The sequence below is a fragment of the Salvelinus alpinus genome, chromosome 6 (genome assembly GCF_045679555.1).
Source record: "Salvelinus alpinus chromosome 6, SLU_Salpinus.1, whole genome shotgun sequence".
Classification (NCBI taxonomy): domain Eukaryota; kingdom Metazoa; phylum Chordata; class Actinopteri; order Salmoniformes; family Salmonidae; genus Salvelinus; species Salvelinus alpinus.
In genome coordinates, this window is record NC_092091.1 from 11962173 (window position 1) to 12103979 (window position 141807).

The 141807-nt window shown below is 42.7% G+C and overlaps 9 protein-coding genes, 4 non-coding genes and 2 pseudogenes across 16 annotated transcripts in view; 2 read left to right on the forward strand and 13 right to left on the reverse strand.

The window, feature by feature from the left end:
* Nucleotides 1–6872, forward strand: part of LOC139577518 (tripartite motif-containing protein 16-like) — an 8349-nt gene extending 1477 nt beyond the window's left edge. The window contains exons 2-6 of the mRNA XM_071404562.1: nt 1053–1148; nt 4717–4950; nt 5280–5439; nt 5565–5624; nt 5856–6872. Coding sequence (XP_071260663.1) covers nt 1053–1148; nt 4717–4950; nt 5280–5439; nt 5565–5624; nt 5856–6367 — 1062 coding nt within the window. The 3' untranslated portion in view covers nt 6368–6872. The remainder of the gene's footprint in view (nt 1–1052; nt 1149–4716; nt 4951–5279; nt 5440–5564; nt 5625–5855) is intronic.
* A 9521-nt stretch (nt 6873–16393) lies between these two features.
* On the reverse strand, nt 16394–24657 carry LOC139577519 (tripartite motif-containing protein 16-like). The gene is made up of 6 exons (XM_071404563.1): nt 24019–24657; nt 23138–23233; nt 20149–20382; nt 19751–19910; nt 19566–19625; nt 16394–19328 (listed from the first exon to the last, which is right to left on the reverse strand). Exons 1-6 carry the CDS (start codon nt 24613–24615, stop codon nt 18814–18816), a joined length of 1662 nt encoding a protein of 553 aa, XP_071260664.1. The 5' UTR covers nt 24616–24657; the 3' UTR covers nt 16394–18813.
* Nucleotides 24658–29944: 5287 nt separating this feature from the next.
* On the reverse strand, nt 29945–32976 carry LOC139578150 (zinc finger protein 572-like). Of its 2 annotated transcripts, none has more exons than XM_071405403.1 (2): nt 32515–32976; nt 29945–32393 (listed from the first exon to the last, which is right to left on the reverse strand). In XM_071405403.1, exons 1-2 carry the CDS (start codon nt 32684–32686, stop codon nt 31390–31392), a joined length of 1176 nt encoding a protein of 391 aa, XP_071261504.1. In that variant the 5' UTR covers nt 32687–32976; the 3' UTR covers nt 29945–31389. The 2 variants fall into 2 exon arrangements, 1 of the variants encoding a protein (XP_071261504.1); XR_011675500.1 differs by having other exon boundaries at nt 32255–32393; nt 32503–32656.
* Nucleotides 32977–37729: 4753 nt separating this feature from the next.
* On the reverse strand, nt 37730–41471 carry kxd1 (KxDL motif containing 1). The gene is made up of 5 exons (XM_071405404.1): nt 41242–41471; nt 40690–40797; nt 40268–40420; nt 38770–38816; nt 37730–38137 (listed from the first exon to the last, which is right to left on the reverse strand). The coding sequence occupies exons 2-5, from the start codon at nt 40782–40784 to the stop codon at nt 37869–37871; spliced, it is 564 nt and encodes a 187-aa protein (XP_071261505.1). The 5' UTR covers nt 40785–40797; nt 41242–41471; the 3' UTR covers nt 37730–37868.
* A 272-nt stretch (nt 41472–41743) lies between these two features.
* Nucleotides 41744–51358, reverse strand: LOC139578153 (SIN3-HDAC complex-associated factor-like). Its single transcript, XM_071405406.1, has 6 exons — nt 51202–51358; nt 49083–49210; nt 48558–48657; nt 48283–48406; nt 47587–47737; nt 41744–44923 (listed from the first exon to the last, which is right to left on the reverse strand). Exons 2-6 carry the CDS (start codon nt 49208–49210, stop codon nt 44641–44643), a joined length of 786 nt encoding a protein of 261 aa, XP_071261507.1. The 5' UTR covers nt 51202–51358; the 3' UTR covers nt 41744–44640.
* Nucleotides 51359–51774: 416 nt separating this feature from the next.
* Nucleotides 51775–92017, reverse strand: LOC139578152 (DENN domain-containing protein 5B-like). Its single transcript, XM_071405405.1, has 21 exons — nt 91581–92017; nt 81755–81864; nt 79705–80434; nt 78961–79148; nt 74800–75300; nt 74371–74602; nt 72590–72740; nt 70787–70862; nt 70323–70442; nt 64563–64715; nt 63914–63998; nt 63571–63646; nt 62959–63087; nt 62598–62719; nt 61092–61237; nt 60807–60925; nt 60284–60471; nt 59930–60012; nt 58286–58412; nt 57879–58041; nt 51775–54005 (listed from the first exon to the last, which is right to left on the reverse strand). The coding sequence occupies exons 1-21, from the start codon at nt 91690–91692 to the stop codon at nt 53822–53824; spliced, it is 3795 nt and encodes a 1264-aa protein (XP_071261506.1). The 5' UTR covers nt 91693–92017; the 3' UTR covers nt 51775–53821.
* Nucleotides 92018–99846: 7829 nt separating this feature from the next.
* LOC139577523 (zona pellucida sperm-binding protein 3-like) lies at nt 99847–103156 on the forward strand. The gene is made up of 7 exons (XM_071404566.1): nt 99847–100349; nt 100568–100686; nt 100808–100911; nt 101197–101374; nt 101945–102184; nt 102328–102419; nt 102718–103156. The coding sequence occupies exons 1-7, from the start codon at nt 99888–99890 to the stop codon at nt 102765–102767; spliced, it is 1245 nt and encodes a 414-aa protein (XP_071260667.1). The 5' UTR covers nt 99847–99887; the 3' UTR covers nt 102768–103156.
* Nucleotides 103157–103826: 670 nt separating this feature from the next.
* LOC139577974 (transmembrane emp24 domain-containing protein 6-like) lies at nt 103827–104797 on the reverse strand (annotated as a pseudogene).
* Nucleotides 104798–107055: 2258 nt separating this feature from the next.
* Nucleotides 107056–112938, reverse strand: LOC139578154 (palmitoyltransferase ZDHHC7-like). Of its 3 annotated transcripts, none has more exons than XM_071405407.1 (8): nt 112818–112938; nt 112061–112161; nt 111543–111848; nt 111093–111217; nt 110709–110805; nt 110180–110261; nt 109531–109661; nt 107056–108895 (listed from the first exon to the last, which is right to left on the reverse strand). In XM_071405407.1, exons 3-8 carry the CDS (start codon nt 111840–111842, stop codon nt 108716–108718), a joined length of 915 nt encoding a protein of 304 aa, XP_071261508.1. In that variant the 5' UTR covers nt 111843–111848; nt 112061–112161; nt 112818–112938; the 3' UTR covers nt 107056–108715. The 3 variants fall into 3 exon arrangements, with proteins under 3 accessions (XP_071261508.1, XP_071261509.1, XP_071261510.1); XM_071405408.1 differs by having other exon boundaries at nt 112057–112161; XM_071405409.1 differs by having other exon boundaries at nt 108738–108895; nt 109523–109661.
* Nucleotides 112939–122992: 10054 nt separating this feature from the next.
* On the reverse strand, nt 122993–125802 carry LOC139578155 (uncharacterized). The gene is made up of 4 exons (XM_071405412.1): nt 125694–125802; nt 125003–125238; nt 124556–124858; nt 122993–124415 (listed from the first exon to the last, which is right to left on the reverse strand). The coding sequence occupies exons 2-4, from the start codon at nt 125224–125226 to the stop codon at nt 124124–124126; spliced, it is 819 nt and encodes a 272-aa protein (XP_071261513.1). The 5' UTR covers nt 125227–125238; nt 125694–125802; the 3' UTR covers nt 122993–124123.
* Nucleotides 125803–137096: 11294 nt separating this feature from the next.
* Nucleotides 137097–137221, reverse strand: LOC139579874 (small nucleolar RNA U3; annotated as a pseudogene).
* A 799-nt stretch (nt 137222–138020) lies between these two features.
* On the reverse strand, nt 138021–138242 carry LOC139579852 (small nucleolar RNA U3). Its single transcript, XR_011675867.1, has one exon. It is a non-coding gene; the product is annotated as a small nucleolar RNA U3 (small nucleolar RNA).
* Nucleotides 138243–139042: 800 nt separating this feature from the next.
* LOC139579824 (small nucleolar RNA U3) lies at nt 139043–139258 on the reverse strand. Its single transcript, XR_011675838.1, has one exon. It is a non-coding gene; the product is annotated as a small nucleolar RNA U3 (small nucleolar RNA).
* Nucleotides 139259–140050: 792 nt separating this feature from the next.
* On the reverse strand, nt 140051–140265 carry LOC139579958 (small nucleolar RNA U3). Its single transcript, XR_011675965.1, has one exon. It is a non-coding gene; the product is annotated as a small nucleolar RNA U3 (small nucleolar RNA).
* A 787-nt stretch (nt 140266–141052) lies between these two features.
* LOC139579819 (small nucleolar RNA U3) lies at nt 141053–141267 on the reverse strand. The gene has a single exon (XR_011675833.1). It is a non-coding gene; the product is annotated as a small nucleolar RNA U3 (small nucleolar RNA).
* Nucleotides 141268–141807: the final 540 nt, after the last annotated feature.

A 141807-nucleotide genomic window follows, 5' to 3' on the forward strand; every position in this document is an offset into this window, starting at 1 on the left:
AACCACTAGACTACCTGCCACCCCTACAGTATAACCACTAGTCTACCTGCCACCCCTACAGTATAACCACTAGGCTACCTGCCACCTCTACACTCTAACCACTAGTCTACCTGCCACCTCTACACTCTAACCACTAGACTACCTGCCACCCCTACAGTATAACCACTAGTCTACCTGCCACCTCTACACTCTAACCACTAGGCTACCTGCCACCTCTACACTCTAACCACTAGACTACCTGTCACCCCTGCAGTATAACCACTAGTCTACCTGCCACCTCTACAGTATAACCACTAGGCTACCTGCCACCTCTACACTCTAACCACTAGGCTACCTGCCACCTCTACACTCTAACTGCCACCTCTACACTCTAACCACTGGACTACCTGCCACCTCTACAGTCTAACCACTAGGCTACCTGCCAATACGATGACGGCCTACTACCGGCCTAACCCTAACTCGGACAACGCTGGGCCAATTGTGCGTCACCCTATGGAACGCCCAATCACGGCCGGTTGTGATACAGCCTGGAATCAAACCAGGGTCTGAAGTGACGCTTCTAGCACTGAGATGCAGTGCCATAGATCACTGCGCCACTCGGGAGATATGATGATAACCCAGATTCTCAAAAATGATCACCATTTTATAAAGTCCAACACCATTATCACTTGTTATCAAACACCCAATCAGCTCCCTGATTTGTGTTCTGTTAAAACTATAATCAATCAAATCAAATGTCATGTTATTGGTCACACACATATTTAGCAGATATTATTGGTGGTGTAGTGAAATGCTTGTGTTCCTCCAGTAATATCTAACAATTCACAGCAATAAACACAAATCTAAAGTAAAAGAATGAATATTTAACATTTAGATTGAGCAATGTCAGAGTGGTGCTGACTAAAATCTAGTAGGATCACATACCATTATAATATAATGTCACACAGTCACTTCCTCAACATTTGAATCCATTTCTTCTAGTCACATGACTATACTATTGATCTGCTGGACAAATAAAACTTGATAGCTCATTGAAGAGTGATTCTCCACAGAGGCAGCTGGGGATGAGTCAGCAGAAGGTCCAGCAGAGATTCCAGGAGAGAGAGAAGGAGCTGAAGGAGCTCCAACAGGCTGTGGAGTCTTTCAAGGTGAGTATTGTTGACCAGAGGAGACACCATTTCACTTCTCCCCTCCAGAGAGAGAGAGAGAGAGAGAGAGAGAGAGGGGGACCCCTCTCCAATCCCACTGTTGGGAACAGGCTGTCTGGACCCCTTTCAGAGAATAGACTGCTTAATGTAACCAACAGGATATGAACCCAGGTCTACCGCAGGAGAAACCAACATCTTGACCGTTACACCAAGAGGACATTCCCTATTGGACCGAGGGCTGAGTTTGATGTCGCAGGCGTGGCTACCTCATCACATAACCATGAGTAACCATGACTGACTCATGTCCCCTATACATTAACATGGAGCTCTCTCTCAATTCAATTCACAGGGCTTTATTGGCATGGGAAACATATGTTTACATTGCCAAAGCAAGTGAAGTAGACCATAAACAAAAGTGAAATAAACAATTAGAAAGAACAGTAAACATTACACTCACAAAAGTTTCAAAGGAATAGAGACATTTCAAATGTTATAATTCAATAGCAAACAGAGTGAACCGTGCACCAGACTGAGTTCTGGAGGTGAAATGGAAATGAATGAGGGAGAGTTAAGTGAGGTAGAAGGTGTGGTGAAGAGCTCAGAACCAGAGCCTGGCATCAATGGACATGATAAAGAAGAATCTGGTGCAGTAGGAGTTACATTTTTGGAGAAAGTGGATCCATACCTTTTGGCAGATCCATTAGTGGTTTCAGGGTGGGTGGGAAAGGAGTTGGGTGCAGTTGAATCAGTGAAGGTAACCTAGGTAACCTGTAGTGGACTTGTGATATTTGTTTGTGTTTCTTCTGACCAGAGGGAGTGGGAGCTCCGTGTCACGCAACTTGGGTCAAGATCTGTTTCTCGCTTTGCTCTTAGGAACAGGGCACCATTGAAAGGAGTATTTCTGGGTGATTTCTGGGGTAGTGTTAAGTGTGGAGGTGGAGCAATTGAAGTTGAAGATTCCAGGTGTTTGTAATACCCGCGGTTTGGTACGACGCAGACCCGGTGGTGAGCGTGGAGAAACAGAGGAGTCACTGTCAGTCCTTTTGAGTTCTGAGTCTTTACCCGACAAAGTCATGTTAGGATATATCAGTTATCCTGTTAGAGTCTTTGTGTTGAATCCACTGAGCTGTTTCAGGTGCAACGTTTATGGTCAAGTTGCAGCAGTTTGTAGGAGGGAGATTCCAAGATGTGGGAAGTGTGCAGGAGGTCATGGGATAGAGGATTGTGTCGTTTTGGTGGATAAAGTTGTGTGTGTCAACTGTAGGGGTGTCCATGTTGCTGGGGATCAGAAGTGTCTGGTGAGAAAGAGGCAGGTTGAGGTGGATAGAGTCAGAGTAGTGCAGAAGGTGTCGTATGCTGAGGCAGTGAAGAAAGTAGAGGAGGATGGGTCAAGGGTGAGGGATCCTGAGAGGATCCCTGTGAGTAGTAGATCTGTGCAGCACAGAGGGATAGGCCAACGAGTGATATATGCTTCAGTAAGGTTAGCTTCTTAGCGTTCATAGCAATGGTTATCAACTGTACCGCAGAAATGGAACCTAAATCACAGAAAATAGATGTTGTGGTGGCAGCTGCAGAGAAGTATTTGGTCATACGAGATTTGACTTCAGAAGAGTTCCAGGGTGTGTTGAGTGGTGGTGTACCGTCCTCCCAGGTCGTTGGCATGGTGCAGGAGCAGATAGGGTCAAAGTAGTGGAATGGGGTAGTGGGTTTTTAATGAGTGTAGGGTTAGTTGCAAGGGTTTTATTTAGTATTGTCATAATTTCCCCTTTTCCCACGTTGTATCACAAAGTATCATGGATGTATGTTATAGTCCAGTTGGGGGCGGTAATGCAACATATTAGATGTCAACCGCCGTTAAACTCCAAAGAAGAAGAAACCTTATATTATGTCTATGTACAGTGTTGTAACATGTCTTTGTCTCTCTCATTCCATCACTTTCGTGGTAGTTGGTTGTGTGGGTCTCTGGATATGAATGGGGTGCTGACAGACAATCGTTGATGGATATTTATAGAGCTCTGATCAGGATGACAATTGATTACGGGTGTATAGTTTATGGAACAGCATCAAAGAATCCAGTATATAGCTTTAAGGATATGTATTGGTGCATATAAATCAACATCTGTATGTGTCTTACTAGTGGAGGCAGGTGAGATGCCTTTGGATATACGGTGTAATAAATTGTCATTCGCTTATTGGGTTGAAAGGCTGTGAGGTTGAGCATCCCACTGCTACTGTTCTAGATGACTGTTGGGAATATACTAGTAGACAAGGCAGTGGTTTTGGTTGAACAGTTGGAAAGCTTGCTGATGAGAGTGGTTTGAGGGAGTTGGAGGTTGGCCCTTCTATGGTGAGAGGGGATGTTCCTCCATGGTTACTCCCAGATCCTGTTGTTGATCTAACCTTGGTAGAGAAAAGGAAAGATTGGTCAGAAGTCAGTGATGAAGGGAAACTGGTTGACAGTTGAACTGTTGGTTATAATAGTTGTCCTCCAGTGGGTGGAGGACGTACAACCTGTTAGAATCATAGTATGCTCAGATTCTCTGTCTGTATTGAATAGTTTATCATCTGGTAAATCTAATAGGAGTGACCTACTATTGGAGGTATTAATGTTATTATGGAGAATTGAGAGAATGGGTGTAGTAGTGAGATTCTGCTGGGTCCCAGCACATTCAGGTGTGGAAGGGAATGAAATTGTAGACCAGTTAGCTAAAAGAGCTTTGAAACAAGATATAATTGATATAAAATATATAATTACCTTGTCAGCTCAGAGATTCAATCCAGCAACCTTTTGGTTACTCGGCCAACGCACTAACCACTAGTCTACCTGCCGCCCTTTCACAGATGCCTAGTTTACGTTTACATGTAAGTCATTTAGCATAGGCAGGTTGCCGTAGTAACGGAGACTCCAGGGGGAAAAGGCTTGGTGGGCTCATCCCAGGAAATATGACCTGTTACTGGGGAAGAGGCACTGATCAGGGAGGAAGTGCAGGGGAGCAGACTGGGGGGGAGGAGGAGGACGGTACTGTGCCAATGGAGGAGGAAGGGGGATGAGTCTGCGGAGGTAGATGCCTTGTTTTCAGACAGCTCATTGGATCCAGAGCTGACAGCCAGTCAGGCAGAGGGCCCAGTATGTATCTGGGCTCGGAGGTGTGGTTTAGGAAGAATTGGGAAGGAGTGTCACAAGCGGTGGTGTCGAGGCTGACAAAGTGGAGGTGGCTCCTCTCCCAAGTGTCACACAGAGGGAGGGTGCTGATCATCAACAACTTGGCAGAATCCTCCCTATGGCAGAAACTGGCCATTCTCAACCCCCCCCCGGTGGTCTTCTTGTGGACCTGCAGAGCAATTTAGTTAATTATTATCTGGTCGGGGCGTCACCGGCTGAGGGTGTCGGTGATGTACCTGCTTGTCCAGGAGGGGGGACAAGGCCTGGTGGACCTGGAGAGCAGGTTGGCAGTGTTCTGAATCAAAGTGGTGCAGAGGCTACTGTACATACTGTCTTTCTCTCTCTCTCTTTCTCTGTCTCTCTCTCTCTCTCTCTCTCTCTCTCTGTCTCTCTCTCTCTCTACAGCGCTCTGCACAGTCAGCAGTGGAGGACAGTGATCAGATCTTTACTAAGCTGATCCGCTCCATTGAGAGAAGGCGCTCTGAGGTGAAGGAGCTGATCAGAGCCCAAGAGAAGGCTCAAGTGAGTCAAGCTGAAGGACTCCTGGAGCAACTGAAGGAGGAGATAGCTGAGCTGAGGAAGAGAAGCACTGAGCTGGAGCAGCTCTCACACATAGAGGATCACATCCATTTCCTCCAGGTAACTAAACTGCCTTGTTACATGTGATATGAAATTAACTTCATGTGAAACTATTCATCTACATCATTATGTTGTCCCACGCCTCTGTCCGTCCCTCCCCCCTCTGACCGTCCCTCTCTCCCCCCGTCCCTCCCTCCCCCTCTCTATCCGTCCCTCTCTCCCCCTCTCTGTCCATCCCTCTCTCTCTCCCTCTCTCTGTCCGTCCCTCTCTCCCTCTCTCTGTCCGTCCCTCTCTCCCTCTCTCTGTCCGTCCCTCTCTCTGTCCCTCTCGCTCTCTGTCCCTCTCTCTCGCTCTCTGTCCCCCTCACTCTCTCTCTCTCTCTCTCCAGAGTTATCAGTCTGTCTCCAGTATCAGTGTATCTTCAGACTTACCCAGCATCGTTGTCCGTCCTCTTCAGTACTTTGGAGATGTGAGTAAGACTGTGTCTGAACTGAGAGAGAAACTAGAAGACGTCCTTAAAGGAGAATGGACCAAGATCTCCACTACAGGTGTGTTGAAAATAATAAGAACATAAACTTTAGACCATTGAAAGTTCCCTACTAGTAATATACATGTGGAATATGGTATGATGATAACATTCCCTCTCTCTGTCAATGTGTTTGTGTGTCTTTAGTGAATATAGTGGATGTTGTACTGCCTCCAGAGCCCAAGACCAGAGAACAGTTGTTACAATGTGAGTCTCTTTATTGTGAAGTAACTAACAGTCTCTTTTTACTGACACTCCTAACAATCCCTCTCAAAATATATAGCAATAGTAGATCTAATCAAAGACTGGGTATCTATCTGACTCCTCATATTTCTCTGATTTGATCTCTGCTGTGCTCTAATCAAAGACAGGGTAGATACAGTATCTGACTTAACTTATTGTTATAACTCCCCTCATTGGTCTCTGCTCTTCTCCCAGATTCCTGTCAGCTCACACTGGACCCAAACACAGCACACACAGACCTCTCTCTGTCTGAAGGGAACAGAAAGGTGACCTATACAGGCCAAGTCCAACCATATCCTGACCATCCAGACAGATTCACCAACCAGTACCAGGTTCTGTGTAGAGAGGGTCTGTCTGGACGCTGTTACTGGGAGGTGGAGTGGAGTAGTTATGTTATTACAGCAGTCTCATATAAAGACATCAGCAGAACAGAGACAGATAATATATTTGGATACAATGACAAGTCCTGGAGTTTACAATACTATAGAGGTGGTTATTGGTTCAGACACAATAATGTTTTGACTAAAGTATCAGGCCCTCAGTCCTCCAGAGTAGGAGTGTACCTGGATCACAAGGCAGGTACTCTGTCCTTCTACAGTGTCTCTGACACAATGACCCTCCTCCACAGAGTCCAGACCACATTCACTCAGCCCCTCTATCCTGGGTTTCATCTCTGTGGTACTGCTGAGCTGGTTAAACTGAAGTAGGGTCCACATAGATACTAGTCATGCTGGTGTAGTCTATAGCTGAGCTGGTTAAACTGTAGTAGGGTCCACATAGATACTAGTCATGCTGGTGTAGTCTATAGCTGAGCTGGTTAAACTGTAGTAGGGTCCACATAGATACTAGTCATGCTGGTGTAGTCTATAGCTGAGCTGGTTAAACTGTAGTAGGGTCCACATAGATACTAGTCATGCTGGTGTAGTCTATAGCTGAGCTGGTTAAACTGTAGTAGGGTCCACATAGATACTAGTCATGCTGGTGTAGTCTATAGCTGAGCTGGTTAAACTGTAGTAGGGTCCACATAGATACTAGTCATGCTGGTGTAGTCTATAGCTGAGCTGGTTAAACTGTAGTAGGGTTCACATAGATACTAGTCATGCTGGTGGTGATGGTCCCCAGATGTGATGATTCATTCTGCTCTGTTTTATGTTCAATGATTTGACTGATTTGATCTTCAGAAGATGTTATGAATAAAAATTCAATACATTCTAATTGTTTTAATCTTGTACATTTCCATGAATCATGATGTATGGTGTTGATGTATATTGGTTGTCATTCAGAACTCAATTAGTACTCTGTCTCTATGTAATTCTCCTCATTGGCATTGAACAGGTAGTATCACTAACTAACTAACTTAACTGTATGGGATGAACACAGATTAATCCTAGTCCTAGACTAAAAAGCATGTTCAATGTAGATGTCCGGGAAACCGGCCCTAAATTTGTAATCTTTCATCCTCCCATACTGCTCAGTCAAGCAACATTAAACCTGTCCAGCAGGTGGTGCTATTGACCAAACAATAAAACCATCAGATATCTTGACTTGCCACTCAGTATATCAGTAATGTTCAGAATAGTACTTTAATAAGGGATGACAGTTACTTCAAATGGATTGTGATATATGTATTGCCGATTTCATTTTTTGTTTCGATACAAATTTCACCAGAATGGGATTTATGGAGTGAGGGATTCCAGGAGGGGTTAGGGTACTAACTTCCTGATCTGGTAACTCTTCCGAGAGGTTGCCAGTAAAATAAGGGAGTTATCATGGAAGGTGTTGTCAGATCGTGTCTTAATGCATGGAAGGAATAATTTGACCACAAACAGTGTGTGTATACCTCAAAACCCTCCCTAACCGGCTGAAGAAAGAGCGACAAAGGCGTGCAAAACGACAGTGCCTTTTAGCACTTCTGTCTGAGTCTGAGCCATAGACCGGGTGAGCGGGCGGCAGGAGTGCTGAGAGCGCGTGTTTTGTGAGCGTGGACAGAGAGATAACGGCTCAGGTGAGATACTCGTTCGTGTACGTGAGAGAAACAGATTTATCTATTAGGATATTGAAATCTGGACATTACCAAGGGCCATCAAATGGGACAGGCAAGAGTTACATGTGCCGTTGGGAAGATAAACTGTGAAGACTATCTGAAAAAGAGAGAGATCCGGAAGAAAGGGGGGGGGGGGGGTTGGTCTACACACTGTGAACAATTTGGACTAAGTATATATTGAGATACTGATCTTTGATTACCAGGACACTCGTGACAGGAAAACAGGGACAGAGGGGGGCTGTAATGAGAAGAGTTATTACCGGCAATAAAAGGATGAAAATGAAGGAGAGGGCACGGAGACCAGCATAACTTGGGCATAGAATGTAACGGATGGACGGTTCCCCAGTTTTAGTCAATATACCAAGTTATTAAACATGTTTTTTTTTTCTCTTTCCTTTTCAAGTCAATATGTTTTATGGTTTTGTGGAACATGAGACTGATCATTGTGTGTTATGGGTTAGATGGAATGATATATGTGCAAAAGTATATGTAGCAGGAGGCGAGGTGTTTCAGACAGAATGTTTACATAGGGTTGTTAAGTGATGGAACGTGACTGCAGTGAAGATCTGTGGGGGCTCATCATTAAGGTTGTGCTGATAGAGGAATATCATTCCCAGAGACTGCAGTGGAGATCTGTGGGGGCTCATCATTAAGGTTGTGCTGATAGAGGAATATCATTCCCAGAGACTGCAGTGAAGATCTGTGGGGGCTCATCATTAAGGTTGTGCTGATAGAGGAATATCATTCCCAGAGACTGCAGTGAAGATCTGTGGGGGCTCATCATTAAGGTTGTGCTGATAGAGGAATATCATTCCCAGAGACTCCAGTGAAGATCTGTGGGGGCTCATCATTAAGGTTGTGCTGATAGAGGAATATCATCCCCAGAGACTGCAGTGGAGATCTGTGGGGGCTCATCATTAAGGTTGTGCTGATAGAGGAATATCATTCCCAGAGACTGCAGTGAAGATCTGTGGGGGCTCATCATTAAGGTTGTGCTGATAGAGGAATATCATTCCCAGAGACTGCAGTGAAGATCTGTGGGGGCTCATCATTAAGGTTGTGCTGATAGAGGAATATCATTCCCAGAGACTGCAGTGGAGATCTGTGGGGGCTCATCATTAAGGTTGTGCTGATAGAGGAATATCATTCCCAGAGACTGCAGTGGAGATCTGTGGGGGCTCATCATTAAGGTTGTGCTGATAGAGGAGTATCATTCCCAGAGACTGGATGTTGTTACAGGAGATAGCTCATAGGAGAGGGAGGACGGCTAACTGTACACAATATAGGGACTATTATGATGTTAACATATATTTTCCCTTCTATGTGCAAAAATAAACAAATTACAAAGTACATTTGTATATTTACCCAAAGACCAGGACCCCAGGAAACTGGTAATTTTCCCTTTGAACACATGATTCACAACGTGATTCAAAAACAACATGTTAAATAAAAAATAAACACATTTGAATAACCAATCAACTTATCTCATAAAGCAATGGTTAAATAGAGTAGAAACTGGTGTTTCTCATTCATTTTATAACTAAATCCCACCTGTTTCTATCATTTCTAGTGAGATTGATCTGGTCTCACCAGAAAGCCAGGATACAGGGCATTCGACAACATTACATATTTGCTTTCTTTCCCTGTCCTTCAGAAACCATTTCAAAACCTTCCAAACATTTACATCCTTCTTCATACACAATTTACAACTGAATTGAAAAGATAAATAAATCCCACACTATCAACACAACTAACGCATATTCATAACCAGTCAATTGTGTGTGCGTGCTGGTGAACCGCAGGTCAAAAACACACATGAACAGGCCTCACTTTTCTGGAACTCCGTTTATGGCCTAATCCAGAAACTTTTATACTTAAAACTGCCGAATATCACTAACTGCTCTCCCCAAGACCACAGTCTCCAGGGACATTCCAACGAGAGATAATGAAACCCCCTTTTCTGGAAAAGAAAGTGTACATTTCGTTAGCATTCACTATGTTACATTTTAATCAGCAAGCCAAAGGTATTAATTATAAACCAAACATGATAATTGTAAATCCACTGTCCTTACTCCAATCATTAAATGTTTGTTTCAATCCACCAATGTTTATGTATCTTTAATTTAGCATGTCCTAATCTGTCATGCCCTGACCATAGTTTGCTGTGTATGTTTCTATGTTTTGTTTGGTCAGGGTGTGATCTGACTGGGCATTCTATGTTGTTTGTCTAGTTTGTCTATTTCTATGTGTTTGGCCTGATATGGTTCTCAATCAGAGGCAGGTGTTTGTCGTTGTCTCTGATTGGGAGCCATATTTAGGTAGCCTGTTTTGTATTGTGGTTTGTGGGTGATTGTTCCTGTTCCGGGACTGTTTCGTCGTCGTTTGTTTGCTGGTTGGTTTATTGTTTTGGTTCTTGTTCAAGTATTCTAATTAAAATGAATACTCACCACGCTGCATCTTGGTCCTCCTCTCTTTCGCCAGATGAAGATCGTTACATATTCTCCATAACCACCACACCAAAATGTTCATGAACTAACTGAAACAATGTCAACAAGTTCATTTTAGGTTTAGTAACACCTTTGCTAATTCCTCGTTACCCCTCCACCCTTTCATACATTCTAGAAATCTATTTCAGAATAAAACCACATCAAATGTAAATCTATTTCAGAATAAAACCACATAAAATGTAAATCTATTTCAGAATAAAACTACATAAAATGTAAATCTATTTCAGAACAAAACCACATAAAATGTAAATCTATTTCAGAACAAAACCACATCAAATGTAAATCTATTTCAGAATGAAACCACATACAACATCTCATGAGATAAAACCCCCCAAGGCTTTCTGAGTCTGCAAGGAGTGTTTGGCCAGATCATTTAAATGTGTTACCTTTAGAATCCATTCCCCTTGCATTTCGCCTAGATTCTTCAGCCCAAAATATGTTTTCGTGTGGCAAATTTGACCAATTTCTTATAAGGAATCCGCAATATTTGATCCCTGGCCTCTACTAAAAAGTTGGGTAAGACGTGATCACATACGTCTTCCTTCACATAGAAACTGTGATCTCTATGAACCACTATCGATGGAACCGAGGCTATACACCGATATGTGACATTTCTTCTCCTGCTCCTCTCAAAAGGATTTGTTGCTGCTCTTTTGTAAAAGATACAAACGCATGTATAGCGTCATTTCCTTAGAATGCAGCAGGTTCCAGTCCCACTTTACACTCCCTTATCCTAGGACCAATAGCCCCACACCTAAAACAGGACTCTGTCTGCCTACGCTTTGATATTTTTCCACTACATTTCTTTGGTTTCCCTTGGCCATTGAAACTATAGTTAGTGACTTTCCTGTGGCCCTGATAACCCCTCACACGTCTGTGAAGTGAGCAGAGTTATATTCCACTCTCAAAATATCTTGCTCTATTTGATCCACAACCCCCACAATTGTCGTTTTGATCAACAGGTTTCAAACCTTCCATCAAAGTCGAAGTACAAATTCTATCAATGTACTCCCGTACCCAGTCTTTTGGTAGCTGAGTACATCTATTAATTCCCCATATCTGAGAAGAATTGGTAGAATGCTCGGGTGCTTCTTTCAGCGACTCCATGGCTTTATTAAAATCCTCTAGCTCCATCTTACGAGGGAGAAACGGGGTTTGTTGACATTTCAATAGTTATTATTCCGAAACCTTTCCCTTCTAAAATACACACCTTCTATTAACTATTTTCCAAGGCAGCCCTACCCACTTCCCCGGATAATAATTAATTGGTCACGGCACTTAATACCTTGTATTAGAACCTAAACTATAGCATCTGCAAATGTATTACTGGAGAATACGGATGACTTAATGTCTTATTCCAGTATTGCACCTCAAATATCACTATTATTGATAACCCATATTACCAAATTATTCACACTTGTCTTCCTATTTCCACATAATCTTTCATAACAGTTAAACTTTTCTGGGTTCCTACCTGCACCTTGCTCAGTCTCCCCTGTCCTTTCCAGGTCCTTTTCTTTTACCTAAGAGGGCACAGAGAGAGTCTCCTTCTCATCTTCCACCTCTATTTCTCTCTTTATTTCCACCATTCCCGACACTATATTACCCACTGGTGTATGGTGAAGGTTTTGTAAACCATTCCACCTTCCTGTCTGACTTTCCATTCTCTTTCTTCAACATTCCTCTAGTTTTCTTTATACTTTTCAACAATCCTTCTGCTTTGAACATTTTTATCACATCGTTGTTCCTTTTCTTTCCTGTGTCACTTGTTTTATGTTTTTTTATTAGAGTTTCCATTTCCTCACATACTGAGACATCAAATGTTCCCTTAGTGCCCATTTTCCTGCTGCGTTTTTCCCATTTCTAAACATTTATATTAGTTCTTCCTTACATAGGGGATGCCTTACATTCCTTACATTTGATCTTCCTACCGTCAGTCTCAGTTGTATTCCTTTTCCTGTGTTAGGTCTGCTAGTTACTAGTATTTTCTTTAATATTAGTCTACTGACAGTTTATATTTTTATTATTGCTGCTCTTTCATTTATTAACTTCCTTATTTGTTCTAACGCTGCTGATATTCTGGTTTCCAGGTTTATTTTCTGTTTATTCCTTCAGCTTCCTGCGATATTCCTTGCTCCCTTGTTTTGTTTTATTGTGCTATTCACTTTATTAAAACCACTCTCTTTCTCTTGTTCTTAGATTTCTCCCTCCTGGTCCAGGGCCAAACCTTCCTAACAGCTCGTTAAGTCCTGGATGTCTTGACCTTCTCTTGTTCTTAGATTTCTCCCTCCTGGTCCAGGGCCAAACTTCCTAACAGATTATTGCACTCGGTCTATTGGTTATTACCTGTCTCTAGGTTTTTATAATTGTTCTCTCTTTTTGAGTATATGCTTACTTCAAATGTTATTACTTCTATGTTTCTCTGTACTGTATATTCTTCTACCTTGCAGAACAGTATGCAATTTGTAATGGCCTTACTGGGCAATCGCTGATATCGTCATGACATTTATTACCATTTTATTTTCTGATGTTCATGTATTTTTTATTTATCCTGACTGTTCAAACTTCTAGCATTATATTACTTCAATGGTTATTCATGTACCATTCACACTTGCCTCCTTTAGTGTGGGACTGGGTGCGTCCTCCCTACCAGGTCACAGTCAAGTGACGGTCCGGGAGAAGTGTGCAACCCCTTCCCCACCAACAGCAGAGAACTTTTACACTCACTTTTACACACCTATTACGCTTTCCTAAACGACCTGCAAATTCAGCCTTTTTCTGATACACTTCCTCGTCACAGAAAAAAAGCGGTATTATACAGGGTTTTACCTGTCTGAGCAGTCCTTTGCTGATTCACTTCCTCAACACAGCCAAGCGGTAACCACAGGATATTTGCCTATCTGAGTAGTCTCTAATTGATTCACTTCCTCAGCACAATAGACGATAAACATAGGTATTTTTGCCTGTCTGAGCAGTCCCCTATCGATACATTTCCTCGACACTATAGGGCAGTAACCACAGGTCTTTTATTTAATTCTGTTCGACCATGCAGATGGATTGTTGACACTCCAAACTGGATGGAACAGAACAGTCAACAGGACAGATGAATGAGATGGAATAAATGCCCCCAGATGAGCGACTGAGCGAGCTGGATGAATTGAATGACCCACCTGACTCGGACTCATTCAATAAGATGAATGGGTTGGGTCAAACAGGTCTAAACAAACAAGTCTGGCCAAACTGAATCAGAAACACAATCCTAACTCAAACAGACTGAACAAACAAGTCTGGCCAAACTGAATCAGACAACACAATCCTGACTCAAACAGACTGAACAGACTGGTCAGATGAACCACCTGAACAAGACAGGTGAATAACCCCACTCAACTGAACCATCCAAAACAGATGAAACACACAACCCCCAATCTGCAGCGACCACACTAATATATATTTTATACTTTCACTGTTGCAACCCTGGTTCCAACCGCCATGTCTTTGTGAGATGCAGAGTAGGTGAACAGATGATCTCTGCATGTGTATTTCCCACCGTGAAGCATAGAGGAGGTGTGATGGTGCTTTGCTGGTGACACTGTCAGGAATTTATTAAGAATTCAAGGCACACTTAACCAGCATGGCTACCACATCATTCTGCAGCGATACGCCATCCCATCTGGTTTGCGCTTAGTGGGACTATCATTTGTTTTTCAACAGGACAATGACCCAACACACCTCCAGGCTGTGTAAGGGCTATTTGACCAAGAAGGAGAGTGATGGAGTGATGCATCAGATGACCTGGCCTCCACTTGATTTGTTTAACACGTTTTTGGTTACTACATGATTCCATATGTGTTATTTCATAGTTTTGATGTCTTCACTATTATTCTACAATGTAGAAAATAGTAAAAATAAAGATAAACCCTTGAATGAGTAGGTGTGTCCAAACGTTTGACTGGTACTGTATGTGAAGGGGATTGTTCACCCCAATAGAAAGGTTCATACCTCTAAATACCATCTTATTAGATGGAGCCATTTCCCCCCATTAGTTTGGGATTCAGACCTGCAGTCATCTTGATTTCAGACCACTTGGAGAAGTGTTCCACAGGCAGTAAATCTATTGTAGAATAAATGGAACCTGGATCCATTTCATTCTAGTAACATGGTTTATGTGTGTTATAGCAGTAATGGGGTTAAACTGATATTAAAATGACAACTCCATCGGTGGTACCAGGTCAGGGGAGTTCATCTCTGCTCCCAGCATCCCTGGGACAGTACTGATCAACATAGCTGACCTGATGCAGAGGTGGACCAGTGATGTTTTCCTCTCAGTGGTGAGACCTGCCCTTCCATTTGACACGCCTTTACCTGATAAGATCATACAAGATGTTACAGGCTTATTGTATGTGAAAACAGACCTGCGTTCAAATACTATTTAAAATAATGTTGAATACTTAATAATCAGTGGTTGATTGAGTTTGTTGTAATGGTACCAATAGAAAAGTCCTAAAAGTACAAACAAACCCAACCCACCTGGAGGACTAAAGGAAATGCTCAAAGTATTTGTAAGATCTCAAATAGTATTTACTCTGCATGCAGAATTCTGCCCAAAATATCCTCACCAGTGTACAACGTAAAACACCAAATAATGCATGCAGAGCAGAATTAGGCCGCAACCTGCTAATGATCAAAATCCAGAAAAATAGCTGTTAAATTCTACAACCACCTAAAAGGAAGCGATTCCCAAACCTTCCATAACAAAGCCATCACCTACAGAGAGATGAACCTGGAGAAGAGTCCCCTAAGCAAGCTGGTCCTGGGGCTCTGTCCACAAACAGACCACACAGAGCCCCAGGACAGCAACACAATTAGACCCAACCAAATCATGAGGAAACAAAAAGATAATTACTTGACACATTGGAAAGAATTAACAAAAAAACAGAGCAGACTAGAATGCTATTTGGCCCTAAACAGAGAGTACACAGTGGCAGAATACCTGACAACTGTGACTGACCTAAACTTAAGGAAAGCTTTGACTATGTACAGACTCAGTGAGAATAGCTTTGCTATTGAGAAAGACCGCCGTAGGCAGACCTGGCTCTCAAGAGAAGACATGCTATGTGCACACTGCCCACAAAATGAGGTGGAAACTGAGCTGCACTTCCTGACCTCCTGCCCAATGTATGACCGTATTAGAGACATATATTTCCCTCATATTACACAGATCCACAAAGAATTCATAAACAAACCCGATTTTGATAAACTCCCATATCTACTGGGTGAAATACCACAGTGTGCCATTACAACAGCAAGATTTGTGACCTGTTGCCACAAGAAAAGGGCAACCAATGAAGAACAAACACCATTGTAAATACAACCCATATTTATGCTTATTTATTTTCCCTTTTGTATTTTAACCATTTGTACATCGATACAACACTGTATATAAATATGACATTTGTAATGTCTTTAATCTTTTAGAACTTGTGAGTGTAATGTTTACTGTTCATTTCTAATTGTTTATTATCCATTTCAATTGAGTTGGCAATGTAAACATACGTTTCCCATGCCAATAAAGCCTTTAAATTGAAATTGAGACAGAGACAGAGAGGGGACATCAGGTAAAGTTGTGGAGATGAGGGAATATGTGATCAGAACCCCTCCAGTCTGGTTAACCACAGTTAGGTCCAGTATGGACTGTCAATACAAGTCACCATTTAGAATGTGACCCAGTTCAAAGGGTCTAAACAGAACTGGGGGATGTCAGACATGAAGTTGTCTAAACACAACTGGAATATCATTAGTTTGTGATTGAGTGTTAATGGATTTTCAATTAGGAACACAGAGGAACAACCTGACAACACACATAACAAAATAACAATAACAACAGAAGTGGAAACCACTGAAGTCATTACCATATTGTCATGTTGTAATGACAGGGAGAAACAATCTAACATCTAGAACACTACTTTAGATCTGGTCTAAAGAAGCCTAGTGCACTACGCAGGGAATAGGGAGCTATTTGGAACAGAGACACTAACTCCTGTATGAAAATGTCTGATATATCTAGCCATTTCCCCTCCCATCCTCCCTTTTCATTCTATTCTATCAGCCACACCACTAGCTCACCTCCCCACAATACAAGTTAAAGACACACCTTGAAATAAATAACAAGGGAAAACTATTACTAGATGAAGTTTAGTGTTGTATTTTTTATTTCCCATCACCATAAATCATATTTAATCACTGAACAGTAGCAGACCTAACTTCATCTGTTCCTGACTCTGGATAGTGGATTAAAAAGACCATCAATCTCCAATGATATTAAAGTACTATTCTGAACATTACTGATATACTGAAGGCAAGTCAAGATATCTGCTGGTTTTATTGTTTGGTCAATAGCACCACCTGGTGGATAGAATTAGGGCCGGTTAATCTCCATTGAACATTCTCTTTAGGCTTAATCTGTGTCCAGGAAACCAGTCCATAAAGTTTAGTTACTATCTGTTCCATGTCCAGGAAACCAGTCCATAAAGTTTAGTTACTATCTGTTCCATGTCCAGGAAACCAGTCCATATAGTTTAGTTACTATCTGTTCCATGTCCAGGAAACCAATCCATATAGTTTAGTTACTATCTGTTCCATGTCCAGGAAACCAGTCCATAAAGTTTAGTTACTATCTGTTCCATGTCCAGGAAACCAGTCCATATAGTTTAGTTACTATCTGTTCCATGTCCAGGAAACCAGTCCATAAAGTTTAGTTACTATCTGTTCCATGTCCAGGAAACCAGTCCATATAGTTTAGTTACTATCTGTTCCATGTCCAGGAAACCAGTCCATATAGTTTAGTTACTATCTGTTCCATGTCCAGGAAACCAGTCCATATAGTTTAGTTACTATCTGTTCCATGTCCAGGAAACCAGTCCATATAGTTTAGTTACTATCTGTTCCATGTCCAGGAAACCAGTCCATATAGTTTAGTTACTATCTGTTCCATGTCCAGGAAACCAGTCCATATAGTTTAGTTACTATCTGTTCCATGTCCAGGAAACCAGTCCATATAGTTTAGTTACTATCTGTTCCAAGTCCAGGAAACCAGTCCATAAAGTTTAGTTACTATCTGTTCCATGTCCAGGAAACCAGTCCATAAAGTTTAGTTACTATCTGTTCCATGTTCAGGAAACCAGTCCATATAGTTTAGTTACTATCTGTTCCATGTCCAGGAAACCAGTCCATAAAGTTTAGTTACTATCTGTTCCATGTCCAGGAAACCAGTCCATATAGTTTAGTTACTATCTGTTCCATGTCCAGGAAACCAGTCCATATAGTTTAGTTACTATCTGTTCCATGTCCAGGAAACCAGTCCATAGAGTTTAGTTACTATCTGTTCCATGTACAGGAAACCAGTCCATAGAGTTTAGTTACTATCTGTTCCATGTCCAGGAAACCAGTCCATATAGTTTAGTTACTATCTGTTCCATGTCCAGGAAACCAGTCCATATAGTTTAGTTACTATCTGTTCCACTGAGGAAAATTACATAGAGACAGAGAACCAATTGAGAAAACATATCAATGGTTCTGAATGACAACCAATATACATCAACACCATACATCATGATTCATGGAAATGTACAAGATTAAAATATAGCATTTTATATAATATTAATACAAAGCATTTTAATGCATGACATCTCAGAAGATCAAATCAGTCAAGAAAATATATATTGTATAAAAAAAAGAGCAGAATGAATCATCACATCTGAGGACCATCACCAGTATGACTAGTAACTATGTGGACCCTACTACAGTTTAACCAGCTCAGCTATAGACTACACCAGCATGACTAGTATCTATGTGGACCCTACTACAGTTTAACCAGCTCAGCTATAGACTACACCAGCATGACTAGTATCTATGTGGACCCTACTACAGTTTAACCTACTCAGCTATAGACTACACCAGCATGACTAGTATCTATGTGGACCCTACTACAGTTTAACCTGCTCAGCTATAGACTACACCAGCATGACTAGTATCTATGTGGACCCTACTACAGTTTAACCAGCTCAGCTATAGACTACACCAGCATGACTAGTATCTATGTGGACCCTACTACAGTTTAACCAGCTCAGCTATAGACTACACCAGCATGACTAGTATCTATGTGGACCCTACTACAGTTTAACCAGCTCAGCTATAGACTACACCAGCATGACTAGTATCTATGTGGACCCTACTACAGTTTAACCAGCTCAGCTATAGACTACACCAGCATGACTAGTATCTATGTGGACCCTACTACAGTTTAACCAGCTCAGCTATAGACTACACCAGCATGACTAGTATCTATGTGGACCCTACTACAGTTTAACCAGCTCAGCTATAGACTACACCAGCATGACTAGAATCTATGTGGACCCTACTACAGTTTAACCAGCTCAGCTATAGACTACACCAGCATGACTAGTATCTATGTGGACCCTACTACAGTTTAACCAGCTCAGCTATAGACTACACCAGCATGACTAGTATCTATGTCGACCCTACTACAGTTTAACCAGCTCAGCTATAGACTACACCAGCATGACTAGTATCTATGTGGACCCTACTACAGTTTAACCAGCTCAGCAGTACTATAACAGAGATAAAACCCAGGATAGAGGGGCTGAGTGAATGTGGTTTGGACTCGGTGGAGGAGGGTCATTGTGTCAGAGACACTGTAGAAGGACAGAGTACCTGCCTTGTGATCCAGGTACACTCCTACTCTGGAGGACTGAGGGCCTGATACTTTAGTCTTAACATTATTGTGTCTGAAACAATAACCATCACTAAAGCACTGTAAACTCCAGGACTTGTTATTGTATCCAAATACACCATCTGTCTCTGTTCTGCTGATGTCTTTATATGAGACTGCTGTAATAACAACATTACCAGTCCACTCCACCTCCCAGTAACAGCATCCAGACAGACCCTCTCTACACAGAACCTGGAAGTGGTTGGTGAATCTGTCTGGATGGTCAGGATATGGTTGGACTTGGCGTGTATAGGTCACCTTTCTGTTTCCTTCAGACAGAGAGAGGCGTGTGCCTGCTGTGTTTGGGTCCAATGTGAGCTGACAGGAATCTGGGAGAAGAGCAGAGCAGAGACCAATGAGGGGAGTTAGAACAATAAGTTAAGTCAGATACTGTTTCTACCCTGTCTTTGATTAGAGCACAGCAGAGATCAAATCAGAGAAATATGAGGAGTCAGATAGATACCCAGTCTTTGATTAGATCTACTATTGCTATATATTTCGAGAGGGATTGTTAGGAGTGTCAGTAAAAAGAGACTGTTAGTTACTTCACAAAAAAAGAGACTCACATTGTAACAACTCTTCTCTGGTCTTGGGCTCTGGAGGCAGTACAACATTCACTATATTCACTACAGACACACAAACACATTGACAGCGAGAGGGAATGTTATCATCATACCATATTCCACATGTATGTGACTAGTAGGGAACTTTCAATGGTCTAAAGTTGATGTTCTTATTGTTTTCAACACACCTGTAGTGGAGATCTTGGTCCATTCTCCTTTAAGGAAGTCTTCTAGTTTCTCTCTCAGTTCAGACACAGTCTTACTCACATCTCCAAAGTACTGAAGAGGACGGACAACGATGCTGGGTAAGTCTGAAGATACACTGATACTGGAGAGAGACTGATAACTCTGGAGAGAGAGAGAGAGAGAGAGAGAGAGAGAGAGAGAGAGAGAGAGAGAGAGAGAGAGAGAGAGAGAGAGAGAGAGAGAGAGAGAGAGAGAGAGAGAGAGAGAGAGAGAGAGAGAGACAGAGACACAGAGAGAGAGAGAGACAGACAGACAGACAGACAGAACAACATAATGATTGAGATGAATAGTTTCACATTAAGATAATTTCATATCACATGTAACAAGGCAGTTTAGTTACCTGGAGGAAATGGATGTGATCCTCTGTGTGTGAGAGCTGCTCCAGCTCAGTGCTTCTCTTCCTCAGCTCAGTTATCTCCTGCTTCAGTTGCTCCAGGAGTCCTTCAGCTTGACTCACTTGATCCTTCACTTGGGCTCTGATCAGCTCCTTCACCTCAGAGCTCCTTCTCTCAATGGAGCGGATCAGCTCAGTAAAGATCTGATCACTGTCCTCCACTGCTGCCTGTGTAGAGTGCTGTAGAGAGAGCGAGAGCGAGAGCGAGATGGAGAGAGAGACTGACTTGCCATCCTCATTACACCACACCCCTCCTTAAAACACATTCCGTGCCACCACAACCTCCACACAATCACATTATACAGCACCCAACACCACAGTACAATACACCATCCAGCACCACATTATACAGCACCCAACACCACAGTACAATACACCATCCAGCACCACATTCCAACCGTACATCCAACCCCTCCTCTCCAGCCGTACAGACAGCCCGCCTGAGCCCCCATACCTCCTGAAACATCTCCACACTGTTGATCATTTTGTAAAACTCAAACTCAACCCTAAGGCGTCAACAGTAATGGCATTACCCTGGCAACACAGACAAAACATGATGAACACTCTGTCATTGCAGAAAACGGACACCCCTCCCCAACTCCCAGGTCATCCCGAGCCAACCAGCTATTGGTGTCCAGGGCTCCATGTAATACCCTCCACTGGATGACCCCTGACCTTTCCAGTACTGGGAGTTTATAGAGCACCCTCCACCTATACCCATGCTCTCAGCCCCCACAACCCCCTGCCACTGATGCTCCTTCACTCCCGCTAAGCCCACCTCCGTACGGTACAGTAGCCTCTGTGCTGCTTTGAGTCAGAACGCTGCCACCCTGCTCTCCAGGTCCACCAAACCCAGTGATCAGTGGGTTGTGGAAGATGGGCTCCTCCCAGACCCACGACCCAGGCACCACACCCCCCTCTCGTGTGGGTCTCAGCAGCTGCCAGGCCCTCAGTACTGCAGCATAGAAAACAGAAACCCCTGCTGTATTGAGTCTCTCTGGTCGCATGATGAACAGCTGCTGATCCAGCCACAAACCCAATTCCATTTTCCATAAATGGCACCAAAAAATGTCTACCTTTTTATTTGACCACTAAAACCTGTTTTTATGACGAACCTGGGTGAAAAATATATAATAATAACAATAACTGGTTTACGATTTAACTACCATCCATTGGTAACAGCATTGTACGCTGCCCAAACTTACATCATTAGAAATAATAGGTTATCCTGATTAAAATGGTGTAGAACTTCAAACCATTAAAATAAATACATCTATTAGAGATAATTGGAGAAATAGACAGACATGTCCCTATTTCCCCAAAACAATGTTAGTCTGAAAGTTATAACAGCAGTCTTTTATTTAACCAGCTTACCATTTATCTACTACCATTTGACTTTTGTGTTTAACATTTAGTGGTTTGTAATCTACCGGTTAAGAGCGTTAGGCAGTAACACAAAGGTGGCTGGTTCGAGTCCCCAAGCCGTCTAGGTGAGAAATGTGTCGATGTTCCCTTGACAGATTTAGGCTCTTTACCCCTAGTCACTCTGGATAAGAGTGTCTCCTAAACTCACTCTGAAGCTAAGCAGGGTCGGTCCTGGTCAGTCCCTGGATGGGAGACCAGATGCTGCTGGAAGTGGTGTTGGAGGGCCAGTAGGAGGCACTCTTTCCTCTGGTCTAAAAAATATCCCAATGCCCCAGGGCAGTGATTGGGGACACTGCCCTGTGTAGGGTGCCGTCTTTCGGATGGGACGTTAAACGGGTGTCCTGACTCTCTGAGGTCATTAAAGATCCCATGGCACTTATCGTAAGAGTAGGGGTGTTAACCCCGGTGTCCTGGCTAAATTCCCAATCTGGCCCTCAAACCATCTTGGTCACCTAATAATCCCCAGTTTATAATTGGCTCATTCATCCCCCTCCTCTCCCCTGTAACTATTCCCCAGGTCGTTTCTGCAAATGAGAACGTGTTCTCAGTCAACTTACCTGGTAAAATAACGGTAAAATAAAAAAAATAAAAACATGTAAATGTAAACTTGGCCTCTGTGAAAGCGTGGCTAAAACTTACAAACTTTTCATTAATCACAGACAGACTCCTCTGAAGGCAGGCAGTCAGCACACTCCTGAAAACTAACTGCTCAGCAAAGCAAAGTCTCTTTTGAGAGCTACCAGATATATATTAAAAAAGCAAATTTTCAGTGTCTGTGTCCAGTGTCTGTGTTTATATGTTAAGTGTTACTTTGGCAGATAATGTCACCCATCTAGATAAATATACATATTTTTATATAATTAACTAAATGTTTGTCGTTTTTTGGTTTATGTCAGTTTCATTATGCTATACATTTTTATTTTATGGTTGTTAGTGATAAAATGAACTACAACATTTTATATTTTGCAATTCTGAGTAATTACTACTTTAGTAAGGATAAACACTTTATTCAGTACTGCTGCAGTGGCTAAATAAATCAAATCAAAACAAATTTTATTTTATTTGTCACATACACATGGTTAGCAGATGTTAATGCGAGTGTAGCGAAATGCTTGTGCTTCTAGTTCCGACAATGCAGTAATAACCAACGAGTAATCTAACCTAACAATTCCACAACTACTACCTTATACACACAAGTGTAATGGGATAAAGAATATGTACATAAAGATATATGAATGAGGTAATGTGATGAGGTAGCCCCGCCTGCAGCTTCAAAATCAGTCTTGGCCCAATAGGGAATGTCCTCTTGATGTAACGGTCAAGATGTTGGTTTCTCCTGCAGTAGACCTGGGTTCATATCCCATCGGTTACATTAAGCAGTCTATTCTCTGAAAGGGGTCCAGACACCCTGTTCCCAACAGTGTAATTGGAGAGGGGCCCCTCTCCCTCTCTCTCTCTGACTGGAGGAGAGAAGTGAAATGGTGTGTCTCCTCTGGTCAACAATACTCACCTTGAGAGACTCCACAGCCTGTTGGAGCTCCTTCAACTCCTTCTCTCTCTCCTGGAATCTCTGCTGGACCTTCTGCTGACTCATCCCCAGCTGTCTCTGTGGAGAATCACTCTTCAATGAGCTATCAAGCTATTTTTGTCCAGTAGATCAATAGTATAGTAATGGGACATAGAGAGGAAGGTCTACAATCTTGATGGTCCATTTTCTATATGATATTTATATGTTGCTATGTGAATGATTATAGTTTTTATGTTAGGTGTACATGTATCAAGGGGTTGAGACTGAACTTTGGACTCATTAAAGGGCATTTAGAATGATAATGGTGTTTGATTTTAGAAAATGGTGAAACATTTGGAGAATATGGGTTAACATATCTATATACTCAAGGTGTAACGCTCAACTGATGAAGAAGGAGAGGACCAAGGTGCACCGTGGTACGTGTTCATGATAAATTTATTAAACCTGAACACTGAAAAAATAACAAAATAGAACAAAACGAAACAGTTCTGTCTGGTACAAACACAAACAGAAAACAACTACCCACAAAAACCATGTGGGAAAAAGCTACCTAAGTATGGTTCTCAATCAGAGACAACGATAGACAGCTGCCTCTGATTGAGAACCACACCCGGCCAAACAACAAAGTAATACAAAACATAGAAAATTAACATAGAATGCCCACCCAAATCACACCCTGACCAAACCAAAATAGAGACATAAAAAGATCTCTTCGGTCAGGGCGTGACACAAGGTTTGTGTTCATATTTGTTCTGACATGGATCGATTTCAGTTGAATTCTCATATTCAAACAGTCTTAGTTCCTACTGTATCTTTAATTCTTTGTTTATCAGACAGTCACCAACAAGTTGTTCTGGTCTTACCTGTTTCTCAGTCCTCTCTGCTGCAGCTGACACTGTATCATGGCCTTTATGTTCATCCATTGTACACTGATAACAGATACACTGCTGATCTGTACGACAGTAAACCTCCAGCAGCTTGTCATGATGAGAGCAGATCTTCTCCTGTAGTTGTGCGGTGGCTTTGACCAGCTTGTGCTTCTTGAAAGCAGGAGATTCATAATGAGGTTGTAGGTGAGTCTCACAGTAAGAGGCCAGACACGCCAGACAGGACATGAGGGCTTTCTGCTTTCTGGTCCCAGTGCAGAAATCACACACCACATCTCCAGGTTCAGCATAGCACAGAGCAGGAGGAGGAGCAGCCTGGAGTCCTGTCTTCTTCAGCTTCTCCACCATCTCAGCCAACATGTTATTTTTCCTCAGAGTGGCCCTTGGAGTGAAGGTCTCTCTGCACTGAGGACAGCTATAGACCCCTTTCAGAACATCCTGATCCCAGCAGCCCTCAATACAGCTTCTACAGTAACTGTGTCCACAGGCAGTAGTGACTGGCTCCTTCAGTAGATCCAGACAGACAGAACAACAGAACTGGTCCTGGTCCGGCAGAACTCCCTTCTGAGCCATTGGACGGTTGTTCACTCTCACGCAAACAGACGACACACAGACTCAGATCAGTTTAGTTTCCTCAGAAGTGAGTTTTTGGAAGGTATGTACTTTCTGGTTCTGCCAGATAGGTGAGTTTAGAGGGAGGGAAGGAGGGAGGGAGTGAAGGAGGGGTTAGAGAGAGAGAGAGCGAGAACTGCATGCAACGTTGAGAGACATATTTTAGTTCCTAGATTAGGACCCTTAATATGGAATACATTAGAGTGGTTAGAATATATAAAGGGTAACAGTTTCTATGAAGTACATATTATAATGCTTTTAATAACCTTTATAATTTAAAAATAAAGGAGAGCCGCACACTCTAGGAGCTCAGATGCAAAAATATTTCATTTACCAACGTTTCGACAGGCAAGCTGTCTTCACCTGTACCCTGATGAAGACAGCTTGCCTGTCGAAACGTTGGTAAATTAAATATTTTTGCATCTGAGCTCCTAGAGTGTGCGGCTCTCCTTTATTTTTAAATGTTCTACTCCGCTAGCCAGCACCTCGCCTAAATAGGTGTGCGTTTCTTTTTCTTCTAAATAACCTTTATAATGCCTTATAATACACCTATGTGTTATAACACTGATTATAAGTGTCTATAATGATAATTCAGAAGTGGTTGTAATGAGGGGGGACTTGATATTGGTACAATGTACTGTAGTTGAAATGAATACTGTATGTATTGACTGATCATTGAGAATGAGGTAATACTTTACATTACAGTGTGGTTATTACTGTTAGGTCTAGGGTCAGGGTTAGAGGTACTACATTCAGCAGTAACCCTAGACATATCTAGGACTAAACAGAGAAGACGTTTTACAATCAGAGTACTTTGTATCTCTTCTTAGTCATACAGATCCCCCACATCTTATAGGTGGACGGGGTTATGAACATATTCAATACATTACTTATGAAACCAGATGAAATGAAACTGTCTTTCAGCAGGAAAAGCTTCTCTAATAATCCTAACCATGGCTGGGTGTCTTCAGAGACTGAGAGGTATAGAGACACACTGTCAAGTCAAAACATCTGGCTGTGCTTTCATGTCAAAACCCTTATTCTATTCTAGTCTTTATATTATATTGTATCATATTCTATGATAATATATTATATCCATAGTCTCCACTCAGTATAGTGTTAATGATGACTGTTTGTTCTGTACATTGATTGAATGGTTAGGACTATCTCTCTGTATTCACAGTTTAAATCCCAAGAGACCAGGAGACCTAAAGGAAGCCTTCAACACTGCATCCCTTCATCCAGTCATAGTAAACAACCTGTCTGTCTGTCTGTCCGTCTGTCTCTCTCTCTCAGCCTGTCTATTGTGACAGCTGTAAACACAGCCAACTTATATGTAGTGGTTGTTGTTGCTATCAGTGCTGCACAGCTATTTTCAGGTCTCTACAGAGATGGTAGATCAGGTTCAACTCTGGCTGGGCCACTCAAGGACATTCAGAGACTTGTCCCGAAGCCACTCCTGTGTTGTCTTGGCTGTGTGCTAAGGGTTGTTGTCCTGTTGGAAGGTTGAACCTTCGCCCAATATTCAGTGCAGGAAATGATTGTGTTTCTAGCTCCAGCAGTGAATGATTGTGCTTCTAGCTCCAGCAGTGAATGATTGTGCTTCTAGCTCCAGCAGTGAATGATTGTGCTTCTAGCTCCAGCAGTGCAGTAAATGCTTGTGTTTCTAGCTCCAGCAGTGCAGTAAATTATTGTGTTTCTAGCTCCAGCAGTGCAGTAAATTATTGTGTTTCTAGCTCCAGCAGTGGAGTAAATTATTGTGTTTCTAGCTCCAGCAGTGCAGTAAATGCTTGTGTTTCTAGCTCCAGCAGTGCAGTAAATGATTGTGTTTCTAGCTCTAGCAGTAAATGCTTGTGTTTCTAGCTCTAGCAGTACAGGAAATTATTGTGTTTCTAGCTCTAGCAGTAAATGCTTGTGTTTCTAGCTCCAGCAGTGCAGTAAATGGTTGTGCTTCTAGCTCCAGCAGTAAATGTCTAACAGTACAATACTAATGCGCAAATACACCCCACGTCGTTTTAGAGATTTTGGCAGTACGTCCAATCAGCCCCAAAACATGTATAAGAAGAAATATCAGAATATTTTTTATTTAACCTTAATTTAACTAGGCAAGTCAGTTAAGAGCTAATTCTAATTTACAATGACGGTCTACCCCGGACGGCAATGGGCCAATTGTGCGCCGCCCTATGAGACTCCCAATCACGGCCGGATGTGACACAGCCTGGATTCAAACCAGGGACTGTAGTGACGCATCTTGCACTGAAATAGCAGTGCCTTAGACTGCTGTGCCACCCGGGAGCCCAATATATAGGATGAGCTAAAGTATGTGGAGAATACAGTATGTACAGCAGTAGTTATATAGAATGAGCTACAGTATGTACAGCAGTAGTTATATAGAATGAGCTACAGTATGTGGAGAATACAGTATGTACAGCAGTAGTTATATAGAATGAACTACAGTATGTGGAGAATACAGTATGTACAGCAGTAGTTATATAGAATGAGCTACAGTATGTACAGCAGTAGTTATATAGAATGAACTACAGTATGTTGAGAATACAGTATGTACAGCAGTAGTTATATAGAATGAGCTACAGTATGTTGAGAATACAGTATGTACAGCAGTAGTTATATAGAATGAGCTACAGTATGTGGAGAATACAGTATGTACAGCAGTAGTTATATAGAATGAACTACAGTATGTTGAGAATACAGTATGTACAGCAGTAGTTATATAGAATGAACTACAGTATGTTGAGAATACAGTATGTACAGCAGTAGTTATATAGAATGAGCTACAGTATGTACAGCAGTAGTTATATAGAATGAACTACAGTATGTTGAGAATACAGTATGTACAGCAGTAGTTATATAGAATGAGCTACAGTATGTTGAGAATACAGTATGTACAGCAGTAGTTATATAGAATGAGCTACAGTATGTGGAGAATACAGTATGTACAGCAGTAGTTATATAGAATGAACTACAGTATGTTGAGAATACAGTATGTACAGCAGTAGTTATATAGAATGAACTACAGTATGTTGAGAATACAGTATGTACAGCAGTAGTTATATAGAATGAACTACAGTATGTGGAGAATACAGTATGTACAGCAGTAGTTATATAGAATGAGCTACAGTATGTTGAGAATACAGTATGTACAGCAGTAGTTATATAGAATGAGCTACAGTATGTACAGCGGTAGTTATATAGAATGAGCTACAGTATGTTGAGAATACAGTATGTACAGCAGTAGTTATATAGAATGAACTACAGTATGTTGAGAATACAGTATGTACAGCAGTAGTTATATAGAATGAGCTACAGTATGTACAGCAGTAGTTATATAGAATGAGCTACAGTATGTGGAGAATACAGTATGTACAGCAGTAGTTATATAGAATGAACTACAGTATGTTGAGAATACAGTATGTACAGCAGTAGTTATATAGAATGAACTACAGTATGTTGAGAATACAGTATGTACAGCAGTAGTTATATAGAATGAGCTACAGTATGTTGAGAATACAGTATGTACAGCAGTAGTTTTATAGAATGAGCTACAGTATGTACAGCAGTAGTTATATAGAATGAGCTACAGTATGTTGAGAATACAGTATGTACAGCAGTAGTTATATAGAATGAACTACAGTATGTGGAGAATACAGTATTTACAGCAGTAGTTATATGAGATAAGCTACAGTATGTTGAGAATACAGTATGTACATATAAAAGTGAGTAATCAGTTAGTTTAATTTCTCAGAGATCAAATTAAATGTCAACAGAATAATGTTGCAGAATTGCTAATGTTATCTGTATCTAACAACAGAAACCATTTCAGAACCATAAACATTATGCAAACATTAACGTGGCCAGTGTTCAATGAGTCTATGTACCTAGGGCAGCAGTCTCTAAGGTGCAGGGTAGAGTACTGGGTGGTAGCCAGCTAGTGACAGTGTCTAAGGTACAGGTCAGGGTACCGGGCAGACGCCGGCTAGTGATGGCTGGTTAACAGTCTGAAGATAGAAGCTGTTTTTCATTCTCTCTGTCCCAGCTTTGATGCACCTGTACTGTCTCCGCCTACTAGATGGTAGGAGGGTGAACAGGCCGTGGCTTGGGTGGCTGAGGTCCTTGATGATCTTTTTGGCCTTCCTGTGACACCGGGTGCTGTAGACGTCCTGGAGGGCAGTCAGTGTGCCCCCGGTGATGGGTTGGGCTGACCGCACCACCCTCTGGAGAGCCCTGCGGTTGCGGGCAGTGCAGTTGCCGTACCAGACGGTGAGACAGCCCGACAGAATGCTCTCGATGGTGCATTATGTAGAAGTTTGTGAGGGATTCAGGGTCCAAGCCCGGCTGTTGCGCCTTCTTCACCAGTGTCGGTGTGGAGGGACCATTTCAGGTCCTTAGTGATGTACACGCCAAGGAACCTGAAGCTTTTGACCCTCTCCGCTGCGGCCCAGTCGATGTGGATGAGGGCGTGCTCTCTGCTGTGTCCTATAGTCCACGATCAGCTCCTTCATTTTGTTAACGATGAGGAAGAGGTTATTTTCCGAGAACCACTCCGCCAGGGCTCTTACCTCCTCCCTGTAGGCTGTCTCGTCGTTGTTGGTAGTCAGGCCTACCACTGTTGTCATCAGCAAACTTGATTATTGAGTTAGAGATGTGAGTAGCCAATTGCTGGTCAAAACACGTAAAAAATACAATAAAATGTACTTTCCCTCATGAAGTGGAAACTGACATCAAGCCCATAGATATGATAAATCGGTGTGTATAGGATTGTCTCAGCTCCTGTGGACACTGGAGGGCACATAAGCACAAAGTAACCAATATTGTTAACACTACTTTAGCGACATCAAAACAGATATAATGTGACAGTTTAACATAGTGGCAAAATGTAAACCTTTAAAACAAACATGTTTTATGTATAAATGGAGGACGTGGGTTCAAATGGCTTAGTGTCATCCCATAACTAATGAGCAGACTCCTGTAGCTCAGAAATCCACTACCCGCTCTCTTATAGACGGCGATGGGGAGTTCTTAGGTTCAAGCAGTAACTCACAGTGGTGGAAAAAGTATCCAATTGTCATACTTGAGTAAAAGAAAAGATACCTTAATAGAAAATGACTCAAATAAAAGTGAAAGTTACCCAGTAAAATACTGCTTGAGTAAACGTATTTGGCTTTAAATATACTTATGTATAAAAAGCAAATGTTGTTGCTCAAATATACTTAAGTATCAAAAGTAAAATAATAAATGCTTTTAAATTCCTTATATATAGCAAACCAGACAGCACCATTATACATTTTTATTTACGGTTAGCCAGGGGCACAGTCCAACACTCACACTGCAACACCCAGACAATTTACAAACAAATAATTTGTGTTTAGTGAGTCCACCAGATCAGAGGCAGTAGAGATGACCAGGGATGTTCTCTGTTTAGTGAGTCCACCAGATCAGAGGCAGTAGAGACAACCAGGTATGTTCTCTGTTTAGTGAGTCCACCAGATCAGAGGCAGTAGAGATGACCAGGGATGTTATTTTGATCAGCTTGTGAATAGGAACCTTTTGTTTTCCTGCTAAGCATTCAAAATGTAACGAGTGCTTTTGGGTGTCAGGGAAAATGTATGGCATAAAAAATACATTATTTTCTTTAGGAACGTAGTGGAGTAAAAGTTGAAAAAATATAAATAGTAAAGTAAAGATACCCCAAAAAACTCCTTAAATAGTCATTTGAAGTATTTTAACGTAGATATTTTACACCACTGGTAATTCAGTCATATATTATTCATCCAAGAGTAGTGTCCTGAGGAGCATCTACCTATCGCATTCTCCATGCCACTGACACTTTCACTGATTTCACTCTGAGCTGCAAAATAGTCTGGATTTGCTTCAGAGAATGGCTGAGAGACACTGGTTGGTTCTGATTCTCTATAGTCCTCTCCGTCAGGTTGTGTTTTGATCATTTCAGTTGTAGTACTGGGTAGAGTGTCTCTGTCGGTTAGAATGCACCTCTAAATCTTCTGTCTGAAGACTTTCCCCAAACAGCACATTATCACGTTTCCTCCATCTTGTGACCGTTGTTAATGTAACTTTGTAGGAGTTCTATAATAAACATTTTAAAAACTCTGCAATCATTGCACCTATACAGTGCTTCAGTGAGTCCTCATGTGCACTTTCAGATTGACGCCAGTACTGAATACTTTTGTCTTTTCTCTCCTGTGTGAATCTTCATGTGCATTGACAGATTACCAGCAATGCTGAATCCTTGAGAAGCATCCAGCTGCAGATTATGCGGTCTGAAGCTGCCTGTCTCAGATGGTATTTTTTGCATCTCAGATGGTATGCAGTCTGAACTCCAGCCGTAACATAGTAAACATTTTCTTGTGTCCCTCCGTTTTGTATGACATTACATTTCTATGTATGAATTTGTGTCGGTCCCTCCAATTCGTGTGATATTAATTTAATTAATATATGTTACAAATGTGTGGCTAACGTTAGCTAGCTGGCTACATGTCAGTAGCTCTGGTTCAGGGCGTTATGTTAAGTATCGTAGTGGTAAAAGTTGGGAGAGTTAGCGGAGTATAAATTGGCTACAGTAGCTGGCTACACTTGCTAGCTAGCGTTAGCTAGCTCTCTGTCAGGATTCGACATCCTGTCTCAGCTCATATGTCTCACAGTGTGTGTCCTGAGAAGGTATCTGCTGGAGCCAGAACCTATTGGAATCCTTTGCCACAATCAGGGCAGCGATATAGATAATCCTGTGTAAATTCTAGTGTGTGTTTTCAGATCACCGCTGGTGCCGAATCCTTTGTCACAATCAGGGTGATACAGTTGTTCTCCCGAGTGTCTCCTCGTGTGTCTTTTCAGACCACCGCTAGTGCTGAATCCTTGGCCACAATCACAGCAGCGATATGGTTTCTCCCCTGTGTGGATCCTCATGTGCTCTGTCAGTTTACTGTTACAGGAAAAATATTTACTACAAACATGACAAGAAACATTAGCTGCAATGTGAGTTTGGAGGTGATCTTTCTTACTTTCTGTGGACTCCATACTTTTCCCACAGACACCACATTGATGATCGTTATCCCCTGTATGGGTTTTAACATGTCTAATTAATGTACTCGTGTAATTAAAAAATTTGCCACACACCTTGCAACAACAGGGAGAAGCAAAACTTTGCCTGTGTGATTTCAGATGGGACAACTGTGTGGATGTGCTGCCCATAGTAGTGATACAGGAATTTTGCCCTTTTACCATATTTTTTCTCTTTGATTTGACTGGCTTAAAACCTATCGCAGGTCCTCCATTCTCCATGCCACTGACACTTTTACTGTTTTCACTCTGAGCTGCAAAACAGTCTGGATTTGCTTCAGAGAATGGCTGAGAGACACTGGTTGGTTCTGATTCTACATAGTTCTCTCGGTCAAGTTGTGTTTTGATCAGTTCGGATGTAGTACTGGGTAGAGTGTCTCTCTCTCCGTTTTCTTCCTTTTGGGTTTGATAGAGATGTGAGGGGTGAGTTGGGTACTCATCACAGTCACTTTTCACATAGGCGGGAGTGAAAATGGAGTCTATGGTATCTGCCTCAAGCCCTTGAAGCTGCTCTTCTTCCCGACTGGTCCCGATTTCCTCCGGTTCCTCTTTTATCTGTGTGGGCTGTGGGTCCTCCTGCCTCAGACTGGTGTTCCACTCTTGATGCTCAGGGAGAACCTCCACTTCAGAGACGGAGAGAGAGTGGTCTGGAGGAAGAGAAGCGAAAGGAAGAAACTGTTAACTCAATGCTGACTCACTTTGGCATTGCTCCTTTTGTCCAATAAAATTATGATTTAGTAAGTAAGACAAACGTACCGAGTAACACACCTGCCCTGCGTAGCTTTATCTCAGGTTGAAGAACTATGTCGAGCAGCCTTTGTAGACGGACAACTTCCTCCTGATACTCTATTATAGTTTTTTCAACGACCCCGAATATCTCATCGGCAGCATATGTTAATCTCTCGTTGAGAAAAACCCTCAACAACTGTATGTTAGACATTTTTACTTTTTAGATAACGCGAGTTGCTAGCTAACGTCTGGGTTGTTTTCGTCACTAATGTAACACCCCTGATGAATGATTAACACAGTCACAAAGTCATAATTGTGGCTAAACTCCGCTTATTGCTACAATTTATGTTATTAAAAACGTATTTTAAATGTAACCCTACTCTTAAATGATTACCAAAAATAACATTTTGTAGCCAATTATGTCTTTGTGGCTGTAATATCGGACTTTGTGGCTATGCTATCTAGTGGGAACCCGTTGTTTTCATCATGTGCAGCATCAGCGACAAAGACATCCGGTGACAATAAATAATATGCGCTCTTGTAGTAAACGAGTAAATACATTTCTCTATCGCCACCTGCTGGAGTGGAGTTTGACAAAGGTTTGGCTTATCAGCGGTGGAACCTGTTGAAATGATAGTTTACTGACAAAACACATCCTCCTTGATTCGTTGAGAAACATAAACAATAAAACAAAACAATAAAAGTACACCATTAACAATAGATTAATAGCATTTGAGAAAATGTATAAAAAAAATGGTCCAGTGATAATCCTATCAACTACAAGAGCCTTATTTAAATTCAACTGCCAAACATTTCAATGTCTCCAATGTTTCATAATCGTACAAAACGGCCAGAGCACAACAAATTGGCCAGTGTTCCCTAGTGTTGATTTTTCAGTGTAACGTTTTTCAGTGTGGATTCAGGTGTTACATTGAGACTGTAAGTGTTAAATTAACACTCAGTGGTGTAAAATAACCCCAGTGTTGGTGTAAATAACCAGTGTTGAGTGTGATTGTGTCAGCGTTACTCTGTGGAGAGTAAAACACTCCCACCATTATCAGATTTCCCAGCATGCTCAACTGCAGGGAGACATTTTTGTTTTTAATATCTGTGTTTTAGCATGTACATTTCTTGATTGATGAATCTTATGCTACACAAAGATAAATAACGAAAAATATCTGAACTAATCCAATCAGTTAGTTTGATTTATTGCACCCGTTACTGAAATGGTTTAGGTAGCCTCCTCACAATGTTCTTAACCCTGACAGTCATTCTAAATGCAGGTTGCAGGTGAATAAAATTCAAACTGTTGGATATCCTAACTCTGTCTGAATTCCAATAGGAATTACAGATCACTTTGCAAGCCATCCTAATGTGACTTGCATGCCTGATGTAGCCTGTAAACCAGGAGGTTCCTAACACTGTGTTAGGGTAAAACTTGGCCATTAAAGTAAGGCCTTTAATAATACATTGTCCTAAAGAGTTACATTTTAATTATAATGTATGCCTAGAAACTGATTTGGTAAGGTCCACAGTCTGAAAATGAATTAATTCAACACCCATGTCCCTCTCACTAACAAATAGTCATGGATGGTAACTCTACAATTTACTTGAAAAGGCAAGGCACACTGGGGAGTTATATTGGAGGCTTGGCTTAGTAGGGGGGGGGGTGACTTTCAATGTGTTGTTTTTGGCCATCTGTGAGTGGAAGTACAAGTTTAAGTGGTATACAGTTATGTTAAAGTTTGAATTTGTTTGCTGCCAGTCCTGAAGTATTTGTAAATATGTACATAAGTGCATGTGGCATAAGATACATATAAATATTATTGTAATATCCTTAATCAAACATTGCATAACACCATTGGTGCAAACTTTATACACTACCTAGTGTTAAAAATACTAATGTGATGTGTTAATTACCTAACACTGACAAAGTATAACAGCGTCAGCAGTGTTCATTTAACATTGGAAGATGTGGACCTGTATAGACACTGGCCCAGTTTTAAAAATGCAACACTGTCCGAGTCATATATTAAGACACTTAACATGTTATTCTGTCTACTTTTCCCTCATAGTGAATATTGGCATCAAGCTCATAGAGGTAATAACAAAAAAATTATAGGATTGTCTCTGATCCTGTAGACACCAGAGGACCCATAAGCACAAAGTAACCAATATTGTGAACACTACTTTAGCAACACAATCCCTTGGTTCTTCAAACCTTAAAAAAGGTTGATTTACTGTCAGGGAATGCATCTTTAAACTGCAGGTATGCCTCTCTCAGGTTGCACCGCAACAGTAGTTTTAAGACTATAATTTGCCCTTCAAATAAAGACACATCTTTTCCAACTGTCATCGCTTATGTACCAACTTTCCATTGTTTCCTTTGAGTCCTGTGAAACTCCCTTAACTTTGGGACAGGTAAAATCCTATGCGTCTGTCATTTTTTGGGCTTTCTGGGCCATAGCCTTTTATTTGCCAAACTCTTGTACTATCTTTCGGATGGTCCAGAGTTAGTGCCGAAATAATTTGTATTTTCCTTTTGCAATACGCACATTTTTGCTTCAACTGGGCAAATCCTTTCAATGCCACTTTCCTGCCTCATGTCAAACAGTGACAGGCGATCCATTTCCTTCCTCATTGTATTTTGGATTTAGCTCAACTTCCTTTTACTGTACTTTCTGATGGTTTCAACAACAAAAAAATGTGTATCGGAGATTCCCCAATAGAAGACATTAATTGACATTTACAAGCTCTTGCTCAGTCTTCATTCTGATTGTCATGGCGATTGTTCAACTGGTGCATGACCTGTGGAGAACAATAAAAGATGAAGAGACCCAGCAAACTGCATTGTACAGTTTGCGCCCATTTAAATTATTTGACTATTTCAAAATGTTTTGATGACCCAACTGGCCTGGTTTACACATGGTCCTCAGGAAGCTTTTTACAACAAGGTGCACAAATGCTAAACCCAGGTACAAATGGAGCAGAGGGGAATGTTGAAACTAAGGTACCGAAGATTAGATTCAAATGTGCATTGGTCTCAAAAAAAGCTACACCTACTCTATGAAAATCCACAAGGTTGTTTAGCATATAGTATTGAGCTGTGTGTTAGAAATGCCGTCTCAAAGATATGATGTAGTTGTAATATTTGAATTCGTTGTAAAACCATGTAATGATGTCAGTCATAGCTGAGCATGGAGATGCTAGTCTATGACATATCAATCGGGCGGGTATATAAAGTATTCTCGAGTGCCAGATGCATGTCAGAGTGGTGGGATAAAAGGTACATTTAAAGCTTGAGTTGTCATATTTTAATAATTTAACTGTTAAACAAACCAATTCATTTCTTTAGCATTCAAGTAAATACACAACATTTTCCGATATGATACCGATAAACACTTAAAGAGCTTCAGCTAGCCACTTAAATCGAGAGATCGTTTACAGATTTACAATGTAGCCTAGTACTTGAGCTCAAGTTATCCCAACAAAATAAAATACCGTATCTGAGAAACAATGGAGAACAACAATACTGAACTCTTCTATGCAGCAACTCATACATTTTACATGTTTAAAAACAAAGTCTATTTTTCAGTGTGATGTTTCAGTAGGGTAAACCACATTTGAGGTATGTATTACTCAAAAACAAAACCATATTTTGGCAGGCCGTAACCATTGATTAAAAGCTGGCTTCCAATAGGCTTGCCCATGCCCAGAGTTCACCACCTCATTAAAAGGAGTACAATATTTCCAAGCTAAACAAATAATGATAAAGAGAGACTCTCCTGTGCACACAAACAATGAATAACTGGGGGGGGGGCAGTCCTCCTGTGGCAGAAGTGAAGGATTCAGTTCTTCAAAACAACACAAATTCAAGTATCTTCTTCATTGCTTAGGGGAGAGAGTGCTGGACAAGCATGTCTTCAAAAGGGATGTAAGGTGTACTCTTCTAACAGTCTTGGCAGTTACAGGTGAACAGCAGTCAGACCTGACTAGCCAGATAGCGGGTCAAAACTCAAAAGCCAATCAATCACGTTGACCTTCTGCTGCAGCTTGGGGATTCTACACTAAATTACCAAAAGTATGTGGACCTTCTCGTCGAAAATCTCATCCCAAAATCATGGGCATTAATATGGAGTTGGTACCCCTTTGCTGCTAGAACAGCATTCACTCTTCTGGGAAGACTTTCCACTAGATGTATATTGCTGTGGGAATTTGCTTCCATTCAGCCACAAGAGCATTAGTGAGATCGAGCATTGATGTTGGGCGATTAGAACTGGCTCGCAGTTGGGGTTCCAATTCATCCTGAGGTGTTCGATGGGGTTGAGGTCAGGGCTCTGAGCTGGCCAGTCAAGTCCTTCCACACCGATCTTGACAAATCATTTCAGCATGGACCTCGCTTTGTGCACTGTCATGCTGAAACAGGAAAGGGCCTTTCCCAAACTGTTGCCACAAAGTTGGAAGCACAGAATCGTCTACAATGTCATTGTATGCTGTAGTGTTAAGATTTCCCTTCACTGGATCTATGGGGCCTAGCCCGAATCATGAAAAACAGCCCCAGACCATTATTCCTCCTCCATCAAACTTTACAGCTGGCACTATGCATTGGGGCAGGTAGCATTCTCCTGGCATCTGGCAAACCCAGATTCTTCCATCAGACTACCAGATATGAAGCGTGATTCATCACTCCAGAGAACGCATTTCTCCTGCTCCAGAGACCAATGGTGGTGAGCTTTACACCACTCCAGCTGACGCTTGGCATTGCGCATGGTGATCTTAGGCTTGTGTACGGCTGCGCGGCCATGGAAACCCATTTCTTGAAGTTCCCAACGAACAGTTCTTGTGCCGACGTTGCTTCCAGAGGCAGTTTGGAACTCAGTAGTGAGTGTTTCAACTATTTTTTAAACGCTACGTGCTTCAGCACTCGGTGGTCCCATTCTGTGAGCTTGTGTGGCCTACCACTTTGCAACTGAGCCGTTGTTGCTCATAGACGTTCCCACTTCTCAATAAGAGCACTTACAGTTGACCGGGGCAGCTCGAGCAGGGCAGACATTTTATGAACTGACTTGTTGGAAAGGTGGCATCCTATGACGGCGCCATGTTGAAAGTCACTGAGCTCTTCAGTAAGGCCATTCTACTGGCACGGTTTGTCTATGGAGATTGCATGGCTGTGTGCTCGATTTTATACACCTGTCAGCAAAGGGTGGTGCTGAAATAGCCGAATTCACTACTTTGAAGGGGTGTCCACATACTTTTGTATATAGGAGTATCTAATCTACAGCTACTGAGCCAACCCTCTACTCTGCAGGTACTAAGTAGAGCTCTAGGCCTGGGTTACAAAGGCTCTACTCCGCAGGTAATAAGTAGAGCTCTAGGCCTGGGTTACAAAGGCTCTACTCTGCAGGCACTGAGTCCGGACCCTCATCTCTCAGCACGCCCATCTCAGGGCTAGGCAGGGCTGGGTCAGAGGTAGGCGTGTCGGCCTGCTCCTGGGAGAGGTCTTCAGAACAACGGCTCACGGTCGGGGAAATGACGTCGGGGCTCGTGTCACATGACTCTGTGCTCTGCTCCGACATGGCGGTGGTGATCGTCGCGGCAACGCTGGGCGGGATGAGATCAAACTCGTCGTCGTCCTCCTCCAGGACAGGCGACTCGTGGACGTCTATGGGGAAGAGGGAGAGACAGGGTGAGTCTCAGTCTAAAGTGGCCTCCATCTACACTCATTGTTTAAAAAACAGCACCTGTCTAATTTCTTTCCCATCATTTCAGATAAAGGAAAGGAAGAATTAACGCCACTTAGATGCACCCTCAGAGAGGCACTGAGGAGAAGGACTTACTGTGGTGTCTCTCGTCATGTGTGTTTTGTCCTATACTTTCTTTTTAATCTCAGCCCCTGTAGGAGGCCTTTTGGTAGTCCGTCATTATAAATTAGAATTTGTACTTAACTGACTTGCCTAGTTAAATAAAGGTTAAATAAAAAAGACATAAATAAAAGTAGATTGAATTCAGTTACTTGGCAATGTTTCAATTCAAAGTGTGATGTGTAGTGCTAACTAAAGGGCTCTACGCAAAGTCGTATACCATCTGTTCAAAACATTTCACAGCACACAAGTATGTAGAATTACATACAAAAAGACACTCCATTGCTGCGTTTACATTATGTTGTCTCATCTTGTTAAGGCCGCAACACACAACAAAAAACACTGAAAAATGTATGATTAGCAACAATTTACAGTAAACAACATTTATTTGTCTGCCAATGTTGCGGTCATGACTGTAAAATGTCAAACTCACTGCTGAAGGCCTCTGGGTACTGCTTGGCGATCTTGCCCTTTAACGTCCTGCGTGGACAGATAGAACCATGAATAAATGGATTATGTAATCATTACAGAAGGAAACCAAGGTCAGAGCAATAATTGTGTGACTACTCCCATAAGCGAGTGTAAAAATTGGACAAGGGAGTGAGTGACAAAGTTTCCATTCGTAGTCAGTATAAAGTTCGCTTAGAGGAAATCTACAATCCACCAAGAGTATAGATAATCCAATAAACCAGTTAAAAAAACAACCCCTTGCCCCTTATGCTTGGAACTTCATGTACAGTGCATTTCGATTCAGACCCCTTGACTTTTCCCACATTTTGTTATGTTACATACAGCCGTATTCCAAAATGGTTTACATTTTTTCCCCCTCACCAATCTACATACCCCATAATGACAAAGCGAAAACAGGTGAGACATTTATGCACATTTTTAAAACAGAAAACAGAAAAACCTTATTTACGTAAGTAAATAGAAACAGGTGCATCCTGTTTCCATTGATCGTCCTTGAGATGTTTCTACAACTTGATTGGAGTCCACCTGTGGTAAATTCTATTGATTGGAAATGATTTGTAAAAGGCACACACCTGCCTATATTAGGTCCCACAGTTGACAGTGCATGTCAGAGGAAAAACCAAGCCATGAGGTCGAGGGAATTGTCTGTAGGGCTCCGAGACAGGATTGTGCAGAGGCACAGATCTGGGGAATGGTAGCAAAAAATGTATGTAGCATTGAAGGTCTCCAAAGAAAACAGTGGCTGCCATCATTCTTAAATGGAAGAAGTTTGGAAGCACCAAGACTCTTCCAAGAGCCTGGCCAAACTGAGCAATCATGGAAGAAGGGCCTTGGTCAGGGAGGTGACCAAGAACCCAATGATCATTGACAGAGCTCCAGAGTTCCTCTGTGGAGATTGGAGAACCTTCCAGAAGGACAACCATCTCTGCAGCACTCCACAAATCAAGGCTTTATGGTAGTGACCAGACAGAAGCCACTCCTCAGTAAACGGCACATGACAACCCGCTTTGAGTTTGCCAAAAGGCACCTAAAGGACTCTTACCATGAGAAACAAGATTCTCGATCTGATGAAACAAAGATTGAAATCTTTGGCCTGAATGCCAATGCCAAGTCTGGAGGAAACCTGGCACCATCCCTACGGCGTAGCATAGTAACTTCCCAAATACAGGTGTGCCAAGCTTGTAGTTTCATGCCTAAGAAGACTTGAGGCTGTAATCGCTGCCAAAGGTGCTTCAACAAAGTACTGAGTAAAGGTGTTTTTTATTTAATACATTTGCAAAAATGTCTGAACCTATTTTCAGATCTAGAGAAATGTTTAGGGGGTAAGGCCTGGGGTTATTTTTTGTAGAGAATAGTGGGGCTAGAGGCCGGGTCTAGGGGTAGTCCATTGTCTTACGTAGAATGAGGCCATCTGTGGGAAGACAATGGGGGGTAGCCTAGTATTAGGCCAGGTCCATCACCTGATTCTCCTAAAGATGCTGTCCAAGTCTTTCTTCATCTCCACCAGGGTGCGCGTGTGAAGCAGGAAGTGTTCGTTCATCTGCAGCAGCCGCACGTTGGACAGCCCGTTGAAGTTGATTAGCATCTCATTGGTCTTCTCAAAGCGGTCCAGCCTGGAAGAGGAGCAAATGATGAGCGAGATAAATAGGCTTAAATTAATGGTGTTAAATTTGTATCGTGCTGTGGCAAAGCTGTGCCTATTTTGCCATAGTCTACCCACGCTGACTGCTAACCAGTGTTGGTCTGTATGACTAACAAATCACAGTGAGTGCAAGGCCACCCATCAAGACCCCCTTGCAGACAGTCTGCCCTCTGTGAGAAATATCAATAAATCCAGCAGATGTACAATGTGGACTGTGCTGTAGTTCAGACTGTCACTCACATGTGCCTTTGGGCTTGGATGATGGCGTTGACATCCTCTGAGTTTACCATACTGAGCATTCTGTTACAGAACATTCCAGAGGCTGTGGGTTCCATGGTGCTGGTGATACTGGAAAGCAATTGGAAAATAAATGCTACACCATTAACAGTGCTAATACATGAATGTCAAACAACTAGGCTAACTAGCTATGCGTTTGTATCACCAAATACACCAAGATAGCTAACATAAATGTGAGCCTGTTACGTTAGGTAGTAGGCCTATCGTGATCAAGAATTGCTATGGGCATTGGCAAGATGCAAGGCTTATTGGGCGTTATCTATAACGTTAAATGTTTGCTTAGCCAGATAGATTTTTACATGGTTAGCTGTCGTTAACCCACTGTTCCTAGGCTGTCTTTGTAAATAAGAATGTGTTCTTAACTGACTTGCCTAGTCAAAGGTAAAAAAAAAATGAATGTAAAAAACGTTAGCTGGTGCAGAATACTAGCTAACGTTACCTAACAAAGTAGAAAGACAGACCGTAGACAAGTTACGTTAGCTAACAATTACTTACGACAGGTTCCAAACACGTTATATCCGTGAATTTTCTTCAACACTTGAACGGAACTATACACGTTTACATTAAGCTACTGTCAGTCACTTCCATAACTGAAGCTAGCTGCAATTTAGCAGGCTGTGGCAAAGAGAAACATTTCTTAGTTTGGGAAAACAGAACGCTACGCCGCACTTCAGTGCTGTGAAAAATGTGTATCACATGACAGTAAATGCACATCAGTCATTTCCGGTGGAAAACTAAAGCTAGTTTAAATAAGATATATTTATATATCTTATTTGTGATGTTGAATTTACGATTTAGGGCGAGTGTAAGTGTTTTTATGCCGCGTTCAAGACAACTCGGAAACTCGTAAATATCCGATTTGGTTAACTCGTTTAAATAATCCGAGTTCTCTTGAATGTGGGACTAGATTTAGCCCTGAAACAGCATAAAGGAGCATGGCACGGCTTTTGGGAATATAATAATCATGCAAAAAAAAAAAAAAAAAACAGACTCAAACTCACAAAATTACTTTTATTGAAAGACTAGTAAAAAAAGAAAAAAATAGGTACATCGTCGTGTATAAAAATACAAAATGTCTAGAGCTAACTTGGTAAATAAATGCAAGTGCATAGCTACAATACATGCATGTAGCGCTAAAGTACTAAAGCTATTTTAAGAAATGCACAATTGTAAATTGCTCTGGTGAAGAGCGTCTGCTAAATGACAAATGTAAAGCTAAATCGACTTCAATTATATTCAGGTCATATGCAACATCACAGGGCAAAGATGAGAGGAAAGTATAGTTTTAATATACATCAAAAAATGAAATTCATATTTCAACAGGCTGGATACCTGATACGGAGGTACAGGTCCAATCAAATGTTTGTTTATAACATAATAAATTACTACACGATAATGTTGATAAAAAAAAGTATTGATCCCAATATTTCACAAATACTGTTATAAGTTGTGAATTTCTGACTAGAACACTGCTTGCTTAAGATCTACATTAAAGCTAATCATATGACAGAACTACCAAACTTTGAATAAAACATCTTTAAGTTATTACAGTGAGAAACCAGACTCAGAATACAGTAATATGGGGAAAATGCTGTAATAGAAATAAATATTAAATAAATAACAGAAAACTGAACTAGAAAGCCGTCACCCTCCATTTAAATATGTACACATACATACAATCCTCCCTATGTTATGGCTCATTAAAAACAAACAGATTTTAGTGTCCTTTTTATGCCACTAATAGCCTGCAAAATAAATTGAAGTGATCAGTTTTGCATTTCAAATTGAATGAATTGAATTGTGCTTTGGTTGTTTGATATATGTATGCTAGTATATCGTGGTTGCTTAACTAACCAAGGAATGAGGAATCATATATATATATATATTAAAAAAACACTATGATATGTAAACCATTTCCTCAAAACAATCAAAAAACAATACACTGTTATTGATAACAGGGGTGCAGATTTAGAATGTTGTGCTCGTGTAGAGAGAAAACACTTAGAGGGCTTGATTTCCGAGGCCACCCATACATGAAATGTATGCATGCATTACTAAGTCATTTTGGATAAAAGTGTCTGCTAAATGGTATACATTACATTGTAAGTCTAGGATGTTGCGGTAGATACACTGTTTGTGTGTATATGTATGTATGTATGTATGTATGTATGTTGGTTCTTCTATACTTGTGGGGATTGAAAATCCCCAAAAGGATAGTAAAAGAACGGAAATTCTCCATCGTGGGTACATTTTCCACATCCCCATGAAGACAAAGGCTATTTTAAATTCAGGGGTTAGGTTTAGGAATACAATTAGAGTTATGGTAAGAGGTTTAGGGTTACGGTAAGGGTTAAGATGAATTGGATTTGTAATGGAAAAAAATGTTAGGTCCCCACGAGGATAGAAGAACAAAACTTGTGTGTCTGTGTTAATTACATCATCCTGTCCCCTTACTGACAGTAAGAAAAACTCAAGTATAAAAGTTTTCCAGCCTCTAGAAGGAATAGGTCATGATCTGAACTGGTCACTATTGTATTTGCTGGTGTATAATACAGCAGATGAGACAATTTAGCGAAATTTTCCCCCCTTTTAAATAAAACAATACTTTGTGACTTCGGGGCATTAGGTCTGGATAATACGAACAAGACTTCCACAAAAATTGTAGTTATGCTTTTAAGGCCATGCAATAGCTTATTAGACTTATGCATCTGATCTACTGATATTTTGGATGAGAGGGGTTATTTTCTTCGCATTCATGCAAAACTCACTAATGTGTTGCTTCTCTTCATTTTGAAAGACTAAGGCCTCCATTAACATATAATAAGCAGGAGAAAACTCAAACTTGCACTAACTATTATGTCTCAAAAAGGGACATTGCACAATTTTCAACTTCATATTCATCATCTCCAGCGCCACCTCAACAAATGCGAAAAAAGCGCACTTCGATGTTGTGTAGTCATAAAGATAGAGGCAGAGTAAGAAAAGGGTTTCTGATGACATAATCCAGAAACACTTTTGACATGATCAGGTAGTTAGTTTCCTAATCTTTGCCTGCTCATAGTTTTTTTGTTTTTTTTATCACGATGTCAAACGTTTTTCATCCGGAATCCATTTTCTTTTACATCATCTGGTGTGCATCCTTTAGACTACAAAACATAGATAACTGCCATTTTTAAACATGTTGATGTTGGGGTGATGCTGGAGATAATAAATATCAAGTTGAACCTTTTTGAAACGTCCCTTTAATATCATCCCTTAGTACCAACACTGACAAAACACTGGCGCTGCCTTCCCTCACTAAATTAAGGCTGGTGTATTGGCTGTTGGTGGTGTATTGGCTGTTGGTGCTGTGAATAGGCCTTTCTCAATCGAGGCCTATATATAAATATATACAGGCCCATATAAAGAATCAATAAAAAAAATGGTATAAATGCAAATGTGTTTCAGTATAATACAAGTGCTACTGTACGACTGTAACCTGTAAAAGGTATGCTGGTGATCAGTCAGAGCTACAGCATTTCATGTCAAGGAGAAAAACACACCAAGAAAGGTGTTCGAACATTTGGGTCATATTCATTAGGAACCTAACAGAAGAAAATAGATTGCAACACGTAGGTACTACATAACTTGCCCAATAAGAAAAGCTCATTTTCCGTTGCATAACTGGCCTAATGAACATGAACCCAGGACAAGGAGAATACCAAGTACAAGACCTGATGGCTCAGTCATTCCACAAGTTACCAAATTAACAAAATTACTGTAAAAAAAAAAGTAAAAATGGGTTTCAGCTGCTCGTTGACTGAAGGAAATCCGACCCAACTCATTTTTGTAAGCGCTTGTAAACCAGGAGCACTCCCAAGGCTTCCTCAAAGATGCACACACTGTGGTGCAGTGTCACCAGTCTCCCTCCTCAACCTCATCCCCCTCCTCTACGGTCTGAGGTGTTGTCATGGTGACCTGTAGCTGAGGAGTCTCTAAGCTCTTCTGGCTGTTTGACCTCTTCACCTCCTCCGTCACTTCTACCACCTCCACCTCTTCTTCCTCGTACCCTTCCTCCTCCTCCTCCTCCAGCTCCTGCCGCTGCCGTTTCTTGCGGCAGCAGGGCTTGAAGAGGTGGGGGTCGATGAGCACCTCCCCAAACCGGCCCTTGTAGATGATCCCACAACACACCCTCTGCCTAGAGGAGGATCAAAGGAGCATGGGATTATTCCTGTGATACTGACAGTACATCCAACCATGCGAGATACAGACAATTATTGTTACAGACACTAATGCATGTGCGCATATAAAATAAACTCTCCTTCGATGGCTCATCTTTCTTTCTTTCTTTCTCTTTCATTCATTCTTCCCCCTCTTTTATCTAACTACCAGAGCAGTGGTGAGGCTGCGCATCTGGTGAAAATTAACAAGGAAGCTTCAAGGCTGGAGATTACAGATGCAGTGTTCTGTTAGGAGGCTCATGAGCTCACCACACACACCACTGCATTGTGTGAAGTTTATTGTTTTTAAATAAACTGGGAAAGACTGGCCACACACATACAGGCCATAAAGGATAATGAATTCATGATGTACCACCTTATTGACTGAAGACTGTATGAAACTGTATGAGTGTTATCAGACATGGGGGACACAGGAAACAAGTTAGTCACTCAGATACAACCTATGGACACATTCTTCCTGTTTATCATCGTTCTCAGAGGAATAAATCCACTTCAAAACACTTGTGACCATGGATATGGGAGGCTGCATATGGATCAGAAAACTTACCACATTTGTTCCGCACTAAATCAACACAAACACTGACTAAATAAGTACAGAAAATCTACCAGAACAAAAAATATATATATTTTAAGGGAAAATGTATTAAATGAAACATTTGGACAAGGCAGTCATGAACATTCTACATCTCAAACAGAGTTTGCAGGACAGAAAGGGACGTTTTTCCCCAGACCCAGATTAAGCCTCGACTTCATATACCCCATTCTGTTTCCAAACATTGCCGCACAAGGGTGATGCGCACAAATTGGTGGTAGAACACGGGGAAGTTGTTATAGAATGCCAGCAAAAAAAGCCTATATTTACATGTTGCTTATGAGTACATTTCACTCTACTTTTGGATTATAATTGGATTTTAAGGCTCGTATGAATGTCCTGCTTAATATAATGTTTGTGTCATCATCGCAAATAAACTGCATTATACTTTTAAAAAATAGTTCAACTTCAACCAGTAAAATGTCTCTTTGGCTAGCTTTTGCAACAGCCTATGTCAATAAGCGTTAGCATTCTAGCTAACAACTGCTGCATCCAAAATAGTTATTTTGCAAAGTTCACAGACAAATATAATCTTAGCAACTGTTCAAGCAAGAATCGAAACATCATTGTAGCGTATGAGAACCTAAAAAAGTGATTTTGTTTAGAAGTAATAAAAATGTAAATCTAGGCTGTTGAAAATGCGCAGATGGCGATGGCTTTCTTACTGAAGCAAAGAGTCGCGCACATCTGTGAGTGACGTCAGTGTGGCGTGTACTGGAAAGGGGTCGGTTGCACTTTCAATGGATATTTTCAGCCCCGGACAAGGTTTAAACTGTGTCCCGGGAAACTGGCCCATACTGTCTATCAGGGCATGTATACTGAACAAAAATATAAAACGCAAATTGCAACAATTTCAAAGATTTTACTGAGTTACAGTTCATATAAGGAAAACATTCAATTGAAATAAATTCATTAGGCCCTAATCTATGGATTTCACATGACTGGGAATACATATATGCATCTGGAGGTCAGATACCTTAAAAAAACAGTAGGGCGTGGATCAGAAAACCAGTCCGTATCTGGTATGAGCACCATTTACCTCATGCAGCGCGACATCTCCTTCGCATATAATTGATCAGGCTGTTGATTGTGACCTGTGGAATGTTGTCCCACTCCTCTTCAATGGCTGTGCAATGATGCTGTATATTGTCGAGAAGAGGAACATTCTGTCGTACACTTCAATCCAGAGCATTCCAAACATGCTCAATGGGTGACTGGTGAATATGCAGGACATTGAAGAACTGGGAGATTTTCAGCTCCCATTAATTGTGTACAGATCCTTGCGACATGGGGCCGTGCATTATCATTCTGAAACACGAGGTGATAGCGGCTGATGAATGGCACGACAATGGGCCTCAGGATTTTGTTGTGGTATCTCTGTGTATTCAAATTTCCATTGATAAAATGCAATTGTTTTCTTTGTCCGTAGCTTGTGCCTGCCCATACCATAACTCCACTGCCACCATGGGTCACTCTGTTCACAATGTTGACATCAGCAAACCGCTCACCCTCACGACTCCATACACATGGTCTACGGTTGTGAGGCCGGTTGGACATACTTACAGATTCTCTAAAACGACGTTGGAGGCAGTTTATGGTTGAGAAATGAACATTCAATTCTCTGGCAACAGCTTTGGTGAACATTCCTGCAGTCAGCATGCCAATTGCACGCTCCCTCAAAACTTGAGACATCTGTGGCACTGTGTTGTGTGACAAAACTGCACATTTTAGAGTGGCCTTTTATTGTCCCCAGGACAAGGTGCACATATGTAATGACCATGCTGTTTAATCAGCTTCTTGATATGCCACACTTGTAAGGTGGATGGATTATCTCGACAAAGCAGAAATGCTCACTAATAGGGATGTAAACAAATTTCTACACAAAATTTGAGAGAAATTAGCTTTTTGTGCGTATGGAACATTTATGGGATCTTTTATTTCAGTTTATGAAACATGGGATCAACACTTTGCATGTTGGGTTTATATTTCTGTTTAGTGTAGTTTACTGGGAAGATCCTCCAGCCTTACCTCTTCCAGTAAGTGAGGTCCAGGAAGGAGAAGACAGGGGAACGGCTGGAGCCAGGGGAGAGTTCTGTGTCGGTGCCCTCATCTGAGGGGTTGCTGTAGCTGGGAGACTGGGCCGGCGAGGCACTGGACGTGGTGCTGTGGGCATCAGAGTCTGGAGAGGGGGTAGAACCATAGATGAAGTAAGCTATACTGTAGTGTACATTATTTGGTAGAACGCAGCAGGGGTATGTTCAGAGTGGGAATGTCACACAAAGTTTGAAACATCTCATCCGCCAGAATATTTACATAATAATTGGGTGGGTGCTTATATTTGTCCTATACAAGCGTGTATAATACACATGTGTGAATTGAAAATGTGTTATTTTGCATATCCCAACTCCCCCTGAGACACCCTCGGAAAGTGGGTCCACGGCCAGCCATTATCAATGGCGACACTGGAGCAATTAGGGTTAATTGCCTTGTCAGCTCAGGGATTCGAACTAGCAACCTTTCGGTTACTGACCCAATGCTCTAACCGCTAGGCTACCTGCGGTTAGGCTACAATACAAGGATACTCGTGAAATGAAAAGAATGTTGCCTACCTCAGTGCCTCAACACCTGAAAAGCACTGAGATTGGGTCCTTGTGGTTGCATTGATCTATTATTGAAGTGGTCAAACCCCATTATGTTTATGGTTGCATTGTGAACAGGACGTACTGTTTCTCTTCAGCTCTTTCTGCAGTCGGCTGATCTGGCTTGGCCTGGCTCTCTTGGAGAGGGACTTCAGCTTCTTTGGCCTGGAAGACATCTTTAGGCTGGGGCCTCCTCGGGCATCAACCACCTAAGATAAGAGAGGAGGGGAGAGAAGAAGAGTAGAGGGGGATAAGAAAGAAAAGGAGATAGGAGCTCCTCCCCTCTTTTTGGTGTTATTCATAACCATTTTCAACAGACAGGTGAGTGGTGAAGAGGAGATCAAGACATGTGGAGCTTACATGATTCCAGCTTTTCTTAGACCCCACTGGGAGTTTCTTCCATCGTTTCACAAGGAGTACACAGGCATTGCAGATTTCACCAGACCGAGTTTCACACAATCTACACGAGGGGAAAACATGTGAAATATGGGTTAAGCAGGGCAATGTGAACAATGTTAATATTATGGTTCCTAATGTCATTACATTTCGGTTACCATGACATATTTTATTTTAATTCAAACCATTTTAGATGAATTCACATGTAGTTGTCAACTCATAGGGACAATGTTTTGTAATTGTGAGAGTGTGTGCTTGGGATGCAGCAATGTCGCTATACTACACCTGTTTCCTGCATAGTGGTACGTCATTACGCACCACACGCAATGGAAACAGAACTCAATATGTGGCATTTCATTGACTCCGCTCCGTTATTTAAAAAAAAAAACGATATTTTGTACAATGCCTGCAGCAGACTACAGTCATTCTATTTTTACAACGTGGAAACACACTATAAAGCCGCGGTAATTGTCAGAAATTCTTGCTTACCCGAAACAGCTCGTGAAGTCCTTCTCGTACCGCTTGCTATCCGTGAAGCGCGAGCTGGAGGACTTAGCGCGGCAGATGCAACATCCGTCTAAACTCCGGTACATCTTCGGCTTGTGAAAGCCAAACATCTGTTTTCGGAAACAAAACAGCAAAGGCAATTTGCAGTTTATTAAAATGTTTTTTTTTTTTTCAAGAATCATAATGAAAAGGATTGGCCTATAATCAGGCGATGGTTAGCCTACATGCCTGTTATATTTTGGGGATATATATTCCCTATTAATGGCTTATTCAAACGCTATGCAAAATATTCCGCCTGTGTACCAACCAGCGGAACAACAGGCTAACATTTCAACGTGTTTCTATATGGAGATGGTTGATATAGCTGACTTGCAATATTTGTTAGACGGTTCGCGCAATAAAGCGCGCTAGATGAAAGTGAGCGCCATGCTCTGACCCAAATAGAACTGAATATAGGTCAGATGTTTGCACGTCAGACAGATAATGTCCCCCTGCCGCCGCGCTCTTATCGCCCTCTGAGATTTGCATAGCTTCCGCACCGATATGGCAAAATTGAACATATCATAAACTAGGACAAACCTGTAAACTCTGGTTTTGATGCTAAAGGACAGACCCGCCTGCCCAGTGAATGAAAGAGGCTAATGTGATGAGACCTGCTTGTGTGAATACCTCGTGGTGCAATAAATTGTTTTTTTTTTTTTTTTAAACATGGGGGTATGGTTTAATTCTAATCGACATTTAAAAGTAGATGTTATCTTATGTTGCCATGCAAACCCTATCACTAAGCACATGGAGGCCTTCAAAATAATCATGCGGCAAAACCGTGAGCCGCGCCCCCCATGCTACTTGTTTTGCCATCTAAGCGGCAGTCCTTCGGGTCTCTTGACAATGCAGTGGTACAACCACAGACAGTAGCAGGATAATACAGTAGGCCTATGTGCGGTAACTCTACATGGCAACACACTTCAAAGGTGAGGAAGGGGGAATGAGGGCGTGGTGTGTGATGCGCTATCATGTGCGAAATATTTCGAATTTTAAAGTTGTAAAACTGACTTAACATCGTTAATCATTAAAACTGACTGTGTTTAAAAACTAAAACTCGTCGGTCATGATAAAAAAGAGAACCTTTCCACCGAGGAAAGACTATTGTAAATCGATACGTTCACCGCCCACTTTCGCCAGGAAGCATGGCACACGAGCAGCCTCATGCGCACCCATTTTAAACGGAACCTTTCAACTCGTCGTCGGTCGTCTACCAGTCCATAAACTCGATTGTCGATGACACAACCGCATTATCAAACTTATTTCAGAAAACGGACATATTCCTCTCTAAAACAATACAACCATGCATGGGAATAGTCTTGTAATATGATCTTTATCCTTTGTTATTTAAGCGATGCCGCGTCACTGGCCAGTGCACCTCCAAACACGCACCAAGTTCAACGCTTCGGTTTTTAACAGTGACAACGTACTTCAATGTTATCGAATTGTGGTTTAACCTTGCCATCATTTGGTTAGGCTCCTACTTGTTTTGTCGTGATAGATGCGTCCATGAATGTGTTGACACACGGAGTAATCGCGTATAAACTCATCTCGGGTGGGCGTGATGGGAGCTCGAACTTGGGCATTAGTTACATCAGTATACTATGCAGTCATTAATCACAAACGGAACATGCATATTTCAACATTGCAAACTTAAAAATGGAGTTAGAAGCTATGAATTCACCTATTCAAAATCACAATTAAAACGAATTAATCATCAAGACACCATACAATAATGTACAAGGCATAGAGCTAGAAATCAAGAGGATACAATGCGTTTAGGGCCAAATCTGCATTAAACATTGTTGCAATCGTATCTCCAATTATTATTTCAATTTAAACTAGCCTATAAAAAAAAGTGGTAAAATAGTAGGCATATGGTAGCCTTATTAATGCTTAATTCTAACGGTGACATCGATGTTAATTGTTCTCCTTCTCAAGTGGACAACAACTCGAGCTTACTTGTTTTGAATCATAGCCTACAATAGCCAAGCAAACAGACACCAAAAGCTTGCACAGTTTGAGTAGCTTATTGAACAATAGCCAACACAATTCTTACCTTGATGCAAATCGAACGTAGTTGATACAAAGTAATAACCTTGAACACGCGTCGTTACAATGTAATTACTCTCACAATTCACCAGCATCAGTAACCAGCTCTCTGTTGTTGACGTCTCGCTGGTTGTGTCTGGGACTGGGGAGTTGTGGACTCACTGCGCGTGCGCTCCATCAACGCCTCCATTTTCTGATTTTCTTCAATCAACCTAATTTGCATAAACGGCTGACGTTTCAGTGCGTCTGCGGTCTACTGGCCTTATAAGGATGGGAACATTGCGCGGGAAGAGGGGGCTCGTCTCTCGTTGCTATGGCACAGAGGAGAACGTAAGCAAAGAGGCGGAGCCAATCGTTTTACTATGGAATGCCAGATGGCTTGTGCAATTATGATCGTCAAAGTTAAAGCCATTTTGCGACAGTAAAGGCCAACTAGGCCTAATGTATGCCCAAACAAACATGATTTTTAAACAAATTATATAACCAACCATTGCGCGCGCACGCCACCTTTGCATCAAATGATAGGTCCTATCGTTGCCTACAGTTGTGAGAATTGTCACCCGACAAAACAAAAAGTCAGTTTTATATCTTAGCAGAGACTTTAATCTTAACACAATTCATTAAATGTTGAAAATAATAGATTAGTACTTAGCCTAATATCAATTTTCAAATAATAATAAGCTAGAGACTTCATCATTGCGGGTTTGACAAAAAGGATAGTGCAGGAGATGACATTTTCCATCTTATCAACAAAAAAGCTAAACGTAATATCAATATAATATCAAGCTTGTTTTCGAAGAAAAACCTCAATGTTTTGACCAAGCAATTACAATTAAATAAGCAACATGACATTTAGAAAACAAAATGCAATTTTCTGTCAACAGAAATGTAGACAAATGGGGGGGGGGGTTCTCTCTATCAACTGAAAAGTCTATGGTAACATTGTATGACTGAAGGACAACTTCTTACAAAGTAACGTTCAAATAGTCACAATATAAAAAAAAACGTTACATTTTAAATTGACAAAAGACCATTTTCAATATTTCAAACCAATATTTTCTATATTTTTGTCAGCAAAGCCAGAATGATCCTGTAGGAGGCAACAAGTCTATAGAACGATAAACAGACAGGCCTACAGAAACAGGCCTACGAGTCAGGGAACATTGAGAAGAGTCGTGGTGCTAGGGCTTCAGTCAGTCAAAGAAAACCTCTGATGTACAGGACCAGGCAACTGCTGCACAGAGACAATTTCAACAGAGTTTTTACATCAACATTCATGAAAGGCATTCATAAACTATTAATAAAGTATTTTTAAGCATTACATTTTATAAGCATTTTATAACATTTATAGTTTATAAAGCATTTATGATGGTTCATTCAGGAAAGTTATTATCAAGTGTTGGCGAACAAAAATCTACACCAGTTTGAGCAGAGTAACTATCCTTAATCTCCAGAATTTTTTAGTTTAGAAATAATCCATTCAATGTCCATACCATAATAATACAGACAATCGGGCAGCAGAATAACTGTAGCTAGAGACTGCATCACTGAGAGGAAAAACATTGGGTGTATTCATTAGGGCACACCGGTGTGAACCATAGCAAAAATGTTTTGCAACGATAACGAGCGTTCAGTTTAGTCCCTCCTCGTTTCGGGCTGTTTGGTCCATAGTGAATACACCCCTGATATGGCCATGCATGTCAGGTTTATATGCCAAGAGCAAGCATAACAGCAATATGACTTGTGTTAAGTAGGGGCAGGACAGGTAGGTGGAGTCAAAGTTCATCACAACTCTTTTCTCCCTTGCCCTTCACAGTGTGAGCTGAGACATCAAAGCTGGTTGGTTAAGGGAATCACTCCGCCTCACTCTAAGAGACAGATCACAGTGTAAATGAGGAAAATAAGAAATGCAACACTGTTTCCTGTACGTACGTAGGGACGCAACTTTCGTTTTAGAACTGAGGGCGACAGTTATATATATTTATCCATTCGGATAAACACTCCAAACAGCCAACTCGATTGCTCGGAGGCGTCCGCATGGTCCTAAAGCACACCGTTGCCTCGTTTTGTATCACATTCCAATAAAATTTGAGGGGTCGAAAATGAAAGTTGTATGTATGTATGTATGTATGTATGTATGTATGTCTGTCATTGTAACTTCAATGGATATGACATATGCATCAGCAAATGAGGCAATAGGCCTGCTGTGGCAATATAATAGGCCTGCAGAAGCTGCCAGGTCAGTGGTTTGTCTTTGGTGTTCCATCCCCTCCTAGATTCACATCAGCAAAAAGGTCTCCCATTGTCACTTCCTCTCTTGTCGTGAGAGTTCAGCTGTCCAGTTCTGACCAGGCAGGCGCTGCTGGCTGCGTCTCAATTGTCTAAAGTGATTTCCTGTCCTCGTGTCCTCTCCCTCACTAGATCTGACAGGATTGAAGTGATGATCCAATGATGGGCTTGTGTCACACTTCTTACTTACACCTGTCATGATCGGTGCGGAACCGAAGGAGAGGACACATGGAGAGGCAGTCGCGACACTATTGAGGCCCAGCCACCCTGTGTGCGTTGCGCAGTCTGTGGATGGGGGTTAAAACGCCATTTCACCAATGTCCTCAGCGGCGGTGAGGTTAGAGGTCCACCCCCTTGACCAGGGCGGTCTCCAGGGCGATGGGGAACTCGTGGAGGGTGTGGAGGACACGGGAGAGAGTGTGGACGGCGGCGCGATCCCGGACCAGGGCTGACTTCTCGTATTGAACAGCCGCCAGGTGGCACTGGGCCAATAGGTGGAGCCACTGGGGCAGCAGCCGGTCCCTGCCAACACACAGGGTTAAAGGTCAAATCCTTTTCTCCACAGGTCTGTTCAGGATGGAGCAACACTACATAACATTCAAGCAAAAATGCATTGTGTAGAACAAAAGTGATTTGCATTTATGCTATAATGGTTAAGGTCTGGAATTGGGGCTCGGAAACCAACTTGTCCCTGGAGCTGTTGACTAGGTTCTCATAGATGCAAGTTTGCATTTTATTTAAAATTCAACAAAAGCAAATTGAGTCAGCACATTCTTTGTAGGTTTAATTTGATGATTCTTCCAGTAGTGGTCAGTTTCTAGCTAGCTAGGTAGGTAGTCTGTCTCAGGAAAATGTAGATGCAATATATACAAGACTAGATCGTAATAAAGCCACGTTTTCAAAAGCAAGCTCCAAGGTGTACCAAAGCACCTGAGACCACTTACTTCAAATTATGTGTTGTTTTTAGTTTATTTTAATGAATTAATTGCATTTATAAACTGGGTGGTAAGAGCCCTGAATGCTGATTGGCTGACAGCTGTGGTATATCAAACCGTATACCACGGTTATGACAAAACATTTATTTTTACTGCTCTAATTACATTCGTAACCAGTTTATAATAGCAATAAGGAACCTCTGGGGTTTGTGGTATATGGCCAATATACTACGGCTAAGGGCTGTGTCCAGGCACTCTGCGTTGCGCATACGAACAGCACTTAGCCATGGTATATTGGCCATAAACCACACTCCCTCGGGCCTTATTGCTTAATTATATATCGCCTTTCATTAGGCCTCAAATGCATGAAATGGAATGAGGAAAATGTATCAAGTTTAGACCATATACACCCATTAACAAACCAGATGAATTGTCATTGTATATAAAACTATTATTAGTTACGTTTGATTTTATAGCAAGTCGCTCTGGATAAGAGCGTCTGCTAAATGACTTAAATGTAATGTAAATGTAATAGCCCGTTACTTAGAAATGATTACTTATTAAAAACAATTGCCTAATAATTGAATAGTTATTACATTTCATTTTCTTTGAAATTCATTGACACGAAAGTCAATATGTACCATTTGGTAACAGGTTTTTTACCAATTGTGTTGAATTCTTTGGGAGGTAGGTACCAGAAGGTATCTTGTTTCCACATAGTTTCTTAGTTAACTACCAGGTAGGTACCAGCTTGAACAAGGCATTACCCAGTTATTCAGCCAGCTATGTATCCTACATTACACTGGAGGCTCCTCAGAGGTGGAAGGGGAGGACCATCCTCATCAGTGAATTTCATAAACAAAAAAATTGTGAAACATAAAAAAAAAAAGAGGGTATCCTTTTCAGATAAAACTATACTAAATATAGTCACGTCACCAAATTATTTATTAAAATACACTGTTTTGCAATGAAGGTCTACAGTAGCCTCAACAGCACTCTGTAGGGTAGCACCATGGTGTAGCCGGAGGGCAGCTAGCTTCCGTCCTCCTCTGGGTACATTGACTTCAATACAAAACCTAGGAGGATCATGGTTCTCACTCCCTTCCATAGACATACACAGTAATGTTAACTTCCGGAGGACGTCCTCCAACCTATCAGAGCTCTTGCAGCATGAACTGACATGTTGTCCATCCAATCAAAGGATCAGAGAATGAATCTAGTACTGAGAGCATAATCTACAGATAGCTAGCACTGCATAACATGTGGTGAGTAGTTGACTCCGAGACAGAAAGACAATAGTTTAACAGTTTAACAAATGTATTTCCTCTAAAATGAAGAAGCAAGAGATTGATATGTACACACACACAAAAGTTTGGACACACCTACTCATTCCAGGGTTTCTTTATTTTTACTATTTTCTACATTGTAGAATAATAGTGAAGACATCAAAACTATGAACACATATGGAATCATGTGTTCAACAAATCAAAATATATTTTATATGAGATTCTTCAAAGTAGCCACCCTTTGCCTTGATGACAGCTTTGCACAATGTTGGCATTCTCTCAACCAGCTTCACCTGGAATGCTTTTCAAGTCTTGAAGGAGTTCCCACTTATGTTGACTGCTTTTCCTTCACTCTGCAGTTCAACTCATCCCAATTGGGTTGAGGTTGGGTGATTGTGGAGGCCAGGTCATCTGAGGCAGCACTCCATCACTGTCCTTCTTGGCCAAATAGCCCTGACACAGCCTGGAGATGTTGGGTCATTGTCCTGTTGAAAAGCAAATGATCGTCCCACTAAGCGCAAACCAGATGGGATGGCATATCGCTGCAGAATGCTGTGGTAGACATACTGGTTAAATACTGGCGGTCCTCATGAGAGACAGTTTGATGGTTTAAGCTGGTTGAGAGAATTCCAAGAATGTGCAAAGCTGTTATCAAGGCAACGGGTGGCTACGTTAAAGAATCTCAAATACAAAATATATTTTGATTTGTTGAACACTTTTTTGGTTACTACATGATTCCATGTGTTATTTCATAGTTTTGATGTCTGATTCTACAATGTAGAAAATAATAAAAAATAAAGAAAAACCCTGGAATGAGTAGGTGTGTCTAAACTTTTGACTGGTACTGTATACATTTCATATTTGTTTTCTTCTTCCACTTACTTAGCTAGCGAATGCGGCTAACTAGTTTAGCCTACTCAAACAAAGAGTGATGCTATGTTACCTAGCTGGCTATGACTATCCAACACACAACAAACACTTCCAAGGTAAGCATTACATTTTTTTTGCCAGCAGTGCCTGCTGGTGTAACTGCTAGTTAACTGTACTGCATGACTGTAGCAAGTTTACTCACACATTAGTTCTATTAGCTGTGTTGACTATGACGTTACTTAGGCTAATATGGTGACAACGATGTAGGATGTGTGTAGCGGTTATGGTTTGGCTTGGAAAGGTTTTTTGGCCTGGTCTCATACAGCTGATGTGTTGTGCATTGAAGTCCACAAGCAAAGGGAAAAAGGTGAGAGGAGAGCGCATAGATGCGAGAAGGAATACAACGTGGCTGCTATGAAAGTGAAATGTGTTTACGTATGATATGGGGTGTTTTCATTCTGCCGATTCCGTTGAAAAGCGTTTCTTAAAAAGCGAAGCAATAGAAACTCTTGTTTGCAACAGTGGGACTAATGATTACACCCTAGATCAGAGATGCAGGCAAGAGTGTGCAAAGCGGTATTGAATGTCACCATCTGTGCATGTGTCACTGTCGGTCACCTCAAATTTCTCTCGACCTGTGTGCACCTACTTTCATTCATAGGCTAGGTTGTAGCAACCTCATGATGGGTATAGGGAAAATGTCAATGTTACATTGGAATGGAATTTGAATGACAGCCATCCAATATGCTGTAACAGAAATAACGCCATGCTCATAATAAACATTTAAAAAAGTCCTCCCTCATCTTAAAGCGGCACCGACCGCCACTGTTTTGCCCACCACAACGCTGCAGGCCTGCAGCAGCCCAAATTCCTGGCTGAAATAACAGTGTGTGATGTAAATGGGTCAGGTCTATGACTGAGGCATTGGAGACCAGTCCTGCTGCAGGCCACTGCTGCTGCGGAGTGCTCAGAGGGGCTACAGGGAAAGGGAAAGTGTGTCACTCGGGACTGATCAAATTAAGCACCAGAATGGTGACGTTCACATTGTTCATTAGAGGGCCCTGTTAGAATGCATCTGTCATGTCATACTTGCACAGTCTTACACAACTGGGGTCTATTCAGAAAGATGCAACGTTCAGTACGTGAAGATAGAAATAAGATGTATAGAGCTGGAATTATTCCCTATTCTGCATGACAGAAAGTCATATCTGTTCTACAAAATATGTTCTGTGACATGTTAGATCCCCTTGGCCCTACCATCTCCCTTTCCATTGCCGTTTGAACTTTCAACTTTGACCTCTCACCTGACTCCCAGGCAGACCAGCAGCTGGAACTTGCCCTCCTTTCCGATGTTCCGTGGCGAAGCGTTGATGCCGTTGGCATAGTGACACAGCGAGTCACATAGTTCTGTTGACTCCCGCAGGTCACCCATCTGATCCGCAGTCTCCATGGAAACCACCACTTTCTCTGTGTGTGTTTGTGTGTAGGTAAAACAGAAGGACAGGGACCATGGAAATAGAGTGACTAATCATACACTAGAAATTCAATTTCTATGACAAGATGATGCCGTTTACTGGGGGTACTAGGTGAATCACGCTGTGCTGCACTAACACACTGAATAATCAAACATTTAACTTGTCAAATTAGCCACTAGATGGATACAAATGACATTACTACACAACACATATTCTGTGCCCACACACACACTTACCCACAAAGTCCCATATGAACACACTCCTTTGAAATAGGCGCGAGGACTTAAAGCCGTGGAGGAGGAACTGTTCCAGGGAGCGCACCAGCCCCCCCTCTCCACAGAGCAGAGCAGTCAGGTTCCCCCTCTGAACAGAGAGGAGACAAGAGGAGAGGTTCAATGAGTCGCTAACTTGTAGAATATGGTTCTGGTTATACAGTTACAATGGTAGTTTAAAGAACGACTGAATAAAAAATAATAATAATAAACACGGCCTGTGGCATCGATACGAGTCAGAAACATTTATTCTAGTGTCAAAATTGACTACAAATAAATAAAATAAATGGTAAATATGATAATTTTGGTCATAAAGCCAGGTCTCTTCCAAAACGGAGATTTGAGAGATTATTAGGGGGGGGGAAAGGGTATGTCACGGAATGAAGGGTACGTAACAGTTTTCCTTCGGTTGAGTGATCGTCAATTCAGAGCACATCTGCACAAGACACATTCGTAATTCCCAGGAAACTGACCATGGTAAATTTGGTTTGACTTTGGATATCGCTATTGGGCTAGTTAGGGGCAATCAGTTGTCCCATTTATGTTGTGTAATATATTGACAGTCCCACATATAGGCCATCCAAAGTCAAACCAATTTTGCCATGGTTGCACATCCGCCAGCTGAAGCCAATTGGCCATCTTGCTAGCTAGCCTACTTCCAGACACAAGACCTGGTTAGACTGTTTCAAGTTATCTAGAAGGGTGAGTGACTAACTGTATACTGTTTTTGCTGAGTGAATATACAAATGCTTCCCACGTGTGAACACCAAAGCCCGCCTTCAAGACCCAAATCTCATTCTCAGTTGTATTTCCTAATGATGATTGAAAGCGAGGCTAAATCAGTAAGTTCAGCCCCCCTTTAAAGATGCTACATCCCTTTTTAAGCTGGACACAGCAGAACCCTCAGGACTGCGGAAGCGATCCCTCTGAAGTTTCTTCAGAAACCTTCCATCCGCATTCATTCAGTCGTCCTTACAAATTAAGCATTATCGTCTTGCCTACAGTGTTGTACAATTGTTGGACTGCAGTGTGGAGGAGTTGAATTATGGTTGCCAAGGTGACAAACCTAAGCCCAGGGCGATATTATCTAGTACATTTCCAGAGAAGGCCCTCAAAGCAACACGATTCAGCTTTCCCCTCCAGGTTCCAACAGTCTAAGATGAAATTAAAAACCAAATTCAAAAGCACATGCTGTGACAATCTCCCAAAGCAGTGAGTGGTTTCTGGGAAGCTCTTATACATAATAATATAATTTCATGGATTTGAAGGCCCCCCCCCCCCCAATTTTCTTTAATTTACAATTCACTGAGGGGCTATGTGAATCTTCATGGCGCCTCTGCTACGCCTTTTAAAAGGAACGGTCAGAACAGGCTTTTAAAGGGGAGGTCAGGGCAGGCCATAGACTAGAGAGAAAAAAGCCAGTCTGCCTTTAAACTGTGGGAGATTCTGCCTTGCAGAGTGAAGGTCGTGAATCGTGCTGATGATAACCTCTAGACACACAGATACTCATAGATCCAGACACAAACAGCAGCAGACAAAGGCTGAGAGGCTAAAGTCTCTTCTGCTCCCTCTATTTCCTGTGTTTGGAATCTCTCACACACAGCCTACCTCCTGTTCTGCTTTGTGGAAGTGCTTGACAAGGTTGTTCACTGCCTCCCTCGTATCCTCCTGCACCTGGACAGAGGAGAGCTCTGAATGGAGGAGAGAGATGGCAGGAAGGTGGGAGGGAGAGAGGAATTTAGACGATAAGGGGAGGAAAGATGGAGCATTAAAAGTAAGGTATAGCAATGAATTACAGAAAATGTATATGACCATAGGAAAGATAAGATATTAAGCTTAATGGTTAATATAAAAAGTGTAATATCTGTTTTTTTACTTTCCCCTTCATAAAATTCCAGGTAAAAACTGTTACCAGGTGTAGATGCTCAGTAAATCTGACCCTCAGTGTGTGTCCATACATACTGTTGCTGCGGCCCAGAGACCCCAGACTCCCCGTGCGTCCGCTCTGTGGGGGCGAGCCTTGCTCTGGGGGAGTCCCCGTCGACCTCTCAGAATCCTCCTCTCCTCCGGGCGACACCAGCTGACCAATCAGCACCCTCTCCAGGCTTCCGTCGCCCACACCCTTCCCCAGCCAGCGGCCGCACGGGAACCTAGGAGGAGAGCGCAGGTAGAGAGATAAGGGGGTGAGAGGTTACATGTGAAACAGGGGCAAATGAGCAGTCCATTTTAAATGTGTTCATTCATAATTTTGAGGCAGGATCACGTTCATTAGGGACCAAACAGAAGGACAACCTGGGCTTGTCTAATCCGAAACACAAATGTTCCTTTCCTGTTGGTGTTAAAGTGGTTTTCCGTTGTGTGTCCTAATAGACACAACTTGTGTGCACACAGAAATTAGAGCAACACTAACTAACTTGGTCAACAACAACAAAAGTGTGCAGTGCAATGCAGGTTTAACAGAAGAAACACCGTATGTGTTTGTTACCTGTAGGTGTGTCCAGTGATCTCATTGTGCACAATTACACAGTCCACCAGACACTTAGCCAGCAGGCCAGAGTTCTCCTGGCCCAACTGCAGGGTGCTCAGTCTGCCCAGGTTCTGACACTAACACACACACACACACACACACAGAGAGACAGACTAGAATAAGAACAGAGTGTGCCAGCGTGCGTGTGTGTGTGTGCGTATGTCTGTTTGATGGAGAATTCCTAAGCAGTAGCTTCCATCCGCTCCACCCAGCCCAGGGAAACAATGGGACTGAGCAGCTCACCTGGAAGAAGATCTCCTGTGTGTTCTTGGGGATCTGCCTGACCCCGGAGTCACCCAGCTCACCAGAAACACACACCCAGGGGTTGGACATTGTCATGGCAATGCTCAGCTTCTTCATGGGCGTTATGACAACACGGTACGGAATACCTGAAGGGACGAGAACATTTACATTTTAGTCATTTAACAGATGCCCTTATCCAGAGCGACTTACAGGTAGTGAACAAATTTCACATTTCAGTGCAATGTTAGATGTTTATGGACTGTTAAAAGGTTGCTTTAGTTTAAACCAGCTAAGAATGTTTAGATCCCAGAACATTTTCAGGAACGTTTTCAGAACTGCAGGGGGATGCTGACTTATATGAAGATAATAGAATGATATTGCAGAAACATGAACTAAAACGCTTCAATAACGTTAGAACATTCTCTCATACAACCAAATAGGAATCCAATGACATCATAGTAAAACTCCCTGTAGTCTATTTTTAAAAACACACTCAAGTTGTGGTCTGATAATGATGGCGTCCCTGATTAGCCTGAGTACCAATCTCTTTAGTGAACATTCCATTCCTTGCCACTCGTCACAGCCACAGAGACTGGCCTTATGCAGCCGGATTTACGGCGCAGTTGCTGATTGGTAGTTGGAAACAACATTAATAGTTTCCATGAAAATGTGTAAGATTGTTGTTCTTAATGTCTTCGCTGTTCCCTTCTTGCTAAATTCATGCATCTCCACTGGCCTCTCTCTCGCTCTTCTATCCTCTCCCTATTCCTCATACAGCTCTTGAACCAGTAGCCTAGCCCAATGTGTCCCAGAAGTAGAAACATCGTTTGGTCACTTATTTTGAGAAAGAAAATAGATAATTATCCACACACACACAACTCTTGCTCGCTGGACATACAGTAAAATATTCTACAGCGTTCACAATGAACTGGCCCGGGAAGTTTGAATGGCGAGAGCTTTTCTTTGATGTGATACCATTGGCTGGTGGTAAAAATGCAATAAACAGGAATCCTCTGTTCTCCCAGCGCCCAATGATTCCACTGAAATCTATTGTCAGAATGCCCAATGTTAATGTTCCCACTGAAATGTATTGTCAGAATGCCCAATGTTAATGTTCCCACTGAAATGTATGAATTAATTTAGGAAACGTTCTATCAGTCTAATTTGCATAAACATTGTGATTGGATGATAGCTGTGCGGGTTATCGAATCAGGATCAAATCCTCTGATCTCCTCGAGCTCATTAAGAATGTTCATGTTTGAAGATCGCTAAAAAGGCCAGTATCTTTGGCAATGACGAGGAGTGGCATGTTAGCGAAATAGACTGGTCCCCAGGCTAATCCCTGATGAATTTGCTGTCACAAAAGGCTCCCCGGCCCCAAAAAGTCTGAGAACCCCTGCATTAGTGCACAAAAAAAAGAAATGAACATTTCTCATTGGACAATCTCAGGTACTTCTTCCGTTTGGTGCCTAATGAACACAGCCCTGTTGAATCTCCCAGACTTACTGATGGAGGTGAATGTGCGTGTGAAGCAAAGGTAGTCTACAGTGTTGAGCGACAGCAGGTGGAACAGAAACTGCTCCCTCTCCTCCTCACACAGCAGGAATGCATAAGGCTTATACAGCTGCCTGTAAGGAGAAGACAGAGGTTAACACACACTCACACACAAATGAAGCATGCATCTGAAGAGTCATCGGTCTGTTACCCTTTTCACATTATCGTGCTGGCGCAGATATTTTCTTATCACATTGTACTTTCCAGCACGGTTCTAGCGACTATCCTGGATGTGCCACCAAGCCAGCTCAGTACCGCTTGGCTCTGCTCAGCTCAGTAGTGTGAAGAGGGTATACGGGATATGGGTGTGTACCTAATCAGGTCATGGTTGGCCAGCAGCAGTTTGAGGTGTTGTGAGAGCAGTTTCTTCTCCAGGGCCAGATGAATCCAGGCCCGGGCCTGACCCACTTCACTGAGACCCCCACTCATGGTCTGGACAAACCTGAGGTGGTAAAACACATTCCATTCTGTTTTCAAAGAGAGCAGTTTGTTGGGTTGCGCTGTCCTTTAGGAAAGCTGCCGTGGTTTCAAAACTCCCTGTAATTGACCATAGTTACCGGAATTTTCTGAAATGTTGGTTTACTAAGAGGTAATTTTGGAAATCTATGGACACATGGTCCTTTAAAGTATATTTTTTTCATATACTTTGTGTCCATTTCTTTCTAGTAGATAGACCATGTGGTTCAAGAGAAAATAGCCTTCATGAAAAAACATATCAACAATGACATCATTTCCAATGAAATCCGCAACTTACAACTCTAGATTTTTTCCACAACTGCCAAAACATTTACAACACAATGTTGACATAGTAAAAATAAATAAAAATGTTAAAATATTTCATTGTGAAACCCTTCTATTAAAAACAGCAAAAGTGATGGGTTACATTTAAGATCATGTTTTACAGCTTTGTGAATCCACACATTACCTCATATCCTGTACAAAGGAGCCCTTTGGCGGTGGAAGCCCCTCCTCCAGCCTCCTGCTGTCCGACCCATTGGACACTGTAACCAGGAAGAGCGTTATTGGCAGATGTGATCCCTTCAAAAGAGCATACCTAGCAGACAAACTACTGTATTATCTGGTTAATGACTGGTGATGCTAGCAGACCAGACCAATAAAATAATACCAGATGGATATTACTGTACAATCTTTCTAATATCTACAGTATCTAGCCTGGTCCAACATCTGTTTGTGCTGTATATCTAATTCCGATGATCGTTGTCATCACAAACAGATCTGGGATCAGATTAGTATGCATCTACTCTGACCTGGAGACTCGGCCTTTGAAGGTGACTCCATCTTCTCCTCGTTGGCCTGGTAGTGGAGCAGGTGGGACCACAGAGCCGACCTCCCCTGGATGGTACAAACACAAATCAACAGCACTCACAAAAGTTATATATTTTTAAGTGTATTGCAGCGTGCAGATTGCTAATTTGATGCCACCATCGTTTTGTACTTCCCAGAGACAAAGTCATCATTAGGATGATTATTGCTCATTTGCATGTCTGTTTGAATCCCGGGCTTCAGTGCACTCAGAAAGTATTCCCTTGACGACCCCCCATGCACTGTCAACTGTGGGACCTTATATAGGCAGGTGTGTTTTTTTCATGTTCAAACAATTGAATTGGCCACAGTTGGACTCCAAATTAAGTTATAGTGACATCAAGGATGATCAAAGGAAATTGGATGCACCCAAGCGCAATTTGGAGTGTCATGACAAAGGAGTGTGAATTTATTTTCAATCAATTTGCAACATTTCAAAAAACATGTTTTCACGTTGCCATTATGGGGTATTGTGCCTAGATTATTGAGAAAAAAACAATTTAATCCATTTTGAATTCAGGCTGTAATGTGGAATAAGTCAAGGGGTATGAATACTTTTTGCCGTCCGTCTGCCTGCCCGTCCATGCGACTAACCTGTTTGAGCTGTAGCCCGTGGCCCCAGGTCCTCTCCAGCAGGTCACAGAGGCTGTGGATCAGTCTGTTCTCCTGCAGGCCTGTAATGTTGGCCTCGCCCTGCCCCAGCTCCACACTCTCCTTCCCCATCCTTTCCATCAGCATACGCCTGGTCTGCATCACAGACACACACAATCAGGGTTACATCCTAATTCTAACACCCTTCTCCTAAAAAGTGTGCACTTGCACACACTCAGTAATGGATTTCAGGATTTTAAATCCATGACGAGGAGTGTGCAATGGCATAGACAGCTTGGCTGACAACGTCACAAAAATAAAGTCATCAACAGGGCCGGAAGCTGTACGGTACGATTCTAGACGGTCAGCTAGTTAGCAACAATGACAAGACGCTGCCAAGTGGGGAATTCAAGGTGGCTTGTTTCAGCTAGTTGTATCTTGTTATTGATACCATTTCTTGTTTAGTGGTGTTTTGACTGATTTCATGTCAATGCTAATATGGCTAATTCGTTAGGTAGCTAACAACCACTTTAACGTATTTGAGAGACAACAAGTGCTCCTTGTGCAAATGTATTTGTTTTAAATAAACATTTGGAGAGGAAATTGTTCACAGGTTGCCAACCCAGTGTGTTTTACCCCATAGTTGGGCACGTGTCATTTTTGTTGCTAAACAACCAGCCAGTCTATACTTCAGAAGTGTGGACAATTGGGACACACATCCTTAAAATCTTCCATTGACGTCTATGCAGGCTTCATGCAAGGGACAGAATTAAAGCTGAAATCCGTAGCGGTGAAATTGCCAAGTCCGTTTCCGATATTACAACAGCAAAGATGTTACTTCAAACAACAAAACAGTTATTATTTAAAAAAAAATTAAATCAGTGATAGAACACTTTTTTTTAACCAGAATGCTAATATATATCAAAATAAATAATAGTATTGTGGTGTATATAAAAATGTTTTACCCCTCCTCCACTTTTAGAAACAATACAAAAACAACAAATGCGCCTGGGGCGACCAGTGGCCTGTTTCACCTAATGCGGATCCACTTCAGTTTTAAGCACATGCAACTTAAGTGAAGAGGACTTGGCCCTTATTGAATGTAGTCTTGATTTATGTTATTTCAAGAAGCGGATTTTTGGGATACAGATGCCCTGCAAGCAGGCATACTGCATTTATCACGAGTCGCAACACAATAAACCAGGATTTCCCAAAGTTGGACCTGGGGCCCCCCTGGGTCAGATTCCTTGAGCTGAGTTGAGCCGTTCCACGTCCTTTCCTACGGCTCTGCTAAAAAACACGGCATGTGCGCAGGCAAAAAAATATATTAAAAAGACTCCCGCTTCAAATTCACACTGTTCATTAAAATCACAATTTAACCACCACCAATCTATTTTTGCGACTACCTGGACATACCAATAGTTTATGTATTGATACCATATGGATTTGAATGAAAAGCATTCGAATAAAAATGAAAAGGTGCATGTAAGAAGCGAAAATAATTTCAAAATAGGCTACATGTCATATTAAAACAGCATTTAAACACTAAATAGGTCAGGAGCCTAAGGAGGAACGAAAATGAATTATTTAGGTTATATTATTTCAATTATTTCAAGGCTATAGCCTACAAAGAAACATTGTGAAGCATTTGCGAGTGCGACACTAGGCTGGTCGGGACATAAAGCTCATTTAATCATGTCGTTGTATAAAATCCTTAGTCTATAAATTGCACAGGAAAATAACCTCACACTCAACGTCAACAAAACAAAGGAGATGATTGTGGACTTCAGGAAACAGCAGAGGGAGCACCCCCCTATCCACATCGACGGGACAGTAGTGGAGAAGGTGGAAAGTTTTAAGTTCCTCGGTGTACACATCACGGACAAACTGAATTGGTCCACCCACACAGACAGCGTTGCGAAGAAGGCACAGCAGCGCCTCTTCAACCTCAGGAGGCTGAAGAAATTCGGCTTGTCACCAAAAGCACTCACAAACTTTTACAGATGCACAATCGAGAGCATCCTGTCGGGCTGTATCACCGCCTGGTACGGCAACTGCTCCGCCCACAACCGTAAGGCTCTCCAGAGGGTAGTGAGGTCTGCACAACGCATCACCGGGGGCAAACTACCTGCCCTCCAGGACACCTACACCACCCGATGTCACAGGAAGGCCATAAAGATCATCAAGGACAACAACCACCCGAGCCACTGCCTGTTCACCCCGCTATCATCCAGAAGGCGAGGTCAGTACAGGTGCATCAAAGCAGGGACCGAGAGACTGAAAAACAGCTTCTATCTCAAGGCCATCAGACTGTTAAACAGCCACCACTAACATTTAGTGGCCGCTGCCAACATACTGACTCAACTCCAGCCACTTTAATAATGGGAATTGATGGAAATTATGTAAAAATGTACCGCTAGCCACTTTAAACAATGCCACTTAATATAATGTTTACATACCCTACATTACTCATCTCATATGTATATACTGTACTCTATATCATCCACTGCATCTTGCCATCTTTATGTAATACATGTATCACTAGCCACTTTAAACTGTGCCACTTTATGTTTACATACCCTACATTACTCATCTCATATGTATAGACTGTACACTATACCATCTACTGCATCTTGCCTATGCCGTTCTGTACCATCACTCATTCATATATCTTTATGTACATATTCTTTATCCCTTTACACTTGTGTGTATAAGGTAGTAGTTGTGGAATTGTTAGGTTAGATTACTTGTTGGTTATTACTGCATTGTCGGAACTAGAAGCACAAGCATTTCGCTACACTCGCATTAACATCTGCTAACCATGTGTATGTGACAAATAAAATTTTATTTGGATTTGACATATAGTCTGTGACTTAGAATGAAATACAAATTAAATGAAAAATGACTTAGTGCCTTTGAATTCATTTTTAGAAACAGGAGTTTGGCCAGTCTCTGGATTCAGGCTCATGTGATGGTGCCTGGAGAGCAGGCCATCAGCAGATAATATCCTGTCCACACTTGCAGAGCCACTGGGGATGCTAAACACCCTTTAGGCCACTCTTTTATTTTTCCTATAGGTAGGCCTAAAGGTTTTTAGGCAAAATAACCCAATAAAAACGGAAAGCTCCTTGAACAACGTCCTTTACGTGTGGATGTTTAATGTAGCAAGTGTATAACTACCATATCCCACATGTAGAACAATGACACCCAGTCTGTAACCTAATAGTTTAGCACCATAACAGCAGGTAGCATCCAGTCTAATGTGGTAGCATTTTCCAGTCATCTGGTGATTCTCAGTAACTATACTGTTCTCTTTGAAGTAGAAAGAAAAATCAATATAAGTTTAAATATTAGACATATCTCAGCAGAATGAAGGCTGAAGCCCATGTGAGTGTACAAAGCTGGATCAATATCAAATTGACCATTGGACGTGTAAAAACAGAACGTAAGCAGAATCTGTGTAGATGAGGCAAGGTAAACTAACAAGACGTGACTGGTCTGGGCCATATCTGATCTTGTGAAGGCTACTGGACACGCACATGAGTAATCATACATAGACAACCTCAGCCTGAACTTGTAAAGACCTTTGGACAGGAACATTAGCTAAGGGGTATGCATGTCATGCCACCAATAGAATCTATGCCCCAATATCTGAGCCAATAAGAGAATGGAAACCATGTAACAAAAGTAAAATGGGGTGATGACATTATGTAAGGGAAAAACTGTTAAAAGGGCAAGCACTAAGAATGAGGAGGCAGCTCTTCCATGGAGGTGCTCGGCTGTGTTGCTCTCTGCAATAAAGTCTCATTTAATTCACAAGCTCCAGTATCTGAGAAGTATTTGATTTAATATTTTTCCACAACAGTAACCTAATAGTTTAGCACCATAACAACAGGTAGCATCCGGTCTGTAACCTAATAGTTTAGCACCATAACAGCAGGTAGCATCCGGTCTGTAACCTAATAGTTTAGCACCATAACAGCAGGTAGCATCCGGTCTGTAACCTAATAGTTTAGCACCATAACAGCAGGTAGCATCCAGTCTGTAACCTAATAGTTTAGCACCATAACAGCAGGTAGCATCCAGTCTGTAACCTAATAGTTTAGCACCATAACAGCAGGTAGCATCCAAGCCTTATGTTTTGAACACAGACAGCGTTATTTCATTTTGGTCCACCAGAATTACTAATTTCACCTGAAACGCTGTGTTTGCAGTCCAACAGGGCCAATTGCCAAATAACAAGTATGCTGCTTCAGACTCAGACCAATGAAAACATAGCACACCTAGCTATGAGTTCAGGACTGACATTCTTAACAGATGTTGAACTGAAAAACAACTGTTTCCATTGACCGTTAATTCTATTCCTCTCCGTTGTGTATTTATCTTCAACATATTCCTACAATACGTTGGATTTATAGAACGTATGCGTCAAACTGTATTCGTAGACAGCTTGACAGAAATGGTAGCAGAAGGTGAATGTGGAATTTTTGTTGAATACATATCCAGATGATGCTGCGTACTATTTTGTGCAAAATGGCTGTTGGTGTGTTCGAAGGCTTACACATAACAGCGGATACTACATCACCGCACTCCCCCTCTTGGTTCTTATCTTGATTTAGCACCTGTGTGTTATATACGTTTCTTTATGAAAATATTTAGCTTACTCCATGACAGTAGCTACAGCAAGGGGGCTACAAATGCATGCTGGGGCAGGGATGCCCTGAGCTCCTGAAGTGAGCACTACTGGAGCGGGTGAGAAGACAGACGCTCCAGCCTTTGGGAATCTCGCTCCAGTCAAATTGGGTACGCTCCGCTCACATACTCTGCCCTGGGTGCACGTTTTGGTTTTTGCCCTAACACTACACAGCCGATTCAAATAATCAAAGCTTTATGATGAGTTGGTTATTTGAAACGTATTGCTAGGGCAAAAACCAAACCATGCACCAAGTGGGGGACCCAGGACAGACAGAATCCCTGCACTAAACTACAGGTAATACACACCTTGACACTGCTTCCATCTTGAGGACAGAATAACAGCACCCACACATTGGTTTCCCTATATAGTGCACTACTGAGGCAAAAGTGGGACACTATATAGGGAAAAGGGTGCCAATTTGGGACATAGACAACCATTCGATTTTTAATATGCTGTCTTTACAATCCCGTAAGGGATGGGTTGCCAACTGGCGATTGACACAAAAATAAAAGTGTTAACAGGTGAGATTGACTTCATCACTACTTGTTTTTGTAAGAGGTGTTGACAAGCTGAATGCACAGAGTTGTCTGTTTAAACTACTAGCGCACCGCTCGGACAACCATGCATACCCCACAAGTCCAGAACAGACTACGGGAGGAGCACAGTACTACATAGAGCCATGGAACTATTCCACATCAGGTAACTGATGCCAGCAGTAGAATCAGGTAAAAAAATACCCCTTATGGAACAGCAGGGGACTGTGAAGAGACACACAAATCTAAGATAACTCAATAAATCAATTTTACATCTCACTAAGATGTTTGGTGCAGTATTTATCAATGAAACAATTTGCATGAAAACAAGTTCTCTCATTGAATCCCTACTGTTGACCAATCACTGACGAAGGGGCGTAGACTTCGGCCCCGAATTTAGGCTGGCCTCCCAAAAAAAAAAAAAAGTCTGCCCGAACAGCTGAATAAGTCCAAAACATCACAAAATGTCATCATAATATCTGCACAAACTCTACTGGCTGGGAAGCATTCGGATGCCTTAAGGAGACCCCTTACCTTCACACGACACTCCCTCAGCAGCCCCTCCACAAACCCACGCTGGGTTTGAGTGACAGCTGAGGGGGAGTGGTCAAGCAGCTTAGACTGGCATAGGCTCCTCCTCCCCGGAGAGAACTTCTATTGGATGAACACAAAGAACAACAGCCAATCAGACAATAGTAAAAAGTTGATTCTGAAAACAGCCAATAACTCCTTTCCTGGCCTAGCCCCTACCCATCCTGGGTTTGTAGATCAGACTGAAACAGAGAGGCACTACCTGGACTTGTTCAATAAGGTACATTTTCCCGTTACAAATTGTTGTTTTAGAAATGTTTTCCATTGTGTGCCCTTATGAACACAGCCCAGAAGGCAGAATGGTGTTCACACAAAGAAAGGTAAAGGCATTACAATATTGTTTACACCAGGTATGGGAAACGGGCTAGAGGTAGATTTTGGACTATATAACTAAAGCAGGAATTTACCTCTCTCTGGTCATTGTCCAGTCCTGAGGTGGTCTCAGTGGCCACTGGTCTCTTAGGGATGTAACGACTTGACCACCTGCAAACAGACACAATGTACGGTGTGTGTTTGTGTAGATCATTTGTGTGTGTAGGTAATTGTTGTGTACGTGTGTATATGGGCATATATATGTTATGTGTATATACAGTGGGGAGAACAAGTATTTGATACACTGCCGATTTTGCAGGTTTTCCTACTTACAAAGCATGTAGAGGTCTGTAATTTTTATCATAGGTACACTTCAACTGTGAGAGACAGAATCTAAAACAAATATCCAGATAATCACATTGTATGATTTTTAAGTAATTAATTTGCATTTTATTGCATGAAATAAGTATTTGATACATCAGAAAAGCAGAACTTAATATTTGGTACAGAAACCTTTGTTTGCAATTACAGAGATCATACATTTCCTGTAGTTCTTGACCAGGTTTGCACACACTGCAGCAGGGATTTTGGCCCACTCCTCCATACAGACCTTCTCCAGATCCTTCAGGTTTGGGGGCTGTCGCTGGGCAATACGGACTTTCAGCTAACTCCAAAGATTTTATATTGGGTTCAGGTCTGGAGACTGGCTAGGCCACTCCAGGACCTTGAGATGCTTCTTACGGAGCCACTCCTTAGTTGCCCTGGCTGTGTGTTTCGGGTCGTTGTCATGCTGGAAGACCCAGCCACGACCCATCTTCAATGCTCTTACTGAGGGAAGGAGGTTGTTGGCCAAGATCTCGCGATAAATGGCCCCATCCATCCTCCCCTCAATACGGTGCAGTCGTCCTGTCCCCTTTGCAGAAAAGCATCCCCAAAGAATGATGTTTCCACCTCCATGCTTCACGGTTGAGATGGTGTTCTTGGGGTTGTACTCATCCTTCTTCTTCCTCCAAACACGGCGAGTGGAGTTTAGACCAAAAAGCTATATTTTTGTCTCATCAGACCACATGACCTTCTCCCATTCCTCCTCTGGATCATCCAGATGGTCATTGGCAAACTTCAGACGGTCCTGGACATGCGCTGGCTTGAGCAGAGGGACCTTGCGTGCGCTGCAGGATTTTAATCCATGACGGCGTAGTGTGTTACTAATGGTTTTCTTTGAGACTGTGGTCCCAGCTCTCTTCAGGTCATTGACCAGGTCCTGCCGTGTAGTTCTGGGCTGATCCCTCACCTTCCTCATGATCATTGATGCCCCACGAGGTGAGATCTTGCATGGAGCCCCAGACCAAGGGTGATTGACCGTCATCTTGAACTTCTTCCATTTTCTAATAATTGCGCCAACAGTTGTTGCCTTCTCACCAAGCTGCTTGCCTATTGTCCTGTAGTCCATCCTAGCCTTGTGCAGGTCTACAATTTTATCCCTGATGTCCTTACACAGCTCTCTGGTCTTGGCCATTGTGGAGAGGTTGGAGTCTGTTTGATTGAGTGTGTGGACAGGTGTCTTTTATATAGGTATCGAGTTCAAACAGGTGCAGTTAATACAGGTAATGAGTGGAGAACAGGAGGGCGTCTTAAAGAAAAACTAACAGGTCTGTGAGAGCCGGAAATCTTACTGGTTGGTAGGTTATCAAATACTTATGTCATGCAATAAAATGCAAATTAATTACTTAAAAATCATACAATGTGATTTTCTGGATTTTTGTTTTAGATTCCGTCTCTCACAGTTGAAGTGTACCTGTGATAAAAATTACAGACCTCTACATGCTTTGTAAGTAGGAAAACCTGCAAAATCGGCAGTGTATCAAATACTTGTTCTCCCCACTGTATATGTTACTTACTTGTTGGTGTGGTGTCCCTGTGCCAGTACATCAGCCTGTAGCCTGGGGAAGCAGCCCTGTTGGTGTCGGCCCTGGCCAATCCTCATGTCCAACAGGTGGGGGTGGATGGCCGTGTGGTCAGCCTTAAGCAGCCTGCGCTCCATGGCCTGGACTGGGAACCAGAGGAAAATAGAGGTGGGGGATGTGAGTGGGGCCTACTGGAGAAGGCTGTAGGAGAGGCAGCCTCTAGTAACCTTTTCACACTAGTGTGCTGACCCAAGCCATACTGTGCTACCTGATATTTTCCTGTCAGAGGCAATTCCATGAAAACGGAATTACGCCGATTACCCATTGTCATTTCCAGGAACTATGCTGGATATGTAACCAGGCCAGCGCAGTAATAACAGCCATTTAGCAGACTCCGTTATCCAAAGCAACTTATATTCATGTATTTTTGTATGGGGTTGCCCCAGCGGGAATCAAACCCACAATCCAGGCATTGCAAGTGCCATGCTCTACCAATTGAGCCATACAGGACTCTGCTCAATAGTGTATTTTCTACATCATGTTACTTTCTAAATTCTCATTCCTCTGCAGTCCGACATCGAAGGACTATTTGTAGAAGCCTCCTTTCAAATCCAGAGTTGTAGATACAACGTCATACTGCATGTCTAATCTGGAAAGCACTTTGTGCAGAAACAAGGTCATGTGTTGTTGTCGTGATGTGGAAGTGGATCCCTATCTGGTTTGCTTTAAAAGCCCACATTCCTGGGAAACACAGAGGGAGAGAAACAATTAAAACAGAGACCCAGAGAAAGACTGAAGCAGATTTAGTGGTGCAGTCTCTGCAGAGCGCTGGGCAGAACTTCAAAGCTGAGAGTTGAGGGTCTCATTATAGGGACACAATGTACTGTTTTCCTCATGTGCTACTTATCCTCCACCCCTCTAGTATTCCCCGTCTCCGTCACCTTCTCCCCCATTCATAATTTTGTACCTCTTACCATCAATGCCTCTTATTCCCTTCTCTCTCGCTTTCTCCCCCTCTCGCGTCTACCTTTCTCCCCCTCTCGCGTCTACCTTTCTCCCCCTCTCGCGTCTACCTTTCTCCCCCTCTCGCGTCTACCTTTCTCCCCCTCTCAGATTGATACTGAACTCCCTTTCCCCAGAACGGAATATTCCCCATCCCTCTCATGTTCTGGCATTCTACGGTGCTCTGGCAAAGTTTTCCCTCCTTTGTTTCTCTCTTCAGTGGAACTGAGGGAATATAGGGAGTAGAAGGAAAGAAATGACATGACATACAATGTGTGTTCTGTGGTTCTGGAGACACTTGCATCCTTAGCTAATCCCTGCCTCCCAATGCCCTCCATGCCAGGGGTCCCCGGTTTCCTTGAGGGGGAGGATCGGGGGGCCGGAGCATAGTTAAAGAATTCTTACACAAATTGACAGCAAGACCCCCAAACATACATAGTATTTGACAAAAACAGAATTTCAGTCTTTTTTGCTCAGAAAACGTGGGGGCCAAATAGAATCACCCACAGGCCACTTATTGGAGAACTCTGCTCTATGCTTTGGACAAAGGACAAACAGAACATGTTCATCAGGCAACAAACCCCCCCCAAAAAAGTGGCCTGAAACAGTGACCTAAACTTGTCCAAGAAGAAGCACTCATTGTGGTGTACTGTTGCAAAAACTTTTATATTTTTTATTCTGTTGTGTTCCCTAACAACCACATGCAGTAATAATGGAAAATATTGAATGAGTACTACTGTAGCGCCCCTGAATCCAGTTTCCCCTGAACCCACCTGACTCATGGAGCACTGTGCACTTCCTGTAGTGACGGTTGCCAGGATCGTCCTCGAACGTGTTGTAGAGGCGCTCCCTCACCAAGCGCGCGTCGAACACGCGCTGCAGTGGCTCCCGGTCTGCCCAGCGAGACAACACCTTGCTGTCTACGAACGATGAAAACATGGCCGTCTCCAGGAACCGAGACAGGAAGTGTAGGTGTGTGGCGGGCTGCACCGACAGGAAAGAGCCCTGGGGATAGACAAACGCACAAGTACACAAAATGTTAACACTTCACTTAAAATCACTAACAGTGGTAGAATATTGCTTGTATCCTGAATGACAGCTTCCTGTCCATGTATGTAGGATTACTGACTGAAGGAGTAGGCTATGGATAGGAGAGTCTATGGTATTCATTCAGTGAATGATTGTTGATCGATCTTCATTACCTTATCAAAGTTGCTCGTTCCCTCACGGTTGCCCAGCCAGGACTCCAGGTCGGGAGCGCTTTGGATCACAAACTCTTCGTACCTCCCGAACATGGAGGTGAAACGCCCCGCGAACACCTCCCTCAGCTGCACGTTCATCTTGGCTGCCTTCAGCTCCTCCTCTTCCTCCTCGAACGCCCGTCCCAGCGTCTTCCCTCCCGCCATCCCCCCTCCTCCACACCTCCTGGCCAGTGCCTGCAGTCGTTCCAGCACGGCCAACTCCTCCCCTCCTAGGTTCCCGTTGCGCCGGTCTTCCATCAGGTCCTCCAGGACGAGGCTGCTGAGGCAGGGGGGAGCGACAGAGGCGGGCTTGGTGGTTGTAGAGCCCCCGTATGGCTGGAGGCCGAAGCGCAGCAGCACCTCGTTCAGTTCCTGGATGAGCTCCAGCTGGTCTGGGAAGAGGGGCAGGTCCTCGGGTGGATCCACGCGGTGGTTGTCAATGTCCACGAAGCACAGATTGGCCTGGAGAGGGGGATGGGAAGGCAACAGTAAACATAAAAATCTGTTAACTATCATTATCAAAGTGCATACTTTGGGAGAAGGCTGCGGAATTGGAACCCTTGTTAAAATGTTCAAAAAGGGAACACACAGACCCATCCTGGCAGAGTGGCACAACAAGCAACTCTTCTTCATGTAGATAATTCAGACTGTACAGAGGTTATTACCACTGATAGCATTAGGGCCAAGTATGCAAACATCCCATTAAGATCAGAGATTTAACTATGTTCGTTGACGTTAGACCACAATTAGCGCAGATACTGACATATTAGCATATGAAGCATTAGCAAACTATTGCTGTTATCACTTACAAAGGGGGGAATAGGAAAACTGTGCAAAAGGTTAAAAAACAGAAAAGCTACAATACATCACAGGAGGTTGGTGGCACCTTAATTGGGGAGGACAGGCTTGTGGGGTATGGCTGGAGCGGAATGCTATCAAATACATGGTTTGATGCCATTCACTCCAGCCGTTATTATGAGCCTTCCTACACTCAGCAGCCTCCGCTGCCCCCCACCACCAAGCGGGCACATTTTTTAGTGGCCCTCCTCCTGACGGTGGGGAGATTTTTCTTTTAAGTTTTAAAGTTATTTTCCTGCAATTCAACACATTATGCCATGTGGCGTAGACACACTGGGTGCGTCTCAGTTCAGATCTCCCAAAGTGTGCACTTGTTCACTCCCTTCGTGGTTTTTAAAGAAAAATGACTGGTGTATGGAAACTCCCTCTGGCCCATGAAAACACCAATCCAATGCTTTTACAATTGTGAGGAGTAGTGAACGAATAGACATTTCAGGAGCTAAGAGAGATTTATTGGGATGCACCCTCTGTACCCACCCAGGTCCATAAAAATAAAAAAAAGGTTAGTCAAGCAGTGGTACAGTTGTGGATAGTAAACTTGTTTTAAACCGTAGAGCTCCTATAAGTCACAACCCTGAAGCAGAGACGCTGGGGTGCCGTGTTGCACACACATTGAGGCAATTGTTCGACCTAGCCTAACGTTTCAGGGCCCGCAACTGTACTGAAAGTTCAACTGTCATCTGTAAGGAGGTGTGTTGTGTAATAAAGAGAGTTGCCCAGCTGTCTGTGGAACTTAGTGGCCTTATGGGTAGAGTATCTGCCTTGAGATTAGAAGGTTGGGGGTTCAATCCCTGTTCAAGTCAAACCAAAGACAAAAAATGGGTCCGGTGTCTCTCTGCTTGGCACTCAGCAAGATGGATCGACAGTTAAGGCCCTGCGACAAACTAGCGTCCTGTCCAGGGGGTGTACTTGTACATCAAGTTGCCTCAAGTTACAGAAACAGGGGACAGTCTCCTGCAATATGGGCCATCCCATGGATAATAATAATAATAAATAAGGCTTACTTAAGCAGTTAACTATGCAGCAGCCGCCCCAACACCATGACCTTCTGACAAGTAGTGCACTGCCCCAGGGGAGTATGGGAGATGTAGTGAGTGAGCAGCTGCAGTGTATTCCTCACTCCATCTACAACGTTTGTCCGCAACTCCTACCTTCAAATCCCTCTTCCCCAGATCAGTCTCTTCCTACATCGCGTTTAACCTTTCCCCTCTCAAAATGGCCCATTTCGCTTGGCATATACTAGATTTACATATCCTGGTCCCATAGGTCTTTGTGCTGTACAGCCGACTCTGTCCATTGGAGTTGGCTAAACAGCCCAAACAGATCTGGGACCATCACCTCATTCAGACACACATTTTTTTTATAAATGCAAAAACAGTCAGAAAAATGAGTCGACCTCTGGAGAGAAGCCGAGCAGGCACTAGCCTGGCACATAGAACTACGTCAGAGACTGACACCAAATCCCATTCAACAGCATTGACAGTGTGCTCAGCAGGGGGGGGGGAAATAATTAAACCCCATGTGATGACTGATTCACACAGACTACCGTTTGTTTACAATTCTACTTTAAAGGCCCACTCCTCAACTTGAAAAACAACAAGACAGTGATATTGTTTAAGAGCGGGCATGAACAATGGGTATCATTCATTTAAGTTGTCAAACATAACGTAGAATGTGCCTTTAAAGGGTGATGTGATTCTAATGCGTCACTGCTCCTCTTCTCATGGGAAAGGCAACAAACCCTCTATGATAAACCCCCCCCCCCCACCTCGCAGTATGGTGACCCAATTCACCATGACAACATCTGAGAACATTCTACTGTGATGCATCAGCTAAATTCCGTTAAAACAAATCTGTGCTGTTTAAAAAGCCTAGTCTTCGGATAAGGATACAGGAAAAAAATATTATTCAATCCTGCTGGAAGGATGGGACTACAAGGAGAGGATTGTATAAAAATACATTTACAATAGGACACGCTCTCGATGCGTTCTGTCATCTGCCTAGCTACCTACCATGTTACCCGTGTCCTCTCAAACACACCCAGAAATAAAGTGGCCAGTTCTTAAACCCTGTTAATTATTCACGTTGTCCGATTTCTCTGGAAATGTGATGTCCGGTGCCTTCCTCCTCCCACCGTCGCCCACGGCTCAGCACTCTCCTTCTACTGGTCTATTTATGGGCCAACTCTACCACTTCAAAAGAAAACTCCTGAGCTGTATCCTAAATGGCATCCTATTCCCCTACATAAAGCCCTATGGGTCCTGGTCAAAAGTAGTGCACTATATAGGGAATAGGACCCCATTTGGGATGCAAACCTAGCAAAACGCTTATACAGCATGGTGTGATTTGGGGATAAGTGTAGGAGATCGCCTGAGGAGGTGTGTGAATCTCTATATTTCGTCAGCACCAGAGAGCAGGGGGATATTAATATGCAACCAGAATAGGATTAATTAGTACAGGCACTGCAAGAATGCAGCAAATGTTACAATGCTCTTTCACTGTCTGTTACAACGCTCTTTCACTGTCTGTTACAACGCTCTTTCACTGTCTGTTACAACGCTCTTTCACTGTCTGTTACAACGCTCTTTCACTGTCTGTTACAACGCTCTTTCACTGTCTGTTACAACGCTCTTTCACAACGCTCTTTCACTGTCTGTTACAACGCTCTTTCACTGTCTGTTACAACGCTCTTTCACTGTCTGTTACAACGCTCTTTCACTGTCTGTTACAACGCTCTTTCACTGTCTGTTACAACGCTCTTTCACTGTCTGTTACAACGCTCTTTCACTGTCTGTTACAATGCGTACTGGAATGCCTGTTATTAGAACGACTGACAGTGTACATTAGACTGCTGGAAAGCTTGTTGGAATGTTTTGCAAAGTCAGTGAATGCCTGTCAAAATGTGTATCACAATGCCTACTGGAAAGCTACAGAGAATGTGAATTAAAATGCTTCTAATTCCACGTGGTAAAGCCAATTAAAATGGGATTCAATAGTGGATTTAAAACTCATTCTTAATAGAGAAATAGGAACTTCGGAATAAGTGGCAACATTGTTTGTCCTACTGCATCGCAAGTGCAATACATTCATCACTCCTTCTTGGTCAGGTGGTTATTAAAGAAGATCATGTGTTCACAATTAAGTCAACTGGTTAAACAAAGCCATTTTGAGGATAAACGTTTTTTTTTTTTTTTTAAATGCCTCCATTACATGGTTACAGTCCCAAACACAGATGACTAAGTACATGCCATTCTAATACTGTACCTCATTGGACAGATCCAGAGTGGAGCGTTGGGCGCCGTCCCACCTCTGGATACCCATGAGGAAGGGCACTGGTGCATCCAGGAGGTGGTGAAGGGGAGCGGGCAGGATGGGCAGGTAGATATGCTTCCACTGGAACGGGAACAGCAGGGTGGTGATGCCCTCTGCCACAGTCATCAACCGCTGGTAGTCTGGAGACAGAGATATGGAAAGACGGAGGGAATTGGACCTCGGTGTACTAATGTGTTGTATTGTTGTTAAGTTGTTGTCGTCAACCTTTTGATAGTATGAAGACAGAGACGGAGGGGGAGATTTTAAATTGTTGCTGATTTGAGGAATTTGACCCTGGTGGTACTGATATCATGGATACATGTGTTGCATTGTTGTGGTGAGGTTTTAGTTGTGATTAGGTTGTGGTCTGAATCTCAAAAGTGTGCACTCATACACTCACCACCATGGACTAGTGCCTGGTTTCCAAACCCCAGTCCTCCCCAACACTACACATTGTAGCCCCAGACAAACTCACCTGGGTGCTTGATTATTAGTTGAATCAGATGAGTTTGTCTGGGGCTACAACAACGTGTGCTGTTCAGGGTATAACTCCCGTACCGATCTAATACTTTAAAGTGCATGATGGGAATTGAACATGTACACACTTTAGAGTGAAGGTTAGAAATAAAATAAGAAAATAAAAAAACCTAGGTTGTTGATCTTTCAGCAAAGGCTGCCTGGTCCTTTGGTCCTCACCTTGTGAGTAAAGCAGGATCTGGGTCTCCAGTAGCACGGAGGTGAGCAGCCTCACCAGGTTCTCCACCCCCAGCAGGGAGAAGGCCTCTCCCAGTGGGTAGTCCCCCAGCGGGAGCTCCTCTGGGCCGGGCTGCTGGCACACGATCGGCCCCTGGACCCCGTGGAACCGGAGCGACCGACCAGGCGGCGGCGCGGGCACCTCATACAGGATGTTGTGGATGTAGCTCTCTAGGGGCAGCGGCGGGGCGACGTGCGATGTCACCGCCTGGTGCAGCTGGGACAGGAAGTGGCGGGCGGCGAGGAGGAAGGGGAGGGGTGTCAGGAGGCAGAGGGCCTTGGAGACATACAGGGTGTCCCGGGCCGGCTGGAAGGAGCCCGCTGTGCAGCCCAAACAAGCCAACAGGGGACGCTCTGCCAGGGAAGCAGAATCCGACTCGTCCAGGCTGCTCACCAGAGAGTCCATGCTGGATGTGGAGGGGGAGGAGGCGGAGGAGGTAGAGCGGGATGAAGAAGAGGTGGATGAAGAAGAGGTGGAGTGATGCTCCACATGGTGCATCTGATGGAGGGTCTGCATCGCCGCGGTGATCTGGGCGCTCGTCACCTCCTCGTAGTACATGTGCACAAAGCCGTAGGAGTGTGTGCCGTCGTCCCGAGCGACCGTGAAGGAGTGGAAGCGGGAGTCTCGGCTGTCCGCCTGACTACGGAACGACAGGCCCCGCGGCATGCAGAGCTGGGGAAAGAGAGAGATGATGAGGAGGTTGTATCGAGAGAGATGGAGACAGAAACGAAGGGAGGAGGAGAGAGGGGAAGGGAGGAGGAGAGAGTGGGGGGGGGAAGGGTGATATGGGAGAAAAAAATTGAAAGATGAGTGAGAGGAAGGAGGATGAAGAGGTGGTGGGGGAGAGATATGGACAGAAGAGTTGGGATGTTTTAGAGGACAGAGCAGAGGAACAAAGGAGAAAAGGTAGAGCGGTAGGAGGGGAAGAGGGAAAATACAGAAAGAATGGCAGTGTCAACTGCCTTCAATAACATGTTCTTATATCAAACACACAAGGAATTATGGACAGGGATGAGGTGTCAAATCATTCTGAAGAGCGTCCATTCTGACATAACATTGAAGACTAGCGGTTTAAAAAAGAAAGAAAGAGGGCCCTTATCCGCCTCCCGAGTGGCACAGCGGTCTCAGGCACTGCATGACAGTACTTGAGGTGTCACTACAGACCCGAAATCGATCCCGGACTGTCGCAGCCGGCAGCGACCGGGAGACCCATGAGGCGGCACACAAGTTGTGTAAAAGTTGTTCAAATAAAGAACAACGGGGTGTTATTTGTGGAGAGAGTCTGAGCTGAGTGTGGCTCCATGAAAAGGTGCTCTATCCATCTGTTACAAAGTACTTCAGTGTCTGTGCTCACAACAGGCTTTAGCTTCATGAAAAACTAACATTTATTTATTGGTTCATTTAAAATGAGATGCTGTCGAGTTTCTGCCTAGTGCTTTCATTATCCAGACAAGAATGTGCCATTAAACAACTTATTTTATTATTGAAATTCCACACATTTTGAAGGATACTAATGTTTCAAAAATGTTTCTTAAAAATTATAACACTTGAAACAGAAAATATTCTAATTTGCATAAAAGAGAAATGCATTGTGGTACTGGAGAACAAAACAAAGTAGTGATGTCATAGCAGTGCCAAACCATCAGCTTTTTGTTTATTACTTTCAATTGGTTCAATTACTAATTTACACTGACAGATTTGCGACAGCATTGTTAAACCCCAAAAACGTACATTAACAAAACAATAGTGCACAAACCGATAAAGTCCCCTAATCTGGGTAACAATAGAACAGAATGTCCATAATAAGCTGTACTTTAATTCAACATGACACATTTTCTTGTAATGAATGCAATAAATGAAGCTGTTTTCACATGGACACATGACAACCATCTCTAGAAAGGGCTAAAACAGCCCAAATGCCATAAAAAGAATGACTTAACCCTCTTCTCTGTATATAAGTTGTCTAAACGTATCATAGCTCCACTGTCTTACCATGTTGACTGCATCTCTGTTGAAGGGACTCCTGTCTGTGCTCTCAGGGTAGTGGGACAGAACCTTGGACTTGAAGGACCTCCGGATGGGGCTCTGCTCAAAGCCCTCACCTAGGAAAGAGATGAGAGAAGACGGACAGATGTTGAAATAGAGAGAGGGAGGGTAGAGACAAAGAGAGTGATGAGCATGTCAGCGTTGAAATACTGGCACAGACAAAATCAGAGGGACAAGTGACCTTCATCGCCACACTGAATTCTTAATAAAGGGACATGGTGGAGAACACTGTGGTTACCAGACAGGGTCAGGATTTAATATCAGACATGGTGGAGAACACTGTGGTTACCAGACAGGGTCAGGATTTAATATCAGACATGGTGGAGAACACTGTGGTTACCAGACAGGGTCAAGATTTAATAGAGACAGCACACCCGTTTATCCTGAATTTGACACCAGCTAAAAACCCTGTGTGTGTTTAATCCCTTTACTGAGCGAGAGGTGAGATTGTAGAGGGTTGAGACAGAAGCAGTGAGACCAGAGAATGATCTTAAAAAGGTAGCCCGCTAGCCATTTTCAGACAGGGCTAGTAGAAATTGTAGAAAGGTGAGACAGAGGGGTGGTCCTACAGTGAAGAGGGGAAGCCCTGGGAGACCCAGATCACAACCACCCCAGAGGAGCTTCCACAGCAGCTGCTGCACCCTCCATCCCCTCCCGCCTCACCCTCCATCCCCTCCCGCCGCACCCTCCATCCCCTCCCGCCTCACCCTCCATCCCCTCACGCCGCACCCTCCATCCCCTCCCGCCTCACCCTCCATCCCCTCCCGCCTCACCCTCCATCCCCTCCCGCCTCACCCTCCATCCCCTCCCGCCGCACCCTCCATCCCCTCCCGCCTCACCCTCCATCCCCTCCCGCCTCACCCTCCATCCCCTCCCGCCGCACCCTCCATCCCCTCCCGCCTCACCCTCCATCCCCTCACGCCGCACCCTCCATCCCCTCACGCCGCACCCTCCATCCCCTCCCGCCGCACCCTCCATCCCCTCCCGCCTCACCCTCCATCCCCTCCCGCCGCACCCTCCATCCCCTCCCGCCTCACCCTCCATCCCCTCCCGCCTCACCCTCCATCCCCTCCCGCCTCACCCTCCATCCCCTCACGCCGCACCCTCCATCCCCTCCCGCCGCACCCTCCATCCCCTCCCGCCGCACCCTCCATCCCCTCACGCCGCACCCTCCATCCCCTCACGCCGCACCCTCCATCCCCTCCCGCTGCACCCTCCATCCCCTCACGCTGCACCCTCCATCCCCTCACGCTGAAAATGAGTAAAGAGGTTGTAGAAGCAGGAGCAATGCACAGAATGGATCACAAATTAACGGTTTACGGTACATGCTGAACCTGGGGCCTGATAAAAAAAAATGATTATCCTTGGTTTGGCACTGAAGGGGGGAAGAGAATTCCTTTAAAAAATTTGAGGTCGTTTGAGTGTCACCAGTGACATGCATTTCCTCTGACCTTGATGTATTACCTTGTCTGCCTGATGCATCTCCTGCCTCTCACTGTCCCCTGTGTCAGCTGCCTGATCCGCTTACATAGAGAGCTCTGTGTGTATGTATGTATGTATGTATATAAATAACTATCCTCGTGGGTACCAGAAAATCCACAAAAGTCCCCACAGGGAAAGTAAAACAAGAAATTGTACCAAGTGGGGACACTCCCCATGTCCCAAAGACAAAGGCTATTTTAGGCTTAGGTTTACAATTATGGGTTAGGGTAAGGAAAAATAGTATTTTGAATGGAAATAAGATGTTAGGTCCCCGCAAGGATAGTAAAACATATCCTGTGTATGTAGGACACAGGGGAGTACACTCACTACCTCATTTAAAGCAACACCATCACTCTCCTTCCCTTGAGGGCACCACTCTTCACAATACTACTCTGCCTGGCATTTGGACACACACACAAACACAAACACACACACAAAAACACTCGCTGCTCAAAAACACATCTTGTAAGCTGATGCTTTGACGCATATCCACTTATCCAGCCAGATTCCAGCATTCCACCTGCTTCTCCGATGACGCACGGAAAGCCGAGAACAGTAAGGATGCCGAAGGCAAGAGACGGAGCAAAACGGAGAATTGCTTTACTTTGAATCAGGCTGGTGGGTGGGCAGTAATGAAGGTTGGGTGAATCAGGCTGGTGGGTGGGCAGTAATGAAGGTTGGGTGAATCAGGCTGGTGGGTGGTCAGTAATGAAGGTTGGGTGAATCAGGCTGGTGGGTGGTCAGTAATGAAGGTTGGGTGAATCAGGCTGGTGGGTGGTCAGTAATGAAGGTTGGGTGAATCAGGCTGGTGGGTGGTCAGTAATGAAGGTTGGGTGAATCAGGCTGGTGGGTGGTCAGTAATGAAGGTTGGGTGAATCAGGCTGGTGGGTGGTCAGTAATGAAGGTTGGGTGAATCAGGCTGGTGGGTGGTCAGTAATGAAGGTTGGGTGAATCAGGCTGGTGGGTGGGCAGTAATGAAGGTTGGGTGAATCAGGCTGGTGGGTGGGCAGTAATGAAGGTTGGGTGCTGGGAAGAAAAACATCCTGAAATGCAGGACTACCTGAAATTGTCCAAAAAGAAACGCTTGTATTCGCTGTCCATCGCGTAACGTTCTGCTACTGTGTGTGCACTATTGAATACGACTCTGGTGGGTGGGTTGTACACGTGCAATGTTATGAGAACAGGGCAGCCATGTTGGATATCAGTGTGATAAGGAAGAGATTCAGAGCTGGTATTAAAAACCACACCATCTTGCTGAGTGTTGTACCGTACCGATTCTCTATTTGATTTTAAATCAAGGGACAAGGCATGCAGAGATGTGATGAGTCATCACCGTGTGGTCTTTGTGTTAATCTACCAGGCCTTGATCTTCCTCAGGGCCTCGTCGTCAAGAAGAAAACTATGTCTGGTTGCCATGGTAGCCGTCTCCGCTGGCGTTACGGTTATCATGGCCTTGAAGAAGCCAGTCATCAGCTGACGCAATTAGTTGGGTGAACATTCACACACACACTCAGCCATTAGGGATTGACACCATGTACAGTACACACACACAGTGTGAAAGCTCGATTTAACCCGAACTATGCCTGGGATTGTAATTTGGGTTTCACTGCTCAGTGCTCATGTGGACTCGTTGAACCGGTTCTTCCAATGCCTTACCATGACCCATTTAAAAACCCAAGCACTTGAAATGAATAGCGTCCAGAGTGTTGTGTCAGAGATGGAAGTCAAATATTAGGAAGTTGCTGACCACATTAAAGATTTTAAGGAGAGAAAGAAAGAGAAATGGAGAGAGGGGAAGAGAGAGAAAAACGGTAGGAGGCGAGGGAGTTCAACTGACAGAAGTGGGATGGAGAGATGTAGGAAAAGAAAGAGGGAGATAACAGGAGAGATGGTGAAGCAGGGCGCGAGGGAGGCTTGTTATGGTTCTGTGGATGAAAGATTAAAACGGTGCCTCGGTTAGGCTGTGTGACTATCTCCTCAAAAGCACTGAAATCAGCTCAGCCCACTCCAGAGAGCCTGCAACAGATCTGCTGGCCGGGGTAACACACTACCTAAACGCATTTAACCCTTCATGAAGTAACACCAGCGAAAGCAAGATTCTCCGACGTACATGTATGCTCCCACCACTTCTGCCACGAGGGATCAGTGGTTTCTCAGAGGAAGGACAAAAGATAGAAATAATGAAGGATAAAGTGAATTTGCGTCAGAAGAGGGCCTCAGTCTCACAGTTCCACTCCAGGGACTGCAACGTCACCGTCTCCCAGACACTGCGCGGAATCTCAACACCACAGGATCCCACTCCAGCATGGATGGATTTCTCAAGGGGCGTTTAGTCAGAGTCACGACAGTACTCAGCCTCAGTAAGAGGACCATGTTATGCCACATATTACCATTTCATTATCAAACTAGAGTCTTTTTTCAGTAGGCACACTTACAGAACAAAACTAAAATGGGAAGGCAGTACAAGACCTTGTCAAGCCTTTTTTTATTGGACTTGGTTTGTTGAGAAATGTTTTAAAACATTTTGATATGGTGTACCCTAAAGAACATTGCTGATTGATCACAGGATGACATCTGGTTTTCATTGGTCTATAGATGTAATGTTTGATGTTAAAGAAGATTCCAAACACATACAATTTCATAGGATCCTAGTAGGCTTACTCTGACTGTTAAAACACCCAGTTCTCATACAGCAGATATGCAGACAGAGGAGGGATCTGACGCCTAAAGACGAGGCGCCTATGATGAAACAGCTGACATATTTGAACATATGATTAACAGTCATGCGCAGCTTTCCATCCTTCAAACAGACAGATAGAGACAGGGATGACTGGATGAGTGAGAAGAGAGATGCATTTCATCCTTGCCTAACTCAATTGCTCCACCACATTCAATTCATCATACCCTCGGAGGGGCAGATGAGGAGGAGGAGAACGAGAGAGAGATGGAGGTGGGTTGAGAGATGAAACGACAGAATGAGCAGACACTGCCTCTCATACAATGAGCAGACACTGCCTCTCATACAATGAGCAGACACTGCCTCTCATACAATGAGCAGACACTGCCTCTCATACAATGAGCAGACACTGCCTCAATTACAACAACCTCCTACGTCTGTCTCCTGGTTGAATAAATGTAGCAGGTGTGGTTTGCCAAACTATGCTTTCTCAAATGATATCTAACCTTGCCCCCAGACTGGAAGACGCGTGTGAAGGCTTTCGCACAGAGGGAGAACACATTCTTGAGAACGGACGACTCGGGTTTGATCATTGATTGGTTACAGAAGCAACTAAGAGTTCACAAGATAAAAATGCAATGTATAGTCACCAGCCTTTCATATTCAATTGTATGGAACATAGCCCAATCGGATTTCAACAGTCCATCCTTGTCTTCCTGTTTGCGACATTTCAGCATCCCTGAACATCCCACTGTGGTTCCCGTCTGACACTGATGTCATTCCCTGTGACAGTCACCCGTCCGTTTGGAGCCGGGAGCGGAAACCATGGCGACCTGGCATTCCAGCCGGGAACATCATGTGAAATGTGATTAGGGCTGCAGAAACAGAGGCATCTATTGAGGGGCCAACAAGAGCAGATTGTTTCTTTATAAGTCACTCTCCAATTACAAACACACATGAAAATAAAACGTCTCTCAAAAAAACATTCACCATCGACAGATATGCAGACACACACACCCCTCAAAGCAACACATTTATCTACCGACACACACAAATCCATGAAAGGCAGTGTTGCCTTGCTGCAGCAGAGATTAGTATGACCTGATGTTACATAAGCAGACAGGTGAAGGCCAGATCCACTAGCACCAGCAACCCCCCTCCGTGCTTTCCTATTCACTGCCAAACCTGATAAGGTGATCCTCAGCAGGGGGTGTTGTGAATGTGAGGGGGTGTAAGGGTAGGGTTTTTCACATCCTGACACAAACACCAGGCTAGATAGGATGTATGACGACAGTCTTGGGGGGTTAAATGTGTCCGGTTACCACCCCACCATGTTCCCTGGAGACCTATTCTACAGAGGATATTCTGCCTTGGATGCTCAGTCCCCTGTCCTGTCCTTCTCACCCACCTCCACAAAGAATACAGGGTGTGACTGTGTGTTCTGTGAATTTGACAAGATGGTGCAGATTGTTCTATTCTGAATAACGCATTCCTTGCCTCTTCCTCACTTTGGATTCTCCATATTAAGTCCCGTATACCAGAGCTTGCAAAATACCATTTACACACCACAGAGATTCTCTCCCAGCCCCCTCCCTTTTAATCCTGTTGGTGTCAACAACCTGAGGGATGTAAAGAGGAACATCTATTCTATACATACACTAAGGTTGGAGACATTGAAACTCGTTTTTCAACCACTCCACAAATTGCTTGTTAACAAACTATAGTTTTGGCAAATCAGTTAGGACATCTACTTTGTGCATGAGAAGTAATTTTCCCAACAATTCTTTACAGACAAATTATTTCACTGTATCACAATTCCAGTGGGTCAGAAGATTACATAAACTAAGTTGACTGTGCCTTTAAACAGCTTGGAAAATTCCATAAAATGATGTCATGGCTTTAGAAGCTTCTGATAGGCTAATTGACATAATTTGAGTCAATTGGAGGTGTACCTGTGGATGTATTTCAAGGCCTACCTTCAAACTCAGTGCCTCTTTGCTTGACATCATGGGAAAATAAAAAGAAATCAGCCAAGACCTCAGAAAAAAAAGACCTCCACAAGTCTGGTTCATCCTTGGGAGCAATTTCCAAACACCTGAAGGTACCACGTTCATCTGTACAAACAATGGTAGGCAAGTATAAACACCATGGGACCACGCAGCCGTTATACCGCTCAGGAAGGAGACGCGTTCTGTCTCCTAGAGATGAACGTACTTTGGTGCAAAAAGTGCAAATCAATCCTAGAACAACAGCAAAGGACCTTGTGAATATGCTGGAGGAAACAGGTACGAAAGTATCTATATCCACAGTAAAACGAGTCCTATAACAACATAACCTGAAAGGCCGCTCAGCAAGGAAGAAGCCACTGCTCCAAAATCCCCATAAAAAAGCCAGACTAGGGTTTGCAACTGCACATGGGGACAAAGATTGTACTTTTTGGAGAAATGTCCTCTGGTCTGATGAAAGAAATATAGAACTGTTTGGCCATAATGACCATCGTTATGTTTGAAGGAAAAAGGGGGAGGCTTGCAAACTGAAGAACACCATCCCAACCGTGAAGCACGGGGGTGGCAGCATCATGTTGTGGGGGTGCTTTGCTGCAGGAGGGACTGGAAAGTAGATGGCATTATGAGGAAGGAAAATTATGTGGATATATTGAAGCAACATCTCAAGACATCAGTCAGGAAGTTAAAGCTTGATTGCAAATGGGTCTTCCAAATGGACAACGACCACAAGCATACTTCCAACGTTGTGGCAAAATGGCTTAAGGACAACAAAGTTAAGGTATTGGAGTGGCCATCACAAAGCCCTGACCTCAATCGTATAGAAAATTTGTGGGCTGAACTGAAAAAGCTTGTGCGAGCAAGGAGGCCTACAAACCAGTTACACCAGCTTTCATTAGGAATGGGCCAAAATTCACCCAACTTATTGTGGGAAGCGTGTGGAAGGCTACCCAAAACGTTTGACCCAAGTTAAACAATTTAAAGGCAAGGCTACCAAATACTAATTGAGTGTCTGTAAACTTCTGACCCACTGGGAATGTGATGAAAGAAATAAAAGCTGAAATGAATCACTAATACTATTCTGACATTTCATATTCTTAAAATAAAGTGGTGATCCTAACTGACCTAAGACAGGGAATTTTTACTAGGATTAAAATGTCAGGAATTGTGAAAAACTGAGTTTAAATGTATTTGGCTAAGGTGTATGTAAACCTCCGACTTCAACTGTACATACATACATAGATAAACAATCTCATATTTGGAATGATAAAGGAGGATTCAAGAAAGCTACACCGTGAAGACGATTTTCTAAAAGCAGTGGGTGACTGATTACCTAACGATCAACTGCTGGGGGAGAACAAATGGTGGCGATTCAACATTTAAAAGAAAAAGAAGATTTAACAGAAAAATATGACTGCCGATATTCTGGTCAGAGCCGATAGGAAGGCCACCCACTGCTTTAGAGATTCATCTTCGCCGTCTTTTCTCTTAAAGATAATATCATGAAAGAGTCTAGCCATATAGCTCTGGAAGTGACCACTTCCCCCCTCAGGTTTCAGGCACAACCGCAGCAGCACTGTGGTTGACTGTCATGGTCACCATGGCAATCTGACTCCCTCCACCACTGCATCCAGGAGACCTGACCAGAAGTCCGACAACCACAAAGGAGTTGGCTACAGAAGAAACAGACTGGCAGCTACTCAGGGCGGTGTTCACTACTCAGGGCGGTGACGATACCAGTATCGCAATACTTTTTCCATGGCAAAAATTAAAACAAAGCAGACTAAACTATTTGGTCCTTTAAAAACCTGCTGTATGTAAAATAGTGTAGTGTAGCATGGAAAATTAATCAATGTGACATAATGGTAATGATGTTAACAACATCAGGGCTGTTTCCCTAAAGAAGTTAAATCCGCTTTGTGTTTTGTCTCCTTGCCACGATACTAACGAGTAACGCCATACTGGCATCGTCCCAGCCTTAATGGGTATACCAGTTCCCTACAGGCACGAAACAGAAGAATCTGAAAAGGAGTAAAATGAACTTGTACTATCTGAACTTGTGAGGTCTAAGGTGATGGATTGGCGCCTCTGCCCCAGCCCATCTCCTCCCCTGATGATTCCAGTCTCACAGACCACCATCCACCTCCCAGCCCCTCCCCTGATGATTCCAGCCTCACAGACCACCATCCAGTCATCTCCTCCCCTGATGATTCCAGCCTCACAGACCACCATCCACCTCCCAGTCATCTCCTCCCCTGATGATTCCAGTCTCACAGACCAACATCCGCCTCCCTGTCCCATCCTGTTATCTCCTCCCCTGATGATTCCAGTCTCACAGACCAACATCCGCCTCCCTGTCCTATCCTGTTATCTCCTCCCCTGATGATTCCAGTCTCACAGACCACCATCCACCTCCCAGTCATCTCCTCCCCTGATGATTACAGTCTCACAGACCAACATCCGCCTCCCTGTCCCATCCTGTTATCTCCTCCCCTGATGATGATTCCTCCCTGTCATCTCCTCCCCTGATGATTCCTCCCTGTCTCATCCTGTTAATCTCCTCCCCTGATGATTCCTCCCCTGATGATTCCTCCCCGTCTCATCCTGTGGTGCACTTGAGTGCTACTAGCCTGGGTCATGTTCATTGATTATGGCACAAAATGTTTGTTTTTTTTATGTTGAGCAACAGGAGAAAACAAAATTGGGGATAGTACAAGTTAATCTCACTTCTTTTCAAATAGTTTTCTTCAGTTACCAGGTAGAACAGAAAACCAGCAGGCTCTGGACCTCCTAGGCCAACTTCAGTCCTGACTGGTGTCACTTTCACCCCAGCTAATAGACCCTACTCCAATAATCTAATGATCTTCAGTTTAAAATGCAATTAGTTCAAATATTTAAAAAGCCATCTTTGCTAGGGATGGGGAAGCTGACACCAGTCCAGAATACCCTGGCCTACATGGTTGGTATCAGCCGTTCTCCTCTAATAACTACACAACCCCATCCCCCAGGCAGTGATGTGGGTAGTGTTCAGCAGACTTTATAATGACAATAAAAACACAAATGATGCTGTAATCATGGATATATATAGGCCAGGGATGGAAGCTCCAGTTCTCACGGGCATGGCCCCAGTAAACACACCCCGACTCCAATAATCAACTAATCATGATCTTCAGTGTATAATTCTCAGCTGTGTTTGTTAGGAATGGAGAGCATGACAATACTCCGGACCCGAGGACTGGAGTTACCCATCAGTCAAAACTGCATTGTGTTAAATATGAATTGATTGAGAAGGCAATTTTAAGGGATTTCTAGATCTGCTCAGCTGTGACTGTCACGACAATAAACACTCCCAGCTGACCGTCACGGTCTCAGCTGTTTTCCTGACGTCTCACCGAACCTGGATGGATAGGCACCATTGCACTTCTCACCTGACTGGGCTCGATAAAATAAAATAAAAACCTCGGACGGTCGCCCAGTCACTTTGATAAATCAATTGATTGAAGACCTCTTGGTGATTTCACCTTCAATTGCGTTGGCAAATTCGGGAGTTAACGTTATTTTTTAAATGATTAGTCTATATTATAATAGGCTATCGAAAAACAATATTTACCAGCTAATTCTTCGGGTTCTAGACCAGTCTCCGTATCCAATCCACACACCACGAAGTACTGAGCGAAGCGGCACGAAGCCGAGCCTGTGGCAGAGGTAACCCCGCTCATCATCGGTTTAGATGTGGTAGGCTACTCCGTCCGTCTCTATTCCACGCTCTGGATCTCCATAGTGTAGCCTACGCAGGTCAAGTGAGAACAAACGTTAGAATCTTATTCACGTTTCAAACGAACTCCTCGTATTATATTTGGGATGAAATGTGCTCTTCTGTTCTCCGTCCACGGTCGGCAGCCTAGTGTCAGCCCGTTTTTGAATGTGTTGTCGAGGCAGAGGCAGCCTATTTTTGGGAGAATTTCAATTGCCTTCTCCTTGCATCCTCTCTCCACGCCTCCTTCTCAAAACCCATTGGACGAGAAAGCCAGAGGTTCCTCCCCTCTGACCTTCTCCTCCAATGAGTTTTGAGAAGGAGAGAGGATACGAGGACACTATTGAGATTTTCCCAAAGTGTGATAAGGGGAGGAGGGGAGAGAAAGGAAGGGAAGAGATGGAGGGGAAGAGAGGGAGTGGGGAAGAGAGGGAGGGATGGAGAGAGAGGGGGAGGGGAAGAGAGAGAGGGGGGGAAGAGCGAGAGAGGGAGGAGGGGGGAAGAGCGAGAGAGGGAGGAGGGGTGGAAGAGAGGGAGGGGGAAGAGAGAGCGAGGGAGTGGGGAAGAGACAGAGAGGGGGGGAAGAGAGAGGGAGGGGGGGGAGAGAGGGAGGGGGGGGGAGAGAGGGGGGAGAGAGGGAGGGAGGGGGGGGAGAGAGGGAGGGGGGGGGGGAGAGAGATGGAGGAGGGGCGAAGAGAGAGAGGGAGAGAGGGGGGAAGAGACAGAGAGAGGGGGGGAGGGAGAGAGAGCAAGAGAGGGGGTAGAGAGAGGGAGGGGGGAGAGGAAAGAGAGGGAGGGGGAAGACAGAGAGAGAGAGAGAGAGAGAGAGAGACCCCAAAAGGCCTGTGGTGTTGATGGTATCCTCAATGAAATGATCAAATATACAGACAACAAATTCCAATTGGCTATACTAAAACTCTTTAACATCATTCTTAGCTCTGGCATGTTCCCCAATATTTGGAACCAAGGACTGATCACCCCAATCCACAAAAGTGGAGACAAATTTGACCCCAATAACTACCGTGGGATATATGTCAACAGCAACCTTGGGAAAGTCCTCTGCATTATCATTAACAGCAGACTCATACATTTCCTCAGTGAAAAAAATGTACTGAGCAAATGTCAAATTGGCTTTTTTCCAAATGATTGTATGACAGACCATGTATTTTCCCCCCTCACACCCTAATTGACAAACAAACAAACAAACAAACCAAAACAAAGGCAAAGTCTTCTCATGCTTTGTTGATTTCAAAAAAGCCTTCGACTCAATTTGGCATGAGGGTCTGCTATACAAATTGATGGAAAGTGGTGTTGGGGGAAAAACATACGATATTATAAAATCCATGTACGCAAACAACAAGTGTGCGGTTAAAATAGGCAAAAAAACACACACATTTATTCCCACAGGGCTGTGGGGTGAGACAGGGATGTAGCTTAAGCCCCACCCTCTTCAACATATATATCAACGAATTGGCGAGGACACTAGAAAAGTCCGCAGCACCCGGGCCTCACCCGACTAGAATCTGAAGTCAAATGTCTACTGTTTGCTGATGATCTGGTGCTTCTGTCACCAACCAAGGAGGGCCTACTACAGCAGCATCTAGATCTTCTGCACAGATTCTGCCAGACCTGGGCCCTGACAGTAAATCTCAGTAAGACCAAAATAATGGTGTTCCAAAAAAGGTCTAGTCGCCTGGGCCACAAATACAAATTCCACCTAGACACCGTTGCCCTTGAGCACACAAAAAAACGATACATACCTTGGTCTAAACATCACAGGTAACTTCCACAAAGCTGTGAACGATCTGAGAGACAAGGCAAGAAGGGCATTTTATGCCATCAAAAGGAACATACAATTCGACCAATTAGGATCTGGCCAAAAATACTTGAATCAGTTATAGAACACATTGCCCTTTATGGTTGTGAGGTCTGAGGTCCGCTCACCAACTAAGAATTCATAAAATGGGACAAAGACCAAATTAAGACTCTGCATGCAGAATTCTGCAAAAATATCCTCTGTGTACAATGTAAACTCAGCAAAAAAAGAAACGTCCACTTTTCACAGAACTTCACAGATCTTCATTGTAAAGGGTTTAAACACTGTTTCTCATGGTTGTTCAATGAACCATAAATCATTTATGAACATGCACCTGTGGAACGGTCGTTAAGACACTAACAGCTTACAGACGGTAGGCAATTAAGATCGCAGTTATGAAAACTTAGGACACTAAAGAGGCCTTTCTACTGACTCTGAAAAACACCAAAAGAAAGATGCCTAGGGTCCTTGCTCATCTATGTGAACGTGCCTTAGGCATGCTGCAAGGAGGCATGAGGACTGCAGATGTGGCCAGGGCAATAAATTGCAATGTCCGTACTGTGAGACGCCTAAGACAGTGCTACAGGGAGACAGGACAGACAGATGATCGTCCTCGCAGCGGCAGACCACATGTAACAACACCTGCACAGGATCGGTACATCCGAACATCACACCTGCGGGACAGGTACAGAATGGCAACAACAACTGCCCGAGTTACACCAGGAATGCACAATCTCTCCATCAGTGCTCAGACTGTCCACAATAGGCTGAGAGAGGCTGGACTGAGGGCTTGTAGGCCTGTTGTAAGGCAGGTCCTCACCAGACATCAACGGCAACAACGCCGCCTATGGGCACAAACCCACCGTCGCTGGACCAGACAGGACTGCCAAAAAGTGCTCATCACTGACGAGTCGCTGTTTTGTCTCACCAGGGGTGATGTTCGGATTCGCATTTATCGTCGAAGGAATGAGCATTACACTGAGGTCTGTACTCTGGAGTGGGATCAATTTGGAGGTGGAGGGTCCGTCATGGTCTGGGGCAGTGTGTCACAGCATCATCGGAGCTTGTTGTCATTGCAGGCAATCTCAACGCTGTAGTTTGTCTCAGTTGTTGAATCTAGTTATGGTCATACAAATATTTACACATGTTAATTTGCTGAAAATAAACGCAGTTGAAAGTGAGAGTGTCACGCGGAATGACGCTGGAGAGACGAAGCAGGTACGGGGAGTAAACATTTAATAAATGACATATAACGAGACAGGCCCAGCGTCAGCAAACAGAAACTAAGACAAGAAACAATCAATGCAGCAGCCTAACATACGAAGCATCGGGGAGTACTGGCGTTCCAGTTGTAATGGTGGCAGCGGCTCTGGGTTGCCATCGATGGAACTGGGGATGCCTAGCCAGCTTGTCGGGCTTCCACGCCCTAGCTGGTTCGAGAGGTTTCCTTGCCCCGGTTGGCTCGGAGGGTGCCCATCCCATGTCGGGCCTCAGCCGGATCGTCAGCTTTTGTGCGCCCAACCGGTCCAGGAGTGTTTTGTTTGTTTTGTTTGTGACATCGGGGTGGATTCCACCGCCGATGGAACCGGGGGTACCTCAGCCAGCCCGTCGGGCTTTCACGCCCTGGCTAGCTCGAGAGGTTTCGTTGCCTCGGTTGGCTCGGCAGGTTTCCATCCCACGTCACGCTCCGCTGGATCTTCGGGCTTCCTTAGCGGGATCGACAGGCATCTTGCCTCAGCCGGATCGTCAGGATCCCATGCCTCGGCCGGCTCGCCAGGCTCTCACGCTGCTGCCGGTTCGTCGGGTTTTCACGCCCCAACCGGCTTGCCCAGCGCCCATGTCTCGGCCGGTTCGCCCAGGTGGGACGCCGTTTGGCGTCCCAAGAGGGAGGGGTACTGTCACGTCTGCTCCCGCTCTTCCCTTCCCCTGGTGCTTGAGGGCACCAGATTACCGTGCATCACACACTCCTGCCATCCATCACGCACACCTGCCTTCCCTCGTCACTCGCATCAGCGTTATTGGACTCACCTGGACTCACTTATCACATGTTAATTTCCTCCCCTATATTTGTCAGTTACCCAGCTCTGTTCCCTGCTGCTGCATTGATTGTTTCTTGTCTTAGTTTCTGTTTGCTGACGCTGGGCCTGTCTCGTTATATGTCTGTCATTTATTAAATGTTTACTCCCCGTACCTGCTTCGTCTCTCCAGCGTCATTCCTCGTGACAGAGAGGACATTTCTTTTTTTGCTGAATTTAGAACACCAAATAATGCATGCAGAGCAGAATTAGGCTGATACCCGCTAATTATCAAAATCCAGAAAAGAGCGGTTAAATTCTACAACCACCTACAAGGAAGCGGTTCCCAAACTTCCATAACAAAGCCATCACCTACAGAGAGATTAATCTGGAGAAGAGTCCTCTAAGCAAGCTGGTCCTGGGGATCTGTTCACAAACACACCCCACAGAGCCCCAGGACAGAAACCCAATTAGACCCAACCAAATCATGAGAAAAAAAAATGATAATTACTTGACACATTGGAAAGAATTAACAAAAAACAGAGCAAACTAGAATGCTATTTGGCCCTAAACCGAGAGTACACAGTGGCAGAATACCTGACCACTGTGACTGACCCAAATTTACAGAAAGCTTTGACTATGTACAGACTCAGTGAGCATAGCCTTGCTATTGAGAAAGGCCACCGTTGGCAGACCTGGCTCTCCAGAGAAGACAGGCTATGTGCACACTGCCCACAAAATGAGGTGGAAACTGAGCTTCACTTCCTAACCTCCTGTCCAATGTATGACCATATCAGAGACACATATTTCCCTCAGATTACACAGATTCAATTCAATTCAATTCAATTTTATTTTATATAGCCCTTCGTACATCAGCTAATATCTCGAAGTGCTGTACAGACACCCAGCCTAAAACCCCAAACAGCTAGTAATGCAGGTGTAGAAGCACAGATCCACAAAGAATTTGAAAACAAACCCGATTTTGTTAAACTCCCATATCTACTGGGTGAAATATCACAGTGTACCATCACATCAGCAAGATTTGTGACCTGTTGCCACAAGAAAAGGTCAGCCAGAAACCATATTTATGCTTATTTATTTTCCCTTTTGTACTTTAACCAGAGAGAGAGAGAGAGGGGGGAGAGAGAGGGAGAGGGAGGGAGAGAGAAGGAGGGAGGGAGGGGGGGGGGTGCTCTGAGTACAATGTGTAAAACAGCGTATTCCAGTTACCTCCAATATACAGCAAATTTGCACAGACATTGAGTGGGACAACATTCCATAGGCAACAATCAACAGCCTGATCAACTCTATGCAAAGGAGATGTGTCGCACTGCATGAGGCAAATGATGGTCACACCAGATACTGACTGGTTTTCTGATCCACACCCCTTCCTTTTTTTTAAGGTCTCTGTGACCAACAGATATATATTCGTATTCCCAGTTGTGAAATCCATAGATTAGGGCCTAATGCGTTTATATCAACTGGTTGATTTCATTATATGAACTGAAGTACTTGGGTGTACGAGATTTGACTTCAGAAGAGTTACAGCGTTTGTTGAGTGGTGGTGTCCTTCCTCCCAGGCCGTTGGCATGGTGCAAGGTTAGATAGGGTTAAAGTAGTGGTATAAAGTGATGGGTTTTAATGAATATAGGGTTAGTTGGTATTGTACTTCAAATATGTGTATTTAAATTGTATTTATTTAAAAATGTTCATGGTTCCCCTTTCTCATTTTGCATCACAAAGTGTAATGTATCTACAGTCGTGGCCAAAAGTTTTGAGAATGACACAAATGTGAATTTTCACAAAGTCTGCTGCCTCAGTTTGTATGATGGCAATTTGCATATACTCCAGAATGTTATGAAGAGTGATCAGATGAATTGCAATTAATTGCATTTCGGCCCTGCCACAAAAGGACCAGCTGACATCATGTCAGTGATTCTCTCGTTAACACAGGTGTGAGTGTTGACGAGGACAAGGCTGGAGAACACTCTGTCATGCTTATTGAGTTCGAATAACAGACTGGAAGCTTCAAAATGAGGGTGGTGCTTGGAATCATTGTTCTTCCTCTGTCAACCATGGTTACCTGCAAGGAAACACGTGCCGTCATCATTGCTTTGCACAAAATGGGCTTCACAGGCAAGGATATTGCTGCCAGTAAGATTGCACCTAAAATCAACCATTTATCAGATCATCAAGAACTTCAAGGAGAGCGGTTCAATTGCTGTGAAGAAGGCTTCAGGGCGCCCAAGAAAGTCCAGTAAGCGCCAGGACTGTCTCCTAAAGTTGATTCAGCTACGGGATCGGGGCACCACCAGTACAGGAATGGCAGCAGGCAGGTGTGAGTGCATCTGCACGCATAATGAGGCGAAGACTTTTGGAGGATGGCCTGGTGTCAAGAAGGGCAGCAAAGAAGCCACTTCTCTCCTGGTGAAACATCAGGGACAGACTGATATTCTGAAAAAGGTACAGGGATTGGACTGCTGAGGACTGGGGTAAAGTAATGTTCTCTGATGAATCCCCTTTCCGATTGTTTGGGGCATTCGGAAAAAAGCGTGTCCGGAGAAGACAAGGTGAGCACCATCAGTCCTGTGTCATGCCAACAGTAAAGTATCCTGACACCATTCATGTGTGGGGTTGCTTCTCAGCCAAGGGAGTGGGCTCACTCACAACTTTGCCTAAGAACACAGCCATGACTAAAGAATGGTACCAACACATCCTCCGAGAGCAACTTCTCCCAACCATCCAGGAACAGTTTGGTGACGAACAATGCCTTTTCCAGCATTATGGAGCACCTTGCCATAAGGCAAAAGTGATAACTAAGTGGCTCGGGGAACAAAACATTAATATTTTGGGTCCATGACCAGGAAACTCCGCATACCTTAATCCTATTGAGAACTTGTGGTCAATCCTCAAGAGGCGGTGGGACAAGCAAAAACACACAAATTCTGACAAACTCCAAGCATTGATTATGCAAGAATGGGCTGCCATCAGTCAGGATGTGGCCCAGAAGTTAATTGACAGCATGCCAGGGCGGATTGCAGAGGTCTTGAAAAAGAAGGGTCAACACTGCAAATATTGACTCTTTGCATCCACTTAATGTAATTGTCAATAAAAGCCTTTGACACTTATGAAATGCTTGTAATTATATTTCAGTATTCCATAGTAACATCTGACAAAAATATCTAAAGACACTGAAGCAGCAAACTTTGTGAAAATTTATATTTGTGTCATTCTCCAAACTTTTGGCCACGACTGTATACTATAGTTCAGTTGGGGGTGGTAATGAAACATATTGGATGTCAACCGCCGTTAAACAGAAGAAGAAGTGATTCCAAGTCGGAAACTCTAGTATCTTTCTAGAACTCTGACTTTCTGACCTAAAGATCACTGACGTCATGATTTGACCACATTTGTTTTTAGTTCCCAGTTGTCTTGAAAGCATGAATTGTCTTCCAAAACACACACTAATGGTCCGTCCCTTCACTTATTCAACCCGTCCGACAGTAGTTGACATAAGTTGTACTTTTGACAGACAAAAACAGAAAATGATGTAGCCTAGGTAAGATGGTCACACCCACATCGATCAGGCCCCACCTCACCACACCTACCAAACGGGCGCAAATGTACCTCAAAAGATGTTCAAGAACGGTGTGCACCGTTTTGGGAAAAAGTGTCTTTCAGTGCTGTCACGCAACTTAGCAACAAACTGAGTCTTTCAGTACAAACTGTCACTCAACATAGCAAATGTTGAGGTAAACTGAACACACCCCATTGAGTCAATCGCCATTTTGAAGTAGTGATTTTCTTCTTCACGATTGGTTGATCCCTCCTGATGATCAGCCAATGAAGTTGAAGTCCCCACCCAGTTGACTACATTAAAATGGTGGAAGCCCTCAATGGCGCTGGCCATGCTGACATGGCCTTTAGGCCACAAGAGGCCTCTATCATTCTCTATGGCAAGGGTGGTTAATTCCAGTCCTTGAGGGCCTGATTGGTGTCACAGTTTTGCCCCAGCTCCAGCTAACACATCTCCAATAATCACCTAATCATCATCTTCAGTTTAGAATGCAATTTGATTAATCAGCTGTGTTTGCTAGGGATGGAGAAAAAGTGTGACACCAATCAGGCCCCCGAGGACTGGAGTTTCCCACCCCTGCTCTATGGGAAGGATGCGTTTCTTAAGGATTCTACAGGGCCTTTTAATGAGCACAGTCTTGAGGTTGATTAGACTAATTAATGAAGGGGCGGGCTCACGTTCAACCAGATGACTTAAAACAGTTCTTCCTAGACACCAAGGAGATGTTGTGAATTCAGCATTTGGTATTTGCAGCCATGGGATCAAAGCAGGTGCTAATTAAGCTTTTGGCAGTGGTTGCTGCGTTTGTATGTTTCTGGGATGCTGTGTTGTCAACTCCTTGGGCTCATGCAGCTCTGAAGCCCAGGGCTTTCCAAAAGTCTGCAGTGCTGCAACCCAGGAAGCAGGATTCAGTGTTCCAGTCAAAACAAGTCTTTGAAACCCCGCTGACCTGGACCTTTCCTCATAATCCAGTGCTGGAGGCCAAGCCTGAAGTGAAGAATTTTGAGCTGAAGCAACCTGTCCCTGCCAACACGGTGCAGGTCAAATGCGGGGAGAATCTGGTCCAGGTGGAGGTCAAGCAGGATCTGTTTGGTATCGGCCAACTCATCCAGCCGGCTGATCTCACCCTGGGGGGCTGTGCTGCAGCTGGGGAGGATGTCAAAGCCCAAAGGCTGATCTTCGAGTCGGAGCTGCAGGGATGTGGCAGCACACTGAAGGTAGCCTTTGTTCAAATCTTAATGTCCAGTTCAAATATTTTCAATCTAAGGACTGGTTTCCTGGACGCCTAGTCTTGGACTTTATTCTTTTACATTAAGTGTTTCATTTGGTCCACACGTTTACAAAGCATGTGACAAATAAAACATGATTTGAAGTGAAATGGGGAGTCATTTAAAGCAACTGCTTTAAACACTTGTTTTTTGTTACCACTTCTCAGATGCTAGAGGATGCCTTCATCTATACCTTCCACCTGCTCTACAAACCAAGCCATATTGGTGACACCCCTGTTGTAAGGACCACTGAGGCTGTTGTAGGCATTGAGTGCCACTACAAGAGGTGAGAATTCTCCAAACGGATGACTTGTGGTGCATGGACATTGATTTATCAGAAGTAGGCCGACTTCACTCAGGACTTGAGTTAATTTTGCAGTGACTAATGTCCATTTCTCCCATTGCAGGAAACTCAATGTGAGCAGCAATGCCTTGAAGCCTACCTGGACCCTCTTTGCAGACTCTAAATTAGTTGAGGCGCAACTCTACTTTTCTCTCAAGCTCATGACTGGTGGGTAGTTCCATGTCTGTTAATTATTATTAGTGTCTGTATGGTTGCACCCTCAACCAACACCTAGCAACCTCACGAAGAGGTTTGGTTCTCTTGGTGTAATGGCTAAGGTGTTGGGTTGACACTTGCTGGTCCCGGTGAAGGCTACACACATCTCGCAGCCCTGAAATGACTGACATGAGGTTATGTAACATTGTAATGTAAGCTCTATATTTTTTTGTTCCTAGGTGACCTGGTGTCTTTGTCAAGACGCTATTAAATTTCACTTATTTTTGTTGCTTTTAGACGACTGGCAGATTGAGAGGCCCTCCAGTCAGTACTTCCTAGGTGACCTGATTCGCATGGAAGCCTCTGTCCTGGAGTACCACCATATGCCTCTGCGGGTCTTTGTTGAAAGCTGTGTTGCCACTCTGGTGCCTGACATTAACTCAAAGCCCAGATACTCCTTCATTGAGAATGACGGGTGAGTCGGCGAGGGCACTGTTCAAAGGTGGCGCGTACCAGGTTTGGGATCCATTTCAATTCAGGAATTAAACTTACACTGTACTTTTGTTCTTGTCTTACTAGCACTGATTTAGCTGAGAAGCTATATTGAGGTTTCTGCTTGGGGACTGTCACTTTAGCTACGTTAGTGTAATGCACTGGATAGGACTGATTCCTAAATATAAACTGAAATTCCACATTTCTCAAAGTATTGAAGAGAATTGTCCTCAGTTCACTGAAAATAATTGACCCCCTCCCCCCAATCCTGGTGTGCACACCCAACAAACTATGACTATGTACAACCAGTTTCATACAGCTTACTGGAAAAGGCCATCAACAGATTCCTGATAACAGATGAGCCTAATTCTGGACAAATACCTTTAATTGAGGTTCTCCATTGACTATAATATTTTGTCCAGGACTAGAAGTAATCTTTATCTGGTGAAATGGTTCATAGAAGTTGCAAATGTTACTATTAAAGGAGCAACTGGAAGGTGTGCACTGCACATCCTCCTTGTGAAATGTCCTCCAATTGTTTCTGGTTCTTCAGGTGTCTAGTTGATGCTGTGTTGATGGGCTCTAGTTCCCAGTTCCTGCCTCGCTCACAGGACCACAAGCTTCAGATCCAGCTGGAGACCTTCATATTCAAACAGCAGTATGCTGGCCCTGGAAGGAACAGCAAAATTAGCCAGGAAACAATGGACATGATCTATTTAACCTGCCACCTGAAGGCCACTGCAGCTTCCTCCCCAACTTATGCTGAGGGCAAGGCCTGTTCCTTTGTCAATGGGTAAATGTATAGTGTGACTTTTCTGTGATGGGTGTGTTCATTTTTGCAATGGAAGCAGACATTTCTTACTGGACTGGCAGGATTGTACTTGTCTTTGTAGTTTCAGGTCTACTGAATACTGTTAAAGCTTTTTCTTCTCCCAGGTGGAGGTCTGCAGACGGGGATGACCAGGTGTGTGGTTGCTGTGACACCACCTGTACCATGAGAAGGGCCAGAGCTATTTCCATGGACGCTGGTATGATTTGAGTTTTCAAATTCACTGGCTCAACACAAATGATCTGGCAACCTGAGTGCTGCTGTGCTCAGATCATGAGAACTTCTATCCTTGTGCCCTTGAAGGCTATTAACCCCACCTTGCTCTCCCCGTCCAGTGGCGCTGCATTGCGGCTTGACCCTGTGCGCCTAACTGACATGTGCAATCGTCATTCAATTGGATGTTTGTGCGTCTTGAGGGACTTTGTTTTGCGCATTCTTAAACCTTGGCAATACATTTAATGTTTATGATAATTCCGGTCCTCTACTTCTCTCCCCAGATGTGCAGTGGGAAGCTGACGCTGTCCTTGGCCCCATATCCATCCAGTAGTTTCTTGTGTTGACGTGATCTACCTGAATCATGACAGTAAATAGGCTATAGAGAAATAAACAACTTAATGGTTATATGCTTCTCTTGGTTTGTCAGTATAGTGGACTACTATTTTTGGTCTCTGTAGTATCATTATAGACCAAGTTCACATTGGGTTTCTTGGATGCTTAACTGGGGTTTGGTTAAATTGACAGCAACTTTCCTGTTGCAGAAAAGTGACACTTAAGAGTTAGTTTAAAAGGTAGGGTTGTCTATGCTCTTGACATTTGCATGCTTTTGTAAGGAACCTTGTTTAAATGCCCATGTGACTACAAATACTTTGTCTCTGCTTGTGTGGGAAGACACTGTCCTGCCACTAGTGATTCAATAAACCAAGTGGTCTCCACTCATTGCTGTTCTGGTACTTTAATCTCATCAGTACTATACCTGTAACTTGACATGGCTGCATTTTCTAAACAGTAAGAACGGACACTAAAACATGTCATTTCTAAAACGCCTCTAATCAGTTAAACCATCCTGAGGTTTAAAAAAAAGTGGCAGAACTAATTACACTTGCATGAGGAGAGAATTATCTTCACTTCTCCTCGTGCATAGTTCTGCCACTTAACTTTTATTTAACTAGGCAAGTCAGTTAAGAACAAATTCTTATTTTCAATGATTGTCTAGGAACTGTGGTTTAACTGCCTTGTTCAGAGGCAGAACGACAGATTTGTACCTTGTCAGTTCGGGGATTTGAACTTGCAACCTTTCAGTTACTAGTCCAAACATTCCAACCACTAGGCTACGCTGCTGTCCCAATGACATATATGACCTTGTCACTCTCCTAGAGAAGGTTAGTCCTCCTTTCCCCCAATACTAATGTGTTGACCACTCAGAACACAGAAATAAAGACTCAAATCTACACCAAATATATGCACTGTAATGACAATTTTGTCAAATGTGAGACTTTAATACATTCCAACATTGATATAAGGCGTGTAGATCCCATTAACATTCACAGAAGGGTCGGGATCAATTCCATTTGAATTCAGTCAATTCAGAATGGAATGCAATGTCAGTTCACTTGTTGACTGAAATGGAATTCATCCCAACCAGGGAGCATGAGGGCTCTGCATAGTTAAAGAGAATCCAGGGTGTCAGCAGTGAGTTCTCTGGTGCCTCAGTAGTGGGCTTGGTGTTAAAGACCATCTTGAGGAAGAAGAGATGCAGGTAGCCCGCCATGATCATATCCTGTCCGCAGACCAACAGGTGAAGTATTTGGAGTTGGAGAGGTAGTAGACAGCGCTTCTCCTCATACTGCTAAAGTTCTAATGTTGAAACGTGGAAGACGTAGCCCTCCACACGATGTCTCCTAAAAGTAGTTTGGAGAGTAACGTTAACTTTATTTCATATTTCCATGAACACTTATTTACATTACTATATTATATATATATATTAATATTATATTACATTGCTGTATATTACTTTATCTCACAGACAGATATTTTTACTTGTTTGGGCATGTTTACTTTTTTGGTAACATAGGCTACCACCATTTTCACACTTTATCGAAGGTTTCGTTACGTGCATTCAATTCAATGATTGCGGTCAATAAAATGAGTCTGAGACAGACATGCAGTCAATCCCAAATAAACCCATTATCTCTATGGTGGACCGAGTGTTATTCAGGTCTTTCTGGGTTTCCGCCATTTTCTTCTCCTTCTGTTGGCGTTCTGAACCCTCGTAGTGCAACTCAATGTTGAGAAAGACCTACATGCTGCCAAATGGGTTGTGGAAGTTGTTGAAGCACATTTGATAGAAACCTAAAATAAATAAATGACATGTTCCCACAACATTTCAAAGGGGAAATGCATTTGTCATGCACTTTGTGCATGTGCGTGCACCTGCATTCAAAGGAGGAACAATATACCCATCTTCCCAGCTATGAAGTTGATTTGACCCGTAGCTTCGTCAATTTTGGACACCAACAAGCCTTTAGGAGAGGACACATAAGCACACAGACCTTGTTCACCATCATATGGGACAACCATGTGCCGCAAATCATATTTTAACTGCTCTGTAGACTACCTCCTTAAACTACAATGGACTAAGCCCTGTTAACAGATCCCCCCCCCCTGAATATTATATATATATTGTCCTTTTAAGGGTCAATATCACTAAAAGTGTTATTTTTTGGCCTTCAAGATAAATCACTGGATCAAATTTCAGAAGGATCCTTATGTGTGTATGCCTTCATGATAATAGAAGCATAATGACAGACTTCAAAGTAAATTTTATACATTTTAGACTATATTATTTCAGTGGAAGGAGGCAATTTTTCAATGTCCCAAGTGCTGCTCAAACAACTTCAACGAGAATAATTAGTAATACAATTATACATTTAAAATATATTTCCAAATTTTCTTCATTCAATTTGATCTTATGTATAGTCTTATGTTAACTGCTGCACTTTTTATAAGAATATTGACTATTTTCTGTACATCCTCAAAGTTGTTGTCCACCCTGTTATATTGTGGTAACTGGCACTTTATTTTTTATTTTTTTATTAACAAATATCAACAAAAAAAAGAGGAATAGTCACATGCAAACAAGCATACAAACTATTTACATTGCCAGGAATCCTAAACAAACAAATCATATTCATTAATAATACAACAAGTTTTAATTGCCTTTTTGTTTTTCATTTTAGTTAAAGTGGTGCCATATTGTTTAAACTCATTTATAAAGTGAAAAAAGTTAGGTTTTGAATTAGACCATTTGCATTTGTGAATATGAAATTGACCTAGTATAATTAGCAGTTGAATTAAATATACTACATCTTTTATCTATGTCAGAATTTCTGAAATAAATCATCATATCAAAACCATTAAATTGTACAACCGGTCCTATTTTTTTTGTAACAAAACTCTGTATGTCAATCCAAAACATTCTACTATAAATACAGGAGAAAAACAAATGCAAAATGGTCTACTTCTCCATTCCACAGAAATCAGTTATATTCAATATTCAGCTTGAATCTTTCCAAAACATGTTTCACAGGATAAATTCTATGTAACATTTTAAATGAAACTTCCTTTACTTTGTTACTGATAGAATATTTGTTAGCAATTTTCCATGCTTTCCCCCATAACTATAGTATGTTAACAAGAAATTTGTGGAGTGGTTGAAAAACGAGTTTTAATGACTCCAGCATAAGCGTATGTAAACTTCAACTGTACACACACACACACACACTGTTATTGTACTACTAAACTGTGGAATAACATCTTACCATAATAGCATCTTACCAAGAAGCACTCCAGTCCGGAGGCACGCAGCACGACGGCAAAGTCACACTGGTCCACTCCCCAGAACAAGTCCTGGTCCGCTGGTAGGTCAGGATGGGGGGTCCGCCAAGGGATCACCCAAACCCAATAGAGCCAGGAGCACTACTACAGATGCCCCACATAACATGGGTGGTCTTCTTGAAATGAGGAGTTTTTATAGCAATGAGGAGCTGCAGTTAGCCACTGTCTGCCAGTGTGGATATGTTGATATGGCCCGTGGGATAAGACGTTATTCACTACAACTTGTACATTTGCTTTACTATAGGTCCGGGGTGAAGTTTACCCTGGGTACAGATCTAGGATCAGGATCTAGGACCTAATCTTAACCATTAGTGGGGGAAATGCAAAACTGGCCACGGTCAGCATCTAAGGGCAACTTCACCCTACTACCTATGATGGGCAGAGTTCAGAAATGGGAAAATCCAGGTCCTTTCACATATGGTGTGAAGACACCCGGTCCTAATTCCATCTCGAGGCCTTCTCCTCAGCCCTGACCCTTATATGTTAGCAGATTTGAATAATTGTTTTAGTTATTTTTTATTTGACCTTTATTTAACTAGGCAAGTCAGTTAAGAACAAATTATTATTTTCAATGATGGCTTAGGAACAGTGGGTTAACTGCCTTGTTCAGGGGCAGAACAACAGATTTTTTACCTTGTCAGCTCGGGGATTCAATCTTGCAACCTTTCATTTACTAGTCCAACGCTCTAACCACCTGCCGCCCCAGGTAGCCTAGTCTGGATAGGTATCAGCAGTGTAGAGGTGAAGGTTCCACCATATTGCTTCTACCTTACAGATCTGCAAACATTAAAAGGGTTACAGCCAAGGGGAAGGGAGGGAATTGGGACCAGTGCTTCACATACAGCTTGCTGTGCACATCAAGTCATCCACCAGTTCCAAGAGCTGCATAGTGGGCTCCCACTCTTATCATCTAGTCAGTAATATGGACAAATAGATCTGGATTTTAGGAGGTAGAAATGAAGTTGATTTAATGGGAGCACAGTAAATGTAGCTGCGAAAAAACTGAAATGTTTCAAAACAGAAGTACATAACATCTCCATACAGAACATAAAAAATAAAAAAAAATCAGTCCTAATACATTCCTTTATCCAGTCCATCACGTCTTCAAAACATTTTCATGTTAAATAAAAAAAGATACAATTATAATGGTTAATCAGACTTGCTCAGAATCATACACCTTACAATCAACGTGACAGGAAAGTCCCCTGTATACATAGGGGAGTGTACTGTAGTGGAATACTTGTGAGGAAGTCAGTGTGGCCACGGGTGTTCTTCACGATGCTACAACGTGGTAGCTACAGGAAAAAAACAGCAGAGAAGTTTAGCCTTGAGCTTCAACGCTGTTAGTTGTGGAAATTGGACTGATATTGTGGTTTCCTTTGTGCATCGCTAAGTGTACCTTTAAATCAGAGCACAGTTAAATTATCATAGCATACTTCCCATTAAAATAACCATGACCAAGGGTTCAATGCTAACTTTTGGCTAATGAAACAAGTTCCTTGTCCACGTCACAGCAAATTTGTCAGACACATTACTAAAAGTTGTTGCGGAATCCAAACTGCTGATTCTAGTATTTCTCTCATTTTCCTGGCAACCATTAATTATTCATATTTCATACTCCTCCATCCCCACCTCATCTAACTCCTACAAGCGGTAAACATGTATTTTTAAGGTATAAAAAAAATGCAATACAGAGAATGTAAACCGACATTTAGGCAAAAACAACATGATTCTCAAGCAATATATCCAGCAATATATTCATAAATTGTTTTTTTTGTTTTTTTAAATGAATGGATAATATATAGTGGTTAACACCAATTCTAGTACATAATTTTTCCAGAGGTACAGCTAGCTACTGTCAAGTAGGGACACTTAAGCCTAATTTTATACATAGGATGCAAGAATTACAATTAGTAATGCAAAATGGCAGTCCTGCTAGTTGCGTAGACAAAATACGCAGACGTGTGCACTCCAGCAATTTGTAAGTCGACACAAGTACGCGACATTGCCATTTTGAGTAGCTAATTGGGTTCTTGCATTGTGCATGTACTGTAGGTAAGGTATAAATCAGGCTTTACTCACTCACCCCCCCCCCCCCCCCCAGAGTGACAGGAAGAGAAGAACACAACAGCGAGTGTCTTTAAAAATAAGTCAATAAATAAACAGATGAAGTGAATCCTCCTACCTGTAGGCTTTCCTGTAACTGTGCAATATGTCGTGTTTCAGTCTGTCTGTTTAATAAGGACTACAGCGCACCTTCATTTGATCTTTCAACAGGTTTCGATGGGTCTCTCAATAGTCTGAGTCCTGATCCATGTCACCCATACAGACGTGACGTTCAGAAGCACCATTGTCCATGTTGTTGGATAGAACTTGAGTCTTCCTTGTAGCTGGGTTGTGTTCATTAGGGCACACGATGGAAAACATTTTGCAACAGAAAACAAAAATTTGCGTTTCTTATTGGACCTTCTCTGTTTGAGTCCGTTTTCTTCCGTTTGGTGCCTGAAATGAACAAGACCCTGGTGTCAAAGCCAGCTCCTGAGTCAGGTTCTACAGATTGTCTCAGACAGTACAGTAGGAAACTGCTGATAAGGTGAGAGGTCAGACAGAGAACTCGGGGCCAGCTTTCCGGGAGCGTGTGGCAAGTAGCCGGCGCAGTCGGAGCCCGGCAAACGGGTTGATCCACAGCAGTGACGGCTTGCCCCCAAACACGCTCCTCATACCCTCCCAGCGAACCTGCCTCTCCCACGTGGGCTTCTCGTTCTTCAGACGCTCAATCTCCTGTGGTAAAAACACACACAGAGGGGGTAAACATCAACACCAGGTGCGAATTCAATAAAAAAGAACGAATGAGTTCAAATAACCACAATGGTAAATTAGCCTCCGTCATTGGTCACTAGTCTCATCAATGTCACCACAACTAGGTTTCTTCTTCCTTACATTATCAACATGTTTTCTGAAGGAGGCTGATGTCTCATATGTAAATAAGCCCTATTTCCCTCACTGGGACTTCACTACCATGGCCACGTGCTTGTTCAGAGGCGCAGGACATTTAGAAACAAATCCCAATCATGCAGAATAGAGAATCTTATCCATTCTACATTGTTGATAGAAGTAGTCGACGTTGAATGGCGTTCTGTAATGCCTTTGCCCTACTGAATGTCTATCTATTATTTTTCTATCTATGTAGTTTGGCTCCTCGCCGTCTTGTTGCAGATGGATTGGACCTGAGAATGTAATGTATAGCATGGAAACAATTCTTAAACATTTAATGTACATTGTATATCTAAGGTTGTGGGTTCAATTCCCGCAGGAATCAAACTGAAAATGTAGCCACTCCCTGCGCAGAAAGTTGCTTAGGATTACAACAGTGTCTGTCTGGTAAATGGCATATAGTGTTATATTAACCTCCTCACCGTCTCGTCGTTGCAGATGGAGTGGACCTGAGTGCCAAACATGACAGCGGTGAAGGTGAGGAAGAGGAGGCCCTCCAGGCAGAGGAAGATCATCAGCATCACCGTCACCGGGGGGGAAAAGTCACTGCACTCTGGAGGGGCAGAAACACCATTCAGGATAATCACATTAACACTGACCTCAATGTAGTTGTATTTGCAGCTGCAATCCTTAATTTGAAATTATAATAATTTATTTGAAAAATCAACAAAATGACAGTTCCGCCAATTGGATTGCTATAAAGGTGAGGGATGGGGCTGGAGAAATGTAACCCCTCTCAAATTCATAGACAGAGCTTTAGAAACGAATAATGATAGTCCACAAGATTAAAATGATAGTTTTGAAGCTGTATATTTTTGTTAACAAAGACTTTGTTAACACACAATTCAGTAAAAAAAAAATCCAGATTGTGCCTTTACAACAGGGCACATTAGAGTCAATGTAGGTGTTCTTAAACAGGGCACATTAGAGTCAATGTAGGTGTTCTTAAACAGGGCACATTAGAGTCAATGTAGGTGTTTTTAAACAGGGCACCCTACAGTGAAAGTAGTTATATTTAACAGGGAACAGGATATTTAGAAAACTCATCTGCAATCATATAATGATACTCACCACTCCACTGGACCTTGACGCAGGTTACAAACTGGTACCCACTCAGGGCGAGAGCATGGGTGGAGATCATCGCTATATACATCTGCAAAGAGAGAGGGAACTATTACCCAATCCTGGTATTGATGGTAAAACATTCATAGTAATTCATTGTGCATTGACAATGCACACAGGCATAAAGCTACAACAAAAGCACATTGACGGGCAGTGTACACAATCACAACCTATCCTAATAATACATCATCATACTTCTCCTATCTGGCCAGAGCTAGAAGCACAGCAGCACCAATGTGGTTTACAGGCCTTTATGATAAGGCACCACAATTAAAGACGAAACACTAATCATTCTGTCAAACGCATTGCTTCCATGCAAAACTACACAACAGTACAAAATAGGGATGTCAGCGATGCAACATTAAAAAAAAGTCTGATTAATTGACGTTGATTAATTGGACCGATGTACTACAGATGCATTTCAGTATTTCCATTGTGCACATGACCTTCAACAAGGTGGAACTGAGACGGAACTCACAGTGAAGAGGACAAAGAAGCGCTGGTTGTTCTCTCCGACACAGTTGTTCACCCAGGGACAGTGGTGATCCATCTTACGGATGCAGCGCTTACAAATACTACAGGGGAGGGAAACGACACCATGGTCGTGTTCATTAGGTACCAAACGGGGAGGGGAGGGGGGGGGGGGGGGCTGAAACCGGGAGGGACTACCTGGACTTCTGCAATAAGAAACGTTCCTTTTTGTTTTCCATTTCAAAAGTTTGCCTAATGAACAGGACCCAAAAGATACAGTAGGCCTAAATAGGGGGTTTTGCCTAGCCAAGTGACTCAGCCAGGAAAACCCTTTCGATACTATTAAGCATAACAATAATACATAAAAGCAACAGAAGTGTCCCCTCCTCACCTGCAGTGGTGGGCTCTCTCAGGTTTGATGCTGTAGCATTTGGAACACTTATAGATGACCTCTCCTGGTTTCAGATTCAGGCTCTCCATGTATTTCTTCGTGGCGTTTCCTTTGGGCACAGCTCCCTGTAAACAAGACACACGGTTGGACACAGTCAGAATGACATGTTTGGACAGACTCATTCAAAACTTAAAGGAAACTACTAGTAAGTCAGCTCTTTCACTGCTAATAGGACAACACATTGTTCCTATTCTGTGCCCAGGAGCATCAGACTGCCCTCAGACTTACCCTTCGTCATTCTGACTGCTTCTTTTACTTCTTGTATGCTCTGTCTTGCACTCCGTTCAAAGTCACTCCCTTTTCCAAGTCACCCAACATTACAATGCATCTTCACTCCTTTGTTACGTTTTGTCCTAATGAGCACGACCCTGCAGCGGTTGGTTCACTCACCGGGTCGGTGAGCATGGTGCGTAGGTGCGAGGTGAGAGCCAGCACGGCCAGGCAGTTGAAGACCACGCCGTTGACCACAGCGTACCAGAAGCTCTTGGAAGGCAGCAGCATGACAAAGGTGACCACAAAGTCAGCGTAGAGCACCAGGAACCAGGTGATGAAGGCACAGACCATGCCACAGCCGTCCTGGATGAACCACACCTGCTCCACCTCCCCTGCTGCGGAACCCACTGCAACCTCCTCTCCGTCCAGCAGGGGGTGGTGTTGTTCTACATCTCGCAGCCGGTGACCTGAAGACATGCTGCCCTGTAGGAAAAGAAAGAATATGAAAGCACGGAAAAGACTGAAAGGAAAAGACAGTGTCTGCTAATATAAAGTGGCTTTGGTCAAATTGTGGACATGGGCACAATGAATGGGTAAATAGCCTATGTTTCTAGCCTAACCAAAAAGAATGTGTCGGAACAACCACTGTTGTTTCTCTAGCATTGACCAATTAGGCGTATTGTGTACTCACTCACTTTTTGCTAGCGTCCTTTATAATGTCATTGTTGTGTCCAATCTTCAGAACTACTGATGAGAGCATCCAGGGCCCGACTTATCAGGCCACATAATAGCCTGGCTATAACAGGAGAGAGGGTGGCTGTTAAGTGGCAGTTCAACAATCCAAATTCATAAAACAGAGGTCGACATATTATCCTCCTCATCCAGCAACAATGTCGTGTGCACAGCAGAAGGAACACTATTTGAACCTCACTTTAGTTTTAAACATAACACGTTCGTGTGGCTCAGTTGGTAGAGCATGGCGCTTGCAACGCCAGGGTTGTGGGTTCGACTTCCACGGGGTACCAGTACGAACATGTATGCATTCGCTTTGGATAAGAGTCTGCTAAATTATTATATATTTTTTTATTTAACTTATGCAGCTTGCAAGCGACATAGTTAATTAGCTAGCTAGCGTCAGCACATAGCAACATGGTAGCTAGCTATTAGCATTGTTAGCCCTCAGTGGTGGTTGACGTTATTAATAGGCTGTGCACCAGAAAAGTACATGCAACCATTGACATCTAACAGCAGTAAGCTGGCTATTGTTGTAAATATTACTCTCTCTTTAGGCTGAGAAACGTTAGCTAGCAGTGTTAGCACTACTGGCCAGCTACACTAGCTACAGCCAATGACTGGAACGTAAATGAAGGCTACAGCTACAACTGTCTAGTAAGCAGATACAGGCATTAGCTAGCATTATTAACGTTACATATTAGATAACTTCATTATTACCTTCTTTATAGTTTCCCTGCTAAGGTGGTGGAATAAGGCTTCAATTTCATTCATGACAGCCCATTCAAGGCAAGTAAGCTAACGTTAGCTAGCTACACAACAATGTTTGGGAAGGTGCATTTCCGGTGTGGTTTAATTTTTTGAGAACTGTCAAATGTTTTTATTATCATATTTTTTCAAAATGATTTGGCTACTTATTTAGTTCAAATAATCATAAGTTATTGTAGAACATGCAAAACGGACCTTTTTTTAATGACAAAAAAATATGTAAATAGCATTCTCAGTACCTGTGAAAACTCAGCAAGGTGCAGTATGAAACCATGAATAAAGAGCACTTTACATTTTGGAGGATCATTCCTGTAAGAATGTGAGAATGCATAAAGCAGTAACACATTTTGAAACAGGCCCTGAAATAGCTCTAACATACATTCACATAATTTAATTACAACGTCTGGGACTTTAATTTAATGATTCCTTTCTTATGTAAAACATTGTTCTAAAAACATTAGGTGATAATATCACGAGGAAAATTCAGTTTCAGGCCAATACCTTGACTTATTTTACAGACAATATACCCCTTATCTCTAAATTTGATCTAGTATTATTTTGTGGGTCGAAAAACATGGATTATGTTACAATATTGCTCCTCTACACAGCTACCATAGATGGTGTTATTTCCTTCAGTGCACTCTCAAGTAAAGTAAGTAGCCTTGCACGAGCTGGAGCGGCTCACAGGAGGCTATCTCCTGTTTCTGTAGCACCCCTTGGACAGAACACAGAACGCTTGTCTTTCGCAGGCCCTTACCCCCAGTCTACCTCTTTAATGCTAAGTGTCAAGCAGAAACGCAAAAATCCTATTTTTACAGTCTGGCATGACTCGGCCAGGAATCAACCTCCCGATCTTGCAACCTCAGAGCATATACGCAGAAGGCCACTGATTTGCTAACTAATGTGCTTGTACGTGTACTCCCAAGCTAGTAAATGTACACCCAAACTGATGTGCTAACTATGTTTTAAAAATCCGACCTTCGTTCAAATACCATTTGACATAATTTCAAATACTTTAGCTGGGCTTGATTGAACTTGCCTAGCGCAATGGAGTCGATAGAATAGTGGCAAAAGTGCAAACCCTGCCCATCTGGGACACAAGGCAGGCTAAAGCGAACGCTAAAAGTATATCAATGGGGAATAAACTTTTTTTACAGTAGGAACTTCATTTCATCCACATTTTCTGGAATGGCAAAATTCCCGTTTGTGTTTTTATTTTATTTTTCATTCCAGAATAAAAAATAAAAAAATAATTCACAACATAATGGCATGTGGTGACCACACTGTTCTGTGTCAATTGATCAACTATGCTGACTGACTAAAATCACAGTCTCTGTCATATGTCTCTATCTGAATGTCACAGAATAAGATTTAAAGTACACAACGTTCTTCACCCCCTTTCTCCTGCTCTCTCTTTTCCGTAGACCAAGTTCCAGGGTTAGGGAGTAATGGATTACATTTTGAAAGTAACCTACCCAACCCAGCCAAGTTCCAGGGTTAGGGAGTAATGGATTACATTTTTAAAGTAACCTACCCAACCCAGCCAAGTTCCAGGGTTAGGGAGTAATGGATTACATTTTGAAAGTAACCTACCCAACCCAGCCAAGTTCCAGTTAAACTGGCAACATTTTTGTTATTACAGATGTTCTTATGTAAGAAATATGGACTCTTTTTTTTAAAGCTATATTAATAATCAATCAAAGCAGATTAAGTAAATGCAAGCTGTCTCCAAGAGCTGATTGTAAAAAATAAAACATGAAACACTGTGTTAAAGGTCCCAAACAGTCATTCTGATTCCCATGTAAAAGCCTTTTGAGTGACTAAAACATCACCCATAATATTTTTCACCGATAAAATGTTCATAATTTGAGAAATAATAATTCTTCTCATGTCAAACTGCCAGGAAGTCTGAAAACACAGTTTGCACTGTGATGCAGTGTCTTAGACCACTGCGCCACTCGGGAGGCGCCATCAACAAAGTTTTTAATGTGTATCAATTGCCTTGAACAAAGTATTAAAATACTACACAGGACTCTTAAGAATTTAATTCAAATGTTAATTGTATTTTTTGATACAATTAAGAAACAATGAGGAAATAAAGAAATAATGAAAGTAATACATTTGGGCCAGATAACTCACACCGGAATCGGAACGAGCTCAATCCCTGAACATCACGACAAGAGAGACACTTCAACGCTACATAAAGAGAGACCTAAGACAACCTAAGACGACCTAAGACAACAACATAGCACGGCAGCAACACAAAACATGGTACAAAAAAATATTATTAAAAAAACCCACAAAAAATGATTTAAATAAATAAATAAAAGATGGCACAAACATTATTGGGCACAGACAACAGCACAAAGGGCAAGAGGTAGAGACAACAATACATCACGCAAAGCAGCCACAACTGTCAGTAAGGGTGTCCATGATTGAGGTTGAGATAAAACTGTCCAGTTTGAGAGTTTGTTGCAGCTCGTTCCAGTCGCTAGCTGCAGCGAACTGAAAAAAGGAGTGTGTGCTTTGGGGACCTTTAACAGAATGACTGGCAGAACGGGTGTTGTATGTGGAGGACGAGGGCTGCAGTAGCTATCTCAGATAGGGGTGGAGTGTTCGACACCACTGGTTTAGGTAGTGTTAGTCTTCCCAACCCGGTAGTCATTCTGAATGCAGGTCAGGCATGAATAAGAATTCCAAATGTTGGCTTTACCAACTCTGGCTGGATTCCAACAGGAATTAAACATCACTTTGCAAGGTTGCTTAGTGTGACTTGCAGGTCCGATGTGATCTGTAAACTATGAGTTTCAGGTCACTCTATTAGGGTAAAACTAGGCCCTCAAAATAAGGCCTTATGAAATACATATCCTATTGTGTTAAAGTATTTAATTTTAATGATAAGATACAGTATTCACTTAGGCTCTCACTAGGATTGCTATAGGACAAAAAAGGCTTTGTAACTTGTATGACTGTATCAGTTCTGCACTGTACTACTGCAGTTTAATTATTTGTGCCAATAGTTACATTTTCACATATCATTTTAATGTGAAGTTAAGCAACATTATAATATCCATAAACCTAAAGTCATATAATTTTTCATTTGGTGGCATTGTCAATATTTTCAACTTGAATATGAAGTCAAAACATGCAGGACATTATTCTAACAAGCTCCGCCCCCGAAACAAAGGCAATAAAAATACCCAGTGTTCTTTGCAATTGTTTATCAATTGTGTCTGCTCATTTAGCAGACACTCTTATCCAGATTGACTAACAGTCAGTTCATTCAACTATACAACCACATCTCACAGTCATAGCAAGTAAAATATTTTTTTTGTTACCGGATTTGGATGAAATCAGATCTAAGTAAAATGACCAAAATATAAAAATGACTGTTGCTTCTACATTGATAAAGTTTGATCATAAAGTTACTGATATCCTCTCCCATTTCAAACACTTAGATTCAGGAGTCGGGATTATAAAGGGCTTTTTGTGATATCACAAAAATACACATTTATTACACCAATGGTAGTGTCTTATTCTCTTGCCTAATTTGCAAAAATTTTATACACAAAAGTATGTGGCGCCCTTTCAAATTAGTAGATTAGCCTTTTCAGCCACACCCATTGCTGACTGGTGTATAAAATCGAGCACATTGTCATGCAATCTCCATAGACAAACAACGGTAGTAGAATGACCTTACTGAAGAGCTCAGTTACTTTCAACATGGCACCGTCATAGAATGCCACATTTCCAACAAGTCAGTTCGTCAAATTTATGTCCTTCTAGAACTGCCCTGGTCAACTGTAAGTGCTGTGATTGTGAAGTGGAAACCTCTAGGAGCAACAACGGCTCAATTGCGAAGCGGTAAGCCCACACAAGCTCACAGAACGGGACTGACGAGTGCTGAAGCGGGTAGCGCGTAAAAATAATCTGTCCTCTGTTGCAACACTCACTACTGATTTACGATGGTATGTTGCCTCTGGAAGCAACATCAGCACAAGAGCTGTTCGTTAGGAGCTTCATGAAATGGGTTTCCGTGGCCGAGCAGCCACAAACAAGCCAAAGATCAACATGCGCAAAGCCAAGCGTTGGATGGAGGCGTGTAAAGCTCTCCGCCATTGGACTCTGGAGCAGTGGAAACACGTTCTCTGTAGGGATGAGTCACGCTTCACCATCTGGCAGTCCGACGGACGAATCTGTAATGAAATATTCGACGAGCAGGTATCCACATACTTTTGGTCATCTAGTGTAGCTGGCTAGCTCATTTGGAAAATTTCAGTTGAAACTTATCAGGGTGAGGTCTGGGTATATTTCAATAAATATATATATATATATATATATATATATATATATATATATATATATACACTGCTCAAAAAAATAAAGGGAACACTTAAACAACACAATGTAACTCCAAGTCAATCACACTTCTGTGAAATCAAACTGTCCACTTAGGAAGCAACACTGATTGACAATAAATTTCACATGCTGTTGTGCAAATGGAATAGACAAAAGGTGTAAATTATAGGCAATTAGCAAGACACCCCCAAAAAAGGAGTGATTCTGCAGGTGGTGACCACAGACCACTTCTCAGTTCCTATGCTTCCTGGCTGATGTTTTGGTCACTTTTGAATGCTGGCGGTGCTCTCACTCTAGTGGTAGCATGAGACGGAGTCTACAACCCACACAAGTGGCTCAGGTAGTGCAGTTCATCCAGGATGGCACATCAATGCGAGCTGTGGCAAAAAGGTTTGCTGTGTCTGTCAGCGTAGTGTCCAGAGCATGGAGGCGCTACCAGGAGACAGGCCAGTACATCAGGAGATGTGGAGGAGGCCGTAGGAGGGCAACAACCCAGCAGCAGGACCGCTACCTCCGCCTTTGTGCAAGGAGGTGCACTGCCAGAGCCCTGCAAAATGACCTCCAGCAGGCCACAAATGTGCATGTGTCTGCTCAAACGGTCAGAAACAGACTCCATGAGGGTGGTATGAGGGCCCGACGTCCACAGGTGGGGGTTGTGCTTACAGCCCAACACCGTGCAGGACGTTTGGCATTTGCCAGAGAACACCAAGATTGGCAAATTCGCCACTGGCGCCCTGTGCTCTTCACAGATGAAAGCAGGTTCACACTGAGCACATGAGCACATGTGACAGACGTGACAGAGTCTGGAGACGCCGTGGAGAACGTTCTGCTGCCTGCAACATCCTCCAGCATGACCGTTTTGGCGATGGGTCAGTCATGGTGTGGGGTGGCATTTCTTTGTGGGGCCGCACAGCCCTCCATGTGCTCGCCAGAGGTAGCCTGACTGCCATTAGGTACCGAGATGAGATCCTCAGACCCCTTGTGAGACCATATGCTGACACATGCACATTTGTGGCCTGCTGGAGGTCATTTTGCAGGGCTCTGGCAGTGCACCTCCTTGCACAAAGGCGGAGGTAGCGGTCCTGCTGCTGGGTTGTTGCCCTCCTACGGCCTCCTCCACATCTCCTGATGTACTGGCCTGTCTCCTGGTAGCGCCTCCATGCTCTGGACACTACGCTGACAGACACAGCAAACCTTTTTGCCACAGCTCGCATTGATGTGCCATCCTGGATGAACTGCACTACCTGAGCCACTTGTGTGGGTTGTAGACTCCGTCTCATGCTACCACTAGAGTGAGAGCACCGCCAGCATTCAAAAGTGACCAAAACATCAGCCAGGAAGCATAGGAACTGAGAAGTGGTCTGTGGTCACCACCTGCAGAATCACTCCTTTTTTGGGGGTGTCTTGCTAATTGCCTATAATTTCCACCTTTTGTCTATTCCATTTGCACAACAGCATGTGAAATTTATTGTCAATCAGTGTTGCTTCCTAAGTGGACAGTTTGATTTCACAGAAGTGTGATTGACTTGGAGTTACATTGTGTTGTTTAAGTGTTCCCTTTATTTTTTTGAGCAGTGTATATATATATAGACTGCAACGTTCATACATCATTACTATCAATAAAGTCAAGAAGTTTGTATCAATTTCCTGTTTGATGTATGACATGACACCTGCGTCGGAGTTTTGGGCAACCCTTCCCCAGCTTTTGTTCCATGCTGGCGTAAGACCAAGCTAGCCAGTTACTAGCAGTGGTGTAAAGTACTTAAGTACAATTACTTTAAAGTACTACTTAAGTCATTTTTTGGGATATCTGTACTTTACTTTTTATATTTTTTAGTACTTTTACTTTTACTTCACTACATGCCTTAAGAAAATATTGTACTTTTTACTCCATACATTTTCTTTGACACCCAAAAGTAATTGTTACATTTTGAATGCTCAGCAGAACAGGAAAATAGTCATTCACGCACTTATCAACCAACCATCCCTGGTCATCCCTATTGCCTCAGATCTGGTGGGCTCACTAAACTATCAACCAAACATCCCTGGTCATCCCTACTGCCTCTGATCTGGTGGACTCACTAAACTATCAACCAAACATTTATATTTTTTTATTTTTTTATTTCACCTTTATTTAACCAGGTAGGCTAGTTCTCATTTGCAACTGCGACCTGGCCAAGATAAAGCAAAGCAGTTCAACACATACAACAACAGTAGAAAAAAATCTATAAACAGCATGTGCAAAGGAGGTAGGATAAGAGAGGTAAGGCAATAAATAGGCCATGGTGGCGAAGTAATTACAATATAGCAATTAAACACTGGAATGGTAGGGTGTGCAGAAGATGAATGTGCAAGTAGAGATACTGGGGTGCAAAGGAGCAAGATAAATAAATAAATACAGTATGGGGAGGAGGTAGATTGGATGGGCTATTTACAGATGAGCTATGTACAGGTGTAGTGATCTGTGAGCTGCTCTGACAGCTGGTGCTTAAAGCTAGTGAGGGAGGTAAGAGTCTCCAGCTTCAGAGATTTTTGCAGTTCGTTCCAGTCATTGGCAGCAGAGAACTGGAAGGAGAGGCGGCCAAAGGAAGAATTGGCTTTGGGGGTGACCAGTGAGATATACCTGCTGGAGTGCGTGCTACGGGTGGGTGCTGCTATGGTGACCAGTGAGCTGAGATAAGGCGGGGCTTTACCTAGCAGGGACTTGTAGATGACATGGAGCCAGTGGGTTTGGCGACGAGTATGAAGCGAGGGCCAGCCAACGAGATCATACAGGTCGCAGGGGTGGGTAGTATATGGGGCTTTGGTGACAAAACCGATGGCACTGTGATAGACTGCATCCAATTTGTTAAGTAGAGTGTTGGAGGCTATTTTGTAAATGACATCGACAAAGTCGAGGATCAGTAGGATGGTCAGTTTTACGAGGGTATGTTTGGCAGCATGAGTGAAGGATGCTTTGTTGCGAAATAGGAAGCCGATTCTAGATTTCATTTTGGATTGGAGATGTTTAATGTGAGTCTGGAAGGAGAGTTTACAGTCTAACTAGACACCTAGGTATTTGTAGTTGTCCACATATTCTAAGTCAGAACCGTCCAGAGTAGTGATGCTGGACGAGCGGGCAGGTGCGGGCAGCGAACGGTTGAAGAGCATGCATTTAGTTTTACTTGCATTTAAGAGCAGTTGGAGGCCACGGAAGGAGAGTTGTATGGCATTGAAGCTCATCTGGACGTTAGTTAACACAGTGTCCAAAGAAGGGCCAGATGTATACAGAATGGTGTCGTCTGCGTAGAGCTGGATCAAAGAATCACCAGCAGCGAGAGCGACATCATTGATGTCCATACTGCCTCTGATCTGGTGGACTGATTAAACTATCAACCAACCATCCCTGGTCATCGCTACTGCTTCTGATCTGGTGGACTCACTAAACACACATCCTTTTTTTGCAGTGGTGTAAAGTACTTAAGTAAAAATACTTTAAAGTACTATTTAAGTAGTTTTTGGGGGTATCTGTACTTTACTATTTATGTTTTTGACTACTTGTACTTTTACTTCACTACATTCCTAAGAAACGTATGTACTTTTTACTCCATACATTTCCCCTGACACCCAAAAGTACTAGTTACAATTTGAATGCGTAGCAGTACAGTAAAAAAAAAAAGGTACAATTCATACACTCAAGAGAACATCCCTTGTCATCCATACTGCCTCTGATCTGGTGGACTCACTTAACAAACATGTTTCCTTTGTAAATGATGTCTGAGTTTTGGAGTGTGGGCCTGGTTGTCAAAAAAAGTAATAAAAAAGGAAATTGTGCCATCTGGTTTGCTAAATGTAAGGAATGTGATGTAGAGCATTTACTTTTACTCAAGTTTAACACTTTTTAACATTTAAAATCTGACATTCAAGTAGTATTTTACTGGGTTACTTTTACTTGAGTCTTTTTATAGTAAGGTATCTTTACTTTTACTCAAGTATGACAATTGAGTACTTTTTACACCTCTGGTTACTCGATAACACCAGACAGATGAAAGGGGAAACATATATGTATCTTCGCCTTGGATGAATAGGGGAAACTTCTAATCATATTTGCTGACTCGCTGCAGTCAAATTTTGGCACCAGAAGACTAGCTACCTAGCTATGTAAACCACGCCCCTCTGTGAACATACCTTCTGCGATGTTGGTTATAAGACAGTACTAATTTAAAAAAATAAACATCCTCTCACTGTCAACTGCGTTTATTTTCAGCAAACTTAACATGTGTAAATATTTGTATGACCATAACAAGATTCAACAACTGAGGCATAAACTGAACAAGTTCCACAGACATGTGACTAACAGAAATGGAATAATGTGTCCCTGAACAAAGAGGGGATCAAAAGTAACAATCAGTATCAGGTCTGGCCACCAGCTGCATTAAGTACTGAGGTGCATCTCCTCCTCATGGACTGCACCAGATTTGCCAGTTCTTGCTGTGAGATGTTACCCCACTCTTCCACCAAGGCACCTGCAAGTTCCCGGACATTTCTGGGGGGAATGGCCCTAGCCCTCACCCTCTGATCCAACAGGTCCCAGACATGCTCAGTGGGATTGAGATCCGGGCTCTTTGCTGGCCATGGCAGAACATTGACATTCTTGTCTTGCAGGAAATCACGCGCAGAACGAGCAGTATGGCTGGTGGCATTGTCATGCTGTGGAGGGCCATGTGAGGGTGAAGGGAACCACATGAGGGAGAAGGATGTCTTCCCTGTAACGCACAGTGTTGAGATTGCCTGCAATGACAACAAGCTCAGTCCGATGATGCTGTGACACACCACCCCAGACCATGACGAACCCTCCACCTCCAAATCGATCCTGCTCCAGAGTACAGGCCTCGGTGTAACGCTCATTCCTTCGACGATAAATGCGAAGGAGACAAAACCGCGACTCGTCCGTGATGAGCACTTTTTGCCAGTCCTGTCTGGTCCAGCGACGGTGGGTTTGTGCCGGTGATGTGCCAGTGATGTCTGGTGCGGACCTGCATTACAACAGGCCTACAAGCCCTCAGTCCAGCCTCTCTCAGCCTATTGCGGACAGTCTGAGCACTGATGGAGGGATTGTGCGTTCCTGGTGTAACTCAGGCAGTTGTTGTTGCCATCCTGTACCTGTACCGCAGGTGTGATGTTCGGATGTACCGATCCTGTGCAGGTGTTGTTACATGTGGTCTGTCCTGTCTTCCTGTAGCGCTGTCTTAGGCGTCTCACAGTACGAACATTGCAATTTATTGCCCTGGCCACATATGCAGTCCTCATGCCTCCTTGCAGCATGCCTAAGGCACGTTCACACAGATGAGTAGGAACCCTGGACATCTTTCTTTTGTTTTTTTTCAGAGTCAGTAGAAAGGCCTCTTTAGTGTCCTAAGTTTTCATAATTGTGACATTAATTGCCTACCGTCTGTAAGCTGTTAGTGTCTTAACGACCCTTCCACAGGTGCATGTTCATTAATTGTTTGTGGTTCATTGAACGAGCATGGGAAACAGTGTTTAAACCCTTCACAATGAAGATCTGTGAAGTTAATTGGATTTTTACAAATGATCTTTGAAAGACAGGGTCCTGAAAAAGGGATATTTCTTTTTTTGCTGAATTTAGTCTACAACTCATTTTCAGTGAACCCGTTGAAGACCAACTACAGCCCCTTGGACAAATCTAGTTTAAAATTGCTGACGTAAACCATATTAACTGGAACCACCATTTCAGTAATGGGTCAAAAAAGTCCAAGTAACAGATTTGATTAGTTTAGACATATGTATATTATTTATATTTGAGTAGCATAAGATTAATTAAATCAATCGATGTACATGCAAAGACATAGATATTGGAACAAACAATTCTAAAAATCTACCTGCAATAGAGCATGCTGGGAAATATGATAACGATGGGTGTGGTTTTGTTTTAACACTGGTTATTAAGTTAACACTTACAGAGTGACTTTAACACCTGAATCAACACTAGAAATGTTACACTGAAAAATCAACACTTGTTAACAATTTTCTGTGTATATACATTGCACTTATCTCTATATACATAAACTGAAGTTCTAGTAGATCAATACATAATAAATTGACCAAATATTTCGGTTACAGTGTCTCTCTCACCACCATTGATATTGTTTTGAACTGATATTGGTGGTATATGTGAAATGAGTCAGTCAAGAGCATGTTATATGTCCTCCTCTTCTCCTGCTAGGCTCCTGTTCCAGCCCTAGTCCAAGGGTTAAGCTCTAGTCCCAGCCCCAGTCTAGTCTAGGGGTTAAGCTCTAGTCCCAGCCCCAGTCTGGTCTAGGGAATAACCTCTAGTCCCAGGCCCAGTCTAGTCTCGGGGTTAAGCGCTAGTCCCAGCCCCAATCTAGTCTAGGGGTTAAACTCTAGTCCCAGCCCTAGTCCAGGGGTGTGGTTTGGGGCAACAGTGTTCAACCAAGTCACTCTTTCTATGCCGCCACAGGGGTGAGAGAAAGTCTGAGCTGGAAAAGAGACAGAAGTGTGTCAAAATCCACAGCTCTGAGAATGCAGAAGTCACTGCAACACAAATATGCACAAACACACACACCTCACTATTTGTAGACCCCCCCCCACACCCCTTCTTGTTCCCCTCTGTCTTCCATCCAGTGGCGTGAAATTTGTTTCCTGCTCCATTGACCTTGTCCATCCTTTTACCCACGCAGGAAAGGAATGCTAAGGAATAGGACAGCAGTAATATCTCAGCCAGACCAAAACATAAAACAAGTGCTTGACGCAGTAATATCTCAGCCAGACCAAAACATAAAACAAGTGCTTGACGCAGTAATATCTCAGCCAGCCCGAAACATAAAAAAAGTGCTTGACATTCGCTAGATCGACACTCCTCTTTCTGTTCTCTGCCCATCTCAAGTTTGTCTGAGAGGGATGGCCTGTAGGTGGAGTCCTTGGCTGCTCTCTCTGTTGCAGTCCAGTCTCACTCTGCCTGCTTGGAGACTTAGCGTTGCGTAGCGCTGTGGAAGTGACTGTGGCGACCTGCGGCGGCGGCGACCGTAACCCTGTGAGCTGATTTTGTCCTCCGGGGCTCTGTTGACCTTTAACTTGTTGTTGAGGATGTGTAGCCGATGGACCAGGTCTTGCAGGCTGCATGTTCCCAGAGAACAGCCTGGTCTTTTCACTGTCACACTGGATCTTCTGGACCTGAAAGAGAAAAAGATCAAGAGAAGAGATTTCTGAAGATTGACTGAAATGAACTTGACCAAAAACCATTCAAATGTGACCTTTTTATATTAGTAAAAAAAAAAATGTAAACACCAGGGTGACCATTATTGAAATAATACCTGGAATGAAATACTGAGGGGTCTGTCTCCTCTCTCTGCCCTGGTCCACTGAGAATCCCTGGTCCACTGAGAATCCCTGGTCCACTGAGAATCCCTGGTCCACTGAGAATCCCTGGTCCACTGAGAATCCCTGGTCCACTGAGAATCCCTGGTCCACTGAGAATCCCTGGTCCACTGAGAATCCCTGGTCCACTGAGAATCCCTGGTCCACTGAGAATCCCTGGTCCACTGAGAATCCCTGAGTCCACTGCAGAGCTGCTTTGGAAATCTGCTCTTGTGCGGCTCTGTAACCAGACTCTAAATCTACCACAGAAGAGAAGGCATGGTTAATGCAGAAATAACATACTTCCCCCTAGACACATCAAAGACAGAACGCACATCTCCTATCCAATAATCCTGTACACTCTATAGAATTAGATGGTGGCCACCGTTCGTCAATCAGTTTACCTCTTTTTCATGTTGGAGTTGAGGTCAACTTTGGTGCCTTTCACCAGAGGTAGAACTGTGCCTTTCACCAGAGGTAGAACTGTGCCTTTCACCAGAGGTAGAACTGTGCCTTTCACCAGAGGGAGAACTGTGCCTTTCACCAGAGGGAGAACTGTGCCTTTCACCAGAGGTAGAACTGTGGCTAGAACACACCCGCAGATGATGGTTTGAAGAGGCACTTTCATATTGGCTGGAGCCTGTGAACAAGAATGGAATGAAAAAACGTGATTTATATTTAAATAGTCTCATCTACTTGTGAGAAAGGTAAGAATTATCTCCTGGCTCCAAAAGTATACCTGGATTATAACGTGCTTACATAAGAGGGTCCAAAAAGCAGGTTATTTGAACTCTGACCCTCTTCAGCCCCTGGTCATTAATTTGCCCAATATAATATCTGGACAAAAACAGTTCTGAGTATTGGCTCATTTCTCTGTGCTCAGGAATATCATACATTATACATGGATGAGAGTGACGAGTCATCTCCTTCAGTCTTCTTCTGTAATAACAATATAATAAGAAAAGTGCACTGCTGCAGACAGACAGAAAACAAAGATAGCACTCCCTACATTCCTGCCTTGACTTCAGAGAAAACCAAAATGATCTGATACAAGAAAATATACATTCTCAAATTCAAATGGCAGATTTCACTTACCTCAGGCTCAAAACAATTCACTTCACTGGGAGGTTCACTGGGAGGCTGCCAGTTGTATAGATCTCTCCAGTTACTCCTGGGTGGGTGCTTTATCTAAGGCTGTAGTTACCTATTTGTCTGAGTGTACACAGTCAACATGAGAGGCTTTATAGGGGTGGGTGGGAGGGACTTATACCTTATTTGACAGTCAAGGTGGGAGGGGCTTGTCTATGTGACAACTTTTATTGTACCCATCCTATCCAACAGACTGTGCATGGTGAACCATGGCAGGCTCATGAAGCCCATGTGATGTAACAAAGCTATTACAGAACAGAAAGAAACACAACATGCAACAACATTCAACGATTCTACTGAGTTACAGTTCATTTAAGGAAATCAGTCAATTGAAATAAATTCATTAGGCCCTAATCTATGGATTTCACATGACAACCATCTGTTATTTGTTGAATTCTTTGGTGAACAAAAATATAAAAACGCAACATGTGAAGTGTTGGTCCCATGCTTCATGAGCTGAAATAACAGATCCCAGAAATGTTCCATACGCACAAAAATATTATTTCTCTCAAATTTTGTGCACAAATTTCTTTACATTCCTGATTTTGAGCTTTTCTCCTTTGCCAAGATAATCCATTCACCTGACAGGAGTGGCATATCAAGAAGCAGAGTTACAGGCTTTGGTTTTTCCATTTATATTTTGAGGTTGGACTTTGGCACGTGTAGCTCATTAGCACGTAGGGTGTCACCTCGTTAGTCAGTATGTGTTACACCTGTGCTGGTTGCCGTCTCGTAAGAGGGAAGGTTTTTCAGCTGTGCTGGCCCAGGTGCTATTTAGGAATGGCTGGCCCAGTGATCCAGATGTCTTGAGAGATGGGGTGTCAACGCCTTTAGTTGGCGTGCCCTATTTGATTTCTAGAGAAACATTTATTTGTCAGATTTGGTTTTCTTCCTGTCTTTAAGTTTGGTGTGGGTTTTTCTTTAGTTTGCCTCTTCTTTGGCAAATGTATTGGGTGCTCATGATGAGTGTCTTTTAGGTTCCAGTTGTAGTTGCTAGTCAACTAAAACCCCACCTGTTTATTTTGGTTGTTGTCAGTGACTCTTCGTTAGTTCCCCATTCTTGCTTGGGAACGTAACAATGGCATGATCATTACACAGGTGCACCTTGCGCTGGGGAAAACTAAAGGTCACTCTAAAATGGGCAGTTTTGTCACACAACACAATGCCACAGATGTCTGAAGTTTTGAGGGAGCATGCAATTGGTATGCTAACTCCAGGAACGTCAACCAGAGCTGTTGCCAGAGAAGTGAATGTACATTTTTCTACCATACGCCACCTCCAACGTAATTTTAGAGAATTTGGAAGTATGCCCAACCGGCCTCACAACCGCAGACCACGTGTATGGCGTCGTGTGGGTAAGCGGTTTGCTGATGTCAAAGTTGTGAACAGAGTGCTCCATACTGGCTGTGGGGTTATGGTATGGGCAGTCATAAGCTACAGACAACGAACACAATCGCATTTTATCAATGACAATTTGAATGCATAAAATTACCGTGACGTGCTCCTGAGGCCTATTGTGAGGCCCATTTTGTTAAAGGTACAGCTTATGTGAACAATAGATGCATACAGTTGAAGTCAGAAGTTTAAATACACTTAGGGTGGAGTCATTAAAACTCATTTTTCAACCACTCCACAAATTTCTTGTTAACAAACTATAGTTTTGGCAAGTCGGTTGGGACATCTACTTTGTGCATGACACAAGTAATTTTTCCAACAATTGTTTACAGACAGATTATTTCACTTATAACTCACTGTATTACCATTCGAGTGGGTCAGAAATGTACATACACTAAGTTGACTGTGCCTTTAAACAGCTTGTAAAATTCCATAAAATGATGTCATGGCTTTAGAAGCTTCTGATAGGCTAATTGACATAATTTGAGCCAATTGGAGGTGTAAAAAAAGCCAGAATATGGTTTGCAACTGCACATGGGGACAAAGATTGTACTTTTTGGAGAAATGTCCTCTGGTCTGATGAAACAAAAATAGAACTGTTTGGCCATAATGACCATCGTTATGTTTGGAGGAAAAAACGCTTGCAAGCCGAAGAACACCATCCCAACCATGAAGCATGGGGGTGGCAGCATCATGTTGTGGGGGTGCTTTGCTGCAGGAGGGACTGGTGCACTTCACAAAATAGATGGCATCACGAGGAAGGAAAATGATGTGGATATATTGAAGCAACATCTCAAGACATCAGTCAGGAAGTTAAAGCTTGGTCGCAAATGGGTCATTCAAATGGACAATGACCCCAAGCATTCTTCCAAAGTTGTGGCAAAATGGCTTAAGGACAATAAAGTCAAGGTATTGGAGTGGCCATCACAAAGCCCTGACCTCAATCCTATAGAAAATTTGTCAGCAGAACTGAAAAAGCGTGTTTGAGCAAGGAGGCCTGCAAACCTGACTCAGTTACACCAGCTCTGTCAGGAGGAATTGGCCAAAATTCACCCAACTTATTGTGGGAAGCGTGCGGAAGGCTACCCGAAATGTTTGACCCAAGTTAAACAATTTAAAGGCACTGCTACCAAATACTAATTGAGTGTATGTAAACTTCTGGCCCACTGGGAATGTGATGAAAGAAATACAAGCTGAAATAAATCATTCTCTCTACTATTATTCCGACATTTCACATTCTTAAAATAAAGTGGTGATCCTAACTGACCTAAGACAGGGAATTTTTACTAGGTTAAATGTCAGGAATAATGAAAAACTGAGTTTAAATGTATTTGGCCAAGGTGTATGTAAACTTCCGACTTCAAATATATGTGTATTTCCAGTCATGTGAAATCCATAGATTAGGACCTAATGAATTTATTTCAATTTACTCATTTCTTCATATGACATGTAACTCATAAATCAATGAAATTGTTGTGTGTTGCATTCATCTTTTTGTTCATTATAATGTTTACATTCTGTCATAAGGAGCACATGTTCAACTTCATAAAAAACACGAATGTCAAATGGTCCCGTACAGTCAAAATCATGTTTTTAATCAAATTAGATGATATTTGGAGTAAACCAGATCAAAGTAGGATGACCAAAAAATCACTGTTGCTGCTACATTGATGAAGTTTGATCATAAAGTGAGTGGTCCCCTCTCCCATGTCAAACACGTGGATTCAGGGAGGATTATTAATACAGCAATGGTAACATCTTATGTGTGCAGCAGGGAGTGGCAATTGAATGCAAGCTTAACATTTCAATTGTTGAAACATTTCTAGCCCGTCTATCTATGGGTAACAGGGTTGACATGATATGCTCAACCCTCTCAATTTTCCACCACAGAACACAGAAAATGACCAAAAACGGTAGAACCAGCTCAACCACAATTTAACTATTAGATATTCAATGTTTCTTTTGAAATAAATATTTAAGAAGTAATAGTTTCAACATATTAAAACGAGAGTTCTGTTTATGTAACAGGGTTGACCTTAAAATCTTCAGAAATGACTTTGTCAAAGCTACAAAATAACTAGGACTTTACAATTAGGGTGAAAACAAAGTATTTTGGGGGGTTAAGTTGGTTAACAGAGGGACATGTCAAAATGCTGAATTTTGGCACTTTAGTAAGTCTATATTCATATTGAAAATCTGATTTATTGACTTCTCTATGTGGTCTATAGTAAAGGGCACTTAATTTAATATAGCAGGCTTTTAAATTGACATATTGGTGCACAATTTCTCTTAAAATATCAAAGGGATGCAAAAAGCACTAATTTTGTGGAACGCCCCATATACAGTATGAGAGTGACATTCATATTGACACCCAAATAAGTAACACTTTTGTTACAGGCCACTCATTGTCGTCAGTTTTCACACAAAAAAAAAATCATTGTACTGTTTCTGCCTTGTAACTGGTAACTTCTGTGTTACATGTGACAGAGCTCTGACTAGAAGTTCATTGCCACTGAGTCAGGAAATGGTTATGAGCCGGAGGGATAATGGTTTAGTCTGACCCCAACTATTTTACCCACCTAGACATTCTCGCAGTATTCAAGGAATGTTAATTCTAGCTATTTCCAATACCAGTTTTTAGAACCAGATGTCAATGATAGGCCTATTTTAGGATTCAGCACAAACTTAAACTCATTACTGCTCATTAAAAGTAATTGTAAGGCAGGGATTTAATCCGATCGTGTTTTGTCTGCAATAGATTTTTTAAGGCAATGTTCACGAATTCGCAGAGACCACATAAACAATAAACGCTGCATATTTCGGAAATAACCTTTCAATGGTTCATTATCCAAATCCAGTGGGATTAAATCCGGGCTAAACCATAAATCGTTTGGGATACCCAACTGATGATTGGCTTTCGGTTGCCGAAGCATGCTGTTATGGTCTCATTTTTTATTCATTGCAATTAAAAACATTGGTTTTGATTGCCAATCTGTGCTCATGCATAGAACACTCATGAGTAGAAAACTCATGCGTAGAACACTCATACACAGAACACTCATGCACAGAACACTCATGCACAGAACACTCATGCATATTCCCTCCGCAAGGCAATCAAACAAGCTAAGTGCCAGTATAGAGACAAAGTAGAGTCGCAATTCAACAGCTCAGACACAAGGGGTATGTGGCAGGGTCTACAGTCAATCACAGATCACAAAAAGAAAACCAGCCTTGTTTGATTGCCTTGCGGAGGGCTGGTTTTCTTTTTGTAATCCGTGATTGACTGTAGACCCTGCCACATACCTCTTGTGTCTGAGCTGTTGAATTGCGACTCTACTTTGTCTCTATACTGGCACTTAGCTTGTTTGATTGCGAATGCTGCCATCAATCCACGGTTTCTGGTTTGGGAATGTTTTAATTGTTGCTGTGGGTATTAAGTTGCCGATGCACTTTCTAATGAACTCGCTCACAGAATCAGCGTATTCGGCAATGTTGTTGTTGGACGCAATGCGGAACATATCCCAATCCACGTGATCGAAGCAGTCTTGAAGCGTGGAATCAGATTGGTCAGACCAGCGTTGAACAGACCTGAGCGCTGGAGCTTCTTGTTTTAGTTTCTGTTTGTAGGCTGGAAGCAACAAAATGGAGTCGTGGTCAGCTTTTCCGAAAGGAGGGCGGGGGAGGGCCTTATATGCGCCGCGGAAGTTAGAATAACAATGATCCAGGGTTTTACCAGCCCTGGTAGCACAATCGATATGCTGATAGAATTTAGGGAGTTTTGTTTTCAGATTAGCCTTGTTAAAATCCCCAGCTACGATGAATGCAGCCTCAGGGTGTGTGGTTTCCAGTTTACATAGAGTCAGATAAAGTTCGTTCAGGGCCATCGATGTGTCTGCTTGGGGGGGAATATATACGGCTGTGATTATAATCGAAGAGAATTCCCTTGGTAGATAATGTGGTCGACATTTGATTGTGAGGAATTCTAAGTCAGGTGAACAGAATGACTTGAGTTCCTGTATGTTGTTATGATCACACCACGTCTCGTTGATCATAAGGCATACCCCCCCGCCCCTCTTCTTACCAGAAAGATGTTTGTTTCTATCGGCGCGATGCGTGAAGAAACCAGCTGGATGCACCGACTCTGTTAGCGTCTCTCGAGTGAGCCATGTTTCCGTGAAGCAAAGAACGTTACAGTCTCTGTTGTCTCTCTGGAATGCTACCCTTGCTCGGATTTCATCAACCTTGTTGTCAAGAGACTGGACATTGGCGAGTAGTATGCTAGGGAGTGGAGCGCGATGTGCCCTTCTCCGAAGCCTGACCAGAAGACCGCTTCGTTTGCCCCTTTTTTCGGCGTCGTTGTTTAGGGTCGCCGGCTGGGATCAGATCCATTGTACTGGGTGGAAGGCAAAACGCAGGATCCGCTTCGGGAGAGTCATATTCCTGGTCGTAATGATAGTGAGTAGACGTTGCTCTTATATTCAGTAGTTCCTCCCGACTGTATGTAATGAAACCTAAGATTACCTGGGGTACCAATGTAAGAAATAACACGTAAAAAAACTAAATACTGCATAGTTTCCTAGGAACGCGAAGTGAGGCGGCCATCTCTGGTGCCGTCGCGGACCAGGATGTCTTGCTCCCAGACAGACTAAATCACTTTTTTGCTCGCTTTGAGGACAATACAGTGCCACTGACACGGCCCGCTACCAAAACCTGCGGGCTCTCCTTCACTGCAGCCGAGGTGAGTAAAACATTCAAACGTGTTAACCCTCGCAAGGCCGCAGGCCCAGACGGCATTCCCAGGCGTGTCCTCAGAGCATGCGCAGACCAGCTGGCTGGTGTGTTTACGGACATATTCAATCAATCCTTATCCCAGTCTGCTGTTCCCACATGCTTCAAGAGGGCCACCATTGTTCCTGTTCCCAAGAAAGCTAAGGTAACTGAGCTAAACGACTTCCGTCATCATGAAGTGCTTTGGGAGACTAGTAAAGGACCATATCACCTCCACCCTACCTGACACCCTAGACCCACTCCAATTTGCTTACCGACCCAATAGGTCCACAGACGACGCAATCGCAACCACACTGCACACTGCCCTAACCCATCTGGACAAGAGGAATACCTATGTGAGAATGCTGTTCATCGACTACAGCTCAGCATTTAACATCATAGTACCCTCCAAACTCGTCATCAAGCTCGAGACCCTGGGTCTTGACCCTGCCCTGTGCAACTGGGTACTCGACTTCCTGACGGGCCGCCCCCAGGTGGTGAGGGTAGGTAACAACATCTCCACCCCACTGATCCTCAACACTGGGGCCCCACAAGGGTGCGTTCTGAGCCCTCTCCGGTGCTCCCTGTTCACCCACGACTGCGTGGCCATGCACGCCTCCAACTCAATCATCAAGTTTGCGGACGACACTACAGTGGTAGGCTTGATTACCAACAACGACGAGACGGCCTACAGGGAGGAGGTGAGGACCCTCGGAGTGTGGTGTCAGGAAAATAACCTCACACTCAACGTCAACAAAACAAAGGAGATGATTGTGGACTTCAGGAAACAGGGAGCACCCCCCTATCCACATCGACGGGACAGTAGTGGAGAGGGTAGTTAGTTTTAAGTTCCTCGGTGTACACATCACGGACAAACTGAATTGGTCCACCCACACAGACAGCGTTGTGAAGAAGGCGCAGCAGCGCCTCTTCAACCTCAGGACGCTGAAGAAATTTGGCTTGTCACTAAAAGCACTCACAAACTTCTACAGATGCACAATCGAGAGCATCCTGTCGGGCTGTATCACCGCCTGCTATGGCAACTGCTCCGCCCACAACCGTAAGGCTCTCCAGAGGGTAGTGAGGTCTGCACAACGCATCACCGGGGGCAAACTACCTGCCCTCCAGGACACCTACACCACCCGATGTCACAGGAAGGTCATAAAGATCATCAAGGACAACAACCACCCGAGCCACTGCCTGTTCACCCCGCTATCATCCAGAAGGCGAGGTCAGTACAGGTGCATCAAAGCAGGGACCGAGAGACTGAAAAACAGCTTCTATCTCAAGGCCATCAGACAGTTAAACAGCCACCACTAACATTTAGTGGCCGCTGCCAACATACTGACTCAACTCCAGCCACTTTAATAATGGGAATTGATGGTATTTTATGTAAAAATGTATCACTAGCCACTTTAACCTTTTGTCAATAGGGGGAGCTGTTAGCATTATTTTTTTTTTTACATTTCCAAATTAAACTGCCTCGTACTCAATTCTTGATCGTACAATATGCATATTATTGTTATTATTGGATAGAAAACAGTCTATAGTTTCTATAGGAGTTGAAATTTTGTCTCTGAGTGGTACAGAACAATTTCTACAGCACTTTTCATGACAGGGTTCAGATTTCAGAAATTTTTACCTCTGATCTGGGGTCTGTTTTTAAGGCGACAGTGAATGCTATGAAGAAACCGACACTGCCTACGTCTTCCTCTGGGTGTCTGTACGTCATCACGTTTTCAATGGAATCGATGGGACGTTCACAGCCATTATAAAAGACGAAAATGTACAGAGACCACCCTTTCTCAACGTGCGCCTGAAGCGTAAAGGACATCGGACCTGCCTCGTTCCAAATCGTTTTCTAACCAGCAGTATTTCTCCGGTCATGTTTTCAGTCGTTATAGTTGTTAAAAACATCATAATGTAGTGAATTTTAACCGTTTTATATCAATTTATATCCGTTTAGTGCGATTTTGAGGAATTTCTTTGTCGTGCACTCTGAAAGTTTGGACACGCTTTAGGGTGTCGGTCGTTGGTGATGGACATTTCGAAGGACAGAGGACATCTATCGACCAAAAGACGTTTATAACATAGAAAGGATACATTGCCCAAGAATATGATGGAAGATCAGCTCAAAGTAAGCAATATTTAATATGATAAACCGTGTTTCTGTCGAAATATTTTAAACGCATATATCGCCATTTTGTTTGGTATAGCTTCACTTGGCCAACCCTGTATTGAAAAGTAAGGATAATTTTAAAAATGTAAATCAGCGGTTGCATTAAGAACTAATTTGTCTTTCGATTCCTGTCAACCCTGTATTTTTTAGTCAAGTATATGATTAGCTTTTAATTAAACTAGATCACTCTGATAGATGACGTCAGACATATTGAGGCTTGATTTCCTAGTATTTTCATTGTGTAACCACGGTTTTGTATGGCTAAATATGCACCTTTTCGAACAAACTGTATATGTATGTTGTAAAATGATGTTACAGGAGTGTCATCGGAAGAATTCTGAGAAGGTTAGTGAAAAAATTAATATCTTTTGGCGGTGGTTACGTTATAGCGCTCTTTGGCTGGAATCGATGCTCTGGTAACGTTGGAACATGTAGTATGCTAACTTATCGATTTATTGTGTTTTCGCTGAAAAACGCTTAGAAAATCTGAAATATGGTCTGAAATCACAAGAACTGGGTCTTTCCATTGCTATGCTTTGTCTATTTTTATGAAATGTTTTATGATGAGTAAATTGGTCATACACGTTGCTCTATCTAGTAATTCTAGTGGATTTGTGATGGTCGGTGCAATTGTAAACTGTGATTTCTACCTGAAATATGCACTTTTTTCTAACAAAAACTATCCTATACCATGAATATGTTATCAGACTGTCATCTGATGGTTTTTTTTATAGGTTATTGGCTATCAATATCTTAGTTGAGCCGAATTGGTGATAGCACCTGAAGGAGTAAGAAACTGATGGAGTTAGAATAGTGGTGTATTTTGCTAACGTGTTTAGCTAATAGATTTACATATTTTGTCTTCCCTGTAAAACATTTTAAAAATCTGAAATGGTGGCTTTATTCACAAGATCTGTATCTTTCATCTGGTGTCTTGGACTTGTGATTTAATGATATTTAGATGCTACTATCTACTTCTGAAGCTATGCTATCTATGCTAATCAGTGTGTGGGGGGTGGGGGGTGCTCCCGGATCCGGGTTTCTGAGGCAGTAAAAGTTAAACAATGCCACTTAATATAATGTTTACATACCCTACATTACTCATCTCATATGTATATGTATATACTGTACTCTATATCATCTACTGCATCTTGCCATCTTTATGTAATACATGTATCACTAGCCACTTTAAACTTTGCCACTTTATGTTTATATACCCTACATTACTCATCTCAGATGTATATACTCTACTCTATACCATCTACTGCATCTTGCCTATGCCGTTCTGTACCATCACTCATTCATATATCTTTATGTACATATTCTTTATCCCTTTACACTTGTGTGTATAAGGTAGTAGTTGTGGAATTGTTAGGTTGGATTACTCGTTGGTTATTACTGCATTGTCGGAACTAGAAGCACAAGCATTTCGCTACACTCGCATTAACATCTGCTAACCATGTGTATGTGACAAATAAAATTTGATTTGATTTAGAACATTTGAATCATTTTGTGGTCCATCCCATTCTTCCGAAGCAACCTCAGGTCTTAACAACCTGCCACATAGTTCATCTAATTAGTCAAGGACTAAATAGTCCAGAAGTTAGTAATCTGAAGTCAAGCAATGTCTCAGAAATACATTTATTTATTTATATATATATATACATTTTTATTAGAAATGGCCCTAGTCTTGACGTAATTTAAGATGTATTATGATTCAGAGTTAGTCAGACTTTTTCAGACAACATTCACTGCAACATGTTCAGAATTTAAAATAGGCAGTTCATTTTCTGTTGTTATGACAACGACACGTTAAGTGCTCTATTATGTACTGTGGATGTATTTTAAACAGGTGATAAGAAGCGGTGAACGTGCCAAATGACATGCATGGTCAGTCTGCACACTTTCCACAAAATAAAAGTGATTTGAAACCAAATTGCATGCACTTCATTTCTACAATGTGGAGATGAAAGACATTTAGAAAGAAATGCTATTGCTTATTTCAATAGGTTGTATTGTGCATAACAAATTCTATTTACTTAATCAATCAATCACTCAAACAATCAAATGTATTTATAAAGACCTTTGTACATAAGCAGTTGTCACAAAGTGCTCCACACTCACAGAATTATTCTGTTGAACAAGGCAGTGTAAATGTAAGGCAAGTCAATGTGTTCACTAGTAAGTTGGCCAAAGTTGTTGAAAATATTTTTGTTACATTTTGGTGGGCATACAGTACCAGTCAAAAGTTTGGACACACCTACTCATTAAAAGGCTTTTCTTTATTTTAACGATTTTCTACATTATAGAACAAGAGTGAAGACATCAAAACTATGAAATAACACATATGGAATCATGTAATAACCAAAAAAGTGTTAAACAAATCAAAATATATTTAATAGTAGCCACCCTTTGACTTGATGACAGCTTTGCACACTCTTGGCATTCTCTCAACCAGCTTCATAAGGTTGCATTGAAATGCATTCCAATTAACAGGTGGGCCTTGTTAAAACTAAATTTGTGGAATTTCTTTCCTTCATAATGCGTTTGAGCCAATCAGTTGTGTTGTGACAAGGTAGGGGTGGTATACAGAAGAGAGCCCTATTTGGTAAAAGACCGTCCATATTATGGCAAGAACAGCTCAAATAAGCAAAGAGAAACGACAGTCCATCATTACTTTACATGAAGGTCAGTCAATCAGGAAAATTTCAAGAACTTTGAAAGTTTCTTCAAGTGCAGTCGCAAAAACCAAGCGCTATAATGAAACTGGCTCTCATGAGGACCGCCATAGGAAAGGAAGACCCAGAGTTACCTCTGCTGCAGAGGATAAGTTTATTAGCGTTACCAGCCTCAGAAATTGCAGCCCAAATAAATGCTTCACAAAGGTTTAGTAACAGAGACATCTCAACTCTCAACATCAACTGTTCAGAGGAGGCTGCGTGAATCAGGTCTTCATGGTCGATTCTCTGCAAAGAAACCACTACTAAATGACACCAGAGTCAATTCTAGCCACCAGATAAAGGGTCTGAACGGGAATACCTTGAATCATCATCATGGATAGCGAGACCTTCCACTTTAGACACACATTTCTCAAATAAAGAACTATAGAAATGATCCCTGAAAGTATAGTCTTGGTGTAGAAGTTGTTGTGATCAAGGTGGAGCATCTTGAAAAGAGCATTTGCACCACCGGTTTGTGTTGCATTCTCAGCATCAACAGTTGTTGCAATCAAATTATGTTAATTATGGAGAATTGCGAGCTTCCACAAATGAGAAATATGGTCAACGATGCTGGTTGCCAACAGGTAAAATATGACCTAATGTTGGTGGACAGCCATCCATATTTCAAAGCTGGTTATTTTGTGGAATTCTACCCCCTTTTAAACATTGTGTGTTTTAGCTATAGACGTATGGGTTGTACCATCAGATTTGTCTTTGTCTTCCGCATCCAGTGGTACCAAGAGTTGGTCTGTGTGATTAACGGGGGCTGAGATAGAGCTGTGTTTGTGAGACAAAGACGGATCCTGAAGGGGCTAAGGCCCGGGTCTTTTTTTTACAAAAACATCTGTAGAAACAGAATGGTTTGAATTACAAACTACTAAAACCTATCTATGAAAAGCTGAGACTCTATCAAACATGCACATGTAACATGTTTTGCTCTATGACGCTCACAAGCTACACAAGAGTTGTTAGAAGGTACAGGCTTCTTCTACGTAGAATATCAAAGGAAGGTCAAAGGTTGTCCTGAAAGGAAAATGGTAAATCACCTCATTGTGAAGCTAAATATAAGGGTTGGACATGGAGATAAATGAAAGTCGGAAAACTAAAAAGAAGATTTATGCTGGGGTCTCAGGACTGATTCTATAGGATTTATTTTATTACCGATAAGAATTTTGGAGACTTTTCAGTAGTTTTTGTTGTACATGGTTAACATCCACTCAGAACATATTCCCTTCATCCATGTTCATTGAAGAACAAGGAACAGTCATCAAAGGTGGAAGAAAAATGAGCAAAGTCATTTCTAGCCACCAGATTCATGCTCTGAACGGGAATATCTTGAATCATCATCATCATCATGGATAGCGAGACCTTCCACTTTAGACACACATTTCTCAAGTAAAGAACTATAGAAATGATCCCTGAAAGTATAGTCTTGGTGTAGAGGTTGTTGTGATCAAGGTGGAGCATCTTGAAAAGAGCATTTGCACCACCGGTTTGTGTTGCATTCTCAGCATCAACAGTTGTTGCAATCAAATTATGTTAATTATGGAGAATTGCGAGGAACCTCAAATGAGAAATATGGTCAACGATGCTGGTTGCCAACAGGTAAAATGTGACCTAATGTTGGTGGACAGCCATCCATATTTCAAAGCCGGTTATTTTTGTGGAATTCTACCCCCTTTTAAACATTGTGTGTTTTAGCTATAGACGTATGGGTTGTACCATCAGATTTGTCTTTGTCTTCCGCATCCAGTGGTACCAAGAGTTGGTCTGTGTGATTAACGGGGGCTGAGATAGAGCTGTGTTTGTGAGACAAAGACGGATCCCGAAGGGGCTAAGGCCCGGGTCTTTTTTTTACAAAAACATCTGTAGAAACAGAATGGTTTGAATTACAAACTACTAAAACCTATCTATGAAAAGCTGAGACTCTATCAAACATGCACATGTAACATGTTTTGCTCTATGACGCTCACAAGCTACACAAGAGTTGTTAGAAGGTACAGGCTTCTTCTACGTAGAATATCAAAGGAAGGTCAAAGGTTGTCCTGAAAGGAAAATTATAAATCACCTCATTGTGAAGCTAAATATAAGGGTTGGACATGGAGATAAATGAAAGTCGGAAAACTAAAAAGAAGATTTATGCTGGGGTCTCAGGACTGATTCTATAGGATTTATTTTATTACCGATAAGAATTTTGGAGACTTTTCAGTAGTTTTTGTTGTACATGGTTAACATCCACTCAGAACATATTCCCTTCATCCATGATCATTGAAGAACAAGGAACAGTCATCAAAGGTGGAAGAAAAATTAGCAAAGTCATTTCTAGCCACCAGATTCATGCTCTGAACGGGAATATCTTGAATCATCATCATGGATAGCGAGACCTTCCACTTTAGACACACATTTCTCAAGTAAAGAACTATAGAAATGATCCCTGAAAGTATAGTCTTGGTGTAGAAGTTGTTGTGATCAAGGTGGAGCATCTTGAAAAGAGCATTTGCACCACCGGTTTGTGTTGCATTCTCAGCATCAACAGTTGTTGCAATCAAATTATGTTAATTATGGAGAATTGCGAGGAACCTCAAATGAGAAATATGGTCAACGATGCTGGTTGCCAACAGGTAAAATGTGACCTAATGTTGGTGGACAGCCATCCATATTTCAAAGCCGGTTATTTTTGTGGAATTCTACCCCCTTTTAAACATTGTGTGTTTTAGCTATAGACGTATGGGTTGTACCATCAGATTTGTCTTTGTCTTCCGCATCCAGTGGTACCAAGAGTTGGTCTGTGTGATTAACGGGGGCTGAGATAGAGCTGTGTTCGTGAGACGAAGACGGATCCCAAAGGGACCCAGGCTGGGTTTTTTAAATTTTTTATTTTTTTTTACAAAAACATCTGTAGAAACAGAATGGTTTGAATTACAAACTACTAAAACCTATCGAACATGCACATGCAACATGTTTTGCTCTATGACGCTCACAAGCTACACAAGAGTTGTTAGAAGGTACAGGCTTCTTCTACGTAGAATATCAAAGGAAGGTCTAAGGTTGTCCTGAAAGGAAAATGGTAAATCACCTCATTGTGAAACTAAATATAAGGGTTGGACATGGAGATAAATGAAAGTCGGAAAACTAAAAAGAAGATTTATGCTGGGGTCTCAGGACTGATTCTATAGGATTTATTTTATTAACGAAAAGAATATTGGAGACTTTTCAGTAGTTTTTGTTGTACATGGTTAACATCCACTCAGAACATATTCCCTTCATCCATGTTCATTGAAGAACAAGGAACAGTCATCAAAGGTGGTCGAAAATGAGCAAAGTCATTTCCAGCCACCAGATTCATGCTCTGAACAGGAATATCTTGAATCATCATCATGGATAGTGAGACCTTCCACTTTAGACACACATTTCTCAAGTAAAGAACTATAGAAATGATCCCTGAAAGTATAGTCTTGGTGTAGAAGTTGTTGTGATCAAGGTGGAGCATCTTGAAAAGAGCATTTGCACCACCGGTTTGTGTTGCATTCTCAGCATCAACAGTTGTTGCAATCAAATTATGTTAATTATGGAGAATTGCGAGGTTCCTCAAATGAGAAATATGGTCAACGATGCTGGTTGCCAACAGGTAAAATGTGACCTAATATTGGTGGACAGCCATCCATATTTCATCGCCGGTTATTTTTGTGGAATTCTACCCCCTTTTAAACTTTGTGTGTTTTAGCTATAGACGTATGGGTTGTACCATCAGATTTGTCTTTGTCTTCCGCATCCAGTGGTACCAAGAGTTTGTCTGTGTGATTAACGGGAGCTGAGTTAGAGCTGTGTTCGTGAGACGAAGACGGATCCCGAAGGGACCCAGGCCGGGTTTTTAAAAATTATTTTTTTACAAAAACATCTGTAGAAACAGAATGGTTTGAATTACAAACTACTAAAACCTATCAAACATGCACATGTAACATGTTTTGCTCTATGACGCTCACAAGCTACACAAGAGTTGTTAGAAGGTACAGGCTTCTTCTACGTAGAATATCAAAGGAAGGTCAAAGGTTGTCCTGAAAGGAAAATGGTAAAACACCTCATTGTGAAACTAAATATAAGGGTTGGACATGGAGATAAATGAAAGTCGGAAAACTAAAAAGAAGATTTATGCTGGGGTCTCAGGACTGATTCTATAGGATTTATTTAATTAACGAAAAGAATTTTGGAGACTTTTCAGTAGTTTTTGTTGTACATGGTTAACATCCACTCAGAACATATTCCCTTCATCCATGTTCATTGAAGAACAAGGAACAGTCATCAAAGGTGGTCGAAAATGAGCAAAGTCATTTCCAGCCACCAGATTCATGCTCTGAACAGGATTATCTTGAATCATCATCATGGATAGTGAGACCTTCCACTTTAGACACACATTTCTCAAGTAAAGAACTATAGAAATGATCCCTGAAAGTATAGTCTTGGTGTAGAAGTTGTTGTGATCAAGGTGGAGCATCTTGAAAAGAGCATTTGCACCACCGGTTTGTGTTGCATTCTCAGCAGCAACAGTTGTTGCAATCAAATTATGTTAATTATGGAGAATTGCGAGGTTCCTCAAATGAGAAATATGGTCAACGATGCTGGTTGCCAACAGGTAAAATGTGACCTAATATTGGTGGACAGCCATCCATATTTCAACGCCGGTTATTTTTGTGGAATTCTACCCCCTTTTAAACTTTGTTTGTTTTAGCTATAGACGTATGGGTTGTACCATCAGATTTGTCTTTGTCTTCCGCATCCAGTGGTACCAAGAGTTTGTCTGTGTGATTAACGGGAGCTGAGTTAGAGCTGTGTTCGTGAGACGAAGACGGATCCCGAAGGGACCCAGGCCGGGTCTTTATTTTATTTTTACAAAAACATCTGTAGAAACAGAATGGTTTGAATTACAAACTACTAAAACCTATCTATGAAAAGCTGAGACTCTATCGAACATGCACATGTAACATGTTTTGCTCTATGACGC

Bases quoted from the DNA above. Each gene is read 5' to 3' on its own strand.
- LOC139577519 (XM_071404563.1), bottom strand. From the start codon at position 24,615: ATGGCTCAGAAGGGAGTTCTGCCGGACCAGGACCAGTTCTGTTGTTCT. The intron at 23,234-24,018 runs GTAAGACCAGAA...GATTCTCCACAG, and splicing joins CAGAGAGGACTGAGAAACAG to AGACAGCTGGGGATGAGTCA. The intron at 19,329-19,565 runs GTGAGTCTCTTT...CTCTTCTCCCAG, and splicing joins CAGAGAAGAGTTGTTACAAT to ATTCCTGTCAGCTCACATTG.
- LOC139578150 (XM_071405403.1), bottom strand. From the start codon at position 32,686: ATGTCTAACATACAGTTGTTGAGGGTTTTTCTCAACGAGAGATTAACA. The intron at 32,394-32,514 runs GTGTGTTACTCG...CTCTTCCTCCAG, and splicing joins GATAAAGCTACGCAGGGCAG to ACCACTCTCTCTCCGTCTCT.
- kxd1 (XM_071405404.1), bottom strand. From the start codon at position 40,784: ATGGAACCCACAGCCTCTGGAATGTTCTGTAACAGAATGCTCAGTATG. The intron at 38,817-40,267 runs GTGATGGACCTG...CTGTCCACGCAG, and splicing joins AGCATCTTTAGGAGAATCAG to GACGTTAAAGGGCAAGATCG. The intron at 38,138-38,769 runs GTGAGTTTGACA...TCTTCCCCATAG, and splicing joins GTACCCAGAGGCCTTCAGCA to ACGTCCACGAGTCGCCTGTC.
- LOC139578153 (XM_071405406.1), bottom strand. From the start codon at position 49,210: ATGTTTGGCTTTCACAAGCCGAAGATGTACCGGAGTTTAGACGGATGT. The intron at 48,658-49,082 runs GTAAGCAAGAAT...CCCCTCGTGTAG, and splicing joins GACTTCACGAGCTGTTTCGG to ATTGTGTGAAACTCGGTCTG. The intron at 48,407-48,557 runs GTAAGCTCCACA...CTCTTATCTTAG, and splicing joins CTAAGAAAAGCTGGAATCAT to GTGGTTGATGCCCGAGGAGG.
- LOC139578152 (XM_071405405.1), bottom strand. From the start codon at position 91,692: ATGATGAGCGGGGTTACCTCTGCCACAGGCTCGGCTTCGTGCCGCTTC. The intron at 81,865-91,580 runs GTAAATATTGTT...TCTCTTTCCTAG, and splicing joins AGAACCCGAAGAATTAGCTG to GTGAGGGCTTTGAGCAGAGC. The intron at 75,301-78,960 runs GTACAGTATTAG...CCCCCTCTCCAG, and splicing joins CTCTGGATCTGTCCAATGAG to GCCAATCTGTGCTTCGTGGA.
- LOC139577523 (XM_071404566.1), top strand. From the start codon at position 99,888: ATGGGATCAAAGCAGGTGCTAATTAAGCTTTTGGCAGTGGTTGCTGCG. The intron at 100,687-100,807 runs GTGAGAATTCTC...CTCCCATTGCAG, and splicing joins ATTGAGTGCCACTACAAGAG to GAAACTCAATGTGAGCAGCA. The intron at 102,420-102,717 runs GTATGATTTGAG...TTCTCTCCCCAG, and splicing joins AGCTATTTCCATGGACGCTG to ATGTGCAGTGGGAAGCTGAC.
- LOC139578154 (XM_071405407.1), bottom strand. From the start codon at position 111,842: ATGTCTTCAGGTCACCGGCTGCGAGATGTAGAACAACACCACCCCCTG. The intron at 109,662-110,179 runs GTGAGTATCATT...CTGCCCCTCCAG, and splicing joins CGTCAAGGTCCAGTGGAGTG to AGTGCAGTGACTTTTCCCCC. The intron at 108,896-109,530 runs GTGAGGAGGTTA...TTTTTACCACAG, and splicing joins CCATCTGCAACGACGAGACG to GAGATTGAGCGTCTGAAGAA.
- LOC139578155 (XM_071405412.1), bottom strand. From the start codon at position 125,226: ATGAAAGTGCCTCTTCAAACCATCATCTGCGGGTGTGTTCTAGCCACA. The intron at 124,859-125,002 runs GTAAACTGATTG...CTTCTGTGGTAG, and splicing joins AACTCCAACATGAAAAAGAG to ATTTAGAGTCTGGTTACAGA. The intron at 124,416-124,555 runs GTATTATTTCAA...TTTCTCTTTCAG, and splicing joins CCCTCAGTATTTCATTCCAG to GTCCAGAAGATCCAGTGTGA.